The sequence below is a fragment of the Mercenaria mercenaria genome, chromosome 7 (genome assembly GCF_021730395.1).
Source record: "Mercenaria mercenaria strain notata chromosome 7, MADL_Memer_1, whole genome shotgun sequence".
NCBI lineage: Eukaryota > Metazoa > Mollusca > Bivalvia > Venerida > Veneridae > Mercenaria > Mercenaria mercenaria.
In genome coordinates, this window is record NC_069367.1 from 28,724,493 (window position 1) to 28,868,671 (window position 144,179).

At 33.9% G+C, this 144,179-nt stretch overlaps 7 protein-coding genes, 1 long non-coding RNA gene and 1 pseudogene across 12 annotated transcripts in view; 1 reads left to right on the plus strand and 8 right to left on the minus strand.

Annotated features, from left to right (window-relative positions):
• LOC123554504 (gastrula zinc finger protein XlCGF8.2DB-like) overlaps nt 1–1,959 on the minus strand; it is an 8,449-nt gene extending 6,490 nt beyond the window's left edge. Inside the window, exon 1 of the mRNA XM_045344708.2 lies at nt 680–1,959. The gene's annotated coding sequence lies outside the window, so the exon portion shown is untranslated. The remainder of the gene's footprint in view (nt 1–679) is intronic.
• A 451-nt stretch (nt 1,960–2,410) lies between these two features.
• LOC123555958 (zinc finger protein 501-like) lies at nt 2,411–3,688 on the minus strand. Its single transcript, XM_045346546.2, has one exon. It carries the CDS (start codon nt 3,686–3,688, stop codon nt 2,411–2,413), a length of 1,278 nt encoding a protein of 425 aa, XP_045202481.2.
• Nucleotides 3,689–11,505: 7,817 nt separating this feature from the next.
• On the plus strand, nt 11,506–15,226 carry LOC123555516 (potassium voltage-gated channel protein Shaw-like). The gene is made up of 2 exons (XM_045346119.2): nt 11,506–12,031; nt 13,017–15,226. The coding sequence occupies exons 1-2, from the start codon at nt 11,555–11,557 to the stop codon at nt 13,851–13,853; spliced, it is 1,314 nt and encodes a 437-aa protein (XP_045202054.2). The 5' UTR covers nt 11,506–11,554; the 3' UTR covers nt 13,854–15,226.
• Nucleotides 15,227–15,371: 145 nt separating this feature from the next.
• LOC123555517 (ADP-ribosyl cyclase/cyclic ADP-ribose hydrolase-like) lies at nt 15,372–29,008 on the minus strand. Its single transcript, XM_053547909.1, has 9 exons — nt 28,864–29,008; nt 25,656–25,764; nt 25,015–25,141; nt 24,651–24,738; nt 23,814–23,947; nt 22,828–22,901; nt 17,557–17,649; nt 17,095–17,184; nt 15,372–15,836 (listed from the first exon to the last, which is right to left on the minus strand). Exons 1-9 carry the CDS (start codon nt 29,000–29,002, stop codon nt 15,743–15,745), a joined length of 948 nt encoding a protein of 315 aa, XP_053403884.1. The 5' UTR covers nt 29,003–29,008; the 3' UTR covers nt 15,372–15,742.
• Nucleotides 29,009–35,132: 6,124 nt separating this feature from the next.
• Nucleotides 35,133–38,683, minus strand: LOC123555960 (perlucin-like protein). Its single transcript, XM_053548999.1, has 5 exons — nt 38,286–38,683; nt 37,583–37,668; nt 37,005–37,104; nt 36,302–36,514; nt 35,133–36,039 (listed from the first exon to the last, which is right to left on the minus strand). Exons 1-5 carry the CDS (start codon nt 38,602–38,604, stop codon nt 36,029–36,031), a joined length of 729 nt encoding a protein of 242 aa, XP_053404974.1. The 5' UTR covers nt 38,605–38,683; the 3' UTR covers nt 35,133–36,028.
• A 7,992-nt stretch (nt 38,684–46,675) lies between these two features.
• Nucleotides 46,676–61,644, minus strand: LOC123554505 (putative serine protease K12H4.7). Of its 5 annotated transcripts, none has more exons than XM_045344711.2 (10): nt 60,192–61,644; nt 59,769–59,950; nt 58,680–58,825; nt 57,561–57,656; nt 56,200–56,335; nt 55,560–55,674; nt 54,833–55,034; nt 52,672–52,768; nt 50,411–50,631; nt 46,676–49,730 (listed from the first exon to the last, which is right to left on the minus strand). In XM_045344711.2, the coding sequence occupies exons 1-10, from the start codon at nt 60,387–60,389 to the stop codon at nt 49,618–49,620; spliced, it is 1,506 nt and encodes a 501-aa protein (XP_045200646.2). In that variant the 5' UTR covers nt 60,390–61,644; the 3' UTR covers nt 46,676–49,617. The 5 variants fall into 5 exon arrangements, with proteins under 5 accessions (XP_045200646.2, XP_045200644.2, XP_045200645.2 ...); XM_045344709.2 differs by lacking the exon at nt 52,672–52,768 and adding an exon at nt 52,380–52,479 and having other exon boundaries at nt 60,192–61,640; XM_045344710.2 differs by lacking the exons at nt 50,411–50,631; nt 52,672–52,768 and adding exons at nt 51,662–51,879; nt 52,380–52,479 and having other exon boundaries at nt 60,192–61,638.
• Nucleotides 61,645–62,104: 460 nt separating this feature from the next.
• LOC123554507 (uncharacterized) lies at nt 62,105–66,467 on the minus strand. Its single transcript, XR_008371657.1, has 3 exons — nt 66,272–66,467; nt 65,473–65,572; nt 62,105–62,879 (listed from the first exon to the last, which is right to left on the minus strand). It is a non-coding gene; the product is annotated as an uncharacterized LOC123554507 (long non-coding RNA).
• An 8,445-nt stretch (nt 66,468–74,912) lies between these two features.
• LOC123554506 (putative serine protease K12H4.7) lies at nt 74,913–84,114 on the minus strand (annotated as a pseudogene).
• Nucleotides 84,115–93,256: 9,142 nt separating this feature from the next.
• LOC123554508 (putative serine protease F56F10.1) lies at nt 93,257–101,482 on the minus strand. The gene is made up of 10 exons (XM_045344716.2): nt 101,053–101,482; nt 100,363–100,544; nt 99,949–100,094; nt 99,557–99,652; nt 99,153–99,288; nt 97,724–97,838; nt 96,147–96,348; nt 95,614–95,713; nt 94,574–94,797; nt 93,257–94,137 (listed from the first exon to the last, which is right to left on the minus strand). The coding sequence occupies exons 1-10, from the start codon at nt 101,248–101,250 to the stop codon at nt 94,028–94,030; spliced, it is 1,509 nt and encodes a 502-aa protein (XP_045200651.2). The 5' UTR covers nt 101,251–101,482; the 3' UTR covers nt 93,257–94,027.
• Nucleotides 101,483–144,179: the final 42,697 nt, after the last annotated feature.

Here is a 144,179-nt window from a genome sequence, read left to right on the forward strand (position 1 = left end):
TCTTTTATTTGAATATACACTTAGGAAATAAGACGTTGGCATTTATCCGGCGCGGCGTTAGACAAATTCTGACTATTGCCGTTTCACATTGTTTTAAACAACTTAGAACCTGACCAATAGCAGTGCACTATAACTAATATTTCATGCTGTCACCTTGAAAAGGTATTGGCCCCGTAATAGTGTACCTCCTTTTTAAAGAGTGTTCACTTCCTACAATGAACCTACTTTGACTAATTTTTTCAGGAGGGCGTAGGTTCAAGCCCCACTAAATATTTTGTGTTTTATTTAATTGATAACCAAAACTTTGCGGTTTCTTTTATCAAAATTATTGGTATAACGAATTATCTGCGATCGTTTTGGACAGTGGTTATCACTTTCAAATTTGTATCGATTTGAGTATGAGGAAATATCATAAATTATACAAAATTTTGAAAAGAAAAACCAAAAAAAAAAAAAAAAAAAAACAAAAAAAACAACAAAAAAAAAAAAAAAACAAAACGACACGGCAAAAGTTGTTTAAAAATTGCAACATAGTGCGAAACAATGTTAACTCTAAGACTTTGCTTTTTTTAAACATTACTATAACGGGTCCACTACCTTAATCAATAAAACTTTAAAAACTTGAAACTTGTTAATATGCCTTCAATAAATTGTTAATGAATAAATTGAAGTTCAATACCTTTATTTTTCGAAAATGTGTATCCGTTAATTATTTGTTAGCCTCTCGCTTTACATGTGTAATGTTTGATCAACTCGAATACATGACGTTATATGTGTATAACACATCAGTTTTACGCACATACATACACTAAGATGTTTAACAGCTGGCCTGGTCATGCAGAGACTGTAGTGTCTGTGCAGCGGAAGCTGTGACCGACGTTTATGTGGCGCTCTCTGCTCAGCGGGAACCTAGCAGGATTCCAGAGTTTGTAATCATTTTAACATGTTACAAGTCATTCGAACATAAAAGTCTTTTTTTTTTTAACACACATGTAACTTTATTTCAACCTAGCATAGGTTTGCAATGTGTTTATCCTATTTCACTCAAATCGAAATTGACAAAAGTAAACACTATTCTTAAATTCAAAAATCCCGTAATATTTGTTTCAGTAATTTTCATCTTTATTTTTCCAGCCGTATATGTTGCAATATGTGACAAAACGACCAGTTGTCAATAGATTCATTGCATTATGTAACAATGCTTTCCAGCAGCCAGAAATCAATGCTTATCATGTCTTTAATTTCTATAATTTCACACATATTTACTAAACACTCTTTCAACACATGTTATAGATTGATTTACATTTTCTAAGCATGAATAAATTAAGCACAATATTTAATGTACCTCTTCAGGAATACCTTGATCAGTGGAAACATCATGAGGCTGCTAAATGGCTTGACGTTTCTTGACAGGGGGTGTACACTGTACGGAATTTGCCATAATTATCGCTTTTTTTAGCCGGGTAACCTCAAGGGCATGCATCATTAATAAATAATTATAATTACATGCATCTCACTCTGTGGTAGAAAGAAATCAGCATGACAGTAAGCATAATTAGATAATGTAGAATGCTAATGATAAGGAAAACACATTTCTTTTACATGAATGAAAAGGAACCAAGATCTTATGGTGATACAATTGTGTGCAAGTTTGGTAAAAATCAAATCATAGATAAAGCTTCTGTTGTGCAGACAAGGTTAAAATAGCTATTTTTAGCCCTTTCAGGGGCCATAACTCTCGAACCCATAATGGGATCTGGCCAGTTGAAGAAAGGAACCAAGATCTTATGGTGATACAAGTTGTGTGCAAGTTTGGTTATAATAAAATCATAAATGAATCCACTATCGTGCAGACAAGAAATTGTTGACGCACGCACAATAGCAAATTCTGGCCCTTTAAGGGGCAATAACTCTAGAATCCATGATGGGATCTGGCCAGTTTTCGAAAGGAACCGCGATATCATGCCAATATAAATTTTGTACAAGTTTGATCAAAATGTGGTCTCTATCGTGTTCACAAGAAATTGTGGACGGACGGACGAACGACAGACGAAGGGCGGACATGAGCTAAAAATCATAAAACAAAAAGAGACATGTAACTGTTATGTGTGTTGTTTTCTCTGACAATTCACTTTAGAGTTTACAAAATGAAGGATTAGTCATCCCTACTTATACGAGATAATTGAATCTTACATGGTCCAATACATGTACTTATGTACATGGTTGAATATGGTATTTCATTGTTGTACATTGATTAAATAGACATGTCTCAAGATTTGCACCACTATATTGTCTTTATAAATGAAATATCAAAAACTAAAATTCTAAACAATTATATTTTCATCAACTATTTCTAAGCAATGTCAGTGCCTTCTTTTCAAAAATGGCATAAATAGTCAACATTTTCCCCTTATAATCTACCTAAAATAGATTCAATGGAATGGTTAGTGAAGACAACTCTCTCGCTCGTTTTATTGTCTGCAAATTGAGGAGATTTGCACATTACTGCATTCTTACTTCGCATGCCATTTATTTCACACTTTTCCGTTTTCTCATTATTCGTGTTCATAGCATTTTGATGGGAACTTGTGTTTATATCACATGTAAGAACTATTTGTGTAGGCGTAGGATTCGATATACACATGCCTTTAGCATTTCCGGAAGTTAGGCCCACTGTGTAGTGTTTGGTTCTCTGTAAAGTCTTCACATTGTTGTTTGTGTGGGAATTGTCACTCCTTAGCAACTTTCCAGATTTTTTATGTTTTAGCATATGTTTATCCATATTACACTTTTTGATGAATTTCTTTTTACACACAGAACACTTAAAAAGACGTTCCTCGCATGAATATAGCATATGCATCACTAGAAATTCTTGTCCTTTAAACCCTTTCTTGCACACTTTACACATAACTTGACCCTCTTCTGAATGTTCAGGCATATGGTCTTGAAGTTGTTTGTCCGAAGGGAATATTATTTTACAGATCCGACATTTTACCTTATGCGTTAACAAATGTTTACTTAAACTTTTTGAACGACTGAACAGCCTATTGCAAACTGTACACTCGTTTTCATGTTTAATAATATGGCGGTCACGGGAATCCTTCTTAAAGTAAGATTTAGAACATTTTGAACAGTGATAGCGCGCATATTCTCCAGTATGAATAGACATGTGTCGTTTAAAATTGCATGGATACTTGATCGTACGTTGACAAATGGTGCAGACGATCACTGCGCTCCCATGATGTATCGCGTGTTTCTTAAGTTGTGACTCACTCTTAAATGAAGCTTTGCATACTTTACACGGGAATGGTCGTTGTACAGCGTGATCAAACATATGCATTTTCAGCCATTTGGCAGTAAGAAATGCCCTTCCACAAACACCACAATGGTAACGCTTATCATCTACATGTATTTTCCTGCGTCTTGTGACACCTTCTTTATTAACTGCGGAAAAGTTACAAGTATTATAGCAGTGTTGTTTTTCTCCGTCATGTGCTCGCCTATGTCGCTTCAACTGGGATGTATGCCTGAAAGATTTCTGGCAGTAGTTACATGTGAAAGGCTTCACTCCAGCATGAATAAGCACGTGATGTTTTAAATTATCTAGTCTCATGAACGTCTTGGTACATATATCACAGCTATACTTCCGGTCAACGTGCCCAGTAACATCAGCAGTTTCCTCACCCATCATTCTAAAGCCCGATATGCTATGTTCTTTTATGTACTGGCTCACTCTGTTTGGTAATTTGTTTTTTTACCTGAAGTAATAAAATAGTAGATAATGGATTGTGAATATATCATTCGACAAAAGAATTACTGTTACAGGCCCTTTTCTTTGAAAAACGTAATAAATCTGTATTCTCACACAGTAGCATAGACCTCACGAGAAGACAACTGCAAGAATCTGTCATAAATATAAGCGACTTCGTGCCATTCTGTGTTTATCAAGAAATTCAAGTAGTTAAAATCTAAGATAAAATGCACTAAAATAAGTTTATTAAAGTCATGATTATTGAAAATAATGATAAAACAACCGACAAATGATACAAGGATCGAACACAAATGTAAAAGACTTAACTTGTGTAATATTTATGCGCTTAATTATTTATAAATAATATAAATCAGTTTAAAGCAAGAGTAAAATTGAAATTATTGTAATTTATGAACCTTTAAACGTATGACTTCACGAAGCTGACATCACAAACATCGTACGTATGGACATGTTTGACACTCCATTGTTACTTAACTGATTATAAAAGAGATACGGTGGCTGATTAACCCTTATAATACTGGACACGATTGATTCTGCCTTTGCGACCAGTGTAGATCATGATCAGCTTGTGCATCCGTGCAGTCTGATCCAAGATCTGCACAGTTCGCCATTCAATCAGTATCTTTTTGGTTTGCACCGCTTTTAACAGTTAACTGTACTGGCCAAATTGAAAGAAGGACAAGTTTATTTTAAAAAAATAGCAGGATAATGGTAAGGGTTAAGGAGATTTCATTATGGCACGTTAGTAAGCTACTGGTTTTTTGCGTTGCGTCATCCTAGGGCGCGCGGTTTTATGGAAGTTTTGTGTGTCATTTTGGCCCGTGCGCCGACGTGATTAAATAAAACTAACAATACGACTTAACGAAAAATAGAACACGGCAGAACGAAACAACTATTTTGCATTGGCGTGCATGCCATTATCAAAGATTTTATTTTGGTATGTTGGCGAGCGCACCAAGATTAAATAGATCTAAAGCGTTTCGTTATGTCGCGTTGGCGTGCATGAGGCTATATAGTATCCTTCCTGGCGCACGTTCCAACGCGAGACTATGAAACACATTTTAGACACAGTGTCTTTGTTAACACGCACACCAACGAGACAGAACGAAATATTTATTTCGACTTTGCTCATTTCGTGATTTTTGAGAAAATCAACATAGAGGCTTTGCAACCAGCATGGATCCTGACCAGCCTGCGCATCTGCGCAGTCTGGTCTGGATCCATGCTGTTCGTTAACGGTTTCTCTATAGGCTTTGAACGCGAACAGCATGGATCCTGACCAGACTGCGCGGATGTGCAGGTTGGTCTGGATCCATGCTGGTCGCAAAGCCACTATGTTGGTTTTCTCATGGCGCGGCTCAAATATTTCTCGGACATATTTTCAAGGAAGTGTCTAGTGGCCCGGTACGGATCCGTACGAACCCCCTTTTCCAGATATTGTCGATTATTTACAGCTTTGATTTTGCAGAAAAATAAATTAAATATCAATTAAGACTTGTTATATTTTCTGGTCCGGCCTTTGTCATCATGGAGTCCATTCAACATATTTTGTAATAGAGTTCTGCGCCGGCGCTAGGGGGCGTGAGAGGTGTTGCACATTTTAGACACCTCCTATTTTCAACATTTTGTAAACGTTTTAAGTTATAACTGCATCAATCAAGCAAATATAATCTGTGTACCTATAACTAAGGTTAATTAAAATAAAAGTGAAAATGTAATTGCTGAATCTTACCCAATTCTGATAAATCCTTTTCTCAAAAAGAAGGCTGCACGTTGTCTAAACTGACCATTTTTTTTCATTCCAGCTTCCGGTTCCTTTTTTTTCAGGAATAAAGCTACATTTGTACCTTTATTACATGTATACACACAGTATAACTAAACGATGTCGAACACACTAAAAGATGCGGATATTGCGCGATTTACGGTGCTAGTCGTAGGTTCATTCTCTCATTCAGGATTCCAGCCTGTCTCTGATCACATAGACTGGCTCCGTCCAATGTCTTGTTCTTATTTACATAAGTAATTTAATTCATTAAATGGAATAACTCCAGCAGTTGTTCTACTTGACATTTTTTATTGCCCTGCTTCCGAGTTCACATCAGATAAAAATTTGTCTATTTTAAGCACTCAAAATTACCTATATTTGCTTGCAGTATTTATAGTAAAAGTATAACCTGCATCAGGACAGCCTGCTACTGATCACAGCATGCTGTCTTAGGTAATTTATGATGTTAAGGCCCATAAACTGACCATTTTAATTAATGATACTTGTCAATTAAAGATTCGTTGCATATTCACACGCAGGGTAGCCATTCGACTGATAAATATAAGAATAAATAGTAAAAAAATGCAACATTTAAAATATACGTACATATATTCTAATATTTCACTTTGGTGTAATTTCATAGGACTCGGACAAACGCAGACGATTGTAAGATATTATGCTGTAGATTGGCTCCATACACCGTAATTAAAATTATGTACAGACATTAAAAGTGAACTTGATTGCTTGGCTTCTTATGTAAATTGTCGGTCCATTTTTTTGTGTTATTGACCGCCACAGATCTATATACTGTATTTTATTGAACTAAAGTCAAAACTTGAAGAAGAAGATATGAAAAAAAAATTCTGATGCCATGTCACAAAACACTGTTGAAGGGGCTCGGGTCAACAGTCGAAACAATTGACCTCAGTCCTTTGAACCTTGGGAGATTGTTTTGACTATTGATCCACAAGCCATTCATTAAGTTTATAATATATCACAGTAGGGTCTATTTTGGTGAACAGTTTATATTTTTTTTATATACTCTACAACACTAATATTGTTTTTTTTGTGTGTGTGTTTGATATGACGTACAATGAATAATTTATGTTACTGCACGAGTCATTGATTTTTTTTTTGAAATTTTGATTCATTATGTACAACAAAAAATTCTAAGTAAACATATGGCAAAATTTTAGGTTTAACTCAAACAGCCGATCATTTTAAGAGCAACTTTTACATTCTCTTACGTGCTAAGTTCTTGTTTATTAAAAAAAAAACTGAGGAAAATGAAATAACGTTTGCACAACAGTGATCTTTATGTGTTTCATTATGCAGCAAACATAACACATTTTCAAAGTCTAGGTGATATCCCCTATTTTCGATTTTCAGAAGAGGAAAGAGGAGTTCTTTATTGACCCTAATCATGAGACACTTCTCACGTACAGCTGTTCATAAGGTGATATGTAACCGAAGTCATTTTTTCAGTTATCTTTTCTTTTATATTTAAATACAAGTGAATGGAGCCAGTCTATACCCTATATAGTTCCTAGTACAAAATCTTTAATTTTAGGATTGATAACGATCCATGTCAAATTTTGACCGCAGTCAGGTATTTTATCATTCCGTGTTAATGGAACTGAATGAAAGCATCTGGTGATCTAGGGTTGCTAAAATTAAATTCGTTACGTTTCATTTTCTGGGTATAATCTATTGTGTAACACAACATACTGAACAACGTCCCAGGAGGGCTATATTAAATGGTTAAATGTTTTCTTCCCATCTCGGATTAGTATGTTCTTTTTGCCCAGTTTTCCTATAGAAACTACTAAGGCTCCTGTTTACTTGTGAAGCAATTAACCTTATCACAATAGCAGTAAAATTCATGGCCCCTGTAGAGTTATGGGTCCACAGGCTATCACAATAGTGATATTGTGATGTATTTGTATCTTGATCCTTTTGACCTGTACATGTATTGTTACACAAAATGAAGTTGTTGTTTATAATCTAACATAGTGCAAGTTTATTTTCAAAAGTGGTTGTTTACAGTTTCAAAATTATCATATATCTCATGCATTTTGTAGTTTCTAAGCACTGGGTTTGATATTCTATATCATCTGAAAATAAAAAGGATTCTATTTACCTGAATTTTCATATTCTGTTTTTTTTTTGTTTTTTTTTTCCATATTCTGTTTCCTAATTGAACTGCATAATCAAGATCATGCATAAAGCATCATGTGGATTTTTTAAAAATAGAAATAAACAATGATTCAATGTTATTATGTCAATAATGTGAAAAAACAATCATTTTTTTGCCAAAGTCTGGACCCCATTTTCTTTGAGAAAGTCAATCTTATTTTAACAGTGTTTCAGATTTATTTATCAAAAAAAGGTATAAAGGCACCGACTTTCAGAATTTGGCTGAAAACTTAGTGATCAATCTTTGAAATTGAGGTTTGGTGTTATTATGAACATTAGTTCTGGTTTCTAAAATAGCTTAAAAATGCTAAATCAAGAAAATAAGAAAGACAAGCACGAGTCGTGAATCGAACCCGGGCAATAAATATTTTCTTGCAGTCTTGACCATTACACCACAGACTTGAATAAATACTTAAAACGGTCGTTAAATATAAAGTTTTATAATTAAGGCAGTTTGCACAAGATACCCCATTTGAAACGCTCTTCAATTTTAAAATGGAATACTCAGTAAAAAGAACTAATTCTCATGTGTTTCCATAATTTATGATCCGTCAATAACTAAGAAATAAAGAGCAATGATGTTCTGATATCTTAAAAAAACTCTTCTAATCTTTTGTTGTCGTTTAACTGGGGGTAAGTGCCTTTAAAATAATTTCTTAGCTTACCCGAACCGAAAGGTCAGGTGGCGTTATTAGATTAGATGGATGGGCCCGAGTTCATAGACTGTAGTCTATCGTCAAGAAGTTTCATAAACATCTATGAAACTAAACCAGAATAACACTAAACTTGGTCTACAGCACTCTTGCAAGTTTCTTTTTCAACAGAAACATGATGTACTGCATTTGTTACTAAGCAATTAACTGGCGAAATATAGAATTGCTATGAAATACAGTTTCATGGCTTACTCAAAACAATCACATTAAAGGCCTACCTTCCGTACCCGGAGGTCCATCATGGCCAAATGATTTTATCTTTTGTACAAAACATGGGTGAGTGAGGTGAAAATATTGTCAATGAAATAGTAAGGGTTAGAGTAAAAAATTTCAAAATCAAAGGGATGTCCTTTGTAACAGTTGTGACACATATGAGTTCTTACAGAATGAAATTTAAAAGTAAGTACATTATGTAGGCACTCGTACACAATGTTCAGGAGAACTGTCCTGTGTGTCTACTTCAGTATATGTGTGGCCGCATTAATGAAGCCACGCTAATTTTCTTTATCCGAATTGTTCGATAACTTATTTTTCCAAGAAAAAAGAACCGCTTGCAAAAGTTTTCAGCACTTAACATTGTCAAGTGAAATTATAGATGCATACTATACTTCAGCAGTGCATTTCTTAGATATGAAAACTTGAAAACTATGTATTGACATTTATCTCAGATAATAAATATGTTGCTATATTTTATCAGTGAATAAAATATAGGCAGGAGTTCGGACGCATAGTAATTAAATCATGAGTAAATAGTACGTAGCACGAGTGATTTAATAAATCGCATCCAAACGATTGCCTATATATTTTATTCTCTGATAAAATATATGAACATTATTTATTAATTCGATTCTAAAACATTTTTTTTAGAAATATCCTGAATTATGTTGAACGCATCATTTCATTGTAATTTATCCGTAAAACTTTTTTTAAATATTATTACAGCTATAATTCCAGTAACTTTTTGCTGCCTTAAGATAAATTTATGATTTTAAGATTACTTTTAAAAACAGCGCTGTGTTCATAAAGAAAAACAAACTAAAAACCTATTTAAATTCATATACTTTTCAACATTCTGTACTCAGACTGGAAAGCAAATGTGTATCATTGTTGGAATCTTTCAACATTAAAAAATCATGTATCTGGTCAGTCTTATTTTTGCAGATAGGATAGCCATGCAGTGGTTTCTTAGACCATCGTTAGGTGAGGCATTGCCACTGATCATATCAATTTGCACCTTGTTTCAATAAACGCTTTTGATTAACTAATGTCCATTAAATGGTCATAAAATTACATGCATGGATTAGGGGTAACCAGAGAAATTCTCTGAAATCTGGGCAAAAAGTACAAACTGGGATGGTGCAGAAAGTTTTTATTTGGTTTATATTTCTATGAGAAAATGTTACTGCGAATAAAACCAGACTTTATATCTAAAATGTTTCGAAATACTTTATTACAGCAAAGTTTTTGAACCGCGCTATGCAGCCAGAGAAAGGTACTACTGGTATCCGTTCCGGCAAAGCTCATAGTTTGCACAGTATCATGAAAAGTAAAAAAAAAAAAAAATCAAAAAAAAAAAAAAAAAAAAAAAAAAAAACGCAGTCGTAGTTACTTTTCCACTTTAATATTGAATAAAGAAATTGTTTTTATATTTAAACACATCATTATCAAGCGTAAAAAAATCAGAAAAAAAGAAAAGAAAAACAAAGATACAGAGACAGCATTAGCAAAAGGTGTTTTTCGTATTTAGTGTAGCATAGCCTAACTCCTGGACTATGATATATTAAATGTCAACGTTATGAATATAGCCGGTCAGTGTATATTCTATGTATCGTGTTACAATCAGTTCTCTGAGAGAATCTGTAAAATAGACTAAATTCTGTCGTACATAAAATAAAAAGCAACAAATCTGATATTTTTGACAAATTCTTTATCTTCAGTCTAGTAGATGGTCTAGTTGCCCATGTGTACATTAGTGTCCGTTTTCATCTGCGGTTCACTCTGAACAAAATTTAGACTTAGGGATCATTTTACAGATTTTATTCAAAATACTAAATGAGCCGCACCATGAGAAAACCAACATAGTGCTACTCACTCATTCGCGAGCAGTATGGATCCAGACCAGCCTGCGCATCTGCGCAGTCTGGTCAGGATCAATACTGTTCGCTAACCGTTTCTCTAATTGCAATAGGGTTTGAAAGCGAAAAGCATGGATCCTGATGCGCATGCTGGTCTGGATCCATGCTGGTCGAAAGTGCACTATGTTAGTTTTCTCATGGCGCGCCACAAATATTCTTATAGCTCTTTCATGGTTGACATTAGCGCAGACTGCAATGGAACTTTGTATGAATATTCAATCTGCAGTTACCTAAAGCTCAGCAAAATTTCATCGGAACACTTTTTTCTATAAACAAAGTTATGGCAAACGTTAAAGTTCAAGCTCAGGACTCTGCTTTTTAACCTTGGGCACAGTTGCAACAGATACAGAAGGTATAAATTCAAGCGAGATGATCGAAATAATATACATAAAAGGGTAACTTCAAATTGAAATTTAGCTCGAAAACTTGATAAAAAAAATCTCTGTGATGACCACAGAAACGTTTCTGCTTCAAAAATATTCCAAGTCAAAATTTTATGTCGCATTTCCTAACACATCGTTCTTTCCAGCTAAAAGTTATGTAGTATATATTCTGCTGAGTGAACAGTTATATCAGAAAAAACGATTATTTCTTTTTTTCGTTATGCATTTTTTGCTGCAGATTATTCAATTCCGTCGCTAGGGAAAACTTTCCTTTCACTGCTAATGAAATGAGGCTGGTGCAATAGTTATTTTATCTATTTGGCAATTATGTATATATGACGAAAACTGCTACATTATATCTATTCGTCTCGTATACAGATACACTAATTGACTTATAGCTTTATTATTGTAGTTTTTTGTTTCGTGTATAAATGTCACTGAGGCTGACTCATTGCACGACGCCAATATATATAGATGGCATAACATTTACCGCGCAGAACATGAGCATATTTCATATCCGCCGTATCGTTTGGTACACGCGGCGATTTTGATGTTGGTTATTCTAATGTGATGAATAACTGATAAGCGATATGGAGGGCAATATTGAAATGTTGAATAATTCAATTGTTACATTAAATATTGGTGGGACTATTTTTAAGTGTTATGCGAAAACTTTGACGGCGTTTCCAGATTCAAAATTAGCTCACTTGAATTTTCAATGCGATTTTTATGATAGTAAACAGAAAGAATACTTTTTCGACCGTGATCCAGTGCTGTTTTCGTATATTCTCGATTCATTTCGCAAAGGAGCGATACACTTACCGAATGATGTATGCGGGACTACTTTCAAAGAGGAACTAGAATTCTGGGAGATTTCTCCGCGTTATGTAGCTCCGTGTTGCTGGGGGGCTTTGTATCGGAGCGAAGGCGACAAGGCAACCATGAACGCGCTTATTCAGCGGTTTCAGCAGAACCCAAACACTCTTTTGATGCAAGAAAAGAAACTGGGTATACGATCAAAACTTTGGCTTTTCTTTGATGAACCAGTCTCATCGAGACCAGCTTTGGTAAGAACCAATACATTTGGAATTTCAAAAGAAAATGTGCATTATTTATTAACATTAACTATATTTTTGAAGTTTTGTTCTTCCCATGAACGTAGAAAAAGATATTCAATGTAATATTTACAATATTAATTCTAGGTGTATGACTTCAACAAAGGGGATTACACATATTAATGCCCTACGTTATAAAACCACAGTGATATACTATTCACTCAAGAGTATTCAATCTTATTATAAGAGGGCCATGATGTTTCAAGGCTAAAAATCATATGGAAAAAGAGGGCATTTTATCAACTCAAAAATATGTATGTTTTTGTAATCAGATTCCTTGGAGAATAAGGAGTGCTGTATTTCTTTAACAAAACAATCATACTGTAAAAGTATGAAGATCTGTTAAAAAATGAAGGTTTTCGTACACCAAAGTTTCAGTTATTTCTGTACACACATATCAAGGGCATAGAGCGAAACTGGTATATCTGTATATAGAAATAGAAGCAGACAGACCAGTTTCGCTCAAAGCCCTCGATATAGAGAAAACAAGGTACAGTACTAATTTTAGCGAGGGAAAGCTTGTCTGGAGTTTCAGCGAAAGTTGTTTTAAAGAATGTATTCCGGTTAACTGTTGTACCAAAAAGTGTTCAAGCCTGGCCTCATTTTTTTTTTATCTCGAATGAACGACATATGAACTCGAGCGCTCGATTTATTATCACCAGTGCATCAATACCGTGTCGAATGCTGAAGAAAACAAATTAAGCGCTCGAGAAAATTTAATCTAAATAATAACTGCGTGTCCTGAACATATCATTGTTTTCTTGAACCAAATAACATTGTAACTAATGTCATTGTTTTGCTTGAAAGATTTAAGGTCTGGCTAATTCATGCGACAAGTTGCGGTGCCCAAAACGTCAATTTATTGACTTTGTTAAATGGTATATTTTTGCACAATTTGATGGATATTAGATTGTGTCCTATATTATGTCTTTTACAGGTGTGGAGTGTCTTTATATCATGTGTCATCGTTATGTCGACAGTCGTTGATTTTCTTTCTACAATGGAAACATTCCAAGAAGACGTGTCAGAAGCTCATTCAAGACTTTTCTCCGAGTTTGCCGATACCGTAGACTTAGAGAATACTACTCTGGCAAGATTTGTAACGAGGATACCCCAAAAATTTCCGATGGTAACAAATGTGGTATGCCATACAATACTCACCTTGGAGCTTGTAGTGAGTTTTATAATCTGCGAGAACAAAAAAGTATTCGGAACATGCGTCTTTCGTCATATTGCTACCTTTGGTTATTTGTCATACTGGATTTCTTTCACAATCTGTTCAAATCTAATATATTTAGATTCCATGTACGCTATAATTGCTTGTACAATGTTTAATTATTTGTCAATATTTAAATGTGCACGCTTGTTTTACCTTACGAGAAGTGTACCAGCGTTCAGAATCATGCGTTTGACATTTGAGTCGTCCAAACAAGAACTGAAAATCTTAATTTTCCTTTTAGGGATACTTGTTTGCGTATTTGGCTATGTTATGTTTGCCGCTGAGTTTACACAGAATGCAAAAATAACAAACGCCTTCAAGGCAGTGTATTGGGCATTGATTACACTGACAACAGTCGGGTATGGTGATGTTGTTCCAAACACAGCAGCAGTTCATGTGATTGCAGGAGCATGCGCAGTGTGTGGTGTGCTGGTCCTTGCATTACCCGTCGGGATAATTGTATCAAAATTTTACAAGTTCTACGACTATTATGACTTAGCAATGAGGCACAGCGAAACTTTTGTAAAGCCGTTGATAAGTCAGAAAGCCAAATAAATCAACGCAAGTTAAGGAAGTCGCTAGAAATGATATTTTTTGGGTCGGGAATATTTGCCTTGCTGGAAGGTTTTGCTTGCAATATGATATTTTGAAGTTAACACCACCGTCTAGTAAGAAGAGATTAAGCTGTATAAAACATACATTTGACGACCGAAATTTTAATTTGTGATAAAGCTGAAGGGCGATTAAATTTTAGGGTTTCAATTCGACATTTTAGAAGAATTAGTAAAACAAATATATAAGAATTATTAAAATTTCCAACAAATGGACCCCGGGGTTGTAAGTGGAATATAGCCTTATAAGTGAAGAACTGGGTAGAATAAACCTTATGTTAAGTTTTGACAAAGTCTTTGGTTTGTGTACGGGCAATAGTCTAGTACTACGCCACTGTTAATTTGTTAAAACATTTTCGTTTTGCCTTAACGTGTTTTTTCATGCGTTTGTTTTTTAATTCTAAATGTTTAGCTTTGTGCGGTATGCAAGAGCCTAAGCAATCGGAATCTTCACTCGGAGATCTAGCAGTTCCTAAACGGAGCTGAATTCGAGCGTCGTTTACACAATGTGAAAACCTTCTGCTTATTTTGTTATCACTAATCATATAACTTCGCTTAGACCAATGGAAAAGACTTTCAATACAAATTTATAGATAATGGCAAATAGCGTCACAGACAAGTATCCATTACATTATAGACATATTCAACAAAGTCTATTAACGACTTCATAAAGATTCACAAAATAGACTCATGCCGCTGTGTTGAGCATAAATAGCAAGCTCGAAGAGCAGGCCAGGTTTACGGTAAGTTGAATGCACTTCCATATTGATGGATTTGAGTTTAGTTTCGGTTTAGTTTCCAACTAGCAGTACTCACGCCTGGGATATATCTTATTGGCTATGGTACCGTCATCGCTCAAAGAACTTTTACCGGATGTTAGCAAGGTTCACCTAGCGGAAAGGAGGTAGTCTTTCCACGGAGAAGAAAGAACGATTGTTCAAAATATTTTTCACTTCCGAAGTCCTTCAGGAGAGGTTTCCAGTTAGTTGCGAAAATTGATACATTTTCTTTAAAGGACGATGGAATGAGATGAGAACGCAAGTAATTTCGAACGCAAGACGGTATGGTGACGGATAGAGAGTTTAATTACCATAAAAATACAAAATTGAGCTGTCTGTTTGGGCGATGTGATTCATCTTTCAATGACAGAATATTATGGTTTTCTTCCGATTCTGTTCTGTTTTGTTTCTAATGAAATAAATGTGGATGTACACGTTCATCACGGACGTTAGAAATCAGTACCTGCATGATGTGCTGTCGAAAGGCCTTAGCTGAACCTTATTAGTGACCTATAATGATTGGGCCGGAAAGATTTCAAGATAGCTTTATCTAAAACTATATATGTATACATATAGTCCCTTACTGTAGAACAAAATTTGAATTTTTATATAACATCTCATCAGTGAAAAAATAATGTCATTACGGGCTTTCAATACTCTATCAGACAAACGATATCAAAGACAGAAGATATCAGATACTCTACAGCCCTCTGTCAAGCCGACACAAATGCTAAAGAAATAAAATGAAACGGGATAAATTATATATGGCGGAGCATGACTAATTTCTTCGCTTCATGTCCTTTTAATAGGATACTAAGATATAATTTTGTAACAACTCTAACATATGGGAGAACACTTTATGAAACAAATTACAAAATCATAGCCGCTGTACTGGCAGTGAAAATTATGGTCTACAAAGACACAGCAAAACAAAACCAAACAGATCAACTTGAAAGAAGGTTTAAAAGTGAAAACAAAAATACAAGTCAATTCATTTTCAGTTCAAATTTGATTCCCGAGCTTAAAGTAGAAATAAAGTAAAAAAAATAGAACCTCATGGTATAACTATATTTCCAGATTGGTATATGGTTACATTCTTACACAGATCTGTACTTGCATTGTCCACACAAAAGAGGTACACCAAGTCACTGAAACAAAAGTGTAAACAGTTTAAATTTTCAGCTCATAGGACGAAGTTCTAACTATGCAAAAGGAACCAGTGCGAGATCAAAGCATAGAAAACAGGTTACGGTTTTCTTTCATTTGTGATGGCCACAGATGAATGTGCAAAGGCAGTCTTTGTGGATGTATTTTTGTAATCTGAGTATATAAGAAATAAAGAATGAAAAGAAGGTTACAGTCACACTTGTTGTTGTAGATACAGTTCATGATATTACATACATCAATTTTGTTGTATTTGTGAAAGAAAAAATCTAGCTTAGAAGATAAATGACTCTACTTCTGTCTTCAGTTGATGTCAATTTGGATTATTCTTCAAAATGAATTAAGACAGACAGACACGTAAACTATACAGTTCTTTTGTGATACATATATAATATAAATATTTGTCAACAAAAAGTCAAGTATTACAATAAACTTGATCTTAAGGATGACGCATAGTAGTGAATAAAAATTGCTAAGTTGAGCATTGAGAATTTGTAATAAGAATAGGTCTAGACATCAGGGACAAATCATACATTTCGTATTGAATGTAAAAGCCGTCTTCAAACTGAACACATAAAATAAGCCACCCCATGAGAAAACCAACATAGTGACTTTGTGACCATCATGGATCCAGACCAGCCTGCGCATTCGCGCAGTCTGGTCAGGATCCATGCTGTTCACTAACGGTTTCTCTAACTGCAGTAGGCTTTAAAAGCGAACAGCAGGGATCCTTACCAGACTGCGCAGATGCGCAGGCTGGTCTTGATCCATGCTGGTCGCAAAGCCAATATGTTGGTTTTCTCATGATGCACATCAAATATATGAATGATTATCAAATAAAAACTCTAGTATTTAAATCTGAACTGCGTGCACATTTTGAAGTAAAGGTATTAGTTTGAAAAATCCAAAATGAGCACTTAATATAATATTATAAGCAATTGTCTGGCTTAATATTGTAATTTCGAATGGATCTCCAGGCATCTTATTGGACGTAAGCTGTTGTAAAAGGACTTAAAACTGCCGTTTCATAATGAGAAAAACAAAAACAACAACACACGCACATCAAAGTCATGTCATTGTTTTTTAATACAAAACTGAATTTTGACCAGTTTCAAAACGTAAACATATGACTGGTTGATTCCAAGCACAGTTTAAGATTTGACAAATTGCATCTTTGCAATCTGAGACTGAACTTATGTTTCATTTACATCACAAATCAGAGGAAAGTAATATAAAACTAACCCGGGGTTTTCTCTGCAGACGAATTCTATATTTTTCGCCTTTACAATATTTTTGAGGGATTTCAGAGAATCATCGGTATTGCACGGATCTCTGTAAAGAAAAGAGAAATATCCGTCAAGGTAAGGTAACTGGTATGAAAAGTAAATGATCCTAAGAAAATAAAATTTATCAAGATAAAGTTATAAAAAGATAGTAGATAAAGTGAAAAGGGGGAAAAGCAATGGTGTAATACTATGTAGACATTGTTCGTTCGAACCTACTGCGTTTCAAGACCAAACTGTGATTTCATAGCATTATCAAATGCAGAAATAAACGGACTAAATTCATTTTCAACTGTTTGATTTGACATGATGAATGTGTTAGAGGTAGACCAGCTCTATTGCTCTTTCACAAATGTCTGTGATCATTTCTGATTTATTACAGACAAAACAACCCTACAGAGCCTGTAATGCATTGTTTTACCGTTTGGTTGTAGGAGAGTCGTTGATCAGAATGGCTGTCAGGTTCGTCACCATACCACTTCGTAGATTCGGAAGCTCGAATTTTGCAAAGTACCTGTATAAAACTGTATATTTCATACATTTGATTTCTCCATAAAGACTTTTATTCCTTCCCCCTTTCTTGTATAAATATATTTCAACCGCATGCTTTCCTTTTTCCATTACAATCGTAAAAATATATGCATGGTATCCAACAAATATTTTCTTTCAATTAATCTTCAAAACAATTATCTAAATGATGCCTTCAAAGTTTCCAATTAACCAGAAGAAAAAGTTACAAAAACGTATCTCAGAATGCAGCATTTCAAATGTTAAAAACAACCAACCAGATGCCGGATAATACTGGTCTCACACTAGCCTGGCTCCCTGGCTGCATGGTTATTTTTTATATAAATACAGGAAACATTTTGTTAGAAAATTTTAAGCCTCTAAAATAGCACAATTTTATCTGATGGCTGAACCATACAGCCTGGTGAAAGTTGGCCAATGTAACCCTAGATTAACCCTGTGAACTGTTAACTACTGAGAACCCTATCAATTGTAAAGTAATTAACTATCCAATGTAATGACAAGTTCTCCTTACCAATTTGATAAGGGTCATTTGAGAAAATATCAGTTGTTGTTATTTTCTAGAAGAGTATGATCTTGAGACCATCCATGATTCAACAGTTTACTAGTAAATGTAAGTGTGAAATATTGTATGTGGATAATTATTTGGAGGTGACATAAACTCAAGATCTTTTTTTATGAATTTTTAGATTTTATTAAATGTTAAATATTGAAACACCAGCTGCAGAAAGTGTTTACTGTTATGGTAAAATTAACCTGTACATAAGAAGTTACAAGGCAATTCATTGATGCAAGCATCAAAGACGCCGCCAAGTGTTGTGTCTGAAGTACATTTATTGCAATATGAGAAATCACCTAATCATTACTTTATTAGTCTGACTGGCTACAAGTTATCAACATTAGCACATAAAACAATATATGTTATAAACTGTTTAAAACATGAAGAATAAACATGATAGAAAAGTTTTACCATGCAATACAAATCCTCTATCTGCAATGACATTAACATTGCGAGTAGGTGGTCCCTTTACATACAAAATTAAAGTAATTATTTCACTAACTAAGGTCATCTCCTGTGAAAAGTTCTTATATGCAGGAGCGTGTGTATGAAGTTTCACAGAAATGCAGTTTGTTGGGAAATGAGGAAATGTTGAAATTATTTCAAAGCTGTGGTTTCATGTAATGTAATGAGTGTTTTCTATTTACTGTTGAAGTTTTATGGACCTTAGTCACCTACATTATAGATTTCAGAATGCAGATTATACCCAGCAATTTACTGTTTCCCTTGACAAAAACAATCAAAAATTTTGTCCAAGAAAAGAATGATATAACATAAATAATCTCTGTATTGCCCCTATTCACAAAGCATGAATCTTTCTTATATACTTTTGAATTCATAGAATTCATTTTTTTTTCGGACGAACGATAAACTTTGTAGTCTTCGTTGAACTGTAAGGTTACTAGGAGTATGTCAGTGTCTAGTTCAAATCTAACATTACAAGAAATTTAGAAAGCATAATAACCCACTGCCAAAGTGTAGAAAATATTTCAATGAAAATGTTTTTTGTTTTTTTTTTATTTTATTTTTTTTGTCAGGAATGGACAAATACAAAAACTATCTATTAAACTAAAAAAGAAAAAGAAAAAAAAAGCAAGTAACAAGATATAATAAAACCAGAGTAACTGACTAGTCATATAAGATCAATGAACATATAAATTCAACAAGGAATTCTATTTTAAAGTCACTGATGCTTTGATAAGTTATGGTCCCATGGCTTTTAATATTTCGATCTAACCACATTTAAAGAAGTATTAACTTGTCACTGACAAATTCAGCCAAGTGCTCTATTGCACACCTTAGTTGACAGTGTATATCTGTAAACAATGAGTAGATCTATATGACACATAAGCAAAAAAAAAAAAAAAAAAAAAAAAAAAAAAAAAAAAAAAAAAAAAAAAAATAGAAATAGGAATTTGCAAAAGTGTGCGCATTCTGAAATTACATCACTGTACCTATCAACAAAGAAAATAAGACAAAAAGGTTAAAAATAAGTTAACAGCGGCACTTCCTTCGTTCATTTCAACATATCTATGCTTATTGATTCCTTTATTTACTTTGTAAATACGTTTTTTCCAAGGAATTTTTATGCAGGCAATTGTAATTTTCCATATTTTTTTTTTTTTTTAATATTCTCTTCGAAGTTGTAAAATACACGAACGCTCCCTTGTCCAGGCGATTCACGCTTTACAGTAAGGTATATCTGCGGTGTGTTCTATTTATAGAAAATGAGATAGGTAAGTAGGTCATGCTAAGAATAGAAATAGAAAACTTGACTTACAGAGTAACCTCCCTTATCAATAAATCGGATCAACATTTTTGACGAAATTGTATATAAAAAAATATGTTCTGCTCTACAAATAAGGAGAGGAAAGACAGATAGCATTGTTTTAAATCACATAATAAGTTGCATTACATACATTTTTTATGTTTTCTTTTGCCATTTTTTGTTTATTCACTAAAATGTATTGTGCAATATCTTTGATCCTTTTACAAACTATTCACTGTGTTCAGTTTATCACTCCGAAACTATTCATTACCATCTTTACAGGGTCCGAAATAAAAGTGTATCCCATATACTCGACGCCGCTTCAGGGCGGCGTCGAAAAATGTATTTTTATGTGGAGAAATGAAAGAAAACAGAAAAGAAAGCGCTTGTTTCATGAAAAACAGACTTGTGCTGGTACATAACTGACCGACTGTTGGGTAATAATATTTTTTCACTGGAGAAAAGTTTGTATTTTAAATGATTTTTTTTATTAGGCCAGTTCTAGATGACACCAAGTCAGTAGATTATTTTCACTTTTATTTCCAATGACAACATGACAGACGCTGTAGTTCATAGTTTAAAGTTCTAAGGTTAATGAAATTTTACACAAAGCTTTAAATCAGTTCTGTGATGAACTGTGTGTATTATAAAGCGTTTAAATTATAAATACTGTTAATCATATTTTTTTGGTCTGTGTGTTTGGGTGTTATAAGGTATTAGAAGCATAACAGAGTACCTCCTTTTTGAAGAGTATTCAATTTCTACCATAGACCTACTTTTACTGCAATTCTCAGGGGTTGTGGGTTCAAGCCAGACTGGGACCGAATTTTTCCCCCTTATTTTCCTTTTTTTCTAGTAAGTTTTTACTTCTTTCAAGACTTATAATTGATTTATTGTACAAAAATGGAGAGAAAAAATTAATTTGATAAGCGATTTCAATCTGTTCATAGTGAATTTACTACTTAAACAGAAGGGGCAGAGTTACACATCTTTAAAAATATGCGTTACGTGCGGTAAAAGTTCTCTATTTTGCTTTCACTCTCTAGATTACATATCGTGGAAGAAATTTAGGTAGGTTTTACGTCTGCCCCAAGGATATTTTTGAATGAAGTAAGCAAAATGCAAAACAGAAACACAGGATTCGACCTTATTTTTTCAGTGTTGAAGTTAGAATTCTGTCTCATTAAATCTGTTTACTTGAGGCACCCTAGAAAAAATGATATTGACATTTTTATTTGGTATTTTACAATTGTTTACCAATAGTTTGGTGTTTCTTTTATTAAAATTAATGGTAAAATGAATTCTCTGCAAACGTTTTGGATAGTGGCCATCACTTTGAAATTTGTCTCTACTTGAACTTGAGGAGATACCATAAGTTATACAAAATTTATAAAAAAAAAAAAAAAAAACCCAAAAAAACGGCACGGTAAAAATTGTTTAAAAATTGCAAAGCAGTGAGAAACACGGTCCCCTTTAAGAATACACCAAGCAAATGCCATTTTGTAAACATTACTATTTAGGCATCTAATACCTTAACGAGAGCTGTCCCTAAGACAGCCAATGCTCGACTATTCAAATTGTTTTGCTAGAAGCAGGAATATTACCCTATATTAAAATTTTTAAAATATCTATAGAGTTTCGATCTTGCATCTGCATTCGTTTTTGGAGATGGGAACTTGCATGCAAAATTTATTTTAACCAGGATTTTCTAAGTCTGAAGTGGGGCATAATTCAGCCAAAATGCATGTTAGAGTTATGGAACTTGATGCTATCACTTAATTTTATTATCCTGAAGAAACATGTGAAGTTTCAATTCAATACATACAATCATTAGTTTTGGAGATGGGAACTTGCACACAAAACTTTAACCAGGACTTTCTAAGCCCAAAACGGGCCATACTTTGGCCAATGCAAGAGGTGTCTCATCAATAATGGTACATTGTGTGCTGCTATAATGGAGAACAAACAAATGCAAATGGAGCAGCTTTTGCCACTGCCAGTCGGTCAAGAGAATAAAACATAATGTTCTTTTAAACATTCTTTTACAACATGCTCTTGTCTTATTTGTTCATATTTTAAAACTTTCAGCCATTTCACCGTTAAAAATGAAGTTTAAAATTACCAAATTCTTGATTATAAGATCACAACAAAAAATATGTAAAAGCACATTCCTGTTGTCTGATAAGCCAATACAAGCTGAGGGCAGGCCATAAATCGATAAATTAACTGCGGCTCATTAAATGATGGTTAGCACATGAAACCCTTAGGTAACACGTCACAGTAATAGCAGCCGGTTGTCACTGAAAGAAATTAATGGGAATTTGTCTCACAAATTTGTGAGACACTGGTAGCCAACTTTCACCAGTCCCTATGTTTGGAGCCAGGGGCAATAAAAAATGTCAATGTAGAAACAACCCTCTGGAGTTACTTCCCTCTTAATGAAGAAAACTGATATATGTAAATAAGAACAAACATAGGGACGGGAGCCAGTCTAGTCTCACACCATTACACACATTTTCATTTATGGACAGCAATCATTTTTATTACTTAACTCACGTAGACCCTGGGCGATTGTTTTCACTATAGAACGGCAAGCCAATTGTTAGTTAAATATAACTGTGACCATGTATATGCTTTAACAAAAATGGCCCGGTATAAAACGGAAGGTAAAACTATAAGCCATTAGTTCCATTCATAGTTTCTCTATATATTGTAATTCTAATAATGAAGTTGATTTTAACCTGTGATTGAGAAGCCAGAAAAGTAAACGAAATATTTGTTACAGCGTCTATTCGTTTTTCTGCTGACTTAGATTTCTTTTGTTGAGTCGTACTTACGAGTTACTTTTGAAAATGGGATTTCTGGTTGCATTCAGGAGAGCGTAAACGTCACCGGCAGCGTTTCCTGCAAACTGGACAAGAAAGTTTGTGACAGACAATGTCATTACAAATTGAGCCGCGCCATGAGAAAACCAACAAAGTGGCTTTGCAACCGGCATGAATCCAGACCAGCCTGCGTATTCGTGCAGTTTGGTCAGGATCCATGCTGTTCGCTAACAGTTTCTCTAATTGCAATAGACTCTGAAAGCGCAGAGCATGGATCCTGACCAGACTGCGCGGATTGATTTCTGAGAAGATTTACAAAAACTTAGTTTTCATTCATTTAATTAATTATTATTAAATGTATTCTCTGAATATTTTGGACAGTGATGATACTTGCATTTGTGTTAGTAATATATGACACTTTCGTATCCGCTCCAATGGTTAGGTCTGTTTTCGGAATATTGTTTAACTGTTTTCTGATACGACATTTTTGAGAACTTTTCAAACCATTTTTTCAAATTTGAAGTTCCATACAGACAAACGACATTTTTTATTTGAATAATTTTTACAACGGTTAGACTAGCTCCTAGACTATGGTATAATTTTTTTTTTACATTTTTATGATTAAATGTAGTGAACTGAGCCAGTCTATATCCTATGTCCAATATCATATATACCCTGTGAAAGTCTCTAAAATAGACTGGCTTTTGTCTCTATGAAATTGAAAATGTAGAAATATTTATTATCAGTCTAGTGGCTAGTCTATACAACGGTATATGAAACACCACGGACGTATAGCAGAGTCACAAAACTGTTTTAAAACATCTTCGTAGACCCTTTTGTCAAGCTCGGCAATACGGAATTTGGAAACGTTTTTTCAGAACGCGAATATGATGTAGCTACTAAATATTATGATGATATCAAATGTAACTACATTTTGTATCTTAATTTAATGGCTTTGTCAGTTTTAAAAACGGTCCAAAAGAAGGAGTATTTCTTACGTTTTCTGATACTATTTGCCAGAAGCTTCCACTTGCGGTATATGGACATGTAACTGGATCCCAACTTTCACAAGACACAGAAGGACTGTTGCCTGCGGTTCCTCCACAGAAACCCAACCTATCAATTAAATACCCTGAAAATAGACAGGTGTATCATTACCGAAGCATGTGTCAGAAATAATTAGCTACCTGCTGTGTCCTATGGCCGTATATATATACTGAATACAGATGTACTTTTGCCAGGTCTACAGACGCTCAAGGTAACGTTTACCTGTTGTCGCCAGGCTGGTCATTTTTCCTTTATCCTTTCCTCTCACTAAATTTATAATTCAGATTTTGAGTTTATTACAGATAGTTATCATTTATAAAATGCAGTATAACATTATAAGTAAAATAAAGTATTTGTGCACTCTGTACTGGTTTTTCTTTTAGTGGTTTCAATTTGATATAATAATGAACCTGGGTTAATTTAAATCAGGAATTGTGACCATTTTTCGTCCGTCTGTCCGTCCAGTGAAATCTGGATCAAGTTGACTGTTACACTACTTTAAAGAGACCTACCTTCAAGTCGACAAATCAAAATTTCAAATGTTCGAAACAGATAGCTGTTTTAAAATAGTAAAGCAAATTGTGTTCAAATAAATATTTCTCCTGTTTTATGTCCGATTTCAATAGCGTTACAAATGCTTCTGACAGAAATGAACCGACAAATATGAGCGGCTTAGCTTTAAAATGATAACACAACCTACCACGAGAGGGTAAAGACCCATACCTCCCTTAACAGATTTATACACTGGTATATGCAAGCAATAGATACATAAATTTCATAAAACTTACCAATTAATGTTTTTTCAACGGTAGTGTAACGGTTTCCTATAGAACTATACTGCTGAGCTAATTCATAGGCACCGGAGTAGAACAGTTGCTGAAATCGGATGGTTCAATATGAGTATTAGTGGCATTCAACGTTGATACTTTTTTCGTTTGTTCCAAAATGAGAGTCAGTTGCTCATACGTTCATGTCTGTACAAGGATAAAGCATTCATCTGCAAAACATAATCTACCTAGATTTATACTGCGGTTTCTGGGAATAAGACTTGAGGGACACGTGTCATTATACATTTTCAAGGAATAATTTTTTAAAATATTTAGGTCAATGTATCAGGTGCAGAGAGGTATTCTCTACATCGCCATGCCCTACCTTCCCTGCTATAGCGTGATTTGCGGTTTTTATGAAGTCTGTATATAGATCGGCAGTCACGTTGCATGGTGGCCTGTCACGGAACGCCATGGAAAACTTCAGCCACAAGTCTGTACAGTTCTTTAAACTAGAAATAAATTAATCTTTTGTATAAGGATTAAAAGAGATGCATACATGTATATATGTTGTATTTATTTCATTTAGAAATTAACATTCGTCCAAATTCATTACAATATTTACTATACAAAACTGTCTCCATATAAACAAGATGAAATCAACGAAAAATGATATTACTTCTTTTTAAGTGAAATAAATGAAGAAAATTTCAAAAATATGTTTATCACAGATACAAGTCTTAAAACAACGATACTTTATTTTGTCAACTATGGTGAATATCTCCTTTGAAACTTTAACCTTTAACCTTTAACCTTTAGCCTGCTGGTGGCAACTGATCTTGCCTTTGCGACCAGTGCAGACCAAGATCAGCCTAGACATCCGTGCAGGCTGATCATGGTCTGCACTGTCCGCTATTCAGCCAGTAAATTTTCAGTGCACACCCATTTGAATAATAAATGGTATTGCCAAAATTGAATGATGGGCCAGTCCATTTTAGAAATTAGCAGGGTAAATGCTAAACTTACCCATCTGTACAGAGACGCTCCGAATGTAAATTCGTCTGGAAGTCAACACAACGACCAAGGAAAATGTCTCTCAGTTCTGCGACTGTCACGTGTTTTCTGTTACAATTGTCTGTTTTGCCATGTTCAAAATGAAATATAGTTATAAAAATAAACATTGTCCAAAAATCATTTTTTTTTTTGATTTAACGTCGAACCGACACATGATAGGTCATATGGCGGCTTTCCAGCTTTGATGATGGAGGAAGACCCCAGGTACCCCTCCGTTCATTATTTCATCACGAGCGGGCACCTGGGTAGAACCACCGACCTTCCGTAAGCCTGCTGGATGGCTTCCTCACATGAAGAATTAAACGCCCCGAGTGAGGCTCGAACCCACATCGATGAGGGGCAAGTGATTTGAAGTCAGCGACCTTAACCACTCGGCCACGGAGGCTGGTACGGAAATTGCCGAGTGTCATTACGATGCTGGTACGGAAGTTGCCGAGTGTCATTACGATGCTGGTTGTGTTATTGAATAGCCCTTGTTAGAGTTGAAATCACATTGCACTGTAAAATTTTGTAGCTTCATCATTATTTTCTAAACTACATAATTTAGAAAACGTAATCTAAAAATGTCGTTTAGAAGCATAGAATTCAACATAACACGATAGCAAATCTGTTCTATGTGCAAGAGCTAGCACGGGCAGTAATACAGATACATTGAATTGACACCATGATCATGATTCTGAAGGAGCGGACACTGAGAACCATGAAAGGAGAGAATCAGTATGCTCATTTTTTGGTTTAAACAATACATTTTATTCATATATATTTACTATATGAAACGCTATATAATTACAGCATGAAGGATTTTGTTTCGGTAACATGTTAGCTTCACAATAAACAGTATTGTATGTAAACCGGTTAGATATAAAATGATGGAAAATAAATATACGTGTATTCAGTTTGTCTTTAATGCAAAATTAAAGACAAAACATATCTATGAGATCGTACAGGAAAGAAAGGACAAAAAAGCAAGAAGCAAGAAAAGACAGGTTGTAGTGGCCACTTTAGAGCACTCGGTTATGTTTGACGGACTTATGTCATACCCATACAGGGTTTGAATTAAGAAATTTGATAATTTGGAGTCGTGTTATGTTTCAAATCTGTTTGTTTGCTGTATGTATTTTTGTACGTGTAGTAAGATAGAAAAAATTGTGTGTTTGTGATTGATGAATTATCATATAGCAAAGTATGTAGTGTTATGTTGGAAATTAGTCGGACGCTGTTGAATAATTCCGTGCGCTCTCTTGTGTAAATAGTGCAGTTGAAGAAATAGTGGTATATATTTTCAACTTCGCCACATGTGCATAGTGGGCTATTAACGATGTTCTTGGAAAAGAGGTCTTTATTTAGAGAACTACAATGTGTTCTGGTATTTGCGGTCTCCAACATAGTAGTGGTCGGGGGCTTTATGTCCTCCAGAAAAGAGCCTCCTTTTAAAGATGGCTTGTGTGGGGTAGTTTCGCAGATCTAGTGGTAACTGATTCCATTCGGTTATGATTAATTGTAGGAAAGAGTTAGCATATAGTTGTGTATCACACTGGAAGTTTCTGATATTGTTTGCATTTCTTAGATTGTATACAGATGTTTGGCCAACGGCATCTGAAACCAAGGAGGAGAGATAATGGGGAGTCAGAAGATTAGTCATTTTACAGAATAGGATTAGTTTATGTTTGTTTCATTTTTGGCCTCCCAAAACAATTCTTGTAGTTATGTTTTCAAAAAGGAAAATGAGTTTTTCTGTGTCTAATTAAGTAGTTGCTTTAAAGATGGACCAACTGTCATTTGGTGGCATCTTAAACCAATTTTAGCATTAACATAATAAGAAGGTTAAGCTGAAAATTTGTCATTTTTTGGCGCAAATGTCCGACAATCAGATAAAAAGAGAAGATATTTTTCTCTCTCTGCATTGCTATTATATAGACTATACTGAAGACAAACGCAGACAGAAACGTGGGCATGGAAAAGATATAGTACATGCACAATTCGAAAAAGTGTTCTTAACGTACACAATGCTGATCATAACATATTTTTTTCTGACCGACTCTGATGCACAGATGAAACGTTTGTAACCCTCATTCCCCATCAGGAGAAGAATTTTACACGTCTCCGTAAGAACGACTGATTTGGTAAAGCTGCAATATTCCGATTGTAGAAGGGATGCTTGAAATAGGGTCAAAAGGTATCTGCACACGTGTAGCATATTACTTAAGATAGCAGGGTACACTTCGAATTTTGACCCCCCCCCCCCCCCCCCCCACACACACACACCCATCCCCGCCAATATTTGTGATAATAAGAACTTCGTGATTTTGGATGTCTGTGAATTAGTGAGAGATAATGATTGTTAATTCTTTAGAAAATTTAAACAGGCGATACATGTAAAATTCTGATGTCAGTTGTAAAACTAACTGCTGCTAGCTTTTAATGAATCGATATGTCATCTTCGGCGAGGGAAATTCAAATCATTGAAGAGTTCCATGTTTGTTGATTGACACTAGAGTACATTTTTGCTATTTTGTGATAAAATGAGATGGTAAGGCCGACATTCCATTAATATCCTGTAGTGCTGTAGGGCCTATTAAATTGATAAATGCAAATAAATTGGACATTGTTCCTGCAACGAGATCATTGGAGGCTGTCCAAAAAATGCAAAATTGATGATTTTGGCGTGTTATTTTTAATGGATGGGGAACAAATTTCGTTTTGATAGCTCTCTGTATTCTTGCATGAGAGTCCTGATTTAGTGATTAATTAAAAGCACAGAAGATTCAAACAATTTATAGAGTGGCCGCTCTGATGCTGCACAATAGGGAAGTGAAATATTACGACTCGCTACATGTAAGCTTGGCCGTGCCCAAAATGTTCGAATCAAGTGTACCCTGCTATATTTCACAATAAGTTGCCTTTCCCTGCTCAAGTTGCTGAATGGTTGGGTTAAGAAAATTTTGTTTTCTAGTTCCAGCTAACGTTGATTCTTCTGTAGATTGCTTTCATTTAAGATTGACTACTAGCACCAATATAAAATGTACATAAACAGGCTTATGTTATATTCAAGTATGCCGCTACAGATTTTGTATAACTAATGAAGCTACTGTTCTTAGAGAGAAAGTAGGAATGACTTATAAATAGATCCAATAATAGTAATACAGGACAAAATACTCACCGTGGTCAGTATATGGTTCTAGAATAAATCCTGTCGATGTCTGTACAAATGCTAACAGCAAAATACTGCAAAAAATAAACATTTTCTTAAGAGTAGTTGTCCCACCAACGATAGCACTTGAATTTGTTTTAATCTTCATTTTAATCGAAAGTCGTGCGAATGCACATGTCTTTGTCATGTATAGATTACTTTGCACGATAAGGAAATTTCATTTTTATAATGTACTGTTTTTACAGTGTACTTTTTAAACTTAAGTTAGTTCTGCACGTTCGAATCAATTTGAGCCGTGCCATGAGAAACCAACATAGTGCATTTGCGACCAGCATGGATCCAGGCCATGCTGTTCGCTAACGGTTTCTCTAATTGCAATACCGGTAGGCTTTGACAGCGAAAAGCATGGATCCTGACCAGACTGCGCGGATGCGCAGGCTGGTCTGGATCCATGCTGGTCGCAAACGCACTATGTTGGTTTTCTCATCGCGTGGCTCATTTATCTACAATGTAGAAATAGCTTGATAACCTTTTCATACAATGATGATTCTAATTTGAAAATGCAATGTAGGAGTAAAAGAGGACCAAAACCATATGTATTAAGGTAATAGTATTAGTTATAAAGTACAGTATATAGTTTTGATTCAGAATAGGACCAAGAGTAGAAGAAGAAGAAGAAGAAGAAGAAGAAGAAGAGAATGTTTTATTTTAATTAAACTATACACATGTTCTCGCCGTACATGAAATATACAAACAGTAAATAAAATTTTTAACATTGAAAGTTCAAAGCATATCTAGATCTACACATAGCTCTTATGATAATATCCGAATATTATATATAGAGAGGAGCATATATTCACATGAGAGTGGTCTTGTTAAACATAATATATACATGTAGTTCAGATGTCCGAGCTGAATTTATTAATGGAGTATCTCATTAAATTTGTTCATTTAAAACTTGCTACACGTGCTTTATATTATTATTTTTATTTACTTCGCACTAGATTAATTCATTTTTTTACTTCATTTTAATGTTTTATGTGTCAATAATCAAAAGTTATTTAAAGGGTGATAACTCTTTTCAGCTTATCCTGAATTTTCAAATGCTCCGCAAAAGATGCAAAGTTGTCTCCCTGGATAACTACATTTTAATATTCTCGGGTTATGTTTTCTTGCTTTCGATAGTATCTCTTATAACTTACATTCCTCACTGTCCGTATTAAAAATGTAACATTAAGTAGATCAGTGTTTGCATTTTATATAGTGAACTATTCGCATAATTGAATTGGCGTGGGTAATAATCTTTTGGGTTATATGCCCAGATCGCATTTTGTTAAATTTGTATGTATATTTGTTCATCGCGCGGGTGATAGCTTTTGCAGTTATGTAGGTCGCATATTGTACAGTGCGGGGGTATATGGTTATATGCCCAGGTCGTACTTGTATTTTTTTTATATACGCGGGTAATAACTTTCGGGTTATGTGCCCAGGTCGCACCATATTAAGGAATGTTGCCTATATATTTATAACTTTGAAATGCGCGGTTGATAGCTTTTTCAGTTATGTGCCCAGGTCGCATATTGTGCAGTACGCGGGTAATAGTCGGTTATATGTCCAGGTCGTGCTTGTATTCTTTTGGCATGCGCGGGTGATAACTTCCGGGTTATGTGCCCAGGTCGCATAATTTCTATATGCGGGTAATAGCTTTTTAGTTTTACCCTCAGGTCACATATTGTTTTTTGTATGCCCAGGTCGCATTTTGGAAAATGCGCGGGTTAAGTTTTTTTAAATTATATGGTCGCTGTATGCATATACATGTAGCTGATTTTAGAGCTATCTGACTGATATATGGTTTTGGTTGTGTATGGAAATGATTGAGATACGGATATGGTTCATGTAAAATCTTAGTGGAATATGGATATGGTTCACGTTAAGTTTTGGTGGTATTACGACAGTTTTGAAAGCTTGAAATAAGCTCTCCCGATTGCGGCCTTGATAAGGTCGTAAAATTGTAACTAATATCTAACGGGGGAAAGTGAGCTTGAAAAGAAGAATAAAAAGACACTGTTTTCGTTGTTTTAATTCTGAAACAAACCATTAAAGAAACGAATAGATATCAAGTTCAAAATTCCATATTATTTCGTCACAATAAATCATTATTATACAACTTTTAATTCTTAATCATCATTGAATCTAAATGCTAATTTCTTATGATCTTTTTCTTTAGCTAAAAGTTAAAATGAATGTTTCTATAACCTTTAAAGTTACTTATTTGATTTCATCCAAATACAATATATTTTTTTTAGAAAAATGAAAACAGAATTTTCACCCAAAACCTAATCTTTGATGAATTGCAGATATTATAAAGAAATATGTCTTACCTGAAAAGGTCATAAAAGAAACAAACATATGTCCTGTTCTAAATTTTGTTAGAAACAGGATGTTATGCATGTCTTTTATGTAGATCCATTATACCTTCGAAAACGTGGTAAGAAAAACTAATACTAATTACATTACGTGGTAGAAATTACATCATGTAGTAAATAAATTACATAACCCCTTTATTTTCTGACATTACATGTCCTCATACAAATCAAAGTTAAAGATTCGGTTTTGGGGTTGCTATTTTTACGAAATCACATGTACAACACAATAAGCATGTAACAATACTTAAAACTCTCTCTCAAATAACTGTTCGTTCATTCAAATATAGTTCAGAGTGTTTGATAGTTAATGAAATTAGTTCCAATGTCTAACATCTACGTACTTTTCTCTTATCTCATTTTATAAAAATATCCTTTGTATTTGTGACTGGATTAACTACTTGGTCTAGCCTCTTGTCTATACTTTCTGAAATCAATCTATAAATTGTCACTTTATATCATATGATATTTGGTTACCTGTTTTGATCAGTGTCAGTTTTAATAAAATATAATCATCTTAAACGCTCATATAAATTGTTTTCAAATAAATAATTTCAATAAAAAGATCTTTCTTGTATATTCATAAAATATGTCTAATATTAGATAAGCAGAGAAAGAAACACTTCCTGTATTTTTTTCCTAATACACTGCACCCCTCTTCCCGTAACAACAATAATTTCAATACACATTATCTTTAAAAAAAATCATGATTTTCAAAAATTGTCATGTCGGTAATAAAACAAACATCAGAAGTAACATTATTTTTTTATATGTATACACACAAACACATACATATGTACGTACGGACAGACAGACAGACGGACAGAAAGACAGATACATTCATACATACATACAATGATACATACCTACCTACCTACTTACCTACCTACCTACCTACCTACAGACATACATACAAACAAACATAATGCTTACGGTTATTACAACATATAATATCATGCGACATTACAATTGTTCTTTTATGCTTTAAAGGAGCAATGCAGCACGTTTAAGTTCTTTACTGTTATATTAGTGCATAGCATCACTTTCTGCTCCTTTATTGCTCCTGTGATGTTGCTAAAGTCCAGTTTTGAACAGCATTTTAGTTCAGTAACAGCGGCCTGTCACACGGTTCAGCAGATCTGAATGTTCTCCACAAGCAAATAGCACTTCTCAACATCAGTCAGATGTGCAGGTCAAAGTCTCTGCGGTAAAATTGTCACCTGCAGAATAGTATCCTCGACACATCGTACTCCTCATACTAAGCTAATAACCTGATCTATATATAAACTAATAGGCTGTCCTATATATGCTCAATTTTGTCAAACAATCTACTGTACCGATAAGAGTTGGAGCTTGATATATGAGCTAATAGACTGATCTATATATAAGGTAATAGACTGGTCTATTTGTGAGCTAAAATACTGATCTATATACAAGATAATAGGCTGTTCTGTATTAGAGCTAAAATACTGATCTATATGTAAGATAATAGGCTGGTCTGTATTAGAGCTAAGATTCCGATCTATATGTAAGATAATAGGCTGGTCTGTATTAGAGCTAAGATTCCGATCTATATGTAAGATAATAGGCTGGTCTGTATTAGAGCTAAGATTCCGATCTATATGTAAGATAATAGGCTGGTCTGTATTAGAGCTAAGATTCCGATCTATATGTAAGATAATAGGCTGGTCTGTATTAGAGTTAAGATTCCGATCTATATGTAAGATAATAGGCTGGTCTGTATTAGAGTTAAGATTCCGATCTATATGTAAGATAATAGGCTGGTCTGTATTAGAGCTAAGATTCCGATCTATATGTAAGATAATAGGCTGATCTATATTAGAGCTAAGATTCTGATCTATATGTAAGATAATAGGCTGATCTATATTAGAGCTAAGATTCCGATCTATATGTAAGATAATAGGCTGGTCTATATTAGAGCTAAGATTCCGATCTATATGTAAGATAATAGGCTGGTCTGTATTAGAGCTAAGATTCCGATCTATATGTAAGATAATAGGCTGGTCTGTATTAGAGCTAAGATTCCGATCTATATGTAAGATAATAGGCTGGTCTGTATTAGAGCTAAGATTCCGATCTATATGTAAGATAATAGGCTGGTCTGTATTAGAGTTAAGATTCCGATCTTTATGTAAGATAATAGGCTGGTCTGTATTAGAGCTAAGATTCCGATCTATATGTAAGATAATAGGCTGATCTATATTAGAGCTAAGATTCCGATCTATATGTAAGATAATAGGCTGGTCTGTATTAGAGCTAAGATTCCGATCTATATGTAAGATAATAGGCTGGTCTGTATTAGAGCTAAGATTCCGATCTATATGTAAGATAATAGGCTGGTCTGTATTAGAGTTAAGATTCCGATCTATATGTAAGATAATAGGCTGGTCTGTATTAGAGCTAAGATTCCGATCTATATGTAAGATAATAGGCTGGTCTGTATTAGAGCTAAGATTCCGATCTATATGTAAGATAATAGGCTGGTCTGTATTAGAGCTAAGATTCCGATCTATATGTAAGATAATAGGCTGGTCTGTATTAGAGCTAAGATTCCGATCTATATGTAAGATAATAGGCTGATCTGTATTAGAGCTAAGATTCCGATCTATATGTAAGATAATAGGCTGGTCTGTATTAGAGCTAAGATTCCGATCTTTATGTAAGATAATAGGCTGGTCTGTATTAGAGCTAAGATTCCGATCTATATGTAAGATAATAGGCTGGTCTGTATTAGAGCTAAGATTCCGATCTTTATGTAAGATAATAGGCTGGTCTGTATTAGAGCTAAGATTCCGATCTATATGTAAAATAATAGGCTGATCTATATTAGAGCTAAGATTCCGATCTATATGTAAGATAATAGGCTGATTTATATGTGAGCAAATAGTCGGATCTATACATAAGGTAATTATATACTGATCTATATACAAGCTAAAAGACTGATCTATATAAAAGGTGATAGGCTGATGTATATGTGAGCTAATGCACAGTGCTATATAAAAGGTAATAGACTGATAGGCCGATCTATGTATGAGGTAATAGACTGCGCTGTATATAAGCTAATAGCCTGTGCTATATATGAGCTTATAAACTTTGCTATATATTAGCTTATACTCTGCGTTATATCTTATACTATGTGTTATATATATAAGCTTACACTCTGCGCTATATATAAGCTAAAAGACTGTGCTATATATGAGCTTATACTCTGCGCTATATATAAGCTTATAGACTGTGCTATCTATGAGCTTATGCTCTGCGTTGTATATAAGCTTATAGAATGTGCTATATATGAGCTTATGCTCTGCGCTGTATATAAGCTAATAGACTGTGCTATATATGAGCGTATACTCTGCGCTATATTCAAGCTCATAGACTGTGCTATATATGAGCTCATATACTGCGCTATATATGAGCATACACTCTGTGCTATATACAAGCTAATAGACTTTGCTTTCTATGAATTAATGGACTATGCTATATGTGAGCTTATACTCTGCGCTATTTATAAGCTAATATAATGCGCTACATATGAGTATATACAATATGTTACCTTATAGACTGTGCTATCTATGAATTAATAGACTTTGCTATATATGAGCTTATACTCTGCGCTATATATGAGCTTATACCCTGCACTATATATGAGCTTATACCCTGCGCTATATATGAGCTTATACCCTGCGCTATATATGAGCTTATACTCTGCGCTATATATGAGTTTATACTCTGCGCTATATATGAGCTTATACTCTGCGCTATATATGAGTTTATACTCTGCGCTATATATGAGCTGAGCTTATACCCTGTGCTATATACGAGCTTATACTCTGCGCTATATATGAGCTTATACTCTGCGCTATATATGAGCTTACTCACCGCACCCTAAAGTTAATATACTGTGCCATATATGAATTAATTTACTGTGCTCTATAATGTATTGAAAACAAAGCAAGCAAACAAACAAAAAACAATAATAAAAAAAAAAAACTAAAAAAAAACAAACTACAAAAACACACACAACAATGTGTTAAGTACATCTTTGTTCTTGAGGATAGGCTAGTGTTCAAGTAAATTATCTAAATAGACCTTTTTTGTGTACAGAGTTATTTTAGCAGTGAAAATGATACATTAATCATTAACTTTCCAACAACTGAAGACAAAAAATAATGAAAAAATTACCGAACTTTCCGTTTTTATATTCCGACCAATTACTATCTGTAATTAGTAAACCTAGCTATTGAATGGTTTTGCATATCTTCAAGAAGCTATCCTTCGCAAAATGTTTGTACTAGCTAAAATAAACACTTGTTCCGTGTTCTACAGATGCTGTTAAATCATGCAAGTGGCCATCTTGTTCCGTGTTCTACAGATGCAATTAAATCATGCAAGGAACCCCAACCTCTCTAAGAAGAATCGAAATGCAAGTCTATTTTTTTTCAACGGAATTTATATACATGTAATCATTTGCCTTTTACATTTTGCAAGACACTCCAGTCAGTAGCAACAGATTGTGTAATAACCAAAGACTTGATAAACAAAGGGTTAATAACAGAAGTTCACAGCATTGTCTTATGTCTGTTTGTTTTGTAATAAAATTAACAATAAAATTTAACTTAAGCTACATATAGTAAAACAGTAAGCAGAACTGAATATAACGGTCCAAGTGCAGTTTCTATTTTGATTTTACTGATAAATCCTTTATTCTTCTTCTGTCGTTCCCTGCAAAACTACACGTCAACTGAAAAAAAAATGATACACAAGATTTATGTTCTGTTTATTAGTTTTCAACGGTATTTCATATAAAAGAGAGGTTTCTCCTAATTAACACAGTTTTACTAAAACGCAACTTGAAACGATAATAACATCAGGTTTAATCTAGAATATACAACAAGTTCTTTTATGGGAGTGATAATGGGTGACTAAGATGTGACCTTGGAAAAAAACAACAACACATAAACCTTATACAATAATGTATCAAGTAAACATATTTTAACACACACCTTGTCTACGTTCGCAGATGTAGTGCAGTTCTTCTTCACACCATACATCGTTCCATACTCCTTTATAATCGGAGACATACGCACAATCTTCGTCAAAATGGGATGGCTCGCTAGGACGCCACATGGTAAAAGAAGGAATCTGTCCAGATGATATCCAGACAAATGTGCCATTTCTTTCCTTGTTTGTCAGACCGATCCAATACCCTGTTTCGGCTGTGAAATAAAAGAAATAGTTGCCTTCTTTAACATTGATAGCAGTAATGAAACAAGCACTTTTAGACCGGATTAAAGAATCGAAGCCACATGATGCAGGACGACTAGATCTCTTATGTATCTTAAACACAGCTAGAATCTCAGCCCATAGAAGGTAATCCAAATTTAAAATTATGTTTACGAATAAATGCGCCGGTAAATTTAATATTAACAATCGTCTCATATGATCAGTTATAGTAGACTTTGCACGACAGGAGCGTAATCAGTACAGAAACTTGTCTAACAACAATATCTCACAATACCGAGCACATCACTACACGTATTTTAATGGTCTCAAATTCGGTACTCTGTCAGTAAGGTAATTTAACTTAAATAATTTGTTCTGCAACTCACACGGGGAATTTGACTGTTAAATAAAGAATATAATATTCGAGTGCGAGTTCAATGGTTCAAAACTGTTATTATTAGTCGTATAATCCTAAATGCTTACCTCCATCCAAAAACAGATACGGGGCCGTTGATATCAAGAAGTTGTGTTCTTTGACGTCGTTAACCTCGACAAGATATCCACCCTTTTCTCTACATGCCTCCTGTAAACATTTGTGAAATTTAAGGTTTAACTAGATTAGATTTTTCAGTCCTCTGCAGCTACTTTTAAACATTGTTGAGTTATATGAATAAACCTCTCCACAGAGATTACCTTCTCTTAAGGTACTTCAATCACTGTTACTGAAAGTCACATGGCTTTATAACTACACGAATCAATGCTAATTGCAGCAATTTCGCAAAACTCTGCTAAAATATTTGCAGTGGTGGATGTCTCTTTACTGTACGAGGAAATCATAACAAAGGCGATTGACACTGAACGACCGGGTAGCCTTTCAACTGTCTTTAAAGCAACTACCTCTATCTCTGCGACAATTTTAAATAAAACAAATTGAAAAAATGCCTTTTTGCTATTGCATTAATTTAAAGTGTAGAATAACGGCCGATCGTTTTACAGATTTTATTAACTAATAACACAGATCATTAGGAGAATATTTCTTGTTTCTTAATTTTTCAACATACCAGAGCATTTGTCCATGATTTTTTATCAGAACTGAAGAAATAACAGCAGAGTCTGTGCTGTTTCCAGCTTCGAGGACATGCCATATCTGCAAGTTAATATTATCAGGTAATTTCAACAACTAATATAATACTTGGCTTAACTACTTCAACATTCTATGACTGAGTTTCAAGCTGTAATAGTACTGGTCTGGTGAGCTGAACAACCAAGGAATTATACGCTATGCAAAAAAGTCATCATTGCGACCATTTAGCGTTACGTAAAGCAGTTACGTTGTAAATAAATACCAAGGTAAAATGTTCAGGGGCGAATATGACAAAAATATAATTGCTGTTTGCCTTAAACGCGTCGGCGAGAAATGCTTAACCACAGAACTTGGCCCATAATGCCGCAAATAGGCACCTTTTTCGCTTCGGTTTGATTTGAAGTAAAAAAAAAGGACAGATGCTAGATTGGTAAAGGAAAAATAAATTTTATATACATTTTCATTTTTAGAGCCTGTGATAGATGTTTAAATCAAAACTTAAAGAATGGATAAAATTTCAATTTACTTTTCTCTTTACATTTATTACCCACGAGTATCCCAGAACATATTTATCCTGGCATAAACCACAAACTTTTCTCCCGTCGGAATAAAATGATTTCACAGAATGTGAATAAATCTAAAAATAGAAAACCGCATCTTATTAAAGAGTTTAAGCTTACCATCCTGTACAAAGCACGTCGAGCCATTTAGGACATCAACGCCATTGCAGGTCCCACCACAGCCGATACATGTGAATAAATCCGGTTGATAAAAGAATGCACGACACATTTTATTCTTGTAGCAAATCTTAGAACATTCAACGGGTGTTGAAATATTTTCTGCTTGAAAAATGATGTCGTCTGCTACACATCGGAAGCCATCAAGTTCCAAATCTCGACGAAACTTTTTAAAAACAACAGATAACGTTGTTTGAAAACTGACAAATAAAACAGAAAAGAAGAAAAATAAATAAACATCATTATACGAAATGACGTTCATATCGTCTTTCTTTGTACTTTTTACGGAAAAAGTATTCCAGCAAAATTGTTTTGTTTAGTTTGACTAACTTATAGGTAAAGCTCGCTAATGAAACTGAAATGTCACGAATGAAAGAGGATATTTGCTAATAGCACGACGCTAAACGATCACTCTCCGCGCAGGTCTGAGGTATGTAAGTTCAAACGACATTTCTTATAAATATTTGAAGCTTCTTCTGGCGGTATGTTAAGGACAAGATTGACCTAGCGACGGAAATAATCAATATCGGAGCTACTTTAGAAATATTGTGTCACTCCTGCATCAATGAATTTATTGAAAACTAGGGTATGGTAAAAAACAACAAGAACTGTTTCCAAATATCGTGAGCTGAAACAATTGTTAAGAGAATTATTTCCTTAAAAATACAGTCACTAAGCATTATCCTTTACTTACTGTTATTAAACATAAGTGTAAATTACACTAACGTCTTATCGTTATTCAGAGTGACACTACAACTGTTTTACCTTCATAATTACTGTTACTATTTTACTAATTTCAAATGAAGGAATGTAATGTCTTTTAAATACTGAACAATTCTTTGGCATCAATTACGTTTTGCTAATTTCATTACCTCTAATAAACAGTCAGTTAAATCGAGCCTTCCATATTCTTTTTTTTTGTGATCCATGCTTTCAAAGGGTATTCTTGTAAATTTCATTCAGTTTCTTGATCATTCCGATAAAAACTTCAGAAATTTGCTTAATAACTACCGCAGCAAAATAACATTTTTGTTGCATATTTAAGAACATTATGGTAATACAGTCTAACCTGTCTTAAGCAGCCAGCCAGGGGAATCAGACAATTTTGCCGCTTAAGCCAGGTGACCGCTGATCGGAGGTGCAGGCAGTATATGTATTTTTCAGACTACTGACTAGTTTAGCCTTTAGGCCCATTTCTTTCTCGGTTTACCAGGATACATTGACGTGCATTTGCCTTCCTTCGCAATACCAATGGTCTTCTTAGCAATCTAAAACTCCGGCGAGGTTTATTGTACTACAAAAATTGTTACATATAATTTTCCAACTTCAAAACAAGTTTGTTTACAATTTTCGCCATTTTGGTAAGGGAAGCTGCTCTCCGCGCTTACTGTCTGCGCTAAAATCTAAGATTGCCGTTACGTTCCATAAAAGATCGAGTGGTTTATATTACTTTCAAACACAATAAATTTCGTATAAATTTAATAGATTTTTATGACAGATATATAAAAAATCACAAATATTATGCTACTAATTATATATCTAGTATTATCTTTAACCGAGATCAAACTGTGAGCAACAAAATTGGCACGAGGTGACACGCTAATTGCCAATAATTACTGGCCATTATCGCCTAAAAATAATTGGTTTTGGAAGAAACATGGCCGATGAAATGGGTCAAATACGGCGGTCGGGAGGCAATTATGGTGGACGGGAGTGCCTGTTCCCTGTACAGAAGAAAATGTGAGCTTTTTAAAAGTGAATATTTTCTATTTTCTTAATTGAATTAGTCATAGGTTTTAGATAAGAGAAGGACAGTAGCCATTAAACCGATTATCTTCTCGAATCGAATTGCATGGCATAGCTTGAGGTTCTTGTGATCTCCCCGCGAGTTCTATTTGTGTTGGAAAAAAAATATTGATGTGCCAGATTATGATTTGGAATTATTCTGCTCTCAGCTATGGACGACTCTCGAGTACATCATGTGACTTACCAGTTGACTTTTTGAGAACGAGAGTAAACTTCAAATGATAACAAATACCCTAGTCATTTAGAAGATATGCACGAATTTAATCATCAATGCAATAAACAGAAGAAGCAGCACCGGGTTTCGAATTTAAGCTTGCATAGTGAAATGCAACTGAATTTCAAGTTGCAAGTGAAGATTTCATGAACTTGCATTTTTTGCAAGTTACAACATTTTTTATCATTACTTTTGCTGTTATTTACGGTGTTTCATTTGGACCATCGATATTTATATTTTTGAACCCCATATTTCAAAGTCGAAATCACGAAACTACAATGATGACAGTCGAAAACACAACGGTGAAAGTCGGAATCACGATGGTGAAAACTCGAAACTAAGATAGTGAAAGCTATGATGTTGAACACGTGATATCTTTTCGCGTTTTCACCATCGTGGTTTCGTGTTTTCATCATTGTGCTTTCGACTTTTCATCATCGTACTTTCGACTTTCAACATCGTAGTTTCGACTTTTATCATCGTGGTTTCGACTCTCATCCTCGAAAGTCGAAAGGACGATCATGAAAGTCGAAAGCACGATGATGAATGTCGAAACCATCTTCTTCAAAACATTGCTGAAATAAATGTATAAGTATTAATATCAAAATTCGACGACTGAATTCCGTAGAAAAAAATAAAGAAAAAACGTTTTGGCGTGCAGTTCCCTATTGTAATATGTTTCTTTTTAATAATATAACTATATTTGGTTAATGATTTATTAAGAGTACCTAAATTAGAAAAAAGATCAATGTTGCATTGTAAATGAAATGTTATCAAACTCTCAGAATACTTTAGTTTTTACAATGATATTAAAATTATTAAAGATAACCTTAAAATTCAAAAACATCATACTACCTTAACTCTTAAAACAACAAATTAGAAGCGTCTCGAATACTACATGTATTTCAGCAATGTTTTGAAGAAGATGAATTATTCAAGTAACTGATTTAAACGTTTAGACATCGATGGTTTCAAGGAATGTAAGCGCAGACTGAAGAACTGGGTAAAATCGATTCTGTTATCTTCCCTTGTTTATCCAGATCAACGCTATATATTATTGTCTCCCTTTCCCGGTCGATCACTATCGGATATTTTTAGCGAGTGTTTCAGACCGTTATGGTTCGGCTATCTCCGCTTATCACATCACGGGAGGTGCCGATCATAAATAACAAACTCTAATGGATTTCATGTTTCTCTTCTGATAAAACAATATACATGTATGCTATTAGCAAAGCTTCAAGAAACAGTCCTACACAAAAATGTTACTGTTCTACGTATATTCAATTCCTTTTCACATTTTAAGAATCGTTATTCAAATTGGGTAAAGATATTGCAAATAAGCAATATTAAGAGCATCTATCCAATTACTCCTTCCACTGGTGTTTTTCTTTAAAAAAAATCAAACCATCCTTTTAGAAATGGTTCATTATCTAAAGGCAGACACAAAGCTATAGCTTATTAATTATTATTTCCTAATAAACATCTTATTTTTTCAACAACACCATACCATAGACAATTCTGCCTTTAACTGGCAAGAGAACATGTTATTTTCTCTGATCTATACTGGAGAAAGCAGGTCCTTGGATCTTAATGAGTCCGTAAGTTTGATCCTTGAGCAGGGCAAACGTTCTCCGACACTGTTACATAGAAGAGGTCGTGTTTAAAATCATTTGTCCTCCACTTCATGTAGAGATGTTGGATGTTACTCGCAGAGAGCAGGTTAGTACAGGTACAGCATCCAAAAACATTTGTAAACACTTTATTCCCCAACCGCACATGTTACATAATTAAAAAAAACTGTTTATAATCAAAGGTCTGATGGACCTGAGAATACGCTTGTGACTGTTGAGAAGAAAGAATCACTTTAGGGTATACGGGGGCAATTATAGTTCAGGATATTGAAGTATATTGAGTTATTACAAAAAGAGGCATGAAACTAAAATAATAACATTTTATAACCGTAACCGGGTGCAAAAAAGGCTGTTTAGATATGACTTGTTTCCTTTCAGAAATATATGTATAAAAATAAAAAAAAACTTTCTAGTGTTTTATTTACGATCTGTGATTAAAGGGGCATTCCGCAAGATTAACAAAATAGATGATACAAGATAAGCAAATGTACAGCTACAATTACATTCATTCTGTTTTACATTTTATTTCTATTGCATGCCGATTAACATATACTCATTGTTCGGATTTGTTTTGACAGTTTTATCAAATGAATATTGCCTTAAACACACCGAATCAATTTATTTTGAATTTTATATTCAGTTGCTTACCAGCAAAATGTCGAAAAACAAACAAAAAAAAAAAAAAAAAAAAAAAAAAAAAAACACACAAAAAAAAAAAAAAAAACAAAAAAAAAACAAAAACGAACAAACTTAAAACTGCATGGAGGCATGCTCTTTTTATTTTTATCTAAACAGTAGCTATGTTTTCTTTATTTATCGGCATTAATTATTATTAACATCATGTACGCAAATAAACTTATTGAAATAAATTGATTAATCTGTAAAATGAAAATCATCTACCATACTATCACAAAAGTAAGAGCAATTGGTTAATTAAAAGGTTATGTAGCTGCTGTAAAAATTGTAAGATATACTTTTATAATATTATATATACTAGCATGTATGACAAGGTTTAAAATAAACATAAGACAGCTAAAATGTCATAAAGCATAAAAAGTAGTAACTATTAATACTTAAAATGTGGGCCGGTGGTTTAGTGGTAACACGGTTGACTGTCAATCCAGAGGTTTGGGGTTCCAATCCCGTTCAAGGCACTGGAAATTTCTGAGATGCCCACCTAACTAGAGGCCTGTACTGGTTCTTCCCAGGAAAGACGGCTTCGCGCGTATCGGTGCTATACACCGGGCACGTTAAAGCAGCATGCCTCCAGATTTGGCTTAAACTAATCTTTCTTTCAAATTGAAGTTTTGGTTATATTATGAACATTAGAATATGAATTTTTGTTACTAAAATATTTTAAAAAATCCAAATAAAATCGAACCCGGACCGCCGCGGCAGTAAAGACATTTTCCCGTCGTCGTAGCCAAAGTAGTGAATAATGACTTCAAAATATAGATATTTATAATCGAGACAGTTTACCTAGAGTAAAAGCGTGACAAACGCTTTTCGATTTTCATCGTAAAAAGTAGTAAAAACAGCAAACTCTGATGTGTTTCCGCAACACAAGGTTGGTCAGTAATTAAGTTTTAAAGCCTTCTTAAGAAATATAGCATTTATTTCAAGTTATCTAAAAAATAATTTTTGTTGTCGAACAATCTGGAGGCATGCCGCTTTAAAGAACCAGACTGTCTATTCGAAAAGAGCTAGGCTAATTTAGCCGGACACGTCTGTATCTGAAAAATCTCTCTGTCTCTTCTGGGGGCTTTATCTCACTCTGTGCCTCTGGTCAGATAGATCTGTGTCTGTACTAGTAGAGGATGATTTTCGCGCCCTGTGTGGCTGCAGTATATGTAAAGCGCCTTTGAACGTGTTTATCATGAAAAGGGCTATATAAATCTGTTATAATAATAATAATAATAATAATAATAATAATAATAAATTGTTGGAATATATTACTTTGAAGGTTACAGCTAGCATAGAAGGAGTTGTAAGTAGATTTTGATGAAACATTTATAAGATTGTGTTGAACTGAAAAAGAAAAAACGTTCGAGAAAGCCAGAGAAATTGTTGAATCAAATTCAGAGAAAACATTAACGGGAACCGAGTCTTTGTCTGATTGTGGTGGTGTGTAACATTTTCATATATTCAGTTTATCATTTTTTTTTCTGTGCCTTCCTTGATCTTGTTCACTTTGATTTTTTAAGACGTTATTTGAAGATTACAGCTAGAATGAATTGTAAGTATTATTTGTAGCAAATTTGATGGAAACATCAATAAGATTTTTTTTTTGTACTAAAAAAAAAAACAACAACAACAAAAGGTTCGAGAAAGCCAGGCAAATAATTGAATCAGATTCAGAGAATAATAATATAGGCATTTACCTAGAGCAGTACAGTTTTGCGGGTAAGCGAAAGTTGCCATGGAATTTTGTCTTCTTCTAAAAACAAGGTAAGTTGACAGTTTTTGTTGAAATATATATCTGATAGCTGACACATAGGAGAATGTTTTGGTTTATATCCATCTTACAGATTTTTTTGAAAATGAAGAGAAACAGGGGGAATTCTGTAAATTTCTTCTTATATGCAAATGAGCTGAAAATGTATTGAAATGACTAGATAAGAAGTTTATGCCTTTCCAGTAAGTTTTTTCCTACCTTTGACGATAGTAATTAAAAAGTATAGATATCAACCTCTTTGCTGATATTAGTACCTAAAATTTTCAGCCTGTGAATAGCTGTGGAAATTTGGGACTTCCTTTTTTTGAAGATATAAATAGATCTAAGCTTTATTTAGACTAAAGTTTTTTTTCAGTATAACAGCATGTAGAGAACCCTTACATACACAGGCAATCGGCGTGTGACTTTGACCCCTTATGAATGATGGACCCCCCACCCTGTTCTCTACAACCCAGATCCCCAACATAATAACAGAGAAACACATTTCCAAAAAAAAAATGCTATATATAAAAAAAATAAAGGTATGGTACTTTACGGCCAAACATTAAGGAAAAAATGGAATGGCCTCAGTAACGATCTCACTGCGTACACAATTTTCGGTCGATTTTTGAAAATCTGGTCTTAATCAACGCATAAAGCATAAATCTTAACGGTAAACATGCACTTTGGTCTCAAGGCTGCATCATTTTGATGCAGCGAGACGCTATTCTTTGACAAAATCATCTCGTACACGATGTGACCTAACCCGTATATTTCTCGGACCAATAGACAAGTCAATGGCAGCCACCTATTCCTTTCGTTATTTCCAAGCACAATCGTGGCCAGCCTTTAGAAACATAAATAATTAGTCGCTTACCTATAATTACTTCGTCCAGTTTCCGTCAATAACGATGCATCCAGTCAATTTCCCAACGCTGTATTTCTCTCAAAACATCAGCTGCCATGTTTATACCAGCTCACGTGGTGAACACTCCTCCAGAATCGACCAATCGCAAAAAGGCTACGTAGTAAAAACCAGTTCCGGGTCGCCATATAAACATGGCAGCTGATGTTTTGAGAGAAATTTCCCAACGCTGGATGCATCATGATTAGGATTTTTTTTTACTGTGATCTTTTTTTCACATGATTTTGTCAAGACTGACAATTTGTTCATTGGAATAAGATAGTTAAAGGCGGCATTGTGTCACATAAAAATATGTCTGCATAGTTGCCTAACATTAAATGTCAAATTGTAAACAAGAAAATTCTAAATTTGGAAAATCCTTTGTTGTTTTTCTTCATTTAGCTCAGTTGAAGGAGATGAAGTTTGAAGCAATTTTCACAGTACAATCTCCAGAGTAGCTCACTCTGAAGCAAAAACCTCTCTATAACAACATCATGAGAATTTCCATAAGCTGAAATATAACTATCAAATTTACTTCTCCAGAACAACAACCTCAAAATAACTAAAATATTTGTATATCCCACAGGGTATTGCTCTACAGAGGTTGCATTGTATTTATAATATCTATGATTTCAAATGCTTTAAGAAAAACAACACTTTCAACAAGGGGAAAAGTGAACATATATTACTCATAAGGTGAAGTTTTGGCAGTTCTCAAGTTCATTGTTTTTGCATGCTATATAAAAACACTTTAGGTAGTTTATCATTATTGCATCATATACTAATAAGAGGTTGTAGGTTGTTGTTGGAGCTTTTAGGTGAGATCATAGGTGAACATCATCAGATTTATCTGTTTATTTTTTTCACCATTTTATTGAATATGTACATTGAATGTTATAAAATATGCAATCTTTTCAGACATTCCTATTAAATAACTTGTCATTTAGTCGATCTAAGTATATTTAAGATTTAAATAAAGCAGCAAGCCAATTAGCAACACAATTTGCTGCTTAAAACAGGTAATTCCTTAGACAAGTTGAAATTAGACAAAATGTGTTACCTGACTTGCTGCTTGATAATATATTTCTAAGATTAGAATATCTGCAAATGTCTAAAATGATGTTATAATTGTTTTAAAAACTATCATGTTTTATTCTCTTTATGTAATAAAGTTTTACATTTGTATTTCCAGAAGTGCTATAAGTGTGTTGTCATGTGAAATTGAATTTACCCCAACTGTGCTGCAAGATGTATATTCAAGTGCAAGACAGCCATTCACCAGCTGTAAACTGAGATGGACCCATATAATAAATATGTTGACTTTTCTATGTATTATCATCTGTACAGAATGTGTTCATGACAAGACTGTATGCATATATTGTTAAATCATTTTTTATTTCCATTATTGCATGCAAGTAGCAAGCATTTTACAACTGCATTCATAGAAGTGTTAAAATGTGATCAATCTAATTTTAAGAAACACATTTAATTGGACTTTTTAAGTTTCATAGTATTTGTGGTGGAGACTGACCCAGTCATTCAGCAACTTATACTGTCTGTGTGTCATTTCTTGTATGTTATAATTTTCTTAATAATACATTAAATGTCAAAGTTATGGTAAGATGAACTCATTCATCACTTGTAGATTAATGTTAAAGCAGTTCAACATTTTACCATAAGTTAACTAATATTCTATTTAACCAGAGTTGTCACATATTCTCATATAAATATTTGTATAATACAGTCTAATCTAATCTACATATGATGTTCCACAATTTTTTAGTTATATTTTATGTTGATATTTTATGTTGTTTTCATGTCTCAACATATAATTACTAACATCAAAGAAACTTAAGTATTTTACAATTTGGTTGGTATAAATGGTTGTTTTGTTTATATATTTTTTTTTCATCCAGGAGAATAAAGAAATATACATTTCAAAATATCTCATCATTCCAGATAAGTACACTACATAATCAAGATAAAAGAAATAAGAACAAAATATGTTGGTGGAATTTTATTTTCAAAAATTTGATATACAGTTTTTGTAGTATTTACTTTTTTACATATGTTGGACTGAAATGGGAATAACAATATACTTTAAATTTTTGTAGTCATAAGTTAATATGGGAATTATTAACTTAACTTAAAAAGATTTTATCTCACTGTTATGCCATCTGAGCTTTAATATTTTTCAACATTGTCATTGGCAACAAGGCTCAAAATTATTTGTTGTGTATACCTTGCATTCATGTGTGATAAATGCTTTTATGGTATTCTTTAATATAATTTATGCTTTTCATCTTACCATGGATTAAAAAATTATAAATTTATTTGTCTGAAAATTAAGGTGAAAATACTGACTGATTAAATTGCAATATAAGAAAGCTTATTTGAGATAAAGGGAGGTAATTCCATAGAAAAATATGTAGAATGTAGATGATAAATGTAATGAAGGGAGGTAATAAAATATTGTGAAGTTATTAGTCTTCATTTCTTTGATGAGCTAATTAATTGTTTTACATTTTGGTTTATTAACTACAAGTATGACCTAACATGTGTACCTGTCCTGAAGGAAAATAAAATAGGTTGTTTGATGTCCTTGTACTGTTAAGTTGTTCCTGTATTTGTTTACATCCCATGTCTGAATGAAATGAAGAAACAGACTTTAATGAGGGTATCCCGGGAAAATACCTAAGTTTATTTTTATATCAGCAAATTTGATGAGATAGTCATTCAGGAGTTGTCTATCCTATTTCCAAAAATGCTATGGGGACTAAATTTTTTGGAGTAAATATCTCTTTTAAAAAATAACACACAGCATTTTAATATTGTATATATATTATCTGATGCACTTAGCAATATATATTTGGAGTCAAAATGTTAAAATTTCCGGTTTTAATTTTTTAGTTTACAATGTCTAAATAATAGGAATCAAAATCCGTTTAAAATTTTTGATTGTGATGATATGAAACATTTTTGTTTATTAGTGGCACCTGGGGTCTTCCTTCTCCATGAAACCTGGAAGTTGCCATATGACCTTAGCTGTTGAGTAAAACGTTAAATCCAAATCAGTCAATTTTCACTATAAAATAAAACCTATGGGCAAAACCCATAACTTTTATATGACGTTAATAGTTGTGCAAACATTGAATTTTCAGTTCAGTTTTGTTAAAATCTCTCGATTACCATACAAGATACTGCTATGATACTTCATAGGATAGCCGAACATAATAACTGAATGCATCAGGCAAGCACATGTGTTCCTGTGTCAAAAGTTCACACATACGGTTAAACGTCAAAAATTGTGAACACTTGTGTCTCAATCTTGAAACAGTTGTCCCGATATTTACACATGTATGCATACAATCTGTGTTGTTCAGAGACAATCGATCCTCCAGCACTTTCAGTCCTTTGATTTGAGGTTAAGCTGGCTTCTACATCTGAACGATTCGCGCATTAGAAAAGTAGCTAAAACACATACAATGATTTTACAAATATTACATCAATTTTTATATTAATGATTTAAAGTATTCCCTATGCAAAGCTTCGGCTTAACACAATGCTTATGAACCACTGTTGTCTTTTGTAGGTTAAGTTACACACGTATTTAGGATCACATGGTCCACTCTTTAGCCTCGTTTGATTTTTGTTATTTTTTATCTGAGTAGTTCCAGCTTGAATTAGCTAGACATTTCTTCTTTTTTGTGTTTCAGACCAGCTTTTCCCAGCGGTTTAAATAGCAAAATTAAAAAGATTTATTATAAAATTAACGTTAATTACGTGTTCTGTTTCTTCATAATATATAACTTCAGTAAATAGATAATTTCTTCTTAGAACTGTATATCAGACAATCACAAATACGAGTATATACTATTCTAACATGACTTGGTTTTATTTCCAGTTAAACAAAGAAATCGAGCTCTGTATATTCTGCTATAAACAATGATTGACGCGCGGACCGGTAAGAGAGCACTGTGGCGTCAATTATGACGTCAAATTGCCGCATGACGTCCGCTACATTACACCTCGCATAAATGAAGTCCAGCATAATATCTATTAAAATATATCAATGAGCAAGTCAGAATTAAAATAATCAAGGCCTTCTTGTGATTTATCGTCTAATTTACCACGGTTCGTCGTGGTTCAATTCCTACGCATATAAACTCTGAACCGTGGTAAATCAGACGTTAAATAACTCGAAGGCCTTGATTATTTGTTAAATATACACGAAAATGTTATAACTACGTCAACTGGTGCTTTATTTTAATCTGGGTATCTATTGCTTAATTTCCACTAAGCCATGTACCAATGACTTTAGAAATCTTAGATCTGACAGCGGCCAGCTGAGGAGGATCCTTTGATGATGGAGGGTACATGTCAGCACAATGGGCAGTTCCTGGAAAACAATAAACAAACACATTTCAAATATTTACTATCAAAATATTTCTAATAACTGAAAATAAAGTGAATCTACCATTATGTGTCTACCATTTTTCCTGCCATTTTTCCTGTTTAGTGTCATCATAACTTAAGTATGTATGAGGCATCAGTCCTACATGCATTGAACACGCCAACACTACCAAACCCAAATTGAGACAGCAAAAACACAAAACATAAATATATCACTTTAATTAGTATGAACAAAGCTTTACATGTCTATACCGATAGCTTCTTACCATTAATTACATTCTTGACTTAATTTAATATGTTTGTTACTTGTTATTGAGAGGTCTTTTCACAAAACTTATAAAGTGCATGCGCATTGAAATAAAAGCACCGGGTTAAACAACAGGGCAACAAACGGCCTTGTAGATTCGTCTATAATATCCGATACTTGAAAACCATTTAAAATTCGTACGGAATCACTTTTTCTGAATTTGATCAATCAATGAAATCAATTTCCAAATATAAAGTAAAACTTTCATTCATTTTCTGTTCAAACATTTAAATCCACGAATGCATAGACCCACAAAATTAAACGACTTCACAATACCGGATTTTCTGTGGCAATAGCATAACAATTTCTATGTCATATACTGCTGACATTTGTTCTTATGACAAAAATTTGGTGCATACCATCAATCAGAATGATTTCAACATCAGCGGAAGAGGGGTCAGGTTTTGAAGTGAAACCAACTTTTCTCCAAGGATCCATCATTCCATTTACAAACACTGCTTTAGAAATGGGTAAATTTAGCCCGCCGTAAAATCTATTTGTCTCCTCACAGTTATCTATGACTTCCTCTCCTCCAAATATTTTTGGCGGGAAAACACTGATACATTGATCTGTTGTAAGACTACAATGAAATATATTGTCATCGTGCTTTTATTAAGATTAGAATGCTCTAAATACTGCATTTAACCACTTATATAAATTGATTATGCTAATTCAAATATCCCTCATTATCAGCTAATTGCAAGTACTATTTCTTGTTACTGCACTTTCGTAAGTAAACTCCCCCCCCCCCTCGTAAAAAACATCCCCCTAAAAACAACAAAACAAAACAAACAAACAAACAGAAACCCTTTTTAAGTGAAATTATGTAAAACAATAAAATTAGAATGAAAATCTCTCTTTTCTACTATTTATTAGTTGTTACTAAATATCACACTTTTATCTACCGTTATCATTATCTTTAATAAACTCAATGACCTACCACTGCACCACAATTATAACGATGGCCAACCCACGTGACTTTTGGATACAGTTCACATGTAGATAATATCCCGATTCAAGTGACATTTTGCCTATATATTCCCTATAACTTGACATATGTTCATCCGATATAGAGCGTTGAAGAGCGCTTTTCCTCTGCACAAAATGTTGGTAGTCAGTTCTCACAACTTATCTCCAATACTTCGCCCAACACAGAATGTGTGTACTTTATCTACACAGTTGGACAAACTGTTTAAGAAAAGTTCTGAGAATTTGTGCAAAGGAAAGCGCCCATTTTGCTGTCTTCGGTGCACTTTATTTTATGACAAGCTGTCAAGTAATAAGGAAAACACAGGCAACCTAATACTCGGATCGAGTTGTTTCTCCGCGTGTACATTATCCAAAACGTGGGTTGGTCACCATGATCTGATACAAGTGAAGTGCTGCGTGAAAATCTGTTATACAATATGATTATTATCACCCATGTTTAAATGATGAAAGGATGGGGTTTGGGTTAGAGCTTTCGCATGATGTAAAATCATTCTGATTGGTGGTTTGCAAGTTTCTATGAGGAAGTTTCTATTATCGAAAAACACACACTTTGATTCATCACTTAGATATTAAGTAAAATATTCACAATGAGTCATTTCGTATATTTTTCGAAAAATTACCGGCAATAAGAATGATTTCTACATCTGACGAAGCTGGAGTCTTTTCTAGGATGCCGACACGCCACCATGGATCAAGAAGTCCGTTCACGAATATTGATTTAGATATGGGCAAGTTCCGGCCACCATAGAAACGGTTCGTTTCGTCACAGTTATCAGTAACCTGTCCCCATCCATATTCAGGCGGGACAAATACGGAGTTGCAGAGATCTGTTGTGAAACTATCATAAAAATCGTCAATTATAATCAACCGTGAAAATGACACTCTGCGACAGATTAATGTTTCCATGAAACCTACAAATTTTGTTCATGAATGTATTTTAATAAACCTTTCAAAACATAAAAAAAACTGTGATAGGTCAAACTTTGGTTTTGTTTATCACGGGGTATTGCCTTAAGCTGGTTAAGGAAGCTAGTTAAGGAATATATCTACCTTACTGTCTTAGAACTGTTAGATCGCCTCTCTCTCTCTTTACGAATAATAAAAAAAACATGACCATTTGTACTTATTCAAGCTATTATCTGCCAGAGATAATTGACAGTCTGCCAAATCATTTTATAAACTAGAAAATGAGTAAATTAAAAAATAAATTATACTGTTAAAGTAGAGAAGTCGATGCAGTGATCTTTCAGACTGACCGGTAGACAGACAACTCTTAATCACATACCATTTCACCGCAAACTGTTTGTTTGTTAAAACTGATAAAAAAAATATCCTTACTTGAACGGAAAAAGAAACCATTGACTGAAAGGTTGCTTCGGTGACCAGGAGCTTTGAATCCATCCAAACTCAGCACATGTTTGGTAAAGCCACTGCCTGCCTAAAATTGAATCCAGGCAAAAGAAAAATATTTTTTAACCTCTGTGACGACAACGACTACATAAATACGAATTCGGCAAAACTTTAGCAAAGCCATTCCCTACCTATGAATTTACTAGGTTTGTAGCTGTGAGGTTATTTGGATGTGCATTTAGCAAGTATATAATAATAACACTGCAACAGTAGTTCTTACTTCCACTGAAATAGGGTCTGTCCAAAGGGCTGTTTGTATGAATAAGAACTCTGAATCCATCCAAATTCTGAACACGTCTGATAAAGCCACTGGCGATCTGTCGAAATAACTTTCTTTCATATTAAAGACCACCAACTGTTTTCTATAGACTATCATTTGAAAAAAAAGAAAGAAATGAAAAGAAACAGGTACCTTGCCCATGAAACCATTTCATTCCAGAAAACCAATGTCGTGTGTATCTGCATCAAGAATATGAACCAAATTCTGACATGTTTGCGCCTACGTAAATGTTGCAGAGGAGTATATCATACATTCGTATGTAGACATTTAGTGATGTGAGCAAAGTTTAAGTTAGATTTTAATTCGTTTATAATACAATCACAGACAAGGTTTCAATTCAAACTTTATAAACTAAATTTTAATGTTTCAAATCATAATATTTTCAGACTATCGTTAAACTGAGGCAGTCATTTTCATTAGTGTAAACACGGTAATACACCTGCTAATTAAAAGTCATATTGACTGGACGGCGGGAACAACAAATCAACTTGACCTACAGCTGTGACTTCATAACGTTTTGACATCATAACATATGACGTCTGTACTCTCACACAATTTAACACCATAACACAAGACAAAAATACAAACCGCTGCAACCTTTTCCTGAAGCAAGCGTCAATTCAATCAATTGATATAATTCTTATACGCTTCAAAGCGTAACAGAAATGGAAGAGGAGAGAATTTTAAAATGCAAAAATTCCAACAGCCTCTGCTTGGATTCAAATTTGGGTCGCACGGATGGAAGGCCAATGCTCTAACCACTGAGCCGACTTCCTGACGCAATAATATCAGAGATTTGTTTTAAACGTGAGGCTATACTAGGGCGACAGTAACATAATAATGATTGCCTTTAAGGTTCTGTTAATGTTGAGATTCATCAACCCGAGAAAAAAAGATATTGACGTCAGCCTACGCATTCTGTTCTGAAAATATCTCTCTTCCTAGGTCTATAAGTCATCATATCGATAAATCATCAAATGCATTAAGTTGCGCGACATTAGTGTCATAATAGATATATTAGTATGTAAATAATTTAAGTTGAAATCTTCGCAAGTATGTATAACCCATGGTGACATTTCAACTTCATTATTTCACGATTTCTGCTTCCTGATTTCACGATTTCCACTTCATGAATTCACGATTTCACAATTTCTGCTTCCTGAATTCACGATTTCCACTTCATGAATTCACGATTTCACGATTTCCACTTCATGAATTCACGATTTCACGAAAAAAACTTCACGATTTCTTGATTTCACGATTTCATGATTTCACGATTTCTTGATTTCACGATTTCCACTTCATGAATTCACGATTTCACGATTTCTGCTTCCTGAATTCACGATTTCCACTTCATGAATTCACGATTTCACGATTTCCACTTCATGAATTCACGATTTCCACTTCACGAATTCTCGATTTCACAATTTTTACTTCACGAATTCACGATTTCACGATTTCCACTTCACGAATTCACGATTTCACAATGGTGAAATCGTGAATTCATGAAGTTGAAATTGTGAAATCGTGAATTCGTGAAGTGGAAATCGTGAATTCGTGAAGTAAAAATCTTGAAATCGTGAATTCATGAAGTGGAAATCGTGAATTCGTGAATTCGTGAAGTGGAAATCGTGAAATCGTGAATTCGTGAAGTGGAAATCGTGAATTCATGAAGTGGAAATTGTGAAATTGTGAATTCGTGAAGTGGAAATCATGAATTCAGGAAGCAGAAATCGTGAAATCGTGAATTCATGAAGTGGAAATCGTGAATTCAAGAAATCGTGAAGTTTTTTCGTGAAATCGTGAATTCGTGAAATCGTGAATTCATGAAGTGGAAATCGTGAAATCGTGAATTCAAGAAGTGGAAATCGTGAATTCAGGAAGCAGAAATCGTGAAAACGTGAATTCATGAAGTGGAAATCGTGAAATCAAAAAATCGTGAAATCATAAAATCGTGAAATCAAGAAATCGTGAAGTTTTTTTTCGTGAAATCGTGAATTCGTGAAATCGTGAATTCATGAAGTGGAAATCGTGAAATCGTGAATTCATGAAGTGAAATGTCACCACGGGTCTTTCGTAATAATACGGATGTATTACTTACTTCCTTCAGCAGAAACGCTGTTCCAGTCTGTATGGTTGAGGGAATGAGCCAGTTTATTATACCTAAGGTTTAGGCACTGCTCCCCGTACGTGTCCAAAATGAGTGAATTGACGTCAGCGTAACGTTGTATGTTGTCACCTCGGCTTTCATCGGTCATGATGTCACACACTGTCTGAATTGTCAGTTTGGTTCCTTTTCTACCCTACAAAATATGTAAAATACTTCTTTCTGCATTCCGTATTGTGTCATTTTGTAAGAATGATAGACATGGTTTCAAACTAAAATATAAATATATTGTATCCGATTGTCTAGTGCTAGCAATGTCAGTCTAGAGGTCCGGCATTCGAATCCCGGTCCAGGCACTGGAAATTTCTGAGATGCTCTTGAGTGTCTCCCATCTAAGTAAAAGGCCAGTACTGTTTATTATACTGATATACACCGGGCAAAAGAACCAGACTGTCTCTTCGCTAAGTGCTTGGCTTAGTTAGCCAGATAGGTCTTTATCTAAAATGATTTCTTTCTCTCTCTATTCTTGGAGCTTTGTCTCACTCTGTCCCTCCGGTTAGATCGCTCTGTGTTTGTACTAGTAGAGGATGAAATTTGCGCCCTGACTGGTTGCCTTATCGCTATGAAAAGCGCCTTTGAACGTGTTGTTTATGAAAATGGCGCTATATAAACTTTGTATAATGCTATAATCATATTCAACACTTTATTTTCATAAAAATACCAAGAAGTCCCTGTTGTCGTTGTTATATTGAACAACACCGGCGAAATTTTCAGCAAGATTGTAGAAAAATACAGATAAATCTAGTAATGCGTTGTGGTTGATTTTATCACACAGCCTGTAAAGGAAATGTAATAGAATATAGAAAATGTAATTTTGTTTTTTAACATTTACCTCAGGCTGATGAGCAACATGCTTTACTGAAATTGTTAGGTAAATAGTATTCTTCGGGAGATATATTTCTCGACGATGATATACGTACATCATCGTCCGACAACTTTTACGCGAAAAGACTACTATCAATGTGTGATCCCTTAAAGTCTACAAGCTTCGTTTTAAGTTCATTGTAAAAAGTGATAAATTAGGTGTTTAAAACAGACTACACGGAATTGCAGTTTTGATGATATCAGTACTTTCAGTGTGGTTTACAAACCCAGACGGTAAGGACTATAAAGAGATATATTCACAAAACACTTTATTAGGTTTTGATAAAATGCTCAAACTAAGTGCTAAGCGCTGAAAATCTGAAGTAACTTTTACAAAAACCTATAGAAAAGTACATTTTATTTTGGATGCGTAGCCATATTATAAGCAGTGACAGTTCTGAAGAAGGGAGACAACTCTTCACTCCTTGCACCATTACCTGAATATTTTATTCATTAATATTCTCTTATCAGGCTGGCCCCACCAGTCGTACATACGTGCAGTAGCGTTCTTTATCTCCTTCGTGCAGTCACTGCTGTAAGTTTCTAGAGCCTCTCCTACCCCAACATAGTAATCTGCAGAAAATAACAACAGCTCGATAAAGGGAGACAAATCTTACTTGGTTAATACCTGAATAATTTATATATTAAGAGTCTCTTGTCAGGCTGGCCCCATAGTCAAACATGCGTGTTGTAGCGTTCCGTATCTCCTTCGTGCAGTCACCGCTGTAAGAATCGAAAGATTCTCCCTCCCAGACATAAAAAACCTGCAGAAAAAAACTACAATATAGAATCGAAAGATTCTCCCACCCAGACATAAAAAAACCTGCAGAAAAAAAACTACAATGTAGAATCGAAAGATTCTCCCACCCAGACATAAAAATATCATCAGAAAAAAAAAACTACAATGTAGAATCGAAAGATTCTCCCACCCAGACATAAAAAAACCTGCAGAAAAAAACTACAATGTAGAATCGAAAGATTCTCCCACCCAGACATAAAAAACCTGCAGAAAAAAAACTACAATGTAGATTCGAAAGATTCTCCCACCCAGACATATAAAAACCTGCAGAAAAAAAACTACAATGTAGAATCGAAAGATGCTCCCACCCAGACATAAAAAAATCTGCAGAAAAAAAACCACAATGTAGATATCCCGACATAATACTCTGGAGAAATTGGCGCAAGTATAGACGCCCCAACATAAAATCTGCAGAATATAACAACAATACAGATGTCCCGAAATAATAATCCTGCAGCAGAAATTTATGCAGTGTTAATATTCCGACACAGTAATTGTAGAAAAAATAAAACAAAAATATAGAGGTTTTGTGATAACAATCTGCAAAATACAACAATATAGATATCACGACAAAATAATCTGCTAAAATTGACAATATTGTGGATGTCAAGAAAGAAAAATCTGTGGAAATCGAATATAGAGGTCTCGATATAGCATTCTGCAACAATCAGCATCAGCGCACAGGCCCCATCATAACAATCTGCAAAAGTTGGTAAAAGTACAGGTGCCCTGAAATAATAATCTGCAAAAATTGACAACAATTTTGATGTCCGACGTAACAATGTATACTGTAAAGCACTTTTGAACTTGTACATGTGCATGAAAAGAGTGCTTTAATAATTATAACAATAATGATGTCGCCCCTAAACACCTCACGCGGATTGTAGATACAAGGTGACAATATGATAATTATCGCATTGTCACGTGCTGGTGAGGCGAGAATTAATCTGTTACGAACAGAATTCCGTACAAATCAATAATTGTTAAAAACCAACCTACCTTGAAATTCCATCATGGCAACCATCGGAGCACTAGATGCAACCGCACCATCAACTATGTACGGATAACGGGATCTGGCCCATGCTGCTAACGAACCTGTAGTGCCGTACGATAGTAATGGAATTGCTATTGCTAGATATATTTGAAATATTGGCATACTTTATAATCTGTATAATGGGAAAATATGCATTTTTGTAAATAATCTAATTCCACTAAAAGCAACTGGCACAAAGTTACACTATGATTCTATACCGATTTCCCAGGACAACATTTTGTCGCTTCATGAAGTATTTATAAAGCATAATCATTTGGATAAGATGTTCATGTTATAATTATTATTGACATTGATAAAATAAAATTTAAATTATTATAACAGTCTCAAGTCAAAAAACTATTTGTCAGTTCCAGTTTCGACATTTCACACAAACGTTTGCTTTGCCTTTTTTTAAGTCACGGAGAGTGGACGCTCTGGTCCAGCTATAACACTGTTTGACTACAATACCAGTTGTAGTAAGTTCAACCAGCTGCTCCTCCAACTAAAGTAACTAACATTCGGATAAGGGTGCTTTACATCTGGCACGCTAATGAACCAGGGAAGCTTGTCTTTTGTGCTATCATCCAACTTAAGATTATTTTCAGTCTTCTGGAAGAGTAGCCTATACAGGCTACCGATGAGGACCAGAAATAAGCTGAGATACAAACGAATTAATTTTAATTACACCAACAAAATTTGGTTCATATGACGACTTTTAAACTTTAAATGAGCCATGCCATGGGAAAACCAACATAGTGGCTTTGCGACCAGCATGGATTCAGACCAGCCTGCGCATCCGCGCAGTCTGGTCAGGATCCATGCTGTTCGCTAACAGTTTCTCCAATTCCAATAGGCTTTAAAAGCGAACAGCATGGAGCCTGACCAGACTGTGCGGATGCGCAGGCTGGTCTGGATCCATGCTGGTCGCACACCCACTATATTGGTTTTCTCATGGCACGGCTCAAATGTGGATTGAGCATCCGCATTAATAATACAAAACATGATCCTTCAATACCAATGTTTATGTATATAATTATACTATTTACTTGTACAAATAAAGCATTTAAAGTCATTTGATTGCTTACCGGCATACGATCCACCAAATAGTATAACGCTACTGTTTTGCAAATACTGGTATAGGTATAGCTTTTTGAAGTAGGTTACGAATTGTGCGATATCCGCTAGAGCCTGTTTCGAGCTTAGATACTGTAGGTTTGGAGTGCTGATATCTCTAAACAGGCAAAAGTCATTTGATTAGTATCATTATTATGGTTTCTTTTCATCAATATATGGAATAGAATTGAATGGTGCTTTGAGGTAACTAAATCATACTTGTATACAACTTAATAAAAGTTCCTTGGCAATGTGTGCGCGCGCGCGTGCGCGCGTGTGTGTGTGTGTGTGTGCGTGTATGTGTTCGGGTTTAACGTCTTTTTCAACAATTTTTCAGTCATAAGAAAGACGGTGTCTACTTGTAGCAGTGAGCACAATGCCAACTTTATAGTGCTGCCTCACTGGAACATCACGCCGTAGACACGTGACATGATACCCCACCCAGTCACATTATACTGAGACCGGGCTGACCAGTCCTAGCACTATCCCCTTCTTGCTGAGCGCTAAGCGAGGAAGCTGTAGTACCATTTTTTACGTCTTTGGTATGACGCGGCCGGGGATCGAACCAACGACCTTCCGCACTCGAAACGGACGCTCTACCACTAGACTACCGAGGCGGTACTTAAATTATATATTTCATTACTCCTATAACATATATGCCAATGGAAACAATTTATTTAAGGTAGTAGTCCCGAAATTAAATGGGTGATTTTCCTGCGGATACGTATTCTACATTTAAGCTTTATGACATTCCTTCGCCGATATGGAACGACTCATGTGGGGAAGTTGGCAGTTACTTGCGGAGAACAAGATTATACTGGTACAGAATCCAGGAGAATTGTTTAGGCTAACTGCCAGTCTTTACACTACTAAAATACTTCTGAAAAATGGCTTTAAACTCAAAGCAAACAAATTAAGCAAGTTAAAAATGTTTCTAATGTCCGAGGGGCAGGTTAAAATCAGGTTATTTAGATTTATTTTTCTGAAGCAAACTTTCAAATTATCAGAATATATTTTTGTGATATGAATTATATAAAGTTTTCATTTTGAACTAAACTTACGGGACCGGTTGACTTTCCCCGTAATATCGATGTTCCAAAAGAACTAAGAACGCCCCGTGATCTCTAGCATACTGCTGCCACGCGCCATCAACTAACCAAGCAGGGCTGGCTTCCGCTTCTCCACCCAACATAAGGAAAATTGGTCCCCCTGCTCTAAAAGTGGCATTGTTAACAAAATATCGCTGAAATGATAAAATTGATAGAAAAATAACTTCGGTACATGATATTTGATTTCGTTCGTACTGATAAAAATCACTTTGCTCAACGACATAATGTATGTATCTGACAGGTTTTTAAAGGCGAGAATGGTTAATCACATTTAAATTTTGCATAATTATGTTTAAAAATAAAGTGCAACATTTATCAAAGAATTGTTATTTTTCGAAACAGATGTCTGCTGTCAAGTACAAAAGTTTTACCTACTTGTTTCCAGTATCTGAAATCACTTCCATCAAAATGGTTGACCTTTTGAAACTCATAGAACTGCTGGTCAGGTAGTCGAACTCCATCCTGAGCTTTGGGTGCTCCCACTTTTCCCCCAAGCGGCCGACCATTGAACATCCATGCATAGATGTTTACACCAGAAAGTGCAACAATTATCAAAAGAGACAAACGATTCATTTCAGTTTATAAACTTTTCCTCCGTTCAATTATAACAAAATCAACATCTGACACAATGCACACACATATATGCGTAAACATTAAAATTCTTTCAGTCAAACTTTTTCATAGACATAAGTTACAAATATGATATTTGTGTTTACAGTTTTAATAGTATAATTTTCAGTTTTATTTACACATTTGATATCATATCTGTAATGTTAGACAGTCATGTGATGAAATGAGAACACCTTGGGGTACTTTCAATTGCTAATAGGTATAGACGTAGTTAAATGCGTGTTCAACAAAATATTTAGTTGTTTTCAATGATACAGGAAACTTACATTTTTATTTTCAAAAATATGTAATACTTCATTCTGTAGGCATTTAATTTGATGAGTATTTTTTTCAAAGATTAAGTTTTAGGAACACGATATCGTTGAAATATTTCAGCATTATTTTATAACGCAATAGGTAATAAAATTTTATCGCCTGTATATATTTTAGTTTTTTAAAATTTTCAAAGCTGCGAATTGCCTTAACTAGTAGATGTCCTTACAGGACTTGGATAGAGAAAACAGTAAGTTAACATCAGTTAATCGACACAGTAGTGTGTGTGTCCGACCAGAGCGGTTGCTCCAGAATGCCTCACAGGGGCCCTGTGCTCAATTTGAGGTTATCCCGTAGGTTAATCTCATCCAAGTCCTTTGCTTGCCTTTTTGGGCTGATGTCTACCGTTTACATGTATTCCCTGGCTTATGAGCTTCAGAGGATGAGAACATGATACCAGCGCTCTTTTAAAACGATATTTATCGCGCTATGCTAACGATAATTGGCTTGTATTGATATATATGCGTATCTGCGCTGTCGGCAAGTGGCGTAAGTTTGAGCAGATTTTTCGTTTTTAAACTTATATACTTGTATAGGAATAAAAGATTTTACCATAAAAACAATATCCTGACGCTAAAGCGTTCTCGACCCGAAGGTCTTCTTCAGTTGATATAAAATCTAAAACCTACTGTAGAATGTTATTGATCAAAATTTATATTATATTTATGCATTTGTAAGTAATTTATGTGGATTCACTTTGATCAAAGCCTGTTACTACTCCGATATGACTTTGATATTTATAATAGCAAGCACAGACTAAAGAAAAAAATGAAAACACAATACATGTATATAAAATAAGACTCTGCAAAGAAAACGACACGTAGTGATATGGTGTAAAGAGGGAAAAAAGGACCGAGAATCGTGGAAGGAAAACAAACATGCGTCATAACGGAGTTGAAATATGAGCCGCGCCATGAGAAAACCAACATAGTGGCTTTGCGACCAGCATGGATCCAGACCAGCCTGCGCATCCGCGCAGTCTGTTCAGGATCCATGCTGTTCGCTTACAGTTTCTCTAATTACAATTTGCTTTGAAAGCGAACAGCATGGATCCTGACCAGACTACGCGGATGCGCAGGCTGGTTTGGATCCATGCTGGTCTCAAAGCCACTATGTTGGTTTTCTCATGGCGCGGCTCATATGAAGTCGAGGCAAACCTTACTGAAAATCAAGAAACAGAACCTTAATCTCTATTGGTCCTCGATAAATATTGTTGAACTAATAGCTTTTGTTGGTGATATATTATAGTAAAAAATCGAAGACAACTTCGTAACACTCGACAAGATTTAAACTCTAACCCATGAATCAAAATAAATGTTGGTAAAAGCTCATCTACCAAATACGAAAAAATGAGTATTGCCATGCCTGCAAAATTCCAAAGTGAAGAAAAATGAGTGCAAATGATATTACATGTTAAATTAAATCTAATAAAAAAAAACCCTTAAAAATTGAAAAATAATTGGATTTTTATCCATTTAGCACAGGCGTTTGCAGTGAAACAGGAAATCAATTTCCTTTTATGCACGTAAAATGTGTTTTTACTAGAAATTACTTGACTGAATGTATTTAATGTTATAAAGTCCAAAATCGGGCTTGATATGATTTTTAAGGAGTGTATTGACAGACATATCAGATGAATTATACTTATTTAGTTTGTAGCAGATATTAATTGAAAACAGGAAAGTAACAACATTTTCCACTTTAAAATTATTTTCTCTGTATGTCATCTGCCAATGAAACATGCATATATTCGAACTTCCTTTTCTTCCTCCCGTCATTCACTGCCAAGTGCTTCTCTGATGGCGGTGTGATAATCAGATTCATCACAACAAGAATGTTTTTCTAGATTGAGAACTGCACCATCATATGTTAAAATTATTTTTCAATGTCTAAAAGTAAGTTTTATGTCATATCTGCCACAACCCGTCTAGATCTGAGGCATCGCAGCTTTGACATATCTCGGCAATGATTCGAAGTTCTAGCTGTAAATTTTTATTCATATAAGCACTTGAGATTTTTTTTACGGAAAACGTATATCTCCCACTACTTACCATGCAGCCATTAGAATGTGCCACAGATTCAGGACCACGACTATGAAGGGGGATGTTGCTAGCGGTTTTGCTGCAAATTTATTTTGAAAATAAAATTCATAAGAACTCACTTGTTTCTGAAAAAAACAACAAAATTTGCCGTCATAATATTATGAAAAGGTATACCAAATATTATTGCATTATTAACATGGACATATGACAAATCAAGAGCCGTAGCTCTGCTAAAAATACTGAACCAGAACATGCAGATGATATGCTCGAAACTGATAATTCCTGTAAGGTTCGGTAGAAATCTACACAGTTGTTTGAGAAAAGTTACCGAAATATCATGAACTGTGCCAAATTAAGGACTAAGAACTCCCCTGAAAATAACTGAACCAGACCTTGCCGAAGATACATGTGTATGCATGATAACACTTGGCACTGGTCATTCCTGAAAGATTTGGTAGAAATCTTCCCTATTATATAAGAGAAATAGCTAAAAAGTCATGGAATTTTACGAATCAAGGTCTATTACCATGACATACGCAACTACGTTTGGCTTGGATGACTTTTACGGAGTTAGATGTAATCCCTCTTGGATGTATCAGAGCAGTTGCCCGGACAAGTTAAAATATGAAAATTCAGGAGCCATAACTCCACCGAAAATCACTTAATTAACCGGAACTTGCTGCAGATACTTTCTACTATGACTGGCCCTTATAATTCCTGTAAATCAGCCAAATGATGTATCAGAAGTGGCCAAACATAAAATTTTATGGACCAATGGCCATAACTCCTCTGCAATTAATCGAACCGAAAAATTCCGACAATATGCATAGTGAAGGTTGGCACTGATAACTCCTGTAAGGACTGTGTGAAATGAATTCATTAATATAAGAGATGTGACCAAAGCATTATAAAATTGACTGAATCTCATTGATCTCCGCTAAAAATCATAGAACTGGAAAATGCCGACGATATGCACAACTAGGTTTGGCAATGATCAATCTTGTGAAGCTTGGTGTAAATTTTTCCAGTGGTGTCGGAGGAGTTGAGTGGACAATCTTTGTGACGGACAGTGGGACAGCACTTAATAAATATGTCTCCCCCGTTACATGTGAGAAACATAATAAGAGGTTATGATACAGGGGATGGTTTACCTTAATGTGATATTGGCATACTAGGAGAGGTTATTAACCCGGGGGCTTCAGCCAGCTCTGTTTAACAACCTTTTTGATGCATAATTTCACTCTTACTGTTTACCCGAAAAACAAAAAAAGAATATGTCATGAAGGCTTGATAGTAAGTATATTTCTTGCATCAAACATGACACGCACTCAAGTACTGATAATGTTTTTGAAGAAGAAAAAGATTATTGACATTTAAAATAGGTCCTGTTCTGTACATCAGCCCATGGAAGTGTTACTAGTAAACAACATAGAAAGGCAAGCTATAAAGTTGTTGATTACAAAGTTTTCGACGCTGTCGGGATGTCGTTACTCTATAATATTACTCTGCGCATGTCTGTTGTTTTTTCTAAAGAAACAACGATGAAAAATTTATTTTCAGACTGTGGGCGAGTTTAGATATCAATCTTAATTCGCATAAACATGTCATTCAGATAAACAAACGCAAAGTCTTAAATACGCTGTTTCGACCAAATTGTATAAAAGCTGACGCGGAATTATAATGTCAATGTCAATGTTAAAGTAACTATAAAGCTACAGAATATTAATATAGCTTTTCAAATCATTAAATAACTGCCGCATTGTTTTCAAAATAAAGAATTCCAGCGGTGACAGATTAATACCGAAAATTCCAAAAACACTAAAATGTCATAATATGCACTTATTTTTGTTGTTTTCTATATATCATTAAGAAGCTGTAGCTATGAACATTAAAAGTAATCTTTTCAGTATCTACAAACAAACAAACATAATGATTACTCAATAAACGAAGACTATAGTCATTTTAACAGTACAGATATTCCCTTTTATAACATCTGAATGTGAAAGAACATAATTCTGACTCGTAAGTTTGTGTTTCTTTAAAACTGTGAGATTTCACCCACAATGTCAAGAATGGTTTTGTGTAAATAAACCGGTAACGAAAAATAAAGTGTTTGCAATAGATTTCTTTTAACAACACACATTATTAAACGTGCATGAATTAGTGCGCGTTTTTCATTATCATGATAGAGATCCTGTTTTCAGATAGTATAGACCGTGAAAGATGGGTCAGGTTTTGCAAAGAAACCAACTTGTCGCTAAGGGCCCTTCATTCCAGTAAAACCACAGCTTAAGAAAATTTTTTTTCAGCCTACGGTTAAATCTACAATTATAATGACTAGCCTCTGAGCGAATTGAACTGCTGTTTATAAATCTATTTCATACAACTACTTACATAATAATTATAGTCATCTACGCTTATATGAATAAGGGATCTGGTAGGGTTAGGAGTATTGCGTGATCTTAAATCATTCTTACCGGTGGTTTGCAAGTTTCTATCAAAGTTTAGTTTTCTGTCACAGAAAGACGCGCAGACTTATATATCATTTAGATAAAGACTATTTGCAATAAGTCAAGTGTGCTTGTGCCAAACAGATTAAACTACTCTAACTTACATATCAATTCACAGCAAGATTTGTTTTAATTTGAAAGATATTAAAGATAGCACCTTACTTGAACGGAAAAAGAAACCACTGACCGAAAGGTTTCTTTCTTGACCAGGAACTTTGAACCCAACCAAACTCAGCACATGTTTGGTAAAGCCATTGCCTACCTAAAATTGAATTCAGCTGATAAAAGATTTCTCTTAACAGTTTGCTACGATGACGACAACAACCAAATCTGTTTGTACTTAGATGTAAAATTTGCAAAAAGAAGCAAATGAACCAAAATACACACCATACCATCTGGCAGGATGTGACGTAGATCACACTTGCTCCAACGCAAATATTTCACAGGGCGTACTTTTTTCATCGTGTGAATCATGTGAATCAATAATAAAAGTACACCTCATGCAAATTTGTTGCAACTGAGCTTGTAATCGAAAGAACGTTTTACAAAGAAAAAATATAATATTATATTAAAAATACAATCATACATTTTTCTAGTGTTTTGCTTTGGTCTCTATTATAGAAACAATGGAAATAACATTGAAGTCTTGCTACACATTCTTAACAACAATTTCTTCTCCAGATACCTACAGTGTGTCCATTAAACGATCTTATACATCTGTCCCTAAGAGGCCACAACAAATTGCTACGCTATTTGTCAATATCACTTTTGTTAGGTTGATAAATGCTTGTAGGGTAAAAATGTATAATGATACTTGGGCATCATTTGCTACTATCATGAATTTGAATAGTTCTTTTAAATACATTAATTTAAGGCGCGATATTAGTGTCAGAATAAATATATACAACGTAAATAATTTTAGTGCGGAGCTTCACAAGCATGTATGGTACACATCACTTACTTCCTTCAGCAGAAACGCTGTTCCAGTCTGTATGATTGAGGGAATGAGCCAGTTTATTATATCTAAGATTTAGGCACTGCTCCCCTACGTTTCCAGAATGAGTGAATTAAGGTCAGCGTAACGTTGTATGCTGTCACCTCGACTTTCATGGTCATGATGTATCACACTGTCTGAATTGTCAGGTTGGTTTCTTTTCTACAGTTACTGTACAAAATTGGCCAGACATTTCATACATCATTTAAAAGTGTGTCAGTCTATAAGTATGACACACAGTTTTTCAAACTGAAATGAACAAAGTTGTGTGCATTTTCAGCAAAACATTTTTTTTTATTTCGTCAAAAACTACTACTAAATCTTATTTTGAAAATTACTATGTGTATTTGCATTGTTTTACAACTTGTAGTACTTTCAATGTTGTACACGAACTAAGCATTGTCGAAGCTATTAAGGGAAATTTTAACAGGACACTTGAAGATTTTGATAAAATGAACGCAAAAACTAAGTATTTATAATATACGAGATAGATTTAACGAAAAACCAGGAGATACATATATCGCATGCTCATAGCCGTAACCATGCGTAGCTATATTATAAACAGAAATAACACGACTTTAAGACGCTCTGATGAAGACAGAAGTTTTTTTACACCATTATCTGAATATTTTATTCATTAAGATTCTCTTGTCAGGGTGCCCAAACCAGTCCTACATACGTGTTGTAGTGTTCCTTATCTCCTTTGTGCAGTCACTGTTATAAGTATCGAGAGCTTCTCCTACCCCGACATAATAATCTGCATAAAACAAAAACGATGTACACAGTAGAGCAATTCTTAATGACAGCTCTGAGGAGAAAACAATTCTCCAAAAGCAAACATATTTATTTCCCTTCCCATTTGATAAAATTCTTAGTTAATAATCCCGTCTGAAGATTTGCTCTCTCTACCACAACTACATTTACGTTTGCTCTACAGAGGTTGCATTGAAGATGTACCAACATAATAATCTGCAGAAATGAACACAGTATACAATCTCGAAATAACAATATGCAGAAAAAATGAACTTGTGCAACTGCATTCGATCCGCGAAAGAATAGGTTTACAACACCTATTGCATAAACAACTTTCTCTATCTTACAATGGATCAGCTGTGTCCAACACTCTTGACAAATAAAATAATCATAGCAAGTCAAGTGACTATAATGAGCCATTTAACGTATGTGGTAATCAAAAACAATGCTCTATGGTTTGTTTCCCCACCATATCACCCAAATAGCATTTAAAATTATTCAGTATATATATCTGACATATTTTGATATTTTTCTGACACTATACCTCTTTTATACTATCCACTGATAACAAAGTTTTTCCAAGGTCTTTTTATCACAGTCAGGAGTTAGTATATAGCTAGTCATCAACACCATATTTATAACAGGAAACCAAATGAACTTACCTTGAAATTCCATCAGGGCAACCATTGGAGCACTAGGAGCTACCGCGCCATCAATTATGTACGGGTAACGGGATCTAGCCCATGCTGCCAACGAACCTGTTGTGCAATATAAAAATCTGCTTGATAATTTTCAGTTATTGGCATATTAAAGCTAAAATGTATTTGCTATAACTTTCATGTGAAAAATCTGCATTTTTGTAAATAATTTAATTCCACTAAAAGCAACTGACAGCACGTTACTCTATGACATTTTCGCTTCATGAAACAATAATAAAGCTTATTCATTTGATAAAATGTTTATGACATGAAGATATATGGCTTTATTAAAATTTTAGATATAAATTCAATCCAATAAAACGTTAACAGTTCAAACCTTATTTTCACTTCCAGTTTTCACATTTCTGTTGCAAACAAACGTTTGGACAAAGCGGCCCAGTGATAACACTGTCTGATTACAAAACTAGGAGTCGTAAGTTCGACCATCTGCTCCTCAACCTAATTTATAAAAGTTTATTTAAAACTAGGTGGGCCGGTGGTCTAGTGGTAACATGCTTGACTGTCAATCCAGTGGTCCGGGGTTCGAATTCCAGTGAAGGCACTGGAAATCTCTGAGATGCTATGGAGTGTCTCCCACCTAAGTAGAGGCCTATACTGGTTCTTCTCAGAAAAGACGGCTCGCGTGTATCGGTGCTATACACCGGGCACGTTAAAGAACCAGACTGTCTATTCGCAAAGAGCTAGGCTAAGTTAGCCGGACAGGCCTGTATCTATAAAGGATTTCTCTCTATCTGTTCTGGGGGCATTATCTCACTCTGTCCCTCTGGTCAGATCGCTCTGTGTCTGTACTAGTAGAGGATGAATTTCGCGCCCTGTGTGGCTGCGTTTGATTTATGTAAAGTGCCTTTGAACGTGTTTATCATGAAAAGGGCGCTATATAAATCTGGTATAATAATAATTATAATACTAACATTCGGATGCTTTATATTTGGTAAAGAACTAGGGAAGCTTCTGCAATTTGAGCTTTTTGCACTATCTTCAAACTAAAAGTTACTTACAGTTTTCTGAAAGTGCTGGCTATATAAGCTGCTGGTGGCAGTAAGAAATAAGCTATAATACAAACAAAATAATAATAAGTTAGACCGACAAAATACAGTACGTACGGCTACATTTCAGCTTTAAATGTGGGCTGAGAAAGAACATCCGCATGAATAAAACAAAATATTTGATCCTAAGATAAATGTATTATTGTTTAGTTGTATAAACAATGCGAATGCTTACCGGTATACGATCCACCAAATAGTATAACGCTACTGTTTTGCAAAAACTGCTATAGGTATAATGTTTTGAAGTAGGTTACGAACTGTGCGATATCCGCCAGAGCCTGTTTCGAACTGATGTACTGTAGGTTTGGAATACTGATATTTCCAAATAAAAAAAAGGTAATTTGATTAGTAAAAGTATTATCAAGGTTTCTTTTCATCAATGGATTAAAAGAAATAGTGCTTTCAAGTACCGTAACAAGATGTACTTGAACTTATACTTTATACCATCTATAACATAAATGCCAATGGAAACATTTTATTGAAGGTAGTAGTCCAGAAATCAAATTTTTATCCGATTGCGTATTCAACTTTTAAGTTGCCGATATATAAATGGAGTCCTTATCGGCCGAGCAATGCCGAACCATACGAATAATGCGAAATTGTACGGAAACTTTCGAAGCCATTAAAGGTTAAAGTTGTTGTATTGACAGCGTCTCCATACGTGTTGAAATTCTGATTAAGTTGGAAAAAATGTGTGAAGAAGTTGAAGTTATTTGCGGAGAACAGGTTAGTACTGATTCAGAATCTCGAGAATTTTGTTAGGCTAACTGCTCGCCGTTACATAACTGAAATACTGTTGAAAAAGCAAACGTGGCAAGCAAGCAAACAAATGTCCTAATGTAAAACAGACGGTTAAAATAACATCATAAAGTTTCTCTGAAGCAAATCTTTAATCTATCAGACATAAATTCTATCAAAATTTCACATATATGAACTAAACTTACGGCACCGGTCGGTTGACTTTCCCCGTAATATCGATGTTCCAAAAGAACTAAGAATGCCCCGTGATCTCGAGCGTACTGCTGCCAAGCGCCATCTACTAACCACGCGGGCCTGGCTTCCGCTTCTCCACCCAACATGAGGAAAATTGGACCCCCTGCTCTAAAAGTGGCATTGCTAAACAAAATATCGCTAAAATGATAAAATTTTATAAGAAAGATAACTTCGGTACATAACAAATTTAATTTCGTTTGAACTAAAATCATTTGCTCTTACCTTAATTAATTATTTATCAACGACATCATTTATGCATTTGACAGGAGGTTAAAGGCGAGAATGATTAATCACATTTAAATTTTGCATATGTTTAGGAATATAGTGCAAAGTTACCATAAAACTGTTTTCTTTTCCTAAAGAGTTGTCAGTTGTCAAGTACAAAAATCCTACATGATACCTTTTTCCAGTACCTGAAATCACTTCCGTCAAAATGGTTGACCCATTGAAACTCATAAAACTGCTGGTCGGGTAGTCGTACTCCATCTTAAACTTTCGGTGTCCCCACTTTTCCCCCAAGTGGACGTCCATTGAACATCCATGCATCAATGTAAACACACGAAAGTGCAACCATTATTAAAAAAGACAAACGATTCATTTCAGTTTATAGACTATTTCTTCGTTTGATTAAAACAAAATCAATTTTCTGACATAATACACACACATATATATATCTTAAACTTTCCTTCGATCAAATGTTTTAGTATGTAAAATATCTCGTAAACAATAGTAATACTAATGTTTCTTTTTGTTTTTACTGTTACTTTTGATAACAGTTTTATCATTGGTTGTGTTTACACAAATGATAAATAATCGTTAATATGAGGCAGTCATGTGATGAAATGAGAACATCTTGGGTACTCTCCTCTTACTACTAGGATGGAGGCGTTAAAATGATTGTATTTTTGCGTATTGAAGTAAACACTTTTTAGATGGCGAAATAACAAATATATAAGAAGGTTAACATGTTTTCCCATTTTCAAAAGGTAAATGTAATGCTTCATCTTCTCTAGAAGCATCAAATTGAGGAAAACTGTCAAAATTTATGACCCATTAATTAAGTTTCAATAGATGTCGGCTAACAAAACCTTCACTTTAAAAATCATTCCCACAATAAGATAAAAATAAAATAAAATTGCAATGTCAAAACAATGCCCAGACAAGATAATTGATAAATTAGCAATATGTTTTATAAGGGTAACTTTATCTTACCGGTCAAGTAGACACTGCCATTGCATATTAATTGGGCTGAATTTCAGGCAAAACCACCTATTAAGTATGTACAAAATGTATCAAGAAAGAAAAGAATTTAACATCTGTGCAACAAAGGAAGTTAAAAATAGCACAAATAGAAGCCTAAACCCTAAAAATACTCTTATGTGCAGGACACAGGAAATTATACGATTACTTTTAAAAAGCTGCAATTATGTAATTATGTTTGCATAAAATTAAATATGAAACGAACGACACAACGACACAACGTATAAAAAACGTGGACACTGTAAAGATAACGGCACTAAGTGATAAGGTGTAAAAAAGAAAGAGGAGGTCGACAATCGAAGAATAAAAACAAAAATAATTTGTGACAGAACAGAAATACGAAATCGAGACAAACTTAATTAAAAGTCAAGAAACAGGAACTTCTGGATCCTCGATAAATATAGTTGAAACAATTTCATTCTTTTTGCTGGCGATATGAACAAAAAGTCTAGAGAAAATTTCAGATCTTCTAAATAAAAAAAAATATTGGTAAAAGTTCACCTACTCAGAATAGCGTATTGCCTTTGCTGCACTGAGACATGCCATTAAATTTTAGTGCACAAATACATGCAAGTCAAATGGCATGTCATGGTTGATCTAATAACACCACCTGCAAATTGAAAAATAGTTCCAATTTAATCCATTTTGCACAGGCTTTAAAGGTGGAACAGAACATCAATTTTCTTTATGCGAAATAATGTAATTTTCTGGAAATAACTTGGATTTGATATACATTGTACTTAAAACCAAAATTGAAGTTGATGTTCTTTAGCTAAGAAGTGTAGAGACTTAAGAGACAAATATTGTACTTTATAAGTTTTTGAAATAGGAAATAGGAACGCACCTGAATATCTTCTGCATTAAACTCCTTTTTTCTGGGTGTCCCCATCATTGAATCATGTGTGTAGTCGCATTTCAGGTTTTCATCCCGGCACTCCTTACCATGGTCTTTCACATAAGGCGTTCTGATCCAGTTAGTTAGTCATATTTTAAACATACATGTATCTCGCTCTTATTGCAGCTAATAGATTCGGACGATGCTCATATTTAGACTTCATCAAATAACTTTCTGATAGTTGCAATGATAGAAGTAGCTACCAAATCAACCAAGTCAGTGTATCTCATTGATGCTGGCTCGCCTCTGCGAAACAGTATTATGATAGGATTTTACTATAAAAACTACCTAAAACATCTCCAATTCCTGGCTCCCAGCGTTTTCCTTCAATTACAAAAAGCAAGCCAGCAACCAAAACAAAATGTCGGTTCGTTTATGAAAAGTGACCAATCAGAAGCTGGCTTACAAAAGCCATAGTGCCATACTAAGCCGCGGCCATCTTTATTGAACAAAAAAGAGCTCAATGACAAAGGACCAATCAATCGCAAGTAGAATATTGCATCAGTCGCTTCTACCTAAATGCGAACGAGAAACGAGCTTAACAGTTAAGAAACCTTTGGGTAACTGAGCCATTTGAGCACTTAGAAGATGCCATTAAGATATCTTAACACTTGAAATATATCAGGGACCGAATATATTTTTAAATTCATTTTCAGGCATAATAATTCAGATTGTTTCTTTGGTGGTAATAATGAGTTATGACAAAATTTGCATCTGCACTATGCGGACACTTCTCTAATATTAAGGTAGTTCTGTGACATAGACTCTTTTTCAATGGCATATCACTTTTGGCTCCATCCCTGCCTTTCATAACAAATATAGCGAGCCACTTTCAAGCTTTTCTTTGTTTAATTTTTAAGACTCCATAACTCGTTCAATGCGACCATTGGCGCCCTAGATGATATGATACTACACTGTTTTCTAGATACGGATAACTGTATATAGTTCATGATGCCGTTAGATCTATAGTTTAAAATGTATATGAACATACCATTGTAACGTAAATATCAACATGAGGATGAGAATATAAACGAATACATTTATCTGGGCAAGTTCTTATATGAAAATGAGCTACGAATGTTTCTTTGAATTTTGCAATAACTGCTCTAAAATATGAAATTAGTATTACTTTTCATTTCAATTAATTTCTGTCTTTAAATTTGTATTCGATATATATCGGATCAAAACCAATAGCCGAGTTTTAGAACTGCATAAATATTCTGAATTAATCTATTTCCACTCTTTATTGGTTATGGAGCCCAGGCAAACGAATCTTTACAAACTTGTATTTCTTATGAATTCAGAAAAATATGTACTGGTTGATAGCATTAGTTGTAAATCTTAAACAAATATAATACGATATGCCTTGTATTTATAAGTTAATTCGATTTTAGGGCGGGTTGGTAACAGATTAAGTTATATACACACAGATTTTAAATGAGACGCAGAATTTGTATTAAGTATTAATTGCGTGTCATTGTCCTGGGCACTATTCTGTCAGACATCAAAGCAGTTGAAATGCACCATTGACAATGACCAGAGTACAGATGCCGGCAAAAGTTTTCAACAGGATTTGGTAAAGTATCGGTGAGAGAATTCGTTTATGTAGGAACTGTCACCACACTAAGCTGTCTCATGTATCATAGACGAATTTTCAATAAAGGCATATCCAGATCAGTCATATATCTAGGTCATACAAATAAAAGCATAAAAAAAACACTAAATTTTTAAAACTATGTTAAATATTGAATTGGAAAATGCATATCTACTTTCTTTTATTATGACAGTGTCATCAAATAATACAGAAATACCTGACATTTTCATAAAAATCCGTTACCGATGCTTGCATTCATTTCAACGTGTAAACAAATCCAAAAAACCTGAAACCATTTTCGATACTTACCAATAAGAATGTAAAAGGTTGTATTTGAGATACGTATTATATTATACTGTGGAAATACTTCATATTGTGTGTGTCTCATCGATTACGTTAAAACTGGCTTCTGCTTACATAAGAGGAAATTACTAAGTAGCTAAACTCTGACAATAATGATAATATTATAAATATTACAATCATGCAAATTTTACTTGACAATTTATTATTTTCTCTTTGTCAAGGGTTTATCTATATTGTAAAGAAATAGTGTTGAAAAGCACTTTTGAAAGTACGTTATACACGTCTTAAGGTCGTTTTGCGCGTTTGGATCGAAACTTTTTCTACAATGTAGAATTTGATTAAACACCAATTTTTCAAAACTTCAGAATATACCTAGAAAATTCAGCAAATAAAAAGAAAGGGACTTGTGCATGATTTTTTGCTAGACTGATTTGAAAAATTTGGACCTCGTGCAATATTTCATAAAGGGAGTCTATGGGAAAATCATAACTTTCATGACATTTTCGCGAATAGATTTTTTTCTACAATGTAGATTTTGATGAAACTTCCCACGGTTGTTAATAAACATGCACTATAATTTGGTGGAATAAAATGTATAAGTCCGTGTGATTATTTTTGAGATATTTGACCATAATAAAAGTGAACCGGACATTTCACGCGAATTTTAACACATTATTTTGAATTTTTAACGTGCCGTATGTTTTAATATCATATTTTGACTTTAGAAATATAGCAACAGTGCCATTGTAATAAATTTACTCACAGGTTTCAATTAATTCATAAACTGATTTTCATTTCCGTACGCCGAATCCAGGCTTTATTCTACGTTTTCCGGATAAATAACGTTACGCCATCACTTCCGGTTTTTCAAACGTGCAGAACTACCTTAAGAATCATAGGACCACTGTTTAGGAAGGGTACTTTTTCGTTAGAGTACTTCCTGTTTAAACGAGCTGACCTTAACTTCTTAGTATTTAGTTTCATATAAGCTTGCTTTTCACAGTGATTTGAATAATAAATTAAAAAGATTAGGTATATATTTAATTGGTTTAATATATGTTTTATTTCTTCCTATGTAACTTATGTAAGCAACGTATTTTTCATAGAACGTTAAATAAGACAACCAAAAGTATAAGTTTAACCTTAATATACATATAAATGCTGTTACTAAGGCAACTGCTGTTTTATATTTATCTTGGCATATAATGTTTAATTCCCATCAAGCCATGTTCCAATGATTTTAGAAATCTTAGATCTAGCAGCGGCCAGTTGAGGCGGATCCTTTGATGTTGGAGGGTACATGTCAGCACAATGCGCAGTTCCTGGAAGAAAAAAAAACAACACTATTTAAGTATTTACATTTACAGTCCAAATATATTTCATTCGATTAAACATTACGGAAAACATTTTTTCGCGTTGACCTACTTTACGTCAGAAGAATGCCGCATTACCTAACGAAATGCATAATCGTACGGAAGTTACATAATGTAATAACCGGACCACCTTACGAATGTATGGGGCATTCGAACCCCGTGCACTTTAGCACGCCCACACAAACCATAACAGAACCATAATACATCTTTTAAATTAAACGTTTTGATCAGAAATATGTAAGAAACATGGATATATTGATAACTTCGTGCTATTGATTGCATTATTGATTAAATCTTATATGATTTGTTCTACAAATTTTCGCCTCATTTATGCTAAAATGTACCAAGTGCTGCTCTTGAAACTTGGATTGTTTAGTATTTTCTGATTTTCAAGGGCAGATTAAGATTAAGCACCGGTACCTATGATTTTTAATACAAATTTCCGTTTGAAACTTGATTCTCAGTCAGTACACAAAGTCTGTCCGTAGGTAAACCTTTGCCTATATACATATAGGAAACTGTCAAATGTGTCTTTAAAGAAGGTTATGATACCTTTATGCATTAATGGGACGAATTCTGTTACTTTTAATTCATTAAAATTCGTACGGAACCAATTTTCGTGAGTTTTCGGGATTTAATCAATCTATGAAATTAAATAAAGAGGTAAAATTTCTATTCTTTTTTTTGTTCAAACATCTACTAATTTATATACTCATGCAATTAAATTATTTTACAGTGTTGGACCTTAAAAACAGTTTCTTTGGTAAAAGCGTATGTTGATACATACAGCGTATAATTGTACTTTTAACATAAATTGTAACAACATACCATCAATCAGAATAATTTCAGTGGAAGAGGGGTCAGGTTTGGCAGTGAAACCAACTTTTCTCCAAGGGTCCATCATTCCATTTACAAACACTGCTTTAGAAATTGGTAAATTTAGCCCGCCGTAAAATCTATTCGTCTCCTCACAGTTATCTATGACTTCTGCTCCTCCAAATATTTTTGGCGGGAAAACACTGATACACTGATCTGTTGTTAAACTACAATGAAATATATTGTCAACGATGTCATTAAATTGAATAGTCATATCTCATTATTGCATTGTTCTAGACGTATTACTGGGTTCTGCTTAAGAAATAATAAGTTCCCAAACGAAGAATTCGGGTTATTCTACGATAAATCACACTTGGGGACTTATTTTTTCGATTCTAACACGACAAACTAGTATCAACAGTGTTAGAAAACATGGTAACTACTTTTTACGACCGTGCTACGCACCTAGATCGGATGACGTCATTACACGCGAGTGGTTTATTGCAGATTAACCCGAGATAGATTTTGCTCTACATGTATGTAGATTATTTGCTTGTCGTGTTAGAATAATAATTAATTGTAAGTACTGTCTCTTGTCAACTTACTTAGTTGGAAAAACCGATACTTTTTTGAGTGGAATTACGTTTAAAATTCAAATTCAGAAAGGAAGTCATCTGACTAGTTAGTATGTAATGTTTTGTAAAGTGAAAAATCATATTCATCGCCATATTTTTGTTTATGTATAATAAACCCAATGACCTATCACTACAGCACAATTATAATGATTGGTTACTGAACGAACTGAACTGCTGTTTGAAAAATCTATTTTACGACAAATACTGACATCATAATTATGGTCATTCACGTTCAGATGAGGAAGGGATGGGGTTGGGTTACGGGTATTGCATGATGCAAATCATTCTGATTGGTGGTTTGCTAGTTTCTATCATAAAGTTTCTGTTATATTATAGAAAGCCATACAGACTGATTTATCATTTAGATAAGGAAAATTTTTGTAATGAAGCATTTTGAATATTTTCACAAATACCGTCAATAAGAATGATTTCTACATCTGACGAGGCTTGAGTGTTGCTAAGATACTGACACCACGCCTCCATTGATTAAGAACTTAGAAGTCCATTCACAAATACTGATTTAGATATTGGCAGGTTCTGCCACTATAGAAACGGTTCGTTTCATCAAAATAATTGTCTGTAACCTATTCCCATCCGTATTCTGGGGGGTGGGGTAGGGGGGGGGGGGGGGGGAGGCGGGGAAACAAACACCTGTTGTGAAACTATTATAGAAAAAGGTGATCTACCTTAACATATAATGAAAATGACATTTTGCTACTGATATTTTTTCATGTAAGTCCTAAGCTGCCAACTAGTTTTGTATTTATTTAAAAATCAAAACATAAAAATTGAGATACACTCAACATAGTTTTGGTTTATTTAAGTATAATGCTTACTGCTGGGTAATGGAGTATGCTTTACTAGCGGTTGTTACACCTCTCCATTAACGAAAAAAGATGTAAACCATAACCCCGTTAGTACCTATTAATATAATGCTCCTTTTTGCCTGAGATGGATATTTTGACAGTTTAACGATATCATCTGAATTTTTAGAGGAGGCATAAGTCTATCACCTACGCTTAACAAAATCATTCGTTATAATGCATAAAATGTAAAAAAAATGAGAATGTTAAATGAAATTCATTAGAGATAGATGGTCACCCATGTTTTCTTTCTGACCGGCATACAGATTAGATAACACGAAATCACACACCAATTTGTAAAAACGCCTGTAATTGCTTATATATAAAGTACCCGCCGAATTTCGAGGACGACATTCAAAAAGGCGGGGAAATGTGTCACGGTATAGGACTTGAATAATAAAACGGGGAGAAAATACGAATTTACTGGGGCCCTATTCCTTTGACAACTTAGAACGAGTTCTAAAATTTTCTAGAGTAATCTTCTAGATAGTGACAAATGAATAAATAGTCCACATACGCTATAAACATGGCAGAACACATACTATGTTTCACTCCGCTGCACAAAATGTTCAGAGTAGTCAAAGAAATATGACCCTAATTTGGACTTGTGTGATTACATTTATTTGGATGTGCAAAAATAACAATGGAATGGTAGATCTTACTTCCACTGAAACTGGGCCTGTCCAAAGGGTTGTTTGTATGAAAAAGAGCTCTGAATCCATCCAAATTCTGAACACGTTTGATAAAGCCATTGACGATCTGTCAAAATAATTTTGCTTGAGCTGAAGTGCTGTCAACCTGGGCATGATGTGCACCCGGTGCAATATTTTGCGCACGCGCGAAAAAAAATGAACCGACATTATAATGAAATAGTAATTTTGACTTAATTTTGAAGTCTCGGTTCACACACTTAGCATCTTTTTTCTACTTCAGATACTTTGATTCTAAGCAAGACTCATACTGTGTCTATAAAACTATCTGATAGTTCTGTTTCTAAGAAGCAATTACTAACGAATGAATTTCATATGCCCAATGACGGGTGTACCTATCATCTGATATATATTTGCTCCAATGCAAAATTATCATATGAACAAAGCTTTAGTAATAGATTAGTTTATTTCATTCAACCTCAGATACCTTGAAATACAGTGTATATTTCTAAACCGCCAAATGGTGCAATTTTAGTTTCTTTATAAAAAATAAAAAAATCCCTTAGATTTCAAATTAAAAGTGCCAAGTATGTTTCATATTGATCACTTACGTCCTTCAGCAGAAATGCTGTTCCAGTCTGTATGGTTGAGGGAAAGAACCAGTTTATTATATCTGAGGTTCAAACACTGTTCCCCGTACGTGTCCAGAATGAGTGAATTAACGTCAGCGTAACGTTGTATACTGTCACCTCGGCTTTCATCGGTCATGATGTCACACACTGTCTGAATTGTCAGGTTGGTTCCTTTCCTACCCTACACATTCATATTGTATCATTCTTGAATCATTAACAGTAAAATATCACATTTATGAATTTAAATGTCAAAAATACTCAGCAAAGTATCAAATATATGCATTTTATAATGTAAAACGGTACTCTTTAAACTATCACATGTATTCACTGAAGTGTAAACCGACAAAATAGTGAAATTATCACATTTATGTATTTAAATGTTAAAAATTCTTACCAAAGTAGCAAATATATGCATTTTATAATGTGAAACGGTTCTCTTTAAATTATCACATGTATTCACTGAAGTGTAAACCGACAAAATAGAGAAAATATCACATTTATGCATTTAAATGCCAAACGAAACTTAGTTAAATCGCATGTATACCTTTACGTGTAAAACGATTCTCGGTAATTTATTGCATTTTTGTATTTAATGTAAAACGGTACTCGGCTAAATAACACATACCAAAAATTCCCTGTTGTCGTTGTTATACTGAACGACACCTGCGAAGTTTTCAGCAAGATTGTAGAAAAATACAGGCAAATCAAGTAACGCGTTGTGGTTGATTTTATCACATAGCCTGTAAAGGAAATGAACATAAGAATATAGAAAATACCATTTCAACTTTTACATTAACCTTCGGCTGATAAGCAACTTGGAGGTAGAGGAGGATTTTTCTTAATGATGATATAGGTGCTTTACACTCCCACTAATTTTACGTGAAAAGAAAATCAATATCCATGCTTCATCTCTTCAAGTTAAATCACTTGGTGAAAAAATAAATTAGTTCTTTTAAAATATGCTACAATGAATCGCTTGTTTTGAAAATGCCAGTACTTTAATTGTTGTGCACAAACCAACACGGTCAGGGCTAAAAAGGAAGGTATTCACAAAACAATTTATCTAGGCGCTACAACCATCCGAGGTAGCTTTTAACAAAAAATGGAGATAAATACATTTTATGTTCAATACCGTTACAAACGGTGATAAAATAGGCTTTTAAACTGCTCTAAGGAAGGAAAACAACTCCTAGTTTTTTAAACCAATACCTAAATATTTTATTCATTAAGAGTCTCTTGTCAGGCTGACCCCACCATTCAAACATACGTGCAGTAGCATTCCTTATCTCCTTCGTGCAGTCACTGCTGTAAGTATCAAGGGCCTCTCCTACATCGACATAATAATCTGCAGAAAATAGCAAATATGATGGCTGGTTTCTGCCATTTCTTTCTTGCATGTTGGTGCGTTTGAGAGCGCGAACACGCCAAAGCGCTAAAACAGTAAACTAGCACGCATATACGACAAAAACCGTATATGTCGTATCGGCGCGCGAATTCAGCGTTTAAGCGAGCTGGCGCGTTTAAAAGCCACAAACACGACAGAATGATAAATAGCGCACCAATACGACAAAAACATATATGTCGTATCGGCGCGCGAATTTATCTTTTAAGCGCATTGGCATGTAAATGACACCAGCACGCAAGAACGGCAAATAGTGCGCCAATACGATAATACCATATATTGGGAGGATTAGCGCCCTAATTATCGTTCTGTCGTGTTGATGTCCATTACACGCACCAACACGCCAACACGCTAAACTATTTTGTTGTTCTGTCGTTTTTGCTATATCGTTCTGATGTGTTGGTGTGTGTAAGATCGAGAGCACGTCAAATCGCAAAAACGACAAACAAAAATTCCAGTACGAGAAAATCGCGCGCGCAACGAGTTTTGGTGTATTGGTGCGCTAGTTTGTTGTTTTGGCATGTTGGCGTGTTCGCGCTGTTCAACGACCCAACATGCCGGAACGTAATGGCAGAAACCGGCCACCATAACAATACAATCTGCAGAAGACGACACTTGTATAGTGGTTTCGACATTATAATCGTAAGAAAATTTATAACGATATAGATGTCTAAAATAATAATTTGCAGAAATTGACAGCAAAACAGATGTCTAGACACTGTAATCTGTCGGAAATTGTTTGACAATATAATCCTAGGTAATAATGAGAACAGTTATTAGATAATCAAAACTTAGATGCAGTTGCCATATTCAAGATCTACATGTTCTATTTACGTATTCTATAGGGACTTGTGCAATTCGTGGGCACTGCATAACGATCAACGAAAGAAGCGGATTACAATACCTACTTCACAAACAGCTTCCTCTGTCTTGTAATAGAGCAACTATGTCCAACACTACTTATAAATAGAATAATCACAGCAAATCAACTGATTAATGTAGCTTTGAATGTTTGTGACTTTCGACACCAACGGACTTTGGTTCATGTTCAACCATATCACCTGAATAGCACATAAAATTATTCAGTTTATGCGAGTTATTCTAGATATATAACGTGCACTGTATTTCTGCCATAAACCTCATAATAATTATGACAAATCTGTTATTGTTAAAATTTTAACCTACCTTGAAATTCCATAACGGCAACCACTGGAGCACTAGACGCCACCGCTCCATCAATTAAGTACGGGTAACGGGATCTAGCCCATGCTGCTAACGAACCTATAGTACCGTACAACTGTACAGGAATTATCATTACTTGATATATTGCTAAAGATAAAGCTAAAATATGTTTGTAATTACTAAACTGGGAAAAGATCTGCATTTTGATAAACAGTTTAATTCCACTAAAAGCAATTGGCACCAAGTTACATTATGACTGTATCTAAAAATAATTTCCCAAGACAAAATTATTGTCGCTCCATAAATTTTTTATAAATCTCAATCATTTTGAATAAATGCTTATGATATAAATATTAATGGCGTTAATTATATTAAAAATTTCAATCAAGTAAAATGTACACAGTTCAAACAATTTACCACTTGCAGTTTTGACATTTACACAAATGTTTGTTGTGCATTTTAAAGTCAATTAGAATGGAGGCAGTATTCAAACGGTAACACTGTCTGACTACAAAACTCTGGGTCTTAAGTTCGACCATCTGCTACTCTAGTTAAAATAGCTAACATTCCGATAAGTGTCCTGTGTACGGGTGCTTTAAATCTGGCACGCTAAAGAACTAGGAAGCTTCTGGAATAGGATCCTGTTGCATATTTCATAAAAACTTTATCACTCATCCAACTAAGAATTACATAGTTTTCTTGAAGAGTCGCCCATTTAGGCTACTGCTAAAATAAACTTTAATACAAAGAAAACAATATTTCGTTACAAAGACAAAATTCATTATATATGTCGGCTTTTCAACTTTAATAGTAGGTTGAGTAAAAATATCCGCATAAATCATAAAATACTTGATTCTTATAATATGTATACAATTTTACTGTTTAGTTGAAATAAGGCACTATACTAGTAAGTTATCTAAATGCTACCGGCATACGATCCACCAAATAGTATAACACTACTGTTTTGCAAATACTGGTATAGGTATAATTTTTTGAAGTAGGTTACGAACTGTGCGATATCCGCTACAGCCTGTTTCGAACTTAGGTACTGCAGGTTTGGAGTGCTGATATCTCTAAATAGGCAATAGTCGTTTGATTAGTAAGTACATGTATTGAACAGACTCAGTCAAACTGAGTTTGCTATTATTTTGCTTTGTTGCATTCTATGATTCCTAAGGATCTTCATACAGATTATATTAACTATCACAACAGCAATCTTTAAGTGCCGTGTGCCGTCCGTAAAAAGTATCCCAGTACTTGGATTCAGTGTTGCTATATTTTCTTGTCCTTTAGGACCGGGAAGTCCACTCAATGTTCATGGGTAATAGAGTTCCGCTTCAGCCGGTGCTAGGGGGCTTGAGGGGTGTTGCACTTTCCACTGAATACCTCTCATGAACAGACTTAATCAAACTGAGTCTGCTATTATTTTGCGTGGTTGCATTCTATGCTTCCAAAGGATCTTCTTACAGATTTCATTATCAAGGATTCATTTCATTAATACATTAAATAAAAAATACTTTGAGGTAACTAAGTTATACCGGTATACAACTAAATGATCTTAGTGTTGTTCCTGAACTTATATTTTATTACTTCACATAAATGTCCATGAAAAAACTTTATACAAGGTAGTTAACTCGCAATTAAATCGCCAATCTTCGTGCGGCTATGTATTCTATATTTAAGTTTTCGACATTCCTTCACCGATACTGAATTGTCTTTCCGTATCGCTCGAGAAATGCCGAACCACAGATATCCGAATAATGCTTAATGTAAGAAAATTTCCGCCGCCATTCCAGCGGTTTTTTCCAAATCTAAATTGTTGTAATGGTTATTGTCTTTTGCTTTGCATTAGTATTGATATTCGGTTTCTAGGTTAAAATCATATTACTGAATTTCAATTCTCTGAGGAAATTCTTAATTTTTCAAGAGATTTTTTTTATGAATTATTAGATTTCACATATATGACCTAAACTTACGGCACTGGTTGACTTTTCCCGTAATATCGATGTTCCAGTAGAACTAGGAAAGCTCCATGATCACGTGCATACTGCTGCTACGCGCCATCAACTAACCACGCGGGGCTGGCTTCTGCTTCTCCACCCAACATGAGGAAAATTGGACCACCTGCTCTATAAGTGGCATTGTTAACAAAATATCGCTGAAATAGAATCAATGGAAAGATGACGTCAGTACAATGAAAAATTTAATTTTACTTGTACGGACTTCCTAAATCGACATCATTCATGTATCTGACAGGCGTTTAAAGGCGAGAATGATTAATCAAACTGAAATTATGATTATACTTTGAACTAAACTTTTAAGAATATAGTGCAAAATTTTTCAAAGATTTGTTTTTTTCCTAAACAGATGTCTGCTATCAAGTACAAAACCTGTACATACCTGTTTCCAGTATCTGAAATCACTTCCGTCAAAATGGTTGACCTTTTGAAACTCATAGAACTGCTGGTCAGGTAGTCGGACTCCATCTTGAACTTTAGGACCTCCTACTTTTCCCCCAAACGGTCGACCATTGAACATCCATGCATCAATGTTAGCACCCGAAAGTGCAACCATTATCAAACAAGACAAACGATTCATTTCAGTTTATAAGCTTTCCCCTCATTAGATTTTTTCTTACAAAATACATACACATATATATTTATCTTAAGATCTCCTTTGATTAACTGTTTCAGTAAGTAGACTTTTTAATAAACAAAAGTAATAATATAATGTTTGTGTTTATTTGTAATGCTATTTATAGTAACAGTGTTATCATCGGTCGTGTTTACACAAATGATAACTAATCTGTAACATGGGGCGGATTGAACGGAAGTGTTCTTACAATTGAGTATTTAACTTAACACTTCTATAGCCAGATAAAAAACATATACAATGTGTATGTAATTTTAGAAAAAAATCTTTCTTATAAAAATATATAATGCTTCATGCTTTAGGCACCAAACAGGGGACCCGTGATATGACAATCGGCAAGTATCGTAATGGCGAGCCTTGAGCATGTGCGTGTTAAACTACATTTACGTCCAGAATAATTACAGTAATTACCCTGACAATTATATAAAAACCAATGTGTGTTTGTACATTGAATACATTCGTATAGGGTTTGTTATATATTTACACGACCATGTTTTTGTTTCACATATTATGCCTTTTAATCACCGGGACACTTTGATTTCACACAGTTCTGTGACTGTACACAGTTTGCTTACATTTCAAGTTTATTAGTAGAATGTAGGGATAATACACGTTTTTTTTTTGTGTATTAACGTCTGCAGAAGCCCGCGGGATTGTTTGTGACCGAGACCGAAGGTCGAGGTCACAAACATATCCCAAGGGCTTTTGCAGACGTTAATACACAAAACAAACGTGTATTGTCGCTATTCTTGCATAAAAAACATCACACGACGACTTTATGTATTGTTTTCATATGTGATGACTTGACGATTCCGGTACATTTTTTTATTTACCATTCCTGTTGTTCTTGGAAACGGTAAACATGTTTTAAATATCCGTATCCAGGGCCCAGAAATAAACAACACTATCAAAAGCACATCCTGAAGGTTTTTAAGCGATATTTTTATCTCTCGTTATTACAAACATAAAATTACCAATAATTGTTCATATCATTTCACAATTTGGTGGACTCGATCACAATTTCAAGAATAATAACTTTACATTCGAGTTATATTGAGTACGTACACAGTTGGAGTACGGATGAGTACGGATTAGTACGAACGTAGTGTCAAGCTTCCAAGCGTACAGTCGCGTTCTTTTCTTCTGTCCGACACTCACTGCCAAGTGCCTGTGCTACGGCATCCGCTGTAACAATAAAAATACTTGCGTTATCAGAAGTGTTTCTCATATCTATCAAACTGGTATAGATGACCTAAATATTTATTATTTTGACACAAAAGTACGCACATACTTGTTTTTGTACAAAAGCATCGTTCGAATATGAATATATTTATATTTACTTTAATAAAGTTAACTGCTGCATTCTTTCATTATAATAAATGATAGTTTAACGTTTTGTTGTTAAAATTAAGACATTGGGTGTACATGATATGTGCCGGTTTCTTTCACTTTTCATATGAGTGGTCGTATTTTGTTGATTTGTTAATATGTTAGCATCGTCCGGGGGCCTTATTCTATTCTGTTTTGGTCTGATACCAAATTAGTCATCAAGTTTTAAAGTTGTTCGTCAAGTCCCATTTCCGTTGTAGAAAAAACACTTAGATCAAAGAATGAGTTTTTTATTTTTCATTTTAAACCATTCGTGTGGATTATTTAGCTTAACAGTAAGATTGTTTCAAAACCTATCAATCATTCACGTAATACTATAAAAGAATAAAATCACTGGAACCATGACAACTTGTGTGAAAATCTGGCAGAAATTTGTCTTATTTTTAAAACTGAAATAAGAAGTATTATAAAAATTGACACGGATGATAGATTTTATTAATATAATGTATCCCCTCAAATCGTACCCAACGGACATGAGCTATCACAATATAACGTTACCATAATGTTAAGTATCATAATATAATACGAACAACATTTCAATGAATAATAGTTTAATTTGTTGTAAGCGACTTGTTGTCAACTGAACCTAAAGAACGGAAAACTAGGTTTAAATAGACTAAGAATATATAATCTTATATTCATGAATATTATAGACACTTGCTATATATGTATTACGTGTTTCCTTAAAAACATAAAACATGCATACACAAGTGATCTACTAAATATTCAATTGTCCTATAGCCAGACATTGCAAAACAATAAGTCGTTCTCAAATTGTCTTTTAAAAACATAAACGCTTTTGCTTTCAGGTCCAACGACCATGTCTATTAATAATTCTGTCTTAACACCCTTGTTGAGCGGCGTGTCCATCTACGTCAGAATAATTACAAATTACTGAATGTCTAAAAACATGAGCAAGGCATTTTTTTAAACATTCGTATGTAGGCTGGCTTGTTAACTATCTACTAACCTGTTTTTGTATCACTCAATTGCAATTAAAATACCGAATTATTTCAAATTTGCATCAAGTTGTTTATCAAGTTTTTATAAATGTGGATAAAGTTTCTGTTTTTGCAATAAGCTCCATGACCGTCATTGTTTGTATCGATTTACTAGATCAAAACATATCCAAGGCTATTCGCGAAAAAAAAATCATCCCTTTTTATTTTTCAAACTACGATTCCAGAACATTTTTAAAATCCAGCGTAATGATAACAAGTAAAACAATGTTTTAATAATATTATCCATGCCGAAATAAACCAAACTAAAAAGAAATCCTAAGGTTTAACGCATCTATCTCTTTACAAACCTACAATACAAACCTTGCTTCCAATATCATTTAAACAATGGATACTCGAAAACTTAAAAATAACTTTCTAACGATTATATAGCGTAATACGTTCACATTGGTTGCGAGAAGTACATTGATTAATGAAGTATAGATCAATGTAAAGTAGGCGGGGGCCAATTTCCCCACTACCAGGACTTTTTAAAAAAGCCACTTGTTTTCCACTATATAAACCACTGTTATGTAATCCTTTCCGTAGCTCCATGAGTGCGGTTAAAACTACCTGAGGTCACTTGGTCACGCCAGGAAACTCCCAATCTTCAGCTTCAGTCTTGTGCCGGAAAAAGTAAACGTGTTTATGTAAATATTTTTTCCCAACATTTTCGTCTAGACACTTAAAAATATGATGTATTTTAGGTATCATTGCAGATATACGGACAGTCGCCGAGCATTTTGCACTTTTTTTTAAAAAATTAGTGCCTAACTACCGTACACAACAAAGATGCAACTGAAAATTCACTAATTTTTCTATAATTCTCATAATTGCTTAAATTTGCAAAGATTTTATAATTTATTTTCACTGTATCACCAGATGACAAAACGCCCTGTACCAAAGTGAATTACAAACTAATTTCGAATGCTTGATTTGCCACATTTTCAATGGTGCAAAGCCAGGCTAACTTTCTGGGCAAGAAAAGCTAAATGACGGCGCAACACTCAAACTGTTACAGGTAGGCAACAAGGTTACAGTCAAATTACACCCTTGAAATAGAAATAGGGGGCATTTATTCGCAAATGTAATAACTTTATTTCATTATTTACGTAATACGTAAGAATAGCCAGCAATATAAAACAACTATTACTTATTTCCCGAAAATTCCATTTGCCATTTTACCAGATCAGTTTAACAACATACCATTTTTTTGCATAAAACGTGTTATTCAAATAGGTTAGTAAAAAAACCCTTTGGACATAAAAATGCACAAATCTAATTTAGATGAAGGCCAAATTAAATTCGAAAAACCTTGATTTTGCACCATTTTTAAGTACTTAGATCTAATGATATTTTAACAAATTCCGAACTTTACAAACTTTTAAATGACGCACAGCAATTAAACCAAATCTACGTAGACAATCAATTTAAGCATTGTGACAAGCGAACCATCTAATTCTACCACCATAACATTTTAGCACCGTAAAATCACATGTATAATATTTACCCAGTCTAAGCGCAATATTAGCAATCAATCTGATTTCATCCGTATCTCTGACCGTGGGGACCCATAAATATGCAAATGGGGTCAATTTTATTTCGCAAAATGTGCATATGTACTAATTATTACTGATGGAAACATGAATTCCCAGAAATGCTACAGACGTTTTTAACCATTATTTGTCCGTAGCGACAAAATTTCAAATCTGTAACTGCATATTCTGCCGAGAGGCGTGGCTCAGTGACCCACATACAGAGCTCTTATTATAGCACTAACATTATTTGTGTAGGTATTAATTCTAAGAGTATAAATTCAGAAAAAAATGTTTTGTAAAAAAAAAATCAAATAATGACTTCCTAAATTCAAATGAAAAACTCTCTGTTTCAAATTTAATGTTTTGACCTCTAGAGACATTTTACATAATAATCTGGGGACTTAAGCTAAATGACCACAACACTCATAAACTTTTACCGTGAGACATAACAGGTCTTGAAATCAAACTAGCACGATCGAATTCTTTATTTACCCCCAATCTATGTAGACCTAAAACCAACCTTTACATTTTCTAATCCTACGTAGGACGCATATATTCCATATCCGATCAATATCATTCAGGGGATGTTGGGGTGACTGAAATACAAATAGGCATTTTTCTCTGAACAATGATGAATAGTCCTTTTACTGTAACCTTTTACTGATGAATATCGTGAACTAACGCCAAAAATGATAAAAACAACTAAGTACTTTTTTCCTTCTGCCACAACATTGAAATTTAATTGGGGGTCTTGTTAACCTCTGACAGACATTTAATGTACTTGTTATATTCGGTGGTTTTTACTAAAAATTTAATAAACAGTAAATTCCGCTTTTCGGTCCATAAAAACCCAAAAATCTTAGTAAGTGATGGAGGACATTTTAAAATAAATATAAGCTGATGTATATCACATTATAATCATCCAAGTTATTTATATGTAAAAAAGATAACCGCTACGGTTGTTTATTTGTATAAAAATAATGTGCATAATCGTTTTTACTCCTAGATCGGATCGACGTTACTTACCGGGTAACGGAATCGAACGTGGACGGATTCCATATCAAGCTTCAGCTCAAATTTCGAAAAGTAAATCCATAATTCTGATACTATCTTCACACAAATTCGCTGATGTTTAAAAAGCATGTTTAGGTGTATTCAATAATAAGGTACAGGTCGCGAAATGCAATGGCATTTTATGTTGAAAAATAGTATCCGAAAACTACTTTCACTCTATTATCCAAAAGAAAATCTCAGACGAACTTTGTCCAAATGTCTATTTTGCGAGAATTCCATCAAAATGCTTATTTGTCAAATTGAATTTTTTTGATTTTTATCGAACTACAGAATGTGAAAATACTTCTCCTTGCCAAGCTTGAAATCGCTACTTTCTTTGTGCCGGAACTCACGCAAGATCTGTGCTGCGCATCCGCTGTAACATAACATATTTCGTTCGAAGTGTTTCGAAGACCAACTGTAAAGACCATATTATTGCACAGTGCCTACTGGAGTTTGCCGGACTCAAAACATCCTTCGTTGGAAATTTAATATTCCCTTTAAAGTTATGTGATTCTTACGAAAAAAATGATAGTTTAACAAGCACCTGAATGTAACATTAGACATGGGTGTACCTGATGTCCGTTTTCCACTTTATATATGTCCGTTTTTTAAAGTTAAGAATGTCGGGCCTTGCTACTGTTTTGGATCGTATCAAATGTAGCCCATCGGTTAAAGGCGTAAGTCCATTTACGTTGTAGCACACCCAGACTTAGGGATCAAAAATTGGGTTTTTTGATTTTTCCATTTAAACCTCGTAGTGGATTTTATAGTCATAACCCAAACAGCTTGTTTCAAAATCAATAATTTCACGAGTTAAATACTAAACGATTCAATATCACTGGCATACCAACTTAAAAATTACAATTGTCCTATTTTTAAACTTTTTGAACTGACCACGTAGAGATTTAGTAACATATTTTTCTAAAAGGCTGTAATTTGCAGTCTTGAAATTGTGAAACCACCCTATTTTACTGTTAAATACTATTATCTGTTCAAAGATTTGACGAAAAAATTTTTTACGGACAGTTGCGTCATGGAATTAGCAAAGCGCACATTGAAAAGTCATTCCCATGTAAACTCTTCGTTTTTTTACCAGAGCGCTAGAAAAAGGCACTAGCAGTGCGTTAGAACAATCTTCAAATCTCTTTTTTCACTTACGTTTAAAGCAGATGACTTCAATCTATTTGCCCCCAATAACGGGACTGTAGACTCTTCAAGTGAGAACTATTTACTGCTAATCTATTGAATACACTGTTTCTGAAGTGCCCCCCATGTGAAACACTTCCGGAGGAACATCCGGGTTCTTCCTATGTATCTAAAGCGTGAAAATGTGTGGACTAAGCTGCTTGGTGTGAAGTTAACCCTTACCCTGCTAAATTTCTATAATGAATTTGTCAATCTTTTAGTTTGGACAGAACCATTAACTGTTAAAAGGGGTGCTTACCAAAAAATACTGACTGAATGGCGAATAGTGCAGATCATGATCAGACTGGTCGGATGTGCTGGCTGATCATGATCTACACTGGTCGCAAATGCAGAATCAATCGTGACAAGCATGATAAGGGTGAAATTCTTTCAATTAACAATATAAAAGGATTTTGATGGTTATTGAAAACTCGATAAATGTATTTGAATGGCAGTCTTGTGTTCATAACGTACTATTAGTAAATCTATCTGCGCAATGCCATGCTGTAGACTGTACTTGAATAGCTTTCCGAATCCGAAACTATTAATACAGGGAATATTCGGAAAAAAACAAACAAAGTCAACCGATCTTTATTAAATTTAAAAGGGAAACTGGCCCATTTTCTCACACCCTCGTGGAGATTGATTCAATCATGAATGAGGTGCCGAGAGTGATAAATACGAGTCGTAGAACTTGCTTTACAATCGACCTAAAATAAATAAGTATAAACTAAAGTCATCCAATCTTCTTATATGAGAAATTAAGGATTCGAGCACAGTTGTAAAAGCTGACGTTTCAGATATATTAAGTAGAAATTTCTCCAGAATCAAATAATAAAAAACATTCCAACGAAAATTTGATTAGGATACAGTCACACCCACTAGCAGTAAAGTGTAATTTTGTCTGCTTGAAGATGGGTGCAGACACTTTCTGGCAATAAATACAGTTGAGCTCCACAAATTAACAATAAAAATGTGGAATTATGTAATTATGTCACTGTAAACCTTATTAAGTTTTTATTTTTGGAATTGTCTGTATGTTTGTAAAAGAATAGCCTGCTTACACTTGACACTGGCTCTAAACGTTGGTATCTCGTAGTACAGAAGATATGAAAAATTAAAACAAGAGTTTTCGCAGGAAAGAAACTTTGGCATGAAAACCGTCATAATTACCGAGTTTAAAAGAAAAGTACTGGATAATTTCGATTTTGAGAAATTCTTTGAAAACTGAAGCTTGTAAAAAGTGAAAATTAAGGTAAAATATGAATACTTAAATTACTTAAATACAATTTTATGCAGGAAATAATGTAATAAACACCCCGAAAATCAACATTTTCCAAAAAAATTATTAAAAATCATAAAATCCGAAGTATAAGAATTTTTGAACGAAACATTTTGTCTTTTTTTGCATGTCACGGACCTTCATATATACCAGAGAATAAGCACAGAAAGTGTACCCTTTTCAAGCTGATTTACACTGTATTTGCTAACAATGTGATGAGCGATTATTATGTAAAAATAAACAAGCTTGTTTTATAAACTGAGCATAGTTTGCAATATAAACCAAATGGCATTACTTTTCGAGCACCTCACGTATTAACAAAGCCTGTCAAGCCTTAAAATTGTTCTCTTGTGTCCATAAAAGATCCCAAGTATAAAAACAGTTAAAAAGTCCTTTTTATGAAATTTACTTTCATTTTAAAAGCCTTACTATGGATTATTTAGCTCCTTTACTTTCTGTTAAATAATAAGATTAAATCTAAACATATCTGTCATCTGTGTAATACTTGAAAAAATATGTCGAAACCATGAAATCTAAGATGAAAATCGTGTATGAATTGTCTGACTTTTTCAAGAGCTAGCTTTATGAATATGGGCTTAGATGTTTGGTATGTTATTAATACTGTTTGCATTGCATTGCAACAGTTTATTTGCCTTGACACCCCCCTCTCTCTCTACAGTTTCAACTTAAACACTTTAGATATTTTTTCGTTCATTTCAGCAGCTGCGTTATAAAACTTTATACAGGGTTTGAAATCAGGTCAAAAGTAATGTGTTATTTTCCGTATGTATTGCATTTGCAACTTACAGAAATGTCTGCATTTGACTGGAGCATTAGATGACCGGCATAGCTTCTTTGTTCTTCTTTGTTCGTAATTCGCATGTTGTTTATAGAGAGGACTCAAATTCAGCATTAAAATTAATCTGAGGAGATATCAAGCTATCTTAAATACCAGGTATACCAGGTCTTTTCCTACGGGCTACAATTAAAAAATGATTTTGGCTGAAATGAATTGCTTGATACTTTTAAAACATTTATTTAAATAATTGTAGTAACATTTGAAATTTTGAAAAAGAGAAAAACAAACGCAAAAGGGCACACCGGCTCGTTTAACAGTATTTCAAACTTTATTGTTCCTACGAAAATGGTAACCGAAGGTTGCTCCCCTCTCATCTATGTGGATCTAAAACCGTGCTTTGAGTGTAGAGTTCTCTATGTGAGAAGACCGTTCCGTTTGCTTGCGAAAGGTCGGTTGTTCTACCAAAGTGCTCACCAATGCCTGAAATAATACCCTTAGGGTCACCTGGGGTCAGCTTCCAACATCTATAGCTGTAAAAGTCTTCATAGAAAATAAACCTTTTTTTTATTTGGTGTTACGTGAAACCAAACAAAATTCACTTATATGGTTGCATCATCTATTCCAAGAAGAATAACATCTGCGGTTGTCGTAAAGAGAGGTCGGCATAAAAAAAGTATGGTAGGCGAGCTTCCTGATGATCGAATTTCATTTTAGTACTACTGTTTCTCAATGGTAAATTAAATTACATACACGGTATATCTGATCAATTGGGTTCTCTTTCTATTTCATGGCTGCTTTCCCTTTTATAATCTCAATTACAAAGAGCATTATCCAGTTATGCTTATAATTAAAAGTTTTCGAAGAATTTAGTCAATACCGTGCATGGTCATATCTGCTACAAATTGTCAACGAAATCAAATTATCTGTAAGGCATTAAGGCAGAACGATTTATTGAACAAAGGCACAAGCAACTCACAACAGTAATTGGTACACGAGGATACAAAACAAATATACCTCAGCACTGCTGCTTAATGATTTTGATGGTATATCTAATAAAGCATTTATCATACTGGTGTTTACAGCATTAGGAGGGACTGCTACAGAATATAGGTGTGGAAAGTCATACATGCAGGGGTTCTTCTTTTACATTTTTATTAATACACTCCTTTTTATTCATTAAACATTTTTATGATTCCAGTGACTGGTTTCAGGCAGGCAAACTAATAATTATTGTAAAATATAGACTAGGTTGTAAGGTAACAAACCACCACAGTTTTAGTATTATTGTCATACTATTTTATGATCTTTTATCATGTTGTGCATATTATACATACTGGTTTACAAATTCTACGAGTTAGTTTATTAAAGTGTATATACATTTTAAATTTAAGCAATACAATATAGGGAGTAGGTGAGAAGATACAGATAATAATCAGCACTCTCCCGTAGAAATCTTTGTAGTATTACGCAAAAATGCAACTTAACCGCGGACGAAGCTTTCTTTTACTGTGAGCAAAAAAACCAAAAAACAACCACTGTGCCGATTTCTGTAGTAAACGCCATGAAATACGCACTACCTACTGCAAAGTGTGTTGTTAAATATGTATTTTATTTACATGATGTGAATATAAAATCTTTGCGGGAGTTATTTGTACATGTAAATACATTATTTTGGTTCTAAGTTTTGCCTGTAGCCCTGTAGCATATTTCATGAACCAAGCCATGTTCCAATGATTTTCGATATTTGAGATCTTGCTTCAGTTAATTGTGGTGGATCATTCAAAGATGATGGGTACATGTCAGCACAATGTGATGTTCCTGGAAAACCAAAAAGAACATATATACTTTTAAAATATACGTTTGTGTCAGTTGTGTTACTTGAAAGAAATGTAAATTTAATTTTTAATGTTATTTTGAAGAACATGAAAGTGATGCTACACTGCTTCTAGACGATATTAATGCAGCCGGATTGGAATGTTAAACATATTGTTACTGTTTGAAGTAATGCGCAAACGAATGTAGCCAATAGTAAATGTCTAAAGATATGAATTGATACTGAAGAAAAATAGTAAAGCATTCAGATATATCCAGACATTTTGTCTTGATGCTTTAACTGAGATCCATACAGAAACGAAGCTATACGAAATTCTACTACAATAACTGAAGTCTTGAAGAATGGCCTGGTATTCAAATGGATCAGATTAGTGCAGGTTGAACATATAAACGAGAAAAGGTATGCATTACACAACATTACCGTTAATTAGAAAGACTGCCACGTCATCCAATGTTCCAGGGGGTTTTGACAAAATACCCACGCTTCTCCAGGGATCAAGCATTCCGTTCACAAAGATCATATTAGATACTGGCAAATTAAGTCCACCGTAAAACCTGTTTGTCTCATCGCAGTTGTTCATTATCTCCGACCATTCCCAATGTGATGGCGGATTTAACACGGAGTCACATAGATCTGTTGTAAAGCTATAAAAACAGTTTTTCCGATATAGACAAGTATACAATTAGTCTCATAATAAATAAACAGAATTACCCGAAGTAGTAGATTAGACTTTTGCAGCCATGTTGTTTGCAATAATATACATTTTTACAGTAGTCAATAACGTAATTTCTGGAGAACTGAACTTATAAACTGAATTAGGCACGGCAGATGAAATAACTACGTTTAAGAAATACCTTCTCTTCTTTTCAAGAGAATAGGTATGTTACACTCAGTATGTCTTAACAATTAAAACTTTCAAAAATTATCTTTTCTACTGATCTTATCATTGTGTTTTAACTTAAAATAAACAAGAACAAATAATTCAACTCTGTCATATGGACGCTACTCAGTCCTTTAAAATACCAACTTATTTTATATTCAAAATTCAGAAACACTTGTACATTTTATTTTTATGAAATCTATCCCAATTACATGCAAAATGACGTATATGACATTTTGTTTGATCATTTTTAACTCTTCCTTGTCTTGTTTAAAACATTTGTTTCCATCTATAGCGTTCTTAATTATATGAAATGAAATGACAAAATTGGTCAACGATTTTTGATGTGGTGAAACACATAAGTTTATTTTTTCTGTTCTTTTTTTTTTTTACACATTTGTACGTTTGTTTAGCCTTTCTCGAAGTTTCATCTTGTCGAGAATCGTAGACCGACTTTGGTTAATGCAAAACTATCCCTTTTCAACTGCTGTTCTTCAGATTTAAAGGGGGCATTCTATATACTTCTGTGGGAACCTATCAACTATGTTAATCCAAATTTTTCGACAAAGCATGGACTTACTTAAATGGGAAAAGATACCACGGCCCGAAAGTCTGCCTATATGTGTACGAGCTCTGCATCCAACCAAGCTCTGAGCATGATTGATACAGCCATTGTCTATCTTAAAAGATAAAAAAAACATTTAATTACAATTATTTTGTAATTATGTTTATCTTTATATCCTAATAATAATGATGATGATAATAATAATAATAAAGACTTTATTTTAAGAGGCAACGCATTCAGGTAAAGCCTTCCAAACGAGCCCTGAAATTACATTATTATTATCAAAGTAACAAGTAAGTAGCGACACATTATTCGTCCTACCACATAAATTGGAATATTTAGAACTGAAAAAAAGCATTTACCTCAAATTAAATTTCTCAAGCAAAATTGAAGCAATTTGCAATTATATCAGCAAACTAGTTGTGACACAATCATGCAAATATTCTTTAAAAAATCCACGCAAGTTCGTTTGAGTTTGAGAAGTGTGATGCAAATGAATAATTGAAAATTAATCAAGTAAGTAGTACACTACACTTTCATCGACTTACTTCCTTTAGCAGAAACACTGTTCCAGTCTGTTTGATTGAGGGAATGAGCCAGTTTGTTATATCTTAGGCTCAAGCACTGCTCCCCGTACGTGTCTAGAATGAGTGAATTGACGTCAGCGTAACGTTGTACGCTGTTACCTCGGCTATCGTCCGTCATGATGTCACAAACTGTCTGTATTGTCGGATTTTTTCCTTTCTTACCCTATAGAGACAATAAAGAAAACACTACCTCTTCCTGTTCCTGTTACATCATACCATTCTCAGACATTACAAGACTATATAGCTAAAGCTGTTCCGTGGCTATATTCCATTAGAAGTGATGACGTGACTAACATCATCGGAGCAATAAGTGTTATTGTATATACGGGATGACTGAGTGTTTTAATGTAAAACCGAAATATCTTTTACCGAGTGAACTCCAGATGCAATATTGTTTCACGAGTCTAGTAACAGTCAGTGAAAATATAATTTCTGTTATTCAAATATTGCATGTAACATATTTTTCCTTTTTATTTCATGTTTAATATGTTCATTGGTTAACTAAATTGTGTGTATTTGAAATATTTCTTTGTAAAATTTCCATAAACATGGATATATTAAACTCATTTCAACTTCTAATTTTTAATTATTAACTTGATAAAACTAGAGCTATCACCGAAGGTGATGAATGTACACCTCGCACGCACTGACACAGTACATTACAATTTGATGCACAAAAGATTGCATAATCATTTGGACTGTATGTATAAAGTATAGTAACCAAAAAAACGAAGTCACATAACCCTGCATAATATTTTTATGACAGAATCTAATATGCACCATGCACAACTAGGGTTGGTATTGATCACTTGTATGAAGTTTCATTAAATTGTGTGCAATGGTTCGGGAGATTAGGTGCGCACAAAATTGCATATGCAGACTCTATGTATATAGCATAGCAACAAAAACAAAGTCCCATAACTCTGTATAATATTTATCTAAAAGAACGTAACATGCACCTTGCATAACAAGGGTTTGTAGAAGTTTCATTAAATTGTGTGCAAGGGTTCGGGAGATTAGGCGCGCACAAGATTGCACATGTAAAATGTATGTATATAGTAGATTAACAAAAAAAAGTCATATTACTGTGCAGAACTTTTTTCCTGAAAAAAAAAAAACAACTAACATGCACCATGCACAAGTAGGGTTGGTACTGATCACTTGTGTGAAGTTTCATTAAATGTGTGCAATGGTTTGGGAGATTAGGTGCGCACAAGATTGGATATGCAGATTCTATATATATAGCATAGTAAAAAAACAAACAAAGTCCCATAACTATGCATAATAATTATCTAAAAGAACGTAACATGCACCATGCACAACTCCTGTCGTTACTGATCACTTGCGTGAAGTTTCATTAAATTGTGTCAAGGGGATGAGAGTTGGTGCGCACAAGATTGTGTCTACTGACAGAAAGACAGACAGACAGACAGACAGACATCATTGTTGAAATAACAGTGATAAAACATAATTATATGTGGATCCTATGATTTACTATATTGTTAAATCAACAAACCAATACAAGATAGATTCCATACCAGAAAACTCCTGTTGACGTTGTTATACTGAACAACTCCGGCAAAATTTTCAGCGAGATTGTAGAAAAATACAGACAAGTCTAGAACAAAGTCATGGTTGATCTTATCACATAATCTGCAGAAAAAAGCATTTGACAAAGTTGGTTATTAAATCGCTTTAGGTTGCAATTCAGTCATGAAATCATGCTTTTAAGTTGATTGTTTCGGCAATCTTGTCATAAAGTCATGTTATATTCAATCGATTTTATTTGCATTCCAGTCACGAACTCGTGTTATTTAGTCGGTTTTATTGCAACCCAGTCATGAACTCATGTTATTTAGTCGATTTTATTTGCAGTCCAGTCATGAACTCGTGTTATGTAGTCGATTGTATTTGAAATCCAGTCATTAGGTCATGTTATTTAGTCGATTTTATTGCAATCGGGGGACGAACTCATGCTATTTAGTCGACTTTATTTGCGATCCAGTCATGAACTTATGTTGTTTAAGCGATTTTATTGCAATCAGGTCATGAACTCATGATATTTTATCGATTTTATCTGCAGAAAAACTGCATATGTCATTGACAAAATTGGTTATTTAGTCGCTTTTATTTGGAATCAAGTCATGAAATCATGCTTGTAAGTCGATTGTTTTGGCAATCTTGTCATGAAGTGATATTATTTAGTCGTCGATTTTATTTGCAGTGCAGTCACAAAATCATGTTATTTAGTCGATTTTATTGAAATTCAGCGACGAACTCATGCTATGTAGTCGATTGTATCTGCAAGATTTTATTTGCGATCCAGTCATGAACTCATGTTATTTAGTCGATTTTTATTTGCAATCCAGTCATGAACTCATGTTATTTAGTCGATTTTATTTGCAGTCCAGTCATGAACTCGTGTTATATAGTCGATTGTATTTGCAATCCATGCGCGAAATCATGTTACTTTACTTTCTTTATTAAAGTTGAAGACAGGCTTTTAGCAACTGATAGCTAATCAATGCATGTAGCAGCTGAGCTATATTCAAATGCAGATATATATTACGTTTGATTATATTAATAAATAGAATACAGATCAATTCATGTCGACATTCACCTAGTTATGTTCAAGTAATTTTCAACCGATTTGGGAAAATGTGAAACTGCAAGTCGTTAACCATATTCATGAGAACAATGGTCTAGTGGTTAAGGTGTTGGCCGCTAAACTCTGAAGGTCACGGATTCAAGCCCACTAGGTTGCGACTATACATTCTAAATGGTACTGCTTTTCCCAGGATGCGAACTACAACGTGATTAAGCTTCCATCACTAAATGGGAATAAACTAATTGGCAAAAACTCAATTTCAATTCTTGATTTTGTGTCGTATTGTGACTCTACAATGCTGGAAAATAAAGACTGACTATCATTTATTTCGGGTGTAAGTTTATATCAACAACTAGGACCTGAACGTGTTTTGTATAAGACTGTATTTTTCAGGTTCTCCCCACCAGGCATACAACTGCAGTGTTGCATTTTGTACCTCCATTCTACACTTGCTGCCGGTAATATCCAACGTTTCTGCAACATTTGCAAAGTAATCTGCAAAACGATAATGGTAGTGATATGCTTTTTACAGCATATGGAGAGACAAATAAATATTTGGTATGTATGCAACAATATTGCTGATGACAATATTATTTCATATACTAACTAACCAGTTTTGCGATTTTCAAATATACAGTCACCAATTACAGAAGATAATGGCGTATCCGTAATGCACACAAATAAGATTAAGAAACTGAAGAATATATTACTATGAAATAGAACACAAACACTTTTCCACAGGCACCAGACTTCAGTAACCTACCATGAAAATCCATCAATGCAACTATAGGAGCACTGGACGCTACCGCACCCTGTACCAAGTACGGATAACGTAATCTAGCCCATGCTGCCAAGGAACCTGCAAAAGCGATGTTATTGATTCACATATAGTTAGAATCCGAAAGGACTGACAACTTGAAAAAGAACATAACAGTTGTCATCAAACTGAAGTAATCGTTCAAACACTTTAGTTAGCTATACGGTATGAAACCATAGTATGCCAGTGGCTTAAAGCTAAACATAATCGTGATACTATTATAATGAATGATACATTCTTTTTTACACGGAAAAAATTGTTGTAGATAGGCATAAAAATGATTCATTTGTTTCGAAGAAATAGCAAAAGTCTATCATTTTACGTAAAATAAAACATACCCGCGTATGATCCGCCAAACAATATTACACTACTGTTTTTCAAGTTTCGATAAATATATAAACTTTTTAAAAAGTTTATGAATTGTGCGATGTCAGCTAACGCTTGTTTTGAATTCAGGTACTGGAGATTCGGAGTGCTAATATCCCTGAAACAGACAATTCGTCGGTATCTTATAAGTGCTATCACCTTTCAAAACTACAAAAAGCAAAAATACGGAGTCATTTGAAGTAAGTATTTTTTAAAAACGCTCGATCGGTTTACAATTTTATTGTCATTATCAACCAAATATGTTGTAGTTTGTCTTGAAAGGGAAATATAGCACCACTCATATGTATACTTTTTGTAAAATATAGATGGAAATTAAGGTCAAACTCGATACTTTTTTAATCACATCATGAAAATTTGTTACTAACGAGACAGGCTGACTTTTCCCGTAATATCGGTGTTCTAAAAGAACCAGGAAAGCTCCATGATCACTTGCGTACTGCTGCCAAGCGCCATCAACTAACCACGCGGTGTTTACTTCTTCTTCTCCACCCAGCATGAGGAAAACTGGACCTCCGGCTCTGAACGTGGCATTGTTAACAAAATATCTCTAAAAGATTGGAAAGATTTGATAATATGGAATGATGAACGAAATATCCCTGTATTGATGTAAAACATAACCTTAATATTAACTGCATTTTGCGCCTGTAATTACTGTCAATTTTTTGTATAAAGCAAGAGAAACTAATATGGAATGTTAGGCATTATGATAGGCACAATATGAATATACAGTTTAAAAGGCTTTTCTGAACAAATAAAAACAGCTGTGAAAACATTTTATACATCAAATACCAGTTATGAAACATTCTTACGTGCAATTAGGTTACACATTAATTTGATAATTTAACCTTCGGTTTACGTGACGAAGGGTGACTGTTAAAGAGGTCTAAGTTCACATATACAATGAAGAATTTAGAGTTCTTTCGCATTCACCCATCGGGAGTTACGGTACTGTTCACTAAGAAAGAAGTAAAATCATGAAAACTCTTACGATGTAGGACCACTAACCCTTTAAAGAACTTTTAGATATACTTCACTGGAGCAAAATGTTCACTTACTTGTTTCCATGTTCTGAAATCACTTCCGTCAAAATGGTTAACCTTTTGAAACTCATAGAATTGTTCATCTGGTAACGGTGTTCCTTTCAACACTTCAGGTGATCCTACTTTCCCACCATTAGGTCTGCCATTGAACATCCAGGCTTCAGCATGAATATAAAGAGATGCAACAAATGTTAAACGAAACCAATAATCCATTGCCCCGCCGCCCTTAATGTATGCAAAAATAAATCAGCAAATCGTCGCAAAGTTTATTATATGAGTGTTGCCAAGATATTCCGAAAGTTACAAACTATTTTACAAACCAGTTCTAAATCTTTATGCCTTTTCAGAACATGCGTAACAATCTAAATATTGTTTAGGCATTAGGCGAATTTAATATAGTTATTCAAATAAGTGATGCTATTATCATACCTTGGACTGTAACATTTTAAAATTATCTAATCAATTTTACACTGGGTCAGTTATCTGCTAATTAAAGTAGTTAGTCTGACTATCAAATATATAATCTAACGTAAACATTTAAACTGTTGCTAAATTTATTTTTGTTTTCGCTTTTTACTATCCAAGTCAAGTTCTGTTTTAGCTCCGAGAGTGGAATTTGATTTAAAGTTATTTTCTAGTTTTAAATATGAAGAACATACAAAAAATGAGATGAGCAACTACTATCAACAATAAGCATTTACAAAATACTGCTGATTAATGGTATCGGCGGATATAAAACGTCGTTCCCAAGGAGTGTTCAGGTGTTCGTCAGTAAAAACTCATTAGTTCGCCATAAATGTTTTGTGTCCTATTGTCTTCGTTCAAACAAACAATGACAATCGTTTGCATGTGTCTTCGAAGCATCGACATGAAGTCGCGAAATGGCAAAAAAAGCCAGCATAAAAATATGTTACTTAGGTAAACTTGAGTCTGTTTGTTTATCAAACATATTTTAAGGAAAAATGTCGTCAGTTCAGATATCAGGACAGTCTGGTAAGACTTGATGAATTCCAGCCGTTGAAAATATCCAATAGCTATTTTCACTATAGCATTTACTTGTAATGTATAAAATCCTCTTCAAATGTTTTTAAATTCTATCTTAAATAATTGTATATATAGTCAACAGTCATTGTTAAATAGCTTCCAGTTTTTATTGATGGTACACATTTATACTGTGTTTAGTTGTAGACTATACATGTACAGTGTGTACTATTTTAAATCTAATGCATAGTACTGTTAATACACATAAACATGTTAGTTTTGTTTTTATATAAACTTAATCCGGTAACTGTTAATGTTTTCAAATATGAAATTTTGGTCTAATATAACTTTAAAGCTTATAGCAACGTTGTCCGTGTGCCTCCGTGCACCCATCAGTCCGTCCAAAAATGAAAATGCTTATAGAATCTAATTCAAAAGTATTTAAACTATAATTATAAAACCTCAAATAATTGTTCATAAGCAAATGACCTTTCCTCACATTTAGTATTATCCCCCTTGATCAAGTAAAAGCAGATTTTCTCCACCAATTTATTTGAAAGAAGAAAAAAACAGTGAAGAAAATGCTTCTAATATAAAAAAGTAAGTCAGCTAGAAACACCAAACCTCACATAATTATCAATAAGCACATGACCTTTGCTCACATAATGTATTACCTCCTTTGACCTAGTAAAACAGTGTTTCCCCCCTTAATTTGGTAAAAAAAAAAATGGAAATGCTTATCATTCAAAACTTATTTCAGCTAAAATCATCATACCTCTCAAAAGTATTATTAAGCACGTGACCTTTGATTACCTAACGTATAAATCCCATTGAACCAGTAAAAGCAGAGTTTTTTTCTCTTGAATTAGTTAAAATAATGAGAATGATCATAATCTGTAAAATAATTCAATAAGAATCACCAAACCTCATATACAGACTGATTGCCACCATGCCCTTTCATCATGTGTAGTATTATTTCCCATGACCTAGTAAAAGTAGAGTCCCCCATTTATTTGGTAGAAAATAGGGATTTTTGTCAATAAACAAGTATATATATAACATATTGATGGATCTACATGGAGCTTTACCAAAATGTCCATCACTATAGAGCGATGGTTCATGTGCAATTTCGTCAGGATCACTTTATTAGCAAGAGTTACTGTCCTTTTATTATGTCACAATCCATAAAGTCCCATATTTTAAAGTATTCCATTGATGGATCTTCATGTCATTTAATACAAATATAGGGCCCTAAACGGCGGCGGTGCTTGCATATCTTCCATTAGGATCTCCTAAGTAACTGCAGAGTTGTTGTCCCTAATTGTTCAAAAATTCATGAATTTTCGCAAAACAAAGTACCCCATATCGATGGCTATTCACGAAACTTGAAAGAAATATCGATCACTATAGGGCACAGCTTTTCCGCTTAATTTTGTAAAAAGAGCAGGAACCAATAAACCGTTTCATGGTCCTTTTGTTCATAACTTGTGAATATCTGAAAATTAGATATCTTTCAAATATAGACCCCTCATTCACAAAACAGCTTAGTCGGCGGGAGATATAAATTCACTGAAATTGCTTGTTCTAAATTAAAGTTGTAGTAGAAAAGCATACAATTGTTATTTCGCATTTCGCTGTAGGAACTAATTCATGTTATTAGCTACACCATCTACTTTAATATGTAAATATGTTTATATTACAGGTCCTTGAAACGTGAAACCTTTAAAGGGACTAACCAACACCTTTTAGGCGAAAGATAATTTCTCTCAACAAGCCACAAAACGTGGTACTCTGAATGTGACAAGGGTACAAACTTATTGACATAAGATTTTTACAATATATTTTTATAAGTAACCAAAATATTGTGCAGAAGGTAGTAAACAGCCGTCAAGATGCTTTTGAAATAATGCAGAAAATTTACATTTCCCTTGCATCATTTTTACCAATATCTAACTTTTATTTTCATCCAGATTATCATTTTTCAGTGTCATATACACACTCTATGTTCTATGCCAAACTTGGTGGAAATTAATAAACATGTTGAAAATTTTCACCCAAACTGTGGACGAGTAGCTTTAAGAAAATTACCGTTTAAAAATGAGAAATTACCCCCTTGCGACAGTCTGATCAGAAACAAGTGATTATTTTACATGTTTTGCAATGATTAATAGAAATGTTAGACGGAAATTATATAATGAAAATAACTGATAATTTTTAATGGTACGAAAATATAAAATGGATTAATGTAGTTGAAACCTTTGCAAATACACGGAATTAAAAAGATCGATTGACCTGTAACAGATAAAAATGTCTTTTACACTTAATTACCACTCTTGAAAATATTGCATCTGGTGTTCGCATGGTGAAGCAGACATCATCTTTATTTTCTAGTATTACTTTTGTCAAATTTTCAACACATTAGGAATCTATTTGTAAATTAGACAAATGGTGACCTCTAATAATAGCATGCTACAACCGCAGTAATGTGACTTTTTCCTTTAGTCTTTTTAGTCTGTTCGCATTAATTATTTAGGACGGAAAGTGTGTTATGCGTCACTCATCACGAGAAAAAGACGAAATTACACTCCTTGAACAATATTCCATAGACAAAGACTTTTCCTTTTCCACACATAATTTAAGCCAATCAGACTTTGCTGAAGGCAGTATAAACATTTGAATAGAGTACAGCTGTCCTGAATTGACCTTTCTACCACGGTAACGTATAGCGTATTATTACGTACTCGTTTCTATTCCCCGTTAAGTTACAATAGTACCGGAAACGTCAATATTTTTCTATACACTGACGCCTGAATTTCATATCGGGTGCATGACGTCATTCATTGTCTGTGTTGTTGCACTATTTTTTTTTTCTATTTAGTTCAGTATTGTCAATCGTATTCAGGCTATTGAACATATTTATGATAATTACATAATATTTATACGTGTAGATGTGTATGTAATAAAAAGGTTATTATCTTTGCATCGGGAAATATGCACTCGTTCTTCAGCGGAAGAATATTGCGCTCCTAAAGTCGCGCAATATTTCCGCTGAAGAACGAGTGCATATTTCCCGAAACAAAGCTAATAACCTATAAATAGAGTATTTTTAGTTTATTTTTATAAACGAGAAAAAATGGTTTTGGACTATAAATTATTGAACTTATTTCAATATTATGTAGGTTTATCATTTTATTTCAATTGCTCTCAAGAAACGACTTTGCCTGTCAAACATGTAAATAAGTTGTGCCACAGGGTTTTATAGTGTTTATAATTCAATTTATTTACGGAAAGAAACCGAAATTACCCGACTTAACTCGTAATTAACAAGAAGTTGACGGCATAATAAAGAAATATTGCATATGTTTGTCTAGCATTTCTTCTACATATAAACGTATATTTAAGATGTAGAACGGAGAGTGACCGGATAGAAGAGAGATAACTAGAGATTTACTGTCAAAATGAAATAAAATACTAATGTCAGTCATGTTTGGTTAAACTTCTATTGTGAAAGTAAATTAATGTTGAAACTTTGAGATTTGTTCTGAAACATTATATGTTGGCAGAATGTATTGATTCCATTTTGAATTAAAATGCTCACTTAATGAAAGGATGAAATTGTTTGCTCCAAAATTTTCATATCAGTTGTCTCTTTAAACGTTTTCTTTTAAATTACCACATAAATGACTATATGTAGATATTTCATATAGAACATAGATCAGGAAGACAGACGGAATGCTGACATTTTTTAACATGGCACAGAACCATCACAATTAAAGACAAAATTTATTTAAAATAAATGACATGTGATGAATGAAATATTGCAGAATGATTAACCTTCTTCACATAAGGATTCGCTTTTTAGATTTTTTGATATTAAGTACAGTGTGCTCATGTCCATACACAGAATATTTGGAAAGAATTCTTCGGAAACCTAAGGTATGAGAAAATGAAAATAATTATAAAGAATATTGAGAAAGACCACCCTCGCCACGAATGGTTCTACGGCAACTACAGTGTAAAAAGAGTTGGAACTACCCTTGCATGCTCGTGACATGCCACTGATTTCTTTATACCTAGTTTTGCCGTATCTCCGTGATTCCAGATGGTGAACTTTTAATTCCATAACTCATATTTTATTTCGACGTAAATGAGATGTGAACCCAAAATGTTTAGTCCTGTTTTGTGTCATACAACATGTATTGTGTTAGTGCGCCAAAAAGCCAAAAGACCAGGACCATTCTCAATGGGATTCAAAACTGAGTTTGGAGTTATACATTCTATTTTACCCCGCCGTGTAAAATGTTCAAATAGAGTAAATAAATTATTTACTGTGACTATTATACAAAGTTGTGTCTGAAAGCTACTAATCTTATATTGCCGCTGTAAAGCATAATATTATATACCCTTCTCAAATGCGCTCATTTGACTGGTCGAAAGGGGTGCACGCGCGGGTCCGCAAAAAGCGATATTGACCCGCAAAAGTGATATTGACTCTTGTGATATCACTTTTGTATGAAATATGGGCCAGTCAAATAAGTGCATTTGAGAAGGGCATATAATATAACAGTTATAGACTTATGTTTCGGTCAATATGTGTTTTTACGGACCTGTAAAACTGATATTGACCTCGGACTGCGTCCTCGGTTAATATCATTTTTACAGGTCCTTAAAACACATATTGACCGAAATATAAGTCAATAACTGTATAATAAAATGCAGTAAATTAAAGTAATGCATCATAATTTCAGTCTTCAGTATCTCCCGTTGTCGTGACCATCACCGGACATTAGTTGAGTGAGTGTCTACGCTTAGAAAGTGTGAAATAGCGCGAAATTTCGTGAAAGTTTGAAATAACGTGGTGTGGGATAACGTAAAGGTGTGAGATATCGTCAAAGTGTGAGATATCGTGAGGGTGTGAGATAGCGTGAATGAGAAGTATGAATGCTTGAGATAGCCTGAAAGTGTGGAAAAGTGTGTATGTGTAAATCTTAACACATGTGGATTCAGCAATTGCTGACAGCTTGTCTGAAAATAGCATTTTTTTAAACATGACATACACTGACTCTTAATAAAAAAGTTGCTTCTTAGTTGCAAAATAGAAAAAAAAACATCTGCTTTAAAATTGACTTGGCTATTCATACATATCTGTATATAGTCCGGAAAGCAAACTATATCGAATATCAAGTATACACGACTTTGTGAGTTCAGTTGATGTAAAATACATTTACTTCCTCTACAATTTGCTTCGTTAAATCTAGACTTATTAGTTGGTACAATCAGTGCTGAATTGCAATATTTGTCTGTATGTTATTTTGGTCCTAAAATTGTATCAGATACCTAGAAGCCGCATTGGCTGGAATCATTAAATTAAATGCAGAATCTACACAATGCCTCTGTTTATTCATTAAATGGCATGCTTTTCATTATAAATGAAAAAAAAAAATGACGCTGAACATGTTGTGTGATGAAAACCAGCACAATAATGATTACAAAGCATTTCCGAAGAAATCATGACATTTGATCGATAAAACCAACAATGACGTCCTGGTATAATTGATTTCAGTTCTCCTATCCCAGTTTTGTCCTATCATATTGCTGTACTTGGGGAAATAATTACGGTTATTGTACGTTGTCAGAACATATCGACATATGTACTGGCGGTTTATAAAGATCTGTCATTTTGACGATTGAAGTAAATAGCGTTAATGAGTCCAGTGTCATATTGAACAAAATTCTTGCAAAACTGATGTATTCAATAACATGTCTAGCCAACAATTGTTAAGTTAATTTGACAAACAAATGCAAACTGTGAAAACTGGAAAAAAGTTTAATGTATGGCATGTTCCTTCTTTTGAGAAGGAACGCTTATGGTTGACATTTCACACTTGACTGAGCAGGTAGTGGATACAAGTGTACTGTCAAAGGCATTCGATTACCAGTAGGGCGCCGCCATATTTGACTCATGTATATTCATTACAAACAGCCTCTATGTCAATATGTGTTCATGCCTCTTTAAGTCTATGTACTTGAGATTCAAGTTATTAACAGGTCGACAAGGAACAATAATCCAGATAGCGTATTAACCCGTGCATTGCATATTTGATAATACAGACTAGAGATTGATAAACAGATCTAAAAATGGACTCCCACCAAACAATCACGTAATGAAATCGTCGCTGGTCACGTGATGTTCGTTATAATAATAATAATAATGATAATAATGATGATAATAATAATAATAAGAAGAAGAAAAAATGATAATAATAATAACTTTATTTAAAGAAGGTAACACATTAATGCATGACAGTTCTAGAACATATTACAAATCGTAAGTTTCAATGTGACCTTCTGTAAAATAAAAATAAAAATAAAAAAAAACAGTTCAACACAAAAATAGATTAAACTGATTATCTAATTATAATGAAAGAGAATAGAATTTACGCCGCGCTAAACATTTAAATGAAGCATTCACTCTTGTAAAACAGTCCATTCAATTAGAAAAAAATATATACATGTACATGTATATCGATCCGGAAAAAATATCAAATTAGATAAACAGTCACACACACAAAATAAAAAAAAAGAAATATAAATGACAGAAAAAGTTGCAACTTATTCAGACCTTAATAGATATATTTTATATTTGTTTTTGAAAGTTTTAAGTATGTGAATCCACACAACGGATATTCTGTTGAATGATATTTCCTACTTTAGCACTAGTATAGCCATATGATATTTTCGATATTTAGGTATTAAAATATCATTATTTATAACTGATCTAAGGCCATAATTTTCATTTCCGGGAAATGTTAAAATATCAAATATGTAAGATGGTACAAGATTTTTTGTAGTTTTATATATCATTACCCCAGTACAGTATTTGTATCGTCCAGACCATTAAAATATCAGATATGTAATATGGTACAAGAATGTTTTTGTAGCTTTATATATCATTACCCCAGTACAGTATTTGCATCGTCCAGACCATTAAAATATCATATATGTAAGATTGTACAAGATCTTTTTGTAGTTTTATATATCATTACCCCAGTACAGGCATCGTTCAGGCCATTAAAATATCAGATAGGTAAGATGGTACAAAATTTTTTGTAGTTTTATATATATCATTACTCCAGTACAGTATTTGCATCGTTCAAACCATTTTATCCATCCGAGTTTTTTAAGCATTTCTGATTTACTTTTCTGCATATCTGTATTCAAGGCAATTCTAGCAACTCTTCCTCGAAGTACAAAAGACATATTTAATGAACCTTTACAGCCTCATACCACACTGTACAGTAGTAATCTAAAACAGACAAAATATATGCATAGTAGAATATATTTTTTTCCTATCTTCTTTTAAACAATAAAAAATCCTCTTCAATAGTTCAATTTTTGAGTTAACTTTTAAACATACTTTATCTATTTTTATATCCTACGAAAATGTATTGTCGATATAAATTTGAACTTTTACTTTTTCCATGAAAGATCTATCAATAATTAAGTTCAAATTGTTACAATTGCGTTGCTTGCGTTTTGTACATATTAGCATACATTTTGTTTTTGATGGATGTAACAGCATGTTGTTTGAAAAATACCATTTTTCGATTTTGTTCAATCTGACTAAAGTACATCTCCTATTACGCTACGCATAGGATCTGAGAACGACCTTCGTTTAGAAGATCAAGTACTTTAGTCAGATTGCGATTTTGTTTAAGGTTAAATGGGAGAGTTGCCTATATGTATTTAGGGCAAACATTTTCCTACGGGCAGAATTTCTTTAAACTTTGTGTACTGAATTAGAATCAAGTTTAAAACGGAAATATTATTAAAAAATCCGAAAACATCCGGGAGATTAACAGTTGCAACATGATGTTAATGTTAGATGAATATTGCATATGCGCTAGAAGGAACTTTTGCTAAACTAAATATTGTACAGTATACAGTTAAAACACAAATATTAAACGACGCGGAAGCTCAAATACGACTTCGCGTATAAAACTATACACGCAATACAAAGAGGCCTACATCTATATCTTTATTGAAGTCTAGCTTGCAAGGAATTTCCAATTATTCATAATTCATACTCTTTCGTATTCAAGTGTAGTTCTGTACCAGTTAAGAAATATTTTTACTGTTTGAAGCAGTGAGGATATCAATTTTATCTCAACGTTCTATGTCAGTATTTCACTGAAAAGCATGAAATAAAAAGCATTATTCTATATCTTTTTTATCCATCCAATCGTGAACGTTCATTTGCAACACGTGACCGTACAATATATTACCTTATTGGACGCACGTGCGTACAAAAAAAAAAACAACAGTATTTTTCCGTATTTGGACGGTTCAGTAAGTCCCATATTAAACATACGATAAAGCCCGAACCGCGTGAAAATGTTTCGAATGTAAATCGGGTGAAGTATGCGCTCTTTGTACAGAGTTTGATTATGCGTCTTGAAATCAGGAAGGCAGAAATACAATACTCAGTGAATCATCTTTAATTTAAACTTAAATAAAATAGATATAGAAAAGAAAGGTTATTTAACATTTAATACGAGATATATTTGGACTCGTACACAGCTGGGAAACCCATATGGTTTTCTCAGCTGGGTACTCATCTAAATATATCTTCGTATTGTACAGAACAATGTTTAATAACCTAATAATATTCAACTTTTTATTTTGAACCCCGCACATTGTGACATAATTATAATTGAGCCATGCCATGAGAAAACCAACATAGTGGGTTTGCGACCAGTATGGATCGAGACCAGCCTGCGCATCCGCGCAGTCTGGTCAGGATCCATGCTGTTCGCTAATGGTTTCTCTAATTGTAATAGGCTTTGAAAGCGAACAGCATGGATCCTGACCAGAATGCGCGGATGCGCAGGCTGGTCTGGATCCATGCTGGTCGCAAACCCACTATGTTGATTTTCTCATGGCGCGGCTCATATAAATTTGTGTAAGCAAAATGTCCTTAATTATTGTCTCTTGATCGTTTTGTAATTTACTTATGCATCTGAAATGTATGCAATAGTTGTTTACTGTGCTCTCGCGGCACCTCAACATGGCCGAGTCAGTGATTTCTTGTAATCCAAGCATTCCAATTAAAGCGGGAAAACCGATATTCTCTGCTTTTCATCGATTCACCATGGCACCAGGGACTGATAGTCTTGGAGTATTTTCCAATATTCTGATGACAGGTTTGCATTCAGCTGCGAGACGCATAACTTGTTTGCGTTTTAGAAACTGTAGTCAGCCATATATGGCAGACTATTCTGCTGTGAACACGGCATAGCGTTTTCTGCACTTGTTTCTGAAAATTTGGTTGTAGTCTGTTTTGAGTGGTGGAATATTGAATTCTAGCAGCTACAGACTTGGCTATCTGCTGTATCAAAGAGTCAAGGAGAATCACGCTTGAGAAATTAAAAGTCGGTGAAGGATTGTGACAACAATAGCTTCTAACAGGTACGTTTCTTACACAATAATGTTCGTTAATTCGTTCTTGATCCTTAAGCTAACGACATTTCTGATAAAGACGGATAATGTCTAACAGAATGTTGTTAATATATCATTGTCTGACTCGGGCTAGATAATATCAATATTTCCTGTAAGATATGTGTTAACACACTTACTTCCAGTCGTAGAGAGGGCTGGATCGTGCTAAAAGTCGGCTTTTCTTTGATTAATAATGCAATGATACTAGACTTGTTTCTAATGGGTTTTCTTTGTTCTTTATTCTTTTTCCTACCTCGTACTTCGTGCCATAGTCATGGTTTCTACTTCTTACTTCGCGCCATATTCATGGTTTCTACTTCTTACTTCGCGCCATATTCATGGTTTTTTACTTCTTACATCGCGCCATATTCGTGGTTTCTACTTTTTATTTCACTTCTTATTCATTGTCATCATCGATTCTATTTCTCACTTCCGTCCTTCTTCTTGGTTTCTGCTTCTTATTTCTCTCGTACTTTTTTCTTTCCACTTCTAACTACATTTCTTTTTATTGGTTTCTACTTCTAACATCGCCCCTTTTTCTTGATTTTTACTTTCTATTTCGCTCTTTATTCTCTCTACATGTTAATTTCCAGTTCTCTTAAAAAAATAGCATATAAATGCATGCCGATGTGCAAGATATCAAATTACTGTTTTAGTTAACAAACAACTTGGGCATTGACCATTTAATTCAATGAAATTTGGAGGTTTTACTATTTTCTTATGCAATAGATTCTTAAGGAGTTTTAAATAACATTTAGCAATTGGGAAAAACTTAATAACGGGGTTAGGCCCTACCTATTTCCGTATTTTCAAAACAAATACCCATAAGAAGGGACCGACTACATACATTAGTGATTTCTGTATTTCATACTCTATGTCTGGCATGATGTTTATATCCATTGTAATCGTTGGACAGTGCTAGGCTGAAATGATCGATCGATTACAGCAAGTGCTTCTCTATAATATATTGCGGAATTAATTCGTTATTGCCATCAACAAAGAATTAATGGGGATGTCAATAGTTAATCTGAATATTGATAATACCAAGAACCATCAGGGATTATCATGTCATATTTCATTAATTCCTAGGTTAATACATACATTTACAGCTTGTGTCTAGATGTAGATCCCTGAAATGTCTTTTGTAATGCTAAATATTCCATTGAAGTCTTCGTCGGCGATATATGACCATTTTGTGTCGATTCGCCGTAAAACCCAACTCACTCACTCATTGAAGTCTTCGAGGACTCGGTTAAGTTTGCAAAACATTCTTTCATTTTCCGCCTGTTTTGAGCTATTCCACGAAAAACGTTTTTTATTCTTTCTGGAATATATGATCTTGAATAAATAAATAAAATGTGTAATTTTTTGCAAGTTTTTGCACTCAAAAATAAAACGTACAAGTGATTATTAAACTGTATCATCAGATAAACATCGTGTTATGTGTCTAAAAACAAAACAAATATTTTGATATTATTATATTATTATCATTATATATAATATTATAAGTCTAATTATTTTCCTGCAAAAGGATACTGTGACAGTGCTTCGCTGTGAGCTTTCCTACACTATTAGTCGCTTATAGAAAACCATCTAATCCGAAATCAATATTCTCTACATGTAAGTACCAAGAGCAAAGCAGTGTTCATTTCCATATTTGTTTAGCGAAGTATTTAACATCGTTAACGATTCCGTTGACAGAATTGACAAGTATGAAGTAGAATCGATTACAGTCAGATGTAAAGGGTTACTGCTTGTTCGGCTAAATCGACATTTCGGATATTCGGATACTACTAATGCATATGGCAATTAATGCACTAGCAACAGACTGTTTTCCAGTGGCTTGTGTTTCACTACAAATGATAAAATAAACAATTTTGCTTACTTTTCTTTATCTTCTTTTGAACTAAGAACTGACCTATGACGTAATTTACCTGAAATATATAAAATCCTACGCAGTTCCGACAAGCGTGTATGCAACGTAAATAATGCGTTATTCGATAAATGTAATAAACGGCGCCAGAGGCGTTAAAAGTGATTAATCAGATTTTGGTCTAGCATCGGATTTGTTCTAAATAATTTACTTTGTGTGTTCACTTAGCGCTCATTATATATTATATATTCAATAGAGCTGTTTTTTTTAAATTTGATTTTATAGCATATTTCTCCCAAGGGATGATATAAGGCCAATTGTATAATATTTGTAATATATTTGCATTAACAATTTTATATTTAGCCTACCTTGGAATGTCTTGGTTGCGTAATCAACATAAATGGAGAACAAATGAATTCAAAAGCTAGTTACAGTTCTGAAACTTACCGTTTGGTTCAGATTAAATACCCAGCTTTTTTCATAATTTTGAATTAAATGTGCTTTTGGATTGGGGAGTGGGGGAGGGCTTTACACCGTTTTTTCAGAAATCAGTGAAACATCCTTAAATCATCCTAACAGAATATACAACAAATGAATAAAATATGTTACTAAATGTTGCTGAAATATAACTGACCACCTTAGACAACAATTTATATTCTTACTGACATTCTCGCAAAAATATATACGTATACCGGAAAAAAATCAGAACGATTCGATAACATGTTCTTGTTTTTTCTTGTTTTTTTTTTTTGTGAAAATGAATTTTTCTCAAATGTCTGTCTAAACTTAATTCTAAAACATGGCATTTAATGTAAACCCATTGCCTTTTTCAAATTTAACGTATCTCAGTAATACCCCAGTCACACATATGGCGCGGATAGCTACGTCTAGCTACGGACAGAAACGTAGTAATCCGTATCGATCCGTACCTGAGCCGTACCTCAGAGTAGTCATTCGTATTAATCCATACCAAAACGTGGTCAAAACGTATTCAAAACTTATTCCAAACTTGCAAGTTTCTCCAACTTTTGAACATGCACAAACGTTTGAGCGAACCGTAGCCATTTTGAGCGCGACTTTAGTCCAACTTGGCTGAAACTTATTCATCCGTAGTTAAACGTACTTAAACGTAGTTATCCGTGCTGTTACGTACCTCGCCGTAGCTGAACGTAGCTATCCGAGGCTGCTCGTACTTAAGGTATTAGGTCACTAATAGAGAACCTCCTTTTTGAAGAGTATTTAATTCCTACCATAAACCTATTTTTACTGCAATTCTTAGGGGGGCGTAGGTTCAAGCCCTACTGGGACCAACATTTTTTTCTTTATTTTCCTTTTTTACTAGTTAGTTTTTACTTCTTTCAAGACTTATAATTGATGTTTTGTACAAAAATGGAAAAAGATGAATCTTATAAGCGATTTTTTGGTGTTAAAAGAGAATTTACTACTTAAACAGAAGGGGTAGAGTTACACATCTTTAAAAATATTGAGTTACGCACGGTGAAAGTTCTCTATTTTGCTTTCACTCTTAGATTATATATTGTGGAAGAAATTTAGGTAGGTTTTACGTCTTCCCGAAGGTTATTTTTATATGGAGTAAGCAAAATTCAAAACAGAAACACATCATTCGACCTTATTTTTTCAATGTTGAAGTATGAATTCTGTCTCATTAAATCCGTTTACTTGAGGCACCATAGAAAAAATGATATTGACATTTTTATTTTGTGTTTTACAACTGTTTACCAATAGTTTGATGTTTCTTCTGTTGAAATTAATGGTAAAATGAGTTCTCTGCAAACGTTTTGGATAGTGGCTATCACTTTGAAATTTGTCTCTACTTGAGCTTGAGGAGATACCATAAGTTATTCAAAATTTATAAAAAACGGCACGGTAAAAGTTGTTTAAAATTTGCAAAATAGTGCAAAACACGGTTACCTTTCAGAATATACCAAGCAAAGGCCATTTTGTAAACATTACTATTAGTGACCTAATACCTTAAGCATAGTTCAACGTAGTTTACCGCAGATCCGTCCGTGCTCTTGGTAAATTGCAAGGCGCAGTAAAACGTAACTCAACGTAGTACCTCGTACCTATCCGTACTTATTCGCGTCCTGTATTGTTTTGTTTGTTTCCTGTTTCTCACCATTTTTCCCGTTCTAAGACGTACTGCTCCGTAGTTATACACCCACAGACTAATCCTATCCGCACCGTACCTCAACGCACGGACATATCCGTATGTGTGACTGTAGCTTAAAGCACTATAACAGTGAGGCGCGAAATGTAGTCAAGTTACCGACTTGGTAATCTTTTTCATTTTTATTTTTGCGTTAGTTTTTTTCTGAGAAAACTTCTCTTCTAGCTCTGATTAAATATTTTTTGATGAGGAATGGGGCCATTTTATAAAATTGGAGTAGCGTCAGTAGTTATCTCCCATAAACAAAACATAGGGCTTGAATACATACTATCCATAATGGTGAACGGAATTAATACACTATATGGAATTATACTTTTGCTAGATGGTTTTCACTTCTGTAGTTATATTTCTCTCAATATCAGATATATATTTTAACTCTGGCAAAATGAGGATATACAAATGTTTAGCCAATTTGGAAAGAGAGTTTGCTTTAATTCAATTGATATGATATTTGTTAGTATCGTATTCAAGTTTCATAACACAAAATTTCTATATAATTCATGAAGAAAATGCTGCTATCCCGGCATAAAAAATGAAAACGAAAATCGAAAACCATTTGACATAGTGCGAGGCTTTCATAAATTTTTGGCTGTGACTCAAGACGTTTTTCTCTACAGGCAAAAACAGAAATACATTAAACTTATTACATGGACTGCAAATACAAATTGATACAGCACTTTGGATCGTATGAATCTTGTTATACAGAACATGCTATAAAATTGGCACGCTGCTTCCGAACAAAATGTATGTTAGCATGCCATTTCACATTATCTTACATGAGCGCTTCATGTTTCGCAATGAAGAATGACCTTACATGACGTATATGGATGTGACAGATGTCATATTGTCAGCTTTAGGAAGCCTACAAAATTGTCTGTTTGTTTGTTTGCTTATGCTTTGTTCAGAAGACTTTTAGTTGTACACATTGGTAAATTTATGTACTGGGTACATGGATTCCAAACTAGTATTTTCGTATTGTTCGCGAGCAAATAACCGGCTTGGGGCGGCTATAAAATAGTCTCCCGTACTACGAATTTCTGTTCTGTACTTTTATTTCTTTGATGTCAGCTATTAAGATAATTATTTCATATTACATGTGTTACTATCACATTCAAGTTGAACATAATACCAGTTTCTACATAATTCACCAATGGCATGCTTTTGACTACTGTCCTGTCATAAAATTGAAAGTGGAAGTCCAAAGGCATTAGGTATAGTGTTTATGATAAATACCCATTTCTGATACATAGAGAAATATAAAACCGATAACGAGAAATGCAAGTAATAATTGATATAGTACCTTGAATCGTATGAATTTTGTTATACAATACACGCTGTGAAAATAGGCACGCTGCTTCCGAACAAATGTATGTTAGCATGTCATTTCACATTAGCTGAAATTAGCATTTCATGTTACGCATTGAGGAATCCTTTTATGGCGTATAAATGAGTGATAGATGTCAAATTATCAACTTTATCAAGCCAACAAAATTGTCTGTTTGCTTGCGTGCTTGTGTTTTGAATCCGGTTTTCAAAGACGTTTCAGCTGTTTACGGTAATATATTAATATGGACAGTATTAATGTATTCCTAAATAGTATTTCTTTATTCTTCGCAAGCAACCAATCGCGGTGTGGCGGTTGTACACTGTCTCCCCGTACTACGTTTGAATGTTGTTATATGTTCTGGTTCTGCTATTGCTTTTCTTCTTGCGTTCTATGCTTCAAAAGAATTTTGTTCAAAAGATTTATTTCTTCTCATTATGCAGCAAAGGAGTGCAGTCTCATATGTTGTGGTGAACAACCGCCTCACTAGGGATTCTAACCGAGATCATGTTTTACATCTGTATATAAATATAACCGAACGGGCTCCAATGACGTAAAGTGTGCATATTGCATCACTATATTGTACATGTTACGTGTTTTCGATACTTTAAAACATTGTTAGTTTCTTGTTTCGTAACCATTAACAACAATGGCCTTGGGATAACAGGTATTTCGTGCAGACATGCTATACAGTTTACAATTGGAGAATCAATTTGCCGATATGAAAAATATCAAATACTTTTTAAGCAAAGTGCATTTAAACGAAATGTTACGTGTTGTTTCCAAGATCTATTTATGAAATTTGATACATAGTGTTTGCCAATGTTTCATTTCTATGAATTAGAAAACAAATATTATGATTGTTGGCAGAATGAAGAAATGTAATTAAAAATACCCTGATAAAACATTTATCCGACTTTAGCGTTCTCAACGGTTAAATAAAACAATTAAGTGGTTGCATAAAGTAAAATAAAGCCGTGCTTAAAAGATGCTTAACACTGGTGTTATATTTCTCAATGTCAGATATACATTTTACATCTGGGACAATGAAGGTATTCAGATGTTCACCTTAGTTTTAAATGAGTTTGCTTGAAATAATTTCGTATGATTTTAATTAGTATACTACTTTTATACAGCACTATTTTCATACACTTGTAGATGTTCATGTGCTATCGAAGTGTTAGTATCTAGTTTAATACCAGTTTCTACAAATCGCATGAATGGCATGCATTTGACTGATGTCCTAACATAGAAATTGAAAATGGAGGACGAAAAGCCATAGAAATAATTTGGACGTTTTTTGCCAGTGTGCAAATATAGAAAGACATAAAGCAGATTTCCTGAAATGTAAATAATGAATGATAGGGCACCTTGGATCGATTGATTCTTGTTATACAGCACGCGTTGTGAAAATTGGCACCCTATTTCCGAACAAATGTACATCTGCATCCTATTTCACCTTATCTAACATTAGAATTTCACGTTATGCGATGTAAAATGTCCTGACATTGCATGGAAGTATATTATAGATGTCATATTATCGACTTTATGAAGCCGGCAAAATTGTATGTTTGTATGCTTTCAAGGTGTAGCAGTGTATAACCAAACCAAAGAAAGAAAGAGTTGTGTTTTATGTGAAATCTGAACACCAGTCGAAACTCGTTTATTTTGCTTCTAACGAAATGTAATTTTATTGAAATATACCTAAGAATCAAGAGAAAGACTGCAGGAACAGGTCATACTTATTTCATAGACTTTTTCTATGACATATAACACTGTAGTGTTAGGAGTGTAAAAATGTTCATTTTTAATGTATTTGCAACGGTTTCCGAGCCCAAAATTTGAAAAATAATGTTTAATTTCATTTAATCATTTTTTTTTCGAACTTAAAATATTTCATTTTTTACCACCATATCTTGAAGGACCAGAAGATATAACAATATTATACATAAACATATCGTTATAAGACATGGTAAAAGTCCAGTATCTGGAACTCTAGATGCTAGGGTAGCTCAAATAGGGTGTTCGCAATAAATAACAAGAGTTCTCATGTCACCTTCATGAATCTATAGTTACGTGTTAGAACGTTGTAAGTTTCTTGTTTCGTAACCAATGGCAACAATGACCTTGCGAAAACTGGTATTTCGTGCAGACATGACATGAAGTTTTCCAGAGAAACGATTTACCGATGTAAAATTATGAAATACCTTTTAGGTAATGTGCATTTAAACGAAATATTACGTGCTTTTTACAAGATGCATTTATAAAATTTGATACTTAGTATTTACAAACGATTAATTTCTATGAATTACAAAGTAAATGATTTCTTGCAAAATTAGAATATGTACTATTGAAGTTGAGTTCTCAAGGACAAAAGCAGCAGCAGCAGGAGCTGCAGGAGCGGCGGCCGCAGCAGCAACAAAAACACCGCCACCAACAACCATGATAATAATTTTTTAAAAAATGACAGCATATTTGGCTACAGCCAGTCTAACACATTGTATGTAATCTACACACTTTGATTTTAAATTGTTCCATAGACTGTTGAATGAAAGTCATACTTTAAAATACGTATTGTGAAGTGACATGAAGATATTGTTTAAACAGTGTGCAGTTTAATACATTAATAAATGCTTTACCATTTCGAGAACTAAGGGTTATTCAAATTCATTGATGGAATAAATTAGGTCTAAAGATGATGGTAATGTTGACTAATGGAAAATTCATCATATCCTGGAGATATTTATCCTAATTTTGAAACTTTGTGTCTATTGATTAGAATCTTATGCCCCTAGTTCATGCCAAATCTCTACAATTCTTCTTAGAGACCGCACTTAATCCCCCAAAAATTGATTAATATAACAGAAATAGAACAACGCAACAATCATTGCCTGACAATGCCTTCAGTGTGGTGTGCAAGACTGTCATGATGGAATCTGGTATCGGCCTTAGGCATTTGACGCAATTACACTTTACTTGATATTCCACAACAATCAGATTTTTGAAATTGCAACTCAACCTAGAAACACATTTTTACTACTTGATTAACAACCATTCATGTACATGAACTTGCTATACTCTGATGGCTAAGTTTTAATCAAGAATATTGTGCATAAATTCCCATAAATTGTCTCATGACTAAATATTTCAAACTTTCAACGTGTTTGTATAATATACTGTTATTGATTGATTCGCAAAACATGGGCTCTACAGTTCTTTCAAATTAGTTACTTATGTTTGACTTACAAAAATATAACAATCTTCCTATTTGTATCAATTATATATATAACATCTTAGGTTGTCAAACACGCAAAATCAATTTTAATCTTTCAAAATAGCTTGTGTTGTTCGTGTTTGATCTCCAACAATTCTTATTAAATGTATTTCCCATCATCATTTGAGCATAATAAAAATATCAAAAACTAATGCAGTTTTGATTTCAGTTGCTATTGTTTTAAATATATGCCGTATCTGTTGCGTTTTTTTGCAAATTTTAGAGACCGCATCGGTAGCCTAGTAGTAGAGTGTCCGCTTCGATTGCGGGAGGTCGTGGGTTCGATCTCCGGCCAAATACCAAAGACGTAATATGGTACTAGGTACTAGTACCTTCCTTGCTTAGCGCTCGGCCTTAAGAGGACAGTACTAGGACTGTCGACCCGGTGTCAGTATAATGTGACTGGGTGGGGTATCATGTCCCCTGTCTACGGCATGATATTCCAGTGAGGCAGCACTATAAAGTTGGGCCGATGATTGTGCTCGCTTACAGTATGGCAATGAAAATTACTGGTTGCAACAGACATTCGGTCTACAGTTTTAAAATGCGCAAACCTAATATTATTGTAATCCGCCGACTGTTATTTTCCCAGTTCCAACAATCGCTGTAAAAATTGTAATTCTACTGCTGGAAATGGGTATCTTGTTTCACATCATTTATTATTGATATTTCTCATTTAATAATAAAAAGGTTTTTCAAGTTGAACACACCTGGTTCATATTCATCATGTCAATACTATGAAGGCTTGCCAACATAAAAAATAACGGAAAACAAATTAAGACCTGTATTTTGCGTGTTTGAGTTACGGAAAGAACATTGGTATTTTATTTCTTATAATAACAATGACCTTGGATACATTCTGAATAATTACTGTACGGGTAATAAACAATATCAAATACGTTTTAATACTCTAAAACAGCATTAAAACGAGCAGTTACGTGCTGTGTCATAGAAGCATTTTGGAAAATTGATATGTAGTATTAGGTTATTTAACATTGTTCTGTACAATACGGAGATATATTTGGACGAGTACCCAGCTGAGAAAACCATATTGGACGAGCCGCCAAGCGAGTTCAATATGGTTTTCTCAGCTGGGTACGAGTCCAAATATATCTCGTATTGTACAGTACAATGTTAAATAACCTTTTTTTATTCTATATCTATTTTATCTTACTATAATAATAGTTTAAATTAAAAATGTTTCACTGAATATTGTATTCCTGCCTTTTCTAGTTTTTCCCAGCTTGGTATGAGTGCAAATATATATTATACAGAACAATGTTAGACCTTAAATAACCTTTTTATTCTATATTTATTTCACTTCATACGTAATATACGTAATTCATTGAATGTTGTTTTTTCTGCGTATTATCAATAAAAAAGTATATGGTGCAACCTCCCTACAACAGCCATTTGGCGATTTGGGTTGTAATAATACTTGGCTGAGATATTATGCCCACAAACATTGTCAGCAAGTTTGGTGAAGATCGGATGAAAACTGTTCGACTTAAAAGAGCGGACAAGGCTAAATTCCCCGTTTTTCGAGTAATGCAAGGACTATAATCAAAGAGTGCCTGGTACAATTTGGCTGGTTATCGAAATTGGCCGAGATGTAATGCCCACAAACATTGTCAGCAAGTTTAGTGAAGATCCGACGAAAACTGAATTATAGAGCAGACATGTTTTGGATGCTGACCGCCCGTCCGCTGCCATTCATAATCTTCTCCATTTTGTTTCTTAACCGTTAAATAAAAACTGCTGAGGTAGCTATTCAGACAGTCAGGGCTGATACCAATTTCTAGGTTTCGTCCGGAACGGCTTCTTTTAGCGACTTTTCAAATATTCCAACAACTGATGATCCTTTTTACTGTATTTTTAAGTTTTTGATTATTAACGAACGTTTTGATATCTAAATCAGATAGCATTGTTATCCCTTGAATCGTTTTTGTGTGTTGTAAACAAAAAAACTCAAATCCAGATTTCAAGACGCAAAATCAAACTCTGTACATAGAGCGCCTACTTCATCCGATTTACATTCGGAACATTTTCACGCGTTTCGGGCTTTATCGTATGTTTAACATGGGACTGTTGAACCGTCCAAATACAGAAAATACAGGATTTTTTGTACGCGCGTGCGTCCAAATACAGAAAATACAGGATTTTTGTACGCACGTGCATCCAAATACCGTAATATATTGTACGGTCACGTGTTGCAAATGAACGTTCGCGATTGGATAGATAAAATAGGTATAGAATAATATTACTTATCGTTACATTTTTTTATTAATAAGAAAAATATGATTCTGACTGCTGGCAAAATAAGAATCAGATAAAACATTTCAGAAATCTGAAGGTCAATATCACAGCAAATATAACAATGATAGCATCAGGTAAACTAAACAAGAATTAAGTGCCCTCAACTGCACTTCACGCTATCTTGGCGATACGTTACAAATGGACAATGTGTATTTTGTCCATACTGACTGCTAATATTTGTCCTTGCAAGTTCTAGAAAAAACGACAGATTTTACTGTTTGTATTAATAATGCCAATAATGATTACTTTAATCTTTAACTTTGATATAATAGTTGTTTAGTTTCCTCACTTTAACGAAGATGTCTCACTAAAGAATCTTTTGTGGTCAAAATAGCAAAGTATTCCCTATATATTCTATATAAAACTGACATTTTTAATGAGCTACCAAACATAGCTAGACCCATTTTAGAAAACAATGCTTACTTCATTTAAAAGAGTTATAATAAAACTGACATAAAATGAAGAGAAAGTAGGGGTTATGCATCTTCTAAGATAGATTGCATTTGTAATATTTGCTTACTGTAAAATCACATCAAAATCACACTGCTGTAACCTGGAAGTACTACTCATATTAAAATTGAATTTCACTTCACCAAATACAACCTCATCTCCCTATGTTTCTACCAAAAGTGTCAAAAATACACCAACTATGAAATTTAAACAGAAACAAATTTTGATTTAGATCTCTCTGGCCATGCCAAGTGAAAAATTAGTGTTCAAAAACCTGTCTGCCATTACAAGGTGACACCAATGATTAGCTGCTCAAGTAGGTTAAATCAACATTTGTTCTATTAATAGATATCGTCATATTGTAAAAATTGCATAACAGTATTTATTTCCATATAATTTATCTTCATTTATATTTCCATTGGCAGGAAAATGTAAAATCAATGACAATTAGATCTTTGTCAACACTTACACTCAGTTTACTTCAGATTAACAATTTTGATAGCATTAATTAACTAATTAATTAATTGATTAACTTAATGATTAACTAATGAAATGATTAAGAACGGTAAGGCTTGTTATATTATGAAATCCTTTATAGAAATTTTATTTCCTTTCTTATTGCAAATACAGTCATATGTTTGATAGAAACGTCGTATTAACTCATGGGCGTCTGCATTGACGTCAATATTTCACTTCAGGTGTGACCCATGTAATAGCGTACATGTACCTCCTTTTGAAGAGTATTCAATTCTTACAATAAACTTAATTTGACTTAAACTTTTCAGGGGACATAAGTTCAATTCCCACTGGGCCATTTTTACCCCTTTTTTCTGGTTACATTTTTTTAAGACTTATTATTGATTAATTGTAGAAAAGTGAAAAAAAAATTGATAAGTGATGTCTTGCTTTTCAAAGTGAATTTACCTCTGAAACAGAAAAGGGCATACTGAGTTACATGCGGTTAAACTTCTCTATTTTGCCTTTATTCTTTAGATTACATAGTGTGGAAGAAACGTAGGTAGGTTTTACTTCTATCCCAAGGTTATTTTTGAATAAAGTGAGCAAAATTTAAAAAAATTCCACAGAACTCGACCTTTATATTTTAATGTTGGAGTTAGAATTCTGTCTCATTAAATCATTTTACTTGAGGCACTCTAGAGAAAAAGATATTCCCAGTTTTATTTTATGTTTTATAATTGTTTACCAATAGTTTGACGTTTCTTTTATCAAAATTAGTGGTAAAATGAATTCTCTGCAAACGTTTTGGACACTGGCCACCACTTCGAAATTTTTCTCTACTTGAGCTTGAGGAAATATCATGAATTATACAAAATTTATGAAAAGCAACGCCGTAAAAATTGTTTAAATTTTGCATTCAAGTCTCTCACTGGATACAGTATATTGCTGTTACATTGTTTTGAACATTTGAAATATTCATCATTAGGTGGGCCATACCTTAATCGGATAAAAACACTATAAATGTAAAAAAGTTCTGTAAGCACGAAGCATCTTTGTCGGGATTACAGAAACATTAGAGACATTGCTGGATTATCAATGAGTTATTTTCAGGAACGGAAGAAACTTTCCTAAGAAAATACATTAATTATTGATATACGCATCTACAAATACCTATAACGTTTTAAGTAAAGTAACTAATTGATAAAAACTGATACATAAAATGTTAAAAATTTAATTGTCGTTGAAAGAAAATAAATCAGCCAAACGGTCATTTCCAGTGACTAAAATGCATATGATGGGAACTGCTGTCACTGATGTGTTTATATCCTTTGTCTGGGTACAGAACTAACACTAATTCAGTGTGACTTACAGTTATTTGCGTTGTTTTACCAACTTAAAAAATATAGCAACATTAATAAGAAATTAAGGGCTAACGACGTTATGTTTTGGCCATATACGTTCTATGCTCTTGAATGTCTACTGAAAATTAAGTTTAAAAACATGAACGGGTTCCATTTCTTAATTTCTTTAATTTTGTTCTATGTCTTCTTTTTCCAATGTTTGTTTATTTGAAAAAAAGGATTTTATATTTACATAATTTGCAATTAAAATTATGTGCTTGAAACACCTCATGATTATTTAGTTTATTTGCAGAAATCAGTTACTTTTTTTCTGATACTAAATAGCAGTTTCCTGTCTTCGAATAGATAAACCAGAGTTTTGTTTTTATTTTGACAATGATATTTTGAACTCTATCTGCCTACTATGCGTAAAATGTGCCTAGAAATCTATACTTAGCATACGTTCTTTTCTATTAGACTCTTCTTTTCAAAGCTCTGACAGCTGCAGAATAGAAACAAATGGGACGGGTTATATTCTTCACCTATTGTAAGGGATTATCTCGTTGTAATAACATTAGTCAAATGTCATATTAGTTACGATAAAAACATTCAGTTGTGCTGTCTACACTAGCTAAGTCCATGTGATGCAATAATTTTATTCAGTTAATCAAGAGATGAAGATGCCCCTTTAGACATAGTAATTGTATTCAAATTGTTATGTTCTATCTAGTGCTCTGGTATTTTTTACCCGTGGACAAACGCATTATGGCATGAAACTGATTGTCTACAGTGCCAGTGGCAAATGATATAATATCTTGGATCATATTGGTCTGGTTTTACCACAGATACTGTGACAACTGCCATCCTGCCTCCGAATTAATATGCATCAGTATCTTATTTCACATTATCAAGCGTTGACATTTCGCATTTCACATAACAATAACGTGAAACAACAGATGTAATAGATATCATTGCGTTCTCGCCTTTTGGAGCATTTGTTGTCATGTAACACGATACATAGACCTGTCGGGGTGCATCCTTTTTTTCCGAAAGCCCTTTTTACGCAGCGTCTTCAATTTCAGTAGGCTATTAGACAACAATAATTCACTGTATTTTTTTTATTCGGCGAGGTCGTCCAGATACTGATATTCTAGTATGATTTTGTAACCCTTAACCCAACGAAACTCTACTTATATGAGTCTGTGATTAATTAATATACGGTATCAACTTAATCAAAACTGCGATTCTAGAGTTTTTGCCAATTTAAGCCTGTTGTTTGCTATTATGTGGTAGCCTGGTGGCTTCTCTACATTAATCAGAATAGACATAACTTTGGGAGAATTTGAATATTGTGACTCTGTTCGCGAAGCATTCGAACCTGGAATCTTTGTGTTTAACCTGTTGAAACGAACGACCTATTTCCGGCAGTGCGTTTAAATATTTCATGACAACAGAGTTTGTTCATTGTTCCAGTTAGTTGTTTATCAAATAGTATGTACATGAATCATATATATAATTGCTCATTTTTATCTTGTTACTAATAACAACAACAACAGCTTTGGAAAACTTGAGTGCCGTCAAGCAGCATATATTCTATGAATGTTGAAGAATAAAAATGAGCACCGCTTTGCGAAAACCAACCGTAAGTACTTGCGACCAGCAAGGATACAGATCCGTGCTGTACTATACTGTTCGGTTTATCCCCGCATCCATACTTTTCATTGATCAATCGATCAAATTCAGCATTTGAGCAGTGCCATGAGAAAACCAACAAAGTGGGTTTGCGACCAGCATGTATCCAGGCGAGCCTGCGCATCCGTACAGTCTGGTCAGGATCCATGCTGTTCGCTTTTAAAGCCTACTGCAATTAGAGAAACTGTTAGCGAACAGCATGGATCCTGACCAGACTGCGCGGATGCGCAGGCTGGTCTGGATCCATGCTGGTCGCAAACCCACTATGTTGAATTTCTCATGGCGCGGCTCATTTGTTATGTAACTGATATAAATATATATATATAAGAAGATTAATTATGAATGTCATTCATGACGACACATGTGCAGACAGATCTGGATCCATACTAGTCGGTAAGCCCTTAAGTTGTTTTTCACACAGCAGATTAGATTAACCGTTCCCTCATAAAGCGAAATCTAAAACACGCATTAATTCGATTACTGCTTTATCTACAACTCCAGTACAGCCTTGCAATTCATTGCAATGTGTATGAGTAGTTTGTTTACAATTGTTATTGCTTCTCTAGAGAGACTGCTGTAATCAACTTCACAACATACGGACAGTAAAGCAAATGTTTACAAACTTTCCCAAGATACAAATTTAACGCATTACATTTCCGAATTATGACTCTGAAATATACTTTAAAGCGTTCAAGTAGTTATTTACTGCAAGACGTTCAAGACACTTTGATACACATTGATTGGTGATGATTACTGCACCTTTAAACTTTGAAAGGAAATTTGGAAAATTAATTCACAAAATTGAAATCTGAGACCGTGATACGCACAAAACAACTTCTAGTTTCAGCACCAGCTTATTAATGAAAGTGTAAAACCGCAACGTAAATAATTTCAATTTTACTGTAAATAACTTAAGTTTTACTGTAGTACTGTTGAAAACGGCGCTTTACCAAAAACAAACATCACTTTTACCGTAAAAACGATGTTGACAGGAGACTGTATATCCTTTCCCATGCCGTAAAGTAGTAAAACGTACTAGTGTCTGGTGGTCCTTTCACACTTCGGTAGAATCAACATTCATTACACAAAATTCATTCTGGAAAGGTTTTTGAAATGTCTAGGGCTGTAGCTCTCAAATACAGATTCTAATATGAATTTACAATGAATTTACATCCGAAGCATATAATGACACTTTCAGACAACATAAAAGTCCACGCGCATACTTTTAGACGGGGTGATCCTTGCGCGTGACCCCTGACTATAGACCAATGCAAATGCGACTTTCGTTTTCAAGTTTATCCTGTTTACATTCATTTTCTTTACCTCCGGAAAAAGCCGAAGGTCGTCTGACGTCATTTTCTGTGTTGTCAAAAACATACGTATGCTTGGCGAGATTGCATAAAAATGTGCCGGAAGTCCTAAGGATATCGGCATCAGTTAATGTCATTAAGCATGATTCATCAAAAGAATGTTCTGAGATAGTAAAGTTTTAAAAATATCATTGACTAGGTGAAAATCAATCCATTAAAAGTTAAATCAATAGAATGCCTTATCTTTACATGTCCATTACTGTGCGTCTTTTACGATTCATTTGGCAATAAGACGTGAACTCGATTGCAACCAGACTCCTTGGAGACAATATTGATTCGAATGCCATTAAATTTAAGATATAAATATGCAACATTTATTTATCTATTAATATATTTTCAAAATATTTTACTTACTTATATATTTAGTGAAATACTTATTGTGTTCGTTTCACCATATTATTTGAATTCGGTCTGATGTAAAAGTTGGCAAATATGAGCAGTGCATACTTTAATGGGAAGCAAAAACCCTTTGCAGTAAGTTGCTCTACACCATCATTTAGTCATTTGTTCACTGAGATTGCCGGTGACGACGAGGTGCAAAAGTAATCGGTAAGTTTACCATTATGACAGTCAAAAATCATGTTAATGTCTATTGTGTCGACATCGCCATAAGTAATGGTTCATATTTTTGCATTAAGTATAAAAAATATTGTATCTACAACTTACTGAACTTTTCTAAACAAAGGCCATAGCATTTCAAATCTAAATATCCAATACTCGACAATACAAGTAGATTTAAATAATGAATATACACAGCAAGGTCAAAGAGAAAACAACAATGAATTTTTAACAGACTGACCTATTTTAATCATATCGTTTAAACATACGGATCAATAGAATATCAAAATCTAAAAGTAGAATAATGTTTCGAAGTGAATACAAGAAAGAACATATGATAACGTTTATATCTTCTAAACGTTCACCCCGAATAAGATTTACTTAGTTCTTTAAAAAGGAATAAACATGTACATGCATTAAAATATTCGCCTTCTTCTTCATTTTAAACTGAACAATTTTCTTGACAAAAGGCAAGTTCTTGGTCTTGTTAAGGGAACGAAATTGAGTAATTCCATTATCATTATTATCAGTGTTTATTTTTGTTTGTTTTTCATATTTAAGCACTGAATCATCACACAACCATGGGTTTCAGAGTATTGTATTGCAAAGAAAACGCTTATAACAATAGATACCTTGGTGGATTACAGACATGACTGGCAGATTGTTGTAATAAAAGTATCAGAAATCATTTAAAGATGCATTATTCATTAAAAAGAAATGCTACATGCGGTTTTCATAGACAAATTATACACTATATATATTATTTAGTCGTGCCAGATGTCTTCAATGTGTTAGCCCACTGATAAAGTCAAACGACAGTTTTTAAATGCTTGTCATGAACGAAAAAGTTCATTAATATCGTCTTCTATAAGCATTCTCCTCGCTCCGAGAATGAGCATGCGACCTCTCCATTTACTGATGTCGTCTGCTGACAAGCATAGATATAACAGATGTAGAGCGTCAGCTATTCAAATCACATGTCATGTACAAAATCAAATGCTGACATTGCCGAGCTAGGTTTGTGTAAGATATGATGTTACGACTTACTATCATAATGTTCATTAATGTCTTGAAATCGTCCATCATTGCTGCATGTTATGTACTGTTATATGACGTTTTATCCAGGGACAATATATAAATAGAAATCAATAAATAACAAGTTTAAATGTATAGAGTAAAAACTGTCCGAAAATAAGAAGAAACAAATGGTTAAAATTACCATTCGGCACATAATCTGCGACACATATTCTACAACAAAAGGTCCAAGAAGATCATTTAGGACCATAAAATGCAACTGATAGCAGATTCAGCTTATTGATCAGTTTATGAGTGATAATAATATGTGCAACACCCCAACGCCCCTAGCACGAACTTAAATTAATTCTACATTAAATGTACTCCATAATTCCAGAAGGCCTGAAAATGTAGCGCCGCAACTCTTACTTAAATACATTTCAATGTATTATCGGCGTGAAAAAATATCTAGGAAAAGAAGAAACTGCAAAATCAATAAAAAAGAGAGCGCTATCCATTTTCATTAAACTTTTATTTGAACTAAACGAGGAATTATTGCAGAAATATGTTTTTTTATGTCACAAGAGTATGATGATTTTTTTTTCGTCAAACGGAAAAATAATCTGGCAGTAGGTTCCTTAAAAAATGACTTTCTCGCTGAAATGTGAGCCCCTAGAGGCAAGTTGTGATTGCAGTTCATTATCATATATTGATCGCGTACAGAGCTATTGTAGTGAAATATTGCCTGTAAACAATACTACGAAATATATTTTGAATTCGATCTTTGCTGTTTGTTAAAATGAAACCTATAAAAGTCTTACATTCTGAATGAGAACATAATTGAGAGGATGAAACTTTGAAAGTAAAGTTGCCTTCGTTGGTAACACTGTTAAACTGAAATTTATTACCAAGCACTTGTCCATATGTATTGAAGTATATTTTGTTTAATCACATGTTATAGTCTTTTTAAGCTGCGTATTGGAAGGAAGTTTAGTATTGCGCCTTTTTCGGTTGTAAGTATATGCCTGTACCGATAAAATTAACTTTACAGCGACGTCACAGCTGCCAAGCGAGCCAGGGTTTTTAACATTTCCATTACGATTTGTTGTAAATTTTGACATGTTTAGTATACTACTGATTATAACATTATAAAGGATATATTGGGACTACTCACAGAGCAAATCAGAGAAGGTTTGGAAGGAAAACACATAAATTTTACGTCCTTGAATGTTACGCTAATGGAATTGTCTGGCTGGAACTACATATTGCCGATTTACGTATAAAACACATGCGTAACAAGTAAATAAAACGCCATATTTCTCTTTAAAGAATATTATTTTTGGTGTTATTGCGTTGTCGATATTCTCCCTATGTCTAAAGTGGTAAGCTTATTAAATTCTTTTGACAGATTGTAACGTAATAAATTCGGCTTTCTCAGTCTTTCAGTAAACAAATATTCCAACATTTATTAATTCTAGACAGTAAAACTTGAGCATCGCTTGGGCAAATAAACCATACCTAATACAATGGCTGTATCACCGCACGCAACAACGCTGGGAATATTTAGAATGTAATTGATACGTGTATATAAACAAATAGTCAATTCTGTCAAAATATGTACAACGTGTATGCACGAGATCACAAGTCTCTGATGCCATTTATAGAAATATTTACATCCGCTACGTATTTTGTATAAAGAGAGATCGTTTTATTTCCTAAACAATTTCCGCGATATTGTACGCGCGATCTGGCGTCTTAATTATATTATAACTTAAATTCGTTTTTTCTGAAGTTAAATAAACAAAATGGAATAAACGCAAATTTGTGTGTATGTTTGTCTTTTTTTTTTATTAAAGGGTATTCTCAGTTAAAATAAAGAACTTTAACCAGACGACAAGTAGGTGGGTCTTTCTCGCTGTTTTTTCTAGATATTGTTATGGCTAATAGCCTGATATTTAGTTAGAGTTTCTAATACTCATGGAAAGAAAACAAATTATTTTGTACCAGGGCACTGTAAATATTAGATGCTATTGTTGTGCGTTTAGACGGGTATAATCTAAGATGACACGCCTGGTAAATCATCAAAGAATCGCTAGCCACCCATTTAAACGCTCAAAATAACAATTTATCCATTAGTAAAGAAAACATACCCTTAAATACTACGTCTGTACAATGATTGTGCATGGTTGTAATAAATTATTAAAATTTAATTTAATAAGGTTTCGGAAAGTTATTTTCCAGATATCAGACTTGGCAATGTAACAACATGCAAAAATAAGATTCATATACCAAGGCTGGAGTTTGACTTTGATGCATCCTTAGCTAAGTAAGTCAATGTCAAATCTGTTTATAGGTAATGTGATAAAAGTCTTAGCAGCTCCAAGTGGCAATTTATTTACTTACTCACAGATATTATATAATTATATTTACGTTTAGTCTTTTACTTCATACTACATGTTTACTATAGACGGAGTTAAGTATTTTATAAGTTCTGCTCGGAAATATTTCAAAATATTTCTGCCTCGTCAATCAGCTTGAATTAGGATAAGGTTGAGGTTGACTAACCAAAGACACCTTTTAAATTCATATTTCCGTCATTCTAACATTACTGACTATTCAAAGGCGAGGTGTATATATATATATAGTGTTCACCATCTATTATAACTTAATGAAGCACTTAGGAAGCATCCTGACTCATAATGTATGGCTCTGGTAACGAAAGGTGTGCTATTTCTAACAACTACATACCTATCCTGAATATGACGCATGTTGCTTGCATAACTGTTATATCACATGCAGTACCTTTGTATGGCTCAAATAACTTTAAGGTTGAAGATGTATCTTAAAACGAAACTATATAATTATTTTGGTACGCATACACAACTTATCGTAAAAGTTAGAAATGTGGGTTCGAGTCAGAATTAATTTAAACATATAAACATATATTTTATGATATCCCAATATATAACTTGAAGCATCATATACTTAGGTAATACTGACTTTGCTTCGTTTTCCAATCGAGTAACAAAAAGTGATTAAATAGTAAAATAGCTGAGATCCTATGATACTCAATGTCTTTATAATCTACTGTTTGAAACACAAAATCGGTAACACAAGTTTGTTGAATGTCTTTTGATATTTTGTGACACAACCCTCTGTCACAGTTACAAAACCGATTTCCAACAAACATTTTATAACATCGTCGTAGAAGAGAGTAATATTAAATATTATTAAATTACAATTTGAATTATTTATTGAAATTCATGCTCGTACAACTAATTCTCACGCCTGGAAAAATACTACAACGCAGTTTTAACATGCTTTTAGCCTACATAAATAATTAATGTAGACATTTATATCAAAGTGATGTTTGACGAGCATTGAGACATTTCAGAGAGATATATGCTATTCCTTGTGGAACTAGAATATTAATAATTCATGTACTAGATAAGTCAATATCCCTTTTTTGTTTGCTAGATATTGTATATCATGTCAGTGCTCCATTTAGCCCAACATACAGAAATAATTGTAGACTAGCGTTAGGCAATAATAAAATTAGGTTTTCACATCCTTTGTTTGAGTTGACGATAAACTATAACAAATTTAACAATATTATTATTATTATTATTATTATTATTATTATTATTATTATTATTATACAGGTTTACTAACTTTTCACTTTCTTATATATAACTTTACAAAACTTACCATATCGTGATCAAATGACCTTTGACATGACGATCCTCACTAATAGGCGTTCAGGCTGGTGCTGATATAGCTTTACCGAAATAAATTTTGTTAACTGAAGTGATGGTAACAGTCTATATCCTAGGTCAAAACGTATTAAACAAGTTACAGTAGCCGCTGTGAAATTTGTTTCCCAACATCATAACAAATGTATTTTCAAGTATGTTATTTCGCATTATGTACTCTTGACATTTCTCGTTACATATGTAATTCGTGCATTTAGAATGGATAAGACAGATGATTTATAGTTCATCCCTGTGAGCAAGCGACATTAAGGCTTCAATATTCCATCGCAATCGGGAGGAATTATTTGGCTCCAATTACCTTTTTTGTCATTTATTATTTATATAAAGTACTAAACTAAAATCGTGGGGTGGTGTTTATTTTCCTTGTTATTGCACCAAGACGCTGCACATATATACTGTACATGAGTTTACAATCGCGGATAGTATTTTTATATTCGCAGATGTCAATGTAATCCTAGATAGTCATGTAAATAACTCTTACAGAAAACTTCTTTTATTTTCTAGATCTTTTCAATCTAGCGGAATTTCAGAGTCATAAAGTAATGCTTAATATTGACAGGGCGATGATCTTTATCTTGTTATAGCCGAATTATTAAAACATGAACTTGCGCTAATTAATATCTAGTATCAAGTTCATTGTTAAATGAATTGATGATTCCCTAAAGTCATGTTAATTTGATATGGGTTAAACGTCATTTTCAAACGATCTTAAAGTATCAGTGGAATATGAACTAGTCCTTAAGCTTTTGCGACGCCCTGCAACTGAACTCACAATAAAACCCGTTTTATCAGTTGAAAACTCAAAAGATATATCTTGTTGATACAGCTTGTGATGAGGATTACAACTAAAAGGAAAATTGAATTAAAAAGATGGGTGGGTTATTCAAAGTTATTCAAACAACATCACAAGTGGACATTGAAATTTATTGACAATTTTCCATATTTAAGGCTTATGTGACGTCATAATCATTGTAATTTTTAATATCTAGGAAACATTCATAATTGTTTTATTTCAAATACTGTTGTATTTGTGTATTTAGCCTTTCCCATTAGCATTTAATTCGAATGTTAAAATCTAGGGACAAAACCAGAACTTATTTAACTACTTTTCAATGTTTTTTTTTGCCGTGAAATTGATCTGGAAAAGGAAGAAAGTACACACTCAACTTAATTAGGGTTTGTCCCTGGTATTAAAACAACTTATAAACTAAATGAAAGAATCAATGCAAGTGTTATGCTTTTTGAGTCTCTAAAATGTTATATGATTATAATTTTGATGAATTCAACACAAATCTAACACCGCGATGTTTCGTTCAAGATGAAAAAAGAATCTGGCAAGAGGTTCTTTGGAGTGGAGTTTTTGTCAGAAATACGCGTCCTTTTATTGAACTTGTAGATAGATACTGCTACAAAAAAGCCAAAAAAATGAGTACGCTGAAGTAACAGTACGCTATTCAGAGTTTTTCTATAAGATGAACAGTGTGAAACTGATAAGCATTTTGTCGTGAGGACAACACAGTTATTAAGATGAAACCTTAAAATAAAATTGCTTTCGTTGATAACACGAAATCAAATTAGTAATCACCAGACGTGTTAGATGTATTTTGTGAAATCAAATTTTGCTATTTCCTTAAACAGAGCGAGTGTATGTGAAGAAAGCAAACGTTTGTTTCTGTTGTACACACATGCCTACATGTATGAAGGCTAAATTCACTTTATATATACAGACGCAGTTAATTTTACATTGACTGCACAGCTGACAAGTGGCTCAAGGACATTTAATTCATTCCATTACGACAGAAATGTAAGTATTAGACAGACTATTGATCTTAAGATTATTCTGTCTGTATTTGGACAACGGGGTACTACAGGCCAGATTTATAAGGAAAAAAAAAACATATTACTTCTGCGCAAATGTTCTGCTAATGGAAACGTCCAGCTTGGACTGCAATACCGGTATGACCAAAATGTCCATATATAATATATATTTTGAACGATACAGTAAGATGTTTCACGTTTTTGTTTGGTTTTTTGTAGTTTTTTTTTTTAAATAATCGTGTTATGGTTCCATTTGCGCAGTATGATAAAAATCTATATTTTTTGTGTATGTCTTATTAAATGTAAGAAAAATACTGAAAGAACTCTTGTACGTTATGTTAGGTTGCAATGATAACATTAAGTCAAACGCATTTATTAAATGTAAATAGCACTTGTGATCATATAAACATTACCTTATGCTGTGTCTGAGAACCGCTTGAAACAGCTATTTTAAATTCAGTTGGGAGTGCTTAAAAGGTATTTCATTTGTGCAGCCAATTTTGTCAAAATTGATAGCATGTCTGCACGGCATCACAAGTTTCTTGTGTCACAGACAAAAAGTAAAGAAATTATACCGCGAAATACTCGGAAAACTTTGGTAAATGTCAGCATATAATTAAAAAATAACAACAAGTAATTTGTGTCCAATGAATGTGCTGGGTTGTCATAAAATGTTTAAACTCAATACAATTAGTTACACGGGGTTGAGTACTCATTAGTTATATTCCACATATATTAAGATAATGCAAAACAAAAAGATTCAGAAACCATTCCTATTGAACTATCCAGATACTTGAGAATCAGTCTATTCCATTAACAGAGTTATTATCAATATTTATATTCTTCTTTGACATTTTACTTAAACAATATTAATATCAATCTAGGGCCCAGTTGATCGAAATTTTAACCAGCTGTTAAACTAACCGCCGGTTAAATTTTTATTCAAAATACTATTCTTGGCGAGAAACACTTAGTATGATGTTTTGATTTTATTGAACAGATTTTTCAGCGTTCATTATTTTTTTAACTCGTACATTTGTTTTTCTTAGTCTTCAGAAATGACGAAAAATAACGCTAGTTAATTAACCGTTAGCTTAATTGCCTGTTAAAGTTTAGAACAATCGGGCCCTGATAGAATATTTATTAGGTTGAGAAGTGATAAAGCTCATGTCAAATATTATCTGTAGCTGACAAAATTACCACTGTTACAAGATGCCGCTCCATGTTACTTAAAGTCAATGTTGGAGTTCATTCAACAAAAGGAATTCCGCTTATGTCTCTTGTCTGGATAGGACGCGATCAGCTATAAGTTTGCTTGGTTTCACTCTAGTTCCAAAATATCTTCTTTAATATTTAACTATCAAAACCACAGTGTTTATGCGCCGTACAGTGGCTGCAAAATGTATATTCGTACATGGCTTAGGCCAGGGGGAGTGATGATGTTGAACATTTCATTACCTCTCATGAACAGTCTCAATGAAACCAAGTCTGCTATTTGTTTCCTTGATTGCATCCTTTTTGTCCAAAGGATCTTCTTAAAAAAAATAAAGCCGCAACTTTAGCTAGAAACTAAACTGCATTATTATTCTTGATAAATATGGAGAACCTACCGTTAATGTTCGGGTTGGGTAGACGGATGCTGGTTACAAATAAAAAGGGTTTTCGGATTTTCGCATATTTGAATGTATTTCAAAGGACAATTTAATATTATGTAAGACATACCGTTATAACTATAATTATAATTGTTCATTCGTTTTCGTTTCTTGGAAATGGGCACAATCAACTTTATGGGCGCATAAACAACTTCATGGAAATAAGAAACACTTTAATGGAGAGGCTTAGGTTTGCACGTGATAACGAAATATTGAAATAGAAGTTTAATTTTGAGAAGCCATTTACCATTGTTATTTCATGACATAGGTTGAGTAATACCTTGTTTGCAGACAGTAATGAGTATTAATGAATACATAAAACAATATCTTTCTAATCTATGAGCAGTTTATCTTCATTAAGATTTGCATCGACAATCCGTCTTTAATTATTTATAAACTAAGTTTCTTGTATTTAGTTACAACACTGACAACTGTAATTTGTTTGTACTAAAAAGAAGAGTGGCTTAGGTCGCCTAAACTAATTCTCGCAGTGAGTTCCAATCTCGGTCTTTGTGCAGAATTATTTCATGTGAGGAACAGACGCTTGATGGTTTGCTTGCAGGGGCTCGATTGTTATACTCAAATGTCTGTCCGTGCCTGCAACAATATAGTATCAGGAAACACATCTTTACAGGAAGATCGCCTTATAACTTAAACTTTATGCAAAAGTTAAAAGAAACATTCTGGCGTAAACTAGAGATATTCGATGACTTTATCACTCAACTAAACACCAAGTGCTTGGGTTGAGCTATTGTGTTCACCCACCGTTCGTCGTCCGTCCATCCACACTTTTCTTGAGAGGACATCTCCTCTAAATACTCTGGTCAGAATTGCAACAAAGGTAATAAGGAGCATTCTTGCATGGTCCTCCATCAGGTTTGTTAAAATGTTTCAGCTGGCCCCTTTTAGGGATCACTAGAAGTTAGAATGCAACTTCTTCATATAAACCGCCAAATGGATCTTCGAACTTGATCTGTGGCATCATTGTACGGTTCGCATCTGTTCGAATGCAGGAGCTTGACCCCTTTTAAGGGCAACTAGAGCTAAAAATGGAAACACTTTTAAAAAACTCATACTCATGAACCACTTGAGAGTTCTTCATCAAACTTGGTCATCTGTAGCATCAGTGTAAGGTTCTCTCTAAAGTTTGGTCAAACGGCGGAGCTTTGCCCTCTTAGGGGCCACTCGAGCTAAAATAGAATTACGTCTTAACATTTTTTCTCATGTTCCGCCTTATGGATCTGCATCAAACTTAGTTCGTAGCATCATGAAAATGTCTTCTTCTAAGCTTGTTCAAATAGTTACATACGGTCTCCTTTTAGGATCCACTAGAGCTAAATAGTGAAATAAATTTAAACAACTTCTTATGCATCTTCGTCAAACTTGGTCAAAATAAAAGAACTTTTATACCACTTCTTTTCATGAACCGCTTGATGTATCTTCATTAATCTGTTTCTTGATCTGTAGCATCATTATAAGACTCTCTCCCAGTATATTTAAATGAGGGAGCTTGACCCCTTGTAGGGGCCACTAGAATTAATAGTAAAAATCGAAATATTATAAAGACACCTTCAAAACACCATCAGCCCACTACAATTGTTTCTGCATGTTTAGTTTTTCACCCAACTTTAAAGGCATAGGAAACAATATTATTTTTGAAATGTTTGTCATCTGTCACACTGATTTATGCAATAAGCTTCTACTGCCGGGCTTGAACTGTCGACACCTCGTGAATATTATGGCCCTCTTTCTTTTGTATTAGCAATAAATAGTTCCAGAGAGTCACTAACCTCACACATCCATTGAAAGTCGAATATGAAGGTTCGTTCGCATCAAATTCATAAGATTTTGAGAAAAGACGATATGACTGTGTATAAATTTTTATTTACATGTGATATTACATCTAACAAATATTCATTTAATGATTCTTTTACTCCACAATAATATTTCTGTACACAGTCGTATATTTTGTTGCTCAACTATACATGCTTCATTTCCAAATTTTGGTAAAGTTAATAATGTGTGTGGATTTGACACTGCCGATTGTCTAAATAAAATAAGTAGAAGTATTTTATAAGCAGACGAGTTTGTAAAATGTGTGCAAATAGTCCCACAAAGAGATCTACTGATCGTGTTAGATTAATGAATAATTGAATCATATATGTTATTTCTTTTGACACGACTGTGGCTACACACTAAGCTAAAGTGTCGAAAGTCTACAAAAAAGCGGAACAGGAGACACATGCCCATTACATTTGCTTACGTCTTGTCTCATGTTATGCTATAAAAGAAGACATTCGCATTAGGTCAGTCATTTGTATATAATACGTGGCAGAGTGGCAATTTGGGTAATTTTAATTATAATCTTTAGTGTCCTGAAACCAGCATCAAACTCGTTTTTATAGTACAAAACGACTGAATTGACTGCCATTTTCCAAAATATTCACGGGCTTTGCGGCATTTTCAATTTAACTATTCCCAACAAACAATCTATCTGACTATTCGTAGAACTTTCTGGACAAAAACGACAACAAAATCAAAGTCTATTGATTACATTACATAGCAATTTGATAAAAGTACGATATGATCTACTGATACAAGTATATAGAAGCCACAAAAACAAATAGAATCGTTAGTTTCTTATCAAACTAATGAGAAATTAATGAAAGATTTTCTTGTCTACGAACAGCAATTGAACTTAAGCCATATGATGTAATTCCTAGGTGAAATGATAAAGTTGATTCTTCAAAATTGTATACCTCCTACGATCATTAAAAAGCAATGAAGTTTATTAAGGTGTGTCACATAACGTGTTTACTTCAACAGTAAATCTCTGCAAATTTGACACCAATGGCACCTTGTTAGCATCAGTGCCAGCAGTTTCATCAAAAATGACTGTCCTGTTGTAGTTTAAAATATTTACAGACAGGTCAAAAATACAAGATACAAAATTTAACACAGACTTAATCTTTCCGATGAGGATTCGAGCCTCACTCGGGATGTTGAATTCTTCATGTGAGGAAGCCATCCAGCTGGCTTACGGAAGATCGGTGGTTCTACCCAGTTGTCCGCTCGTGATAAAATAATGCACAGAAGGGCGCCTATGGTCTTCGCCCACCATCGAAGCTGGAAAGTCACCATATGACCTATAAGTGTATCGGTACGACGTTAAACCAAACAAAAAATAACCCTTCCGACCTTAACTGTAAAGCACATACACAGTATCTTCCACCAGTAGACAAATTTTAAAAATCGTTTAAGATGAAAGACTTTCTCAGATTGCCAGATATAATTGTCAAAGGTAAGAAACTTCAAGCAATTTTAAATGACCGGGTCATTTTGATCAAGTTACTGTTATTGCAAGGTATTGTTGTCATTATTATGTATCAAGTTAATGCACGTATCTATGATTGTACTATTGAGAAGTTCAATTCTCTGCATATCAGAAGCTGATAAAATAATTTTAGTTGCTTATCTTTAGATAAAAGAAGACAAAAACCGTATGTACCCGTAACCCTTACAGACATTTACCATGTTCAGTATACAGTATATTAACATTATTCGAAAGCTTCTGCTTAATTAAGTTAAATTGAATGCAAATTTCAAAATGTGAACTTAAACTTGGCACTAGCTGTATCCATATTTGACACCTTAATGACAGACTTTACTGAAACTTCTTTACATGACTATTATACTGTAAATAGGAAATCTCTGGCTTAAACTGCATCACAATTGATTGCAAATATTTGCACGCAGTGTGGTTTTACCGGCGGCTGCAAATGTAAATAACCTCAAACACAAACATGGCAAATATGGACTAATTGGTAACTCAACAGTCTGCAGCCTGTAATAGAAAACATTAAGAATAAATAGCAGATAATGTGTGCTGTTTTGGGGGTTTCCATTGTTCTCTTATTTGCAGAAACATTCTATTGAAGTACACGTGATATGATACGCATCAGAAAAAAACACACACGTCACCATTTGCTTTAATGCGCGTGGGCGTAATTTGAACTTTTATGGTAGATGGCCAATCCTGGTGTAAAAAATAATCAAACGTCTCTTGATAATTAACCGCGTGTCGTATGATTACTCAATGACGTAAAAGCATAACACCTTTTCGATATTTTTGTTCGAGAAGACACACAGTGCATCCCCAGGGAACTGGGTAAATGTGACCAGATTCGATATCAGTATTAGTAACAAGATATATACGAACACGTGTCACTGAACACTTTCCAGATCAATTCGATGAAGCCGTCACCCAAACTCCTGATTATAAACTTACATAACTCATGTATGAATTTAAAACGTCACCAGTTTGAAATACCTAAAATTAAATAGTAAATAATATTTTCCGAATTACAGAACAATAATCGAATGTCAGCATGTATGTTCACTGTACAGCACAGAGTTTTCCAGATGTAATTTACAGTCTCACACTAAAATGGCCAGTTTCAAAGACAGAAGGATACTCTGATTATTAGGTCTTGAATTTCATGTTACAAAATCTTTCTCTGGTCAAATGGCTGAACATATTATTATTAAGCAATCGTTTTCTGTTTTAAAATGTTTTAAGTTATTATCCCATTGATTTTTAAGGTTACAGAGAACAGACATATATTTCTTGTCTTACAGTTAAACAAATAAGGAGATTCATTACAGGGCGGGCTGATGTGCATCGCCAACATTTCGTACTGGGATTGTTGATAATTGAAACCAAGTAATTATTTATTGCCTTTCGTATATTGACTTTCTTGCCTCACAAAAAGATTCATTACAAGGCGAGCTAATATTTATAGCCATACTTTCGTACTGGGATTGGAGATGTTTAAAAATTAGCTAGAATTATTTATTGCATTTAGTAAATTGACTTTCTTGCCTCACAAAAAGATTCATTACAGGGCGAGCTGATATTTATAGCCATACTTTTGTACTGGGATTGGCGATATTTAAAAATAAGGTAGCATTATTTATTGCATTTATAAAATCTAAATTGACTTTCTTGACTCACAGTTTAATATACATGTATTTAAGATTCATTACAGGGCGACCTGATATTCATAGCCATAAATTCATAATGGGATTGGTGTGACTTGAAAATAATGTAGAACTATTTAGTAACTTGACTTTGGCACCATATGTTTCCCGGCTCCAGAATGCCAGAAGAACTTACATTTGTTCAGAGCAGATGTTTATAAGTGAGCAATAGAGCTGTTTTGGTTAGAATATTGTTTTTTGTTTTATTTTTAACCTCTATTTTTGAAATAAAAAAGAATAATTAAATGTTTCATTAACAATATATATACATTGTTTAGATAAAATTCTGATCTGTACCTAAAAAGTGTCTGGATATTTGTGCTTGATAAAATCTAATTGTTTATATTGCGTTCGATAAACTCATGTTTAAATAACAACGCATTTAACACGGTGACTTTGTAAAACGCGTAACACCATGAGGTCAGATGTTCCAATCTGATTCTTTCTTATACTTATTAACTATACATTAACGGTTGATTGTTAAATATGAATAAATAAGTAAAAGTAGAAGTGTATTTCCAGCTGCATTCTTATGTTCCCAACAACAATTTAGACAAGAATTATTTGTATTTAGACGCGACCTTTCAATGTTTAATAATTCAAGATAAATTTGTTTCTCCTATGAAGACAATCCTTTTACGTTTACTCCTGTACTATGATAGAACTAGTTGAATGTTAATACGCCGCAAAAAAAAAGTAGTATGTAGTGATCAGAAACTGCGGACGAGTTTAAGTCAGGATGTCGCTGTACTAGAAATAGAAGCACACCAAATTGAGCGTTTTTAAAGGGGTAACTGGAGTCTATAAACAACAGGATGGGGCTGAGGCAGGCTTTTCTTTTACTTTATGGATGCTTTACATCAAAAACCCCTTTTTAAAAAAATATTTAAAAAACAGTAGAAAGACATTTTCTGAAAAGTGGCATACTTGTACATTTTGACTTATTCTGATTCTATATTTTTTTGCAAAGATGACTTTGAGAAAAAAACTCTCATGAGAAATTTTGAATTTGAATAGTGGCCAACAGACAATACTATTACTGTTTGTAAACAAAGCCACGTGAATTGGATTATAAATGTATCAATGTGATAACCAGACCACTATGTTATTGAACATTACGTAGAATACAGTATTTATGTACATTCTTATTCAACTAAAATGCAATATGCAGGTTTAACTCAGCACAGTCTAACAGTTATAATAAAGCAGTAGTAACATTCGTGAAAAAAATAAAAATAAAATAGCAGGAAAACGTAATAACTTCTGCCGTCTGATTTTTCTCAGTTGTTAAACAGCTGCTGTAAACACATACTGGTTTACTTTTACATCAGTAGAGTTAATTGACAGGGACATCCTACAAACTCTCGTTGGTGTTCCAGCAAAATTGATTATTTCACTAAATCAGCTAAAAGATTATATTTCACTAAATCAGCAGAAAGATTATGTAATTATTCATATACTTAAATTTCCTTAATAAAGATAAAACAAAAAAGCGTTTATTTGGAAGAAGCAGAGGCTATTTTAAACACGTGACTGATGACGTCAAAACACAGGATAAATTTTTCGCTCCACATGGTAACGTTTATGTCAAAGAAAAGAAGACGTTACCATGTATTCACTGTTTCTTTACATCATGTTACAATCAGATTGTTTTATTGATACCATTTTTCGAATAAACACCATATTTACTTCAATAACAGTTATAATAATTGTAACAAAGTGTTTTATTTTGATGTTAACGTCTGTATTTTGTTTCTATAATAAATCTAAGGTATACGCCAGTCCCAAATTGTTTAACAATTTACAGTTAATGTTTTTTTTTGTTTTTTTTTTTATTATTTTCAGTAGTAAAAGGTTTAGAGGACAGAATGTTTCTCATAGCTATTTCTGACTTCTCCAAAACAGAATTTTAAATTCCAATTAAAAAAAAAAAAAAAAGTGTGATGTTCACCACTGTTTTGCTATATCTTGTATTATGTAAATTATATGTCATCATGGATTTTGTAGCCTATATGAAAGTAATAAAGTTATCTGTCTATCTTTCAATAGCAAAAATCTGTGATCGTTCAGAAAACGCCAACATGTTACTCAACATTTGATACACGGCTACATGCATTCCATGTTTTTGTAGAATTTATTACAACGACTTCGGCAGTAACGCGGTATCAAGGTATTAAATTGATACTTGATTACTTTGACATTACAGGACATTACAACTTCTAGTATGCGACAAACACTGAATCTTAATATTATTTGTTTGACACCGATACATTAATGTTTAAAAGTACTCGGACTCGCACTGTTGTTTACTTTTAAGTTCTAATGCAGGTTCAACGATATCATTCTTCAGAGTTTGAAGTAAATCTTGTTCTTCATTCCCAAGTTAACTCAAGATTATATGACAACACTATAAATATAATAAACGTATGCCATTGACCTTTCTTATAGTACAGAAAGCCTTTCTAAAGCGAGGTTATATTAAGTTGTATCGCCTTAGAATGTGGTTCCACGTGCTATAA

What these genes read in the sequence shown, in the direction of transcription:
- LOC123554505 (XM_045344709.2), bottom strand. Translation starts at nt 60,389, where the DNA reads ATGAATCGTTTGTCTCTTTTGATAATTGTTGCACTTTCTGGTGTAAAC. An exon ending in ATTTGGTGGATCGTATGCCG is followed by an intron (nt 57,657 to 58,679) that starts GTAAGCAATCAA and finishes ACGGCACTACAG; the next exon opens with GTTCGTTAGCAGCATGGGCC. An exon ending in TGAAATCATTCTGATTGATG is followed by an intron (nt 49,731 to 50,410) that starts GTATGCACCAAA and finishes ATTGTTTTCCAG; the next exon opens with GAACTGCCCATTGTGCTGAC.
- LOC123555960 (XM_053548999.1), bottom strand. Translation starts at nt 38,604, where the DNA reads ATGAACGTCATTTCGTATAATGATGTTTATTTATTTTTCTTCTTTTCT. An exon ending in GACGTGCTTTGTACAGGATG is followed by an intron (nt 37,669 to 38,285) that starts GTAAGCTTAAAC and finishes ATTAACTTGCAG; the next exon opens with ATATGGCATGTCCTCGAAGC. An exon ending in AATCATGGACAAATGCTCTG is followed by an intron (nt 37,105 to 37,582) that starts GTATGTTGAAAA and finishes AAATGTTTACAG; the next exon opens with GAGGCATGTAGAGAAAAGGG.
- LOC123555517 (XM_053547909.1), bottom strand. Translation starts at nt 29,002, where the DNA reads ATGAAGATTAAAACAAATTCAAGTGCTATCGTTGGTGGGACAACTACT. An exon ending in CCCATTTTCAAAAGTAACTC is followed by an intron (nt 17,650 to 22,827) that starts GTAAGTACGACT and finishes AGTTTTATACAG; the next exon opens with GTACTTTGCAAAATTCGAGC. An exon ending in GTCTGCAGAGAAAACCCCGG is followed by an intron (nt 15,837 to 17,094) that starts GTTAGTTTTATA and finishes CTTTTGTTTCAG; the next exon opens with TGACTTGGTGTACCTCTTTT.
- LOC123555516 (XM_045346119.2), top strand. Translation starts at nt 11,555, where the DNA reads ATGGAGGGCAATATTGAAATGTTGAATAATTCAATTGTTACATTAAAT. An exon ending in TCTCATCGAGACCAGCTTTG is followed by an intron (nt 12,032 to 13,016) that starts GTAAGAACCAAT and finishes TGTCTTTTACAG; the next exon opens with GTGTGGAGTGTCTTTATATC.
- LOC123554508 (XM_045344716.2), bottom strand. Translation starts at nt 101,250, where the DNA reads ATGGATTATTGGTTTCGTTTAACATTTGTTGCATCTCTTTATATTCAT. An exon ending in ATTTCAGAACATGGAAACAA is followed by an intron (nt 100,545 to 101,052) that starts GTAAGTGAACAT and finishes CCAATCTTTTAG; the next exon opens with AGATATTTTGTTAACAATGC. An exon ending in TGGTATCTTTTCCCATTTAA is followed by an intron (nt 94,798 to 95,613) that starts GTAAGTCCATGC and finishes CTGTTTTTATAG; the next exon opens with CTTTACAACAGATCTATGTG.
- LOC123555958 (XM_045346546.2), bottom strand. Translation starts at nt 3,688, where the DNA reads ATGGGTGAGGAAACTGCTGATGTTACTGGGCACGTTGACCGGAAGTAT.